We start from the raw sequence: 144,179 nt of genomic DNA on the forward strand, positions 1-144,179 counted from the left end.
TTTTCCCATTTTATTTATTTTTTTAACATCTTTATTGGAGTATAATTGTTTTACAATAGTGTGTTAGTTTCTGCTTTATAACAAAGTGAATCAGTTATACATATACATATGCTCCCATATCTCTTCCGTCTTGCATCTCCCTCCCTCCCACCTTCCCTATCCCACCCTTCTAGGTGGTCACAAAGCACTGAGCTGATCTCCCTGTGCTATGTGGCTGCTTCCCACTAGCTATCTATTTTACGTTTGGTAGTGTACATATGTCCATGCCGCTTTCTCACTTTGTCACAGCTTACCCTACCCCCCCTCCCCATATCCTCAAGTCCATTCTCTAGTAGGTCTGTGTCTTCATTCCCATCTTGCCCCTAGGTTCTTCATGACCAATTTTTTTTTTAACATTCCATATATATGTGTTAGCATATGGTTTGTTTTTCTCTTTCTGACTTACTTCACTCTGTATGACAGACTCTAGGTCCGTCCACCTCACTACAAATAACTCAATTTCGTTTCTTTTTATGGCTGAGTAATATTCAATTGTATACATATGCCACATCTTCTTTATCCATATATCTGTTGATGGACACTTAGGTTGCTTCCATGTCCTGGCTATTGTAAATAGAGCTGCAATGAACATTTTGGTACATGTCTCTTTTTGAATTATGGTTTTCTCAGGGTATATGCCCAGGAGTGGGATTGCTGGGTCATATGGTAGTTATATTTTTAGTTTTTTAAGGAACCTCCATACTGTTCTCCATAGCAGCTGTAACAATTTACATTCCCACCGACAGTGCAACAGGGTTCCCTTTTCTCCACACCCTCTCCAGCATTTATTGTTTGTAGATTTTTTTCATGATGGCCATTCTGACCAGTGTGAGATGATATCTTATTGTAGTTTTGATTTGCATTTCTCTAATGATTAATGATGTTGAGCATTCTTTCATGTATTTGTTGGCAATCTGTATATCTTCTTTGGAGAAATTCTATTTATGTTGTCTGCCCATTTTTGGATTGGGTTGTTTGTTTTTTTGATATTGAGCTGCATGAGCTGCTTGTAAATTTTGGAGATTAATCCTTTGTCAGTTTTTTCATTGGCAAATATTTTCTCCCATTCTGAGGGTTGTCTTTTTGTCTTGTTTATGGTTTCCTTTGCTGTGCAAAAGCTTTTAAGTTTCATTAGGTCCCATTTGTTTATTTGTGTTTTTATTTCCATTTCTCTAGGAGCTGGGTCAAAAATGAGCTTGCTGTGATTTATGTCATAGAGTGTTCTGCCTATGTTTTCCTCTAAGAGTTTGACAGTGTCTGGCCTTACATTTAGGTCTTTAATCCATTTTGAGTTTATTTTTGTGTATGGTGTTAGGGAGTGTTCTAATTTCATACTTTTACATGTACCTGTCTGGTTTTCCCAGCTCTACTTATTGAAGACGCTGTCTTTTCTCCACTGTATATTCTTGCCTCCTTTATCAAAGATAAGGTGACCATATGTGCGTGGGTTTATCTCTGGGCTTTCTATCCTGTTCCATTGATCTATATTTCTGTTTTTGTGCCAGTACCATATTGTCTTGATTACTGTAGCTTTGTAGTATAGTCTGAAGTCAGGGAGCCTGATTCCTCCAGCTCCGTTTTTCTTTCTCAAGATTGCTTTGGCTATTCGGGGTCTTTTGTGTTTCCATACAAATTGTGAAAGTTTTTGTTCTATTTGTGTGAAAAATGCCAGTGGTAGTTTGATAGGGATTGCATTGAATCTGTAGATTGCTTTGGGTAGTATAGTCATTTTCACAATGTTGATTCTTCCAATCCAAGAACATGGTATATCTCTCCATCTATTTGTATCATCTTTAAATTCTTTCATCACTGTTTTATAGTTTTCTGCATACAGGTCTTTTGTCTCCTTAGGTAGGTTTCTTCCTAGGTATTTTATTCCTTTTGTTGCAGTGGTAAATGGGAGTGTTTTCTTAGTTTCACTTTCAGATTTTTCATCATTAGTGTATAGGAATGCAAGAGATTTCTGTGCCCTAATTTTGTATCCTGCTACTTTACCAAATTCATTGATTAGCTCTAGTAGTTTTCTGGTAGCATCTTTAGGATTCTCTATGTATAGTATCATGTCATCTGCAAACAGTGACAGCTTTACTTCTTCTTTTCCGATTTGGATTCCTTTTATTTCTTTTTCTTCTCTGATTGCTGTGGCTAACACTTCCAAAACTATGTTGAATAATAGTGGTGAGAGTGGGCAACCTTGTCTTGTTCCTGATCTTAGTGGAAATGCTTTCAGTTTTTCACCATTGAGGATGATGTTGGCTGTGGTTTTGTCATATATAGCCTTTGTTATGTTGAGGAAAGTTCCCTCTATGCCTACTTTCTGGAGGGTTTTTATCATAAATGGGTGTTGAATTTTGTCAAAAGCTTTCTCTGCATCTATTGAGATGATCATATGGTTTTTCTCCTTCAATTTGTTAATATGGTGTATCATATTAATTGATTTGTATATATTGAAGAATCCTTGCATTCCTGGGATAAACCCCACTTGATCATGGTGTATGATCCTTTTAATGTGCTGTTGGATTCTGTTTGCTAGTATTTTGTTGAGGATGTTTGCATCTATGTTCATCAGTGATATTGGCCTGTAGTTTTCTTTCTTTGTGACATCTTTGTCTGGTTTTGGTATCAGGGTGATGGTGGCCTTGTAGAATGAGATTGAGAGTGTTCCTCCCTGTGCTATATTTTGGAAGAGTTTGAGAAGGATAGGTATTAGCTCTTCTCTAAATGTTTGATAAAATTCGCCTGTGAACCATCTGGTCCTGGGCTTTTGTTAGAAGATTTTTAATCACACTTTCAATTTCAGTGCTTGTAATTGGTATGCTCATATTTTCTATTTCTTCCTGGTTCAGTCTCAGAAGGTTGTGCATTTCTAACAATTTGTCCATTTCTTCCAGGTTGTCCATTTTATTGGCATAGAGTTGCTTGTAGTAATCTCTCATGATCCTTTGTATGTCTGCAGTGTCAGTCGCTACTTCTCCTTTTTCATTTCTAATTGTATTGATTTGAGTCTTCTCCCTTTTTTTCTTGATGAGTCTTCCTAATGGTTCATCAATTTTGTTTATCTTCTCAAAGAACCAGCTTTTAGTTTTATTGATCTTTGCTATCATTTCCTTCATTTCTTTTTCATTTATTTCTGACCTGATCTCTATGATTTCTTTCTTTCTGTTAACTTTGGGGATTTTTTGTTCTTCTTTCTCTAATTGCTTTAGGTGTAAGGTTAGGTTGTTTATTTGAGATGTTTCTTGTTTCTTAAGGTAGGATTGAATTGCTATAAACTTCCCTCTTAGAACTGCTTTTGCTGCATCCCAAAGGTTTTGGGCCATCGTGTTTTCATTGTCATTTGTTTCTAGGTATTTTTTGAACTCCTCTTTGATTTCTTCAGTGATCTCTTGGTTATTAAGTAGTGCATTGTTTAGCTTCCATGTGTTTGTATTTTTTACATATTTTTTCCTGTAATTGATATCTTGTCTCATAACATTGTGGTCAGAAAAGATACTTGATATAATTTCAATTTTCTTAAATTTACCAAGGCTTGATTTGTGACCCAAGATATGATCTATCCTGGAGAATGTTCCATGAGCACTTGAGAAAAATGTGTATTCTGTTGTTTTGGGATGGAATGTCTTGTAAATATCAATTAAGTCCATCTTGTTTAATGTATCATTTAAAGCTTGTGTTTCCTTATTTATTTTCATTTTGGATGATCTGTCCATTCGTGAAAGTGGGGTGTTAAAGTCCCCTACTATGATTGTTTTACTGTTGATTTCCCCTTTTATGGCTGTTAGTATTTGCCTTATGTATTGAGGTGCTCCTATGTTGGGTGCATAAATATTTACAGTTGTTATATCTTCTTGGATCAATCCCTTGATCATTATATTGTGTCCTTCTTTGTCTCTTGTAATAGTCTTTATTTTAAAGTCTATTTTGTCTGATATGAGAATTGCTACTCAAGTTTTCTTTTGATTTCCATTTGCATGGAATATCTTTTTCCATCACCTCACTTTCAGTCTGTATGTGTCCCTAGGTCTGAAGTGGGTCTCTTGTAGACAGCATATATACGGGTCTTGTTTTTGTATCCATTCAGTCAGTCTGTGTCTTTTGGTTGGAGCATTTAATCCATTTACATTTAAGGTAATTATCAATATGTATGTTCCTATTACCATTTTCTTAATTGTTTTGGGTTTGTTATTGTTGGTCTTTTCCTTCTCTTGTGTTTCCTGCCTAGAGAAGTTCCTTTAGCATTTGTTGTAAAGCTGGTTTGGTGGTGCTGAATTCTCTTAGCTTTTGCTTGCCTGTAAAGGTTTTAATTTCCCTATCAAATCTGAATGAGATCCTTGCTGGGTAGAGTAATCTTGGTTGTAGGTTTTTCTCCTTCATCACTTTAAATATGTCCTGCCAATCCCTCCCGGCTTGCAGAGTTTCTGCTGAAAGATCAGCTGTTAATCTTATGGGGATTCCCTTGTGTGTTATATGTTGCTTTTCCCTTGCTGCTTTTAATATTTTTCTTTGTATTTAATTTTTGATAGCTTGATTAATATGTGTCTTGTCCTGTTTCTCCTTGGATTTATACTGTATGGGACTCTCTGTGCTTCCTGGACTTGATTAACTCTTTCCTTTCCCCATATTAGGGAAGTTTTCAAGTGTAATCTCTTCAAATATTTTCTTAGTCCCTTTCTTTTTCTGTTCTTCTTCTGGGACCCCTATAATTCGAATGTTGGTGCATTTAATGTTGTCCCAGAGGTCTCTGAGACTGTCCTCAGTTCTTTCCATTCTTTTTTCTTTATTCTGCTCTGCAGTAGTTATTTCCACTATTTTATCTTCCAGGTCACTTATCCGTTCTTCTGCCTCAGTTGTTCTGTTTTGATCCCCTTCTAGAGAATTTTAAATTTCATTTATTGTGTTGTTCATCACTGTTTGTTTGCTCTTTAGTTCTTCTAGGTCCTTGTTAAACGTTTCTTGTATTTTCTCTATTCCATTTCCAAGATGTTGGATCATCTTACTATCATTATTCTGAATTATTTTTCAGGTAGACTGCCTATTTCCTCTTCATTTGTTAGGTCTGGTGGGTTTTTGCCTTGCTCCTTCATCTGCTGTGTGTTTTTCTGTCTTCTCATTTTGCTTAACTTACTGTGTTTGGGCTCTCCTTTTCGCAGGCTGCAGGTTTTTAGTTCCCGTTATTTTTGGTGTCTGTCCCCAGTGGCTAAGGTTGGTTCAGTGGGTTGTGTAGGCTTCCTGGTGGAGGGGACTAGTGCCTGTGTTCTGGTGGATGAGGCCGGATCTTGTCTTTCTGGTGGGCAGGTCCACGTCTGGTGGTGTGTTTTGGGGTCTCTGTGGCCTTATTATGATCTTAGGCAGCCTCTGTGCTAATGGATGGGGTTGTGATCCTGTCTTGCTAGTTGTTTGGCATAGGGTGTCCAGCACTGTAGGTGGCTGGTCGTTGAGTGAAGCTGCATCTTGGCATTGAGATGGAGATCTCTGGGAGATTTTTGCCATTTGATATTATGTGGAGCTGGGAAGTCTCTTGTGGACCAGTGTCCTGAACTTGGCTCTCCCACCTCAGAGGCACAGCCCTGATGCCTGGCTGGAGCACCAAGAGCTTTTCATCCACACAGCTCTGAATTAAAGGGAGAAAAAAAAAGAAAGAAAGAAGAGACAATAAAATAAAATAAAATGAAGTAAAATAAAATAAAGTTATTAAAATAAAAAATAATTATTAAGAAAAAAATTTTTTAAAGCAATTAAAAAAACAAAAACGGACAGACAGAACCCTAGGACAAATGGTAAAAGCAAAGCTATACAGACAAAATCACACACAGAAGCATACACATACACACTCACAAAAAGAGGAAAAGGGAAAAAATGTATATATCTTTGCTTCCAAAGTCCACCTCCTGAATTTGGGATGATTCGTTGTCTGATCACACGGAGTCTGATGTGTGCCATGCGTTCTCCTGGGGAAGCTGTCCCTGGATCACGGGACCCTGGCAGTGGTGGGCTGCACAGGCTCCCGGGAGGGGAGGTGTGGATAGTGACCTGTGCTTGCACACAGGCTTCTTGGTGGCTGCAGCAGCAGCCTTAGCATCTCATGCCCATCTCTGGGGTCCACGCTGATAGCCGTGGCTCACGCCCATCTCTGGAGCTCTTTTAAGGGTGCTGTTAATCTCCTCTCCTCGCGCACCAGGAAACAAAGAGGCCAGAAAAAATCTCTTGCCTCTTCGGCAGCTCCAGACTTTTTCCCGGACTCCCTCCCAGCTAGCCGTGGCGCACCAGTCCCTTCAGGCTGTGTTTACGCAGCCAACCCCAGTCCTCTCCCTGGGATCCGACCGAAGCCCAAACCTCAGCTCCCAGCCCACACCTGCCCCGTCGGGTGAGCAGACAAGCCTCTCCAGCTGGTGAGTGCTGGTCGGCACTGATCCTCTGTGTGGGAATCTCTCCATTTTGCCCTCTGCACCCCTGTTGCTGTGCTCTCCTCCGTGGCTCCGAAGCTTCTCCCCTCCGCCACCCGCAGTCTCCGCCTGTGAAGGGGATTCCTAGTGTGTGGAGACCTTTCTTTCTTCACAGCTCCCTCCCAGAGGTGCAGGTCCTGTCCCTATTCTTTTGTCTCTGTTTTTTCTTTTTTCTTTTGCCCTACCCAGGTACGTGGGGAGTTTCTTGCCTTTTTGGAGGTCTGAGGTCTCCTGCCAGCGTTCAGTAGGTGTTCTGTAGGGGTTGTTCCAAATGTAGATGTATTTCTGATGTATTTTTGGAGAGGAAGGTGATCTCCGTGTCTTACTCTTCCACCATCTTGACGCTCCTCCCCTCCCATTTTACATCTGAGTAAATTGAGGCTACTCTTATTTCATAAACCAAAGTTGTTAGATGGAGGTTATCATCCTTTTCTTCTAAAGAAGAGAAGCAATAAGGACTACTGAGTGAAATACTTATTAAAACAGTATGACATAATTATAATGCAAGGATGACAGAAATATCCCAGTGCTAATAGGACATTTGCTGTGGATAGTAAGGATTGGTTTCTGTGAACTGTTCTTTCAATCTTTCAACATCCACAATAGGTATAAAGGAGTCATTCATATAAAAGGGGTAAAAAAGTCATTTATGGTGTGAAACTGAGCAAACAGATATTTGCATTTTAATAGTACCTTGATCAAACCCCTTGGTCCTTGCTGAAATCACAGGTTTTCTCTTCTTCAGTAGACTAGGAATTCTTTAACTTCTTGCTTCATGAATGGTCTTCACATAAGCTTGGAAACCATAGATAATTGCCATATGGACATTTAGAGCATAATGTATTGGGTGCATAAGAAATCTACCTTGCCCTGGATGCCACCAATATGGAGAGCACAAGTAAAGATTGTAAGCATTCTGAAAGAAAAGAAGAAACAATGCCAGGTGACATGCCCACATTTTAAGAGCTGCAATTATTTAAACCAGTTTACATTTGGAGAGGGTTCTGGACAGGGGATATACATTTGGTAGTCATCAGCATATAGGTGGTATTTACATACTAAAAAGAAATGAGATCAGCAGGGGAATGTGAATGGACAGAGAAAAAAAGAGGACCAAGAATAGAGGCATGGATTGCTTCAACATTTAGAGGTTGGAGAAAAGAAGAGGAAGCAGCATAGGGGGTTAAGATGGAAGGGGTAAAAGCAAAATCAGGACAGTGTGGTATCCTGGAAACCAAGTGAAGAAAGTGTATCAAAGAGGAGCTGACTTTATATCCAATACCACTGATAGGTCAAGAAAGATGAGGAAGGGAAAAAGAACACTGGATTTAGCAACATGTATAGAGCAATGGTGATCTTTATAGAGGGTGGATGAAAGTCAAAACAGGAATGGGTCCAAGAGAAAATAGGAGGCGAGGCTTTGGAAAGAGTAAGTATTATAGAAATCCTTCCAGGAATTATGCTGTGAAGAGAAGCAGAACAATGGGGAGGTAGCTAGATAGGAAAGTAGGAAAAAGTCGTTTTGTTGTTGTTGTTTTGGTTTATAAGATGGAAAAAATAATGTTATAGATATGATTTGATGGAAAAGATCAAATAGAGAGGGAAGACATTACCTGATGATGTATTAGAGAATGCATAAAATTGCTGGAGTGATGTTCTTGAAAAGGTTCGAAGAGATGACATTCAGTGCACAAGTATAAGAATTGACTAGATGGGAATTTAGAGGGTGCAAAGGAAGGCTTACATTGCCTCACTCTGGAGCCACATGGCAGTGGTCTGAGTTTGCCTGCTGACTCTGCCATGCTTAGTACCGACTCCATTGGGTTTTAGGAGGATTAGATGATTTCACGTGCATAAAGTACACAGAATAGTGCCTGGCACATAGAAAAAGCACAATAATTAGCAGTTGCTATTATTCTTTCATCACTTGATAAAAAGTCACGTTTTCCAAGATAATAATGGGATTTACTATCAGATTTAGTCTATTCTGAGCTAGCAGGATCTACCTCTGCATCCTCTGAACTCTGTCCAGGAGGAGAACAGGGATATTCCTAGTCACTTCCCTGGGAGAAGCCTGATATGGTAAAAGGCCTATGCTTGTAGTCTAATATTTTTATTAGTTCTTTATTAGCCTCATTCTAGAAACATTTATGAAAAATTCAGCATATGTTTAACTGCTTTTTACATATGTTATTTAATTTTCAATAACCCTTTGAGAGAAACAATATTATTTTCCTCCTGTTACAGAACTAAGGCATCTGAAAGAGAGGTTAAGTACCTTCACCAAGGTGACATCGGACCTGGGTGTGAACCGAGGCAGTTTGACTTTCCTGCCTCCTAAATTGGTCGATAGATAAGTACTTAAAATTTGCATTATGCTTTTTTGGTCCAAGGCATTCTTACTTGATTGTTCCTATATATAGGTAAGGATACAGACAGAAATATTAAATTAACCAAGCCATGCCTTCAGTGAAGAAGGGAGCACACTCATTAGTCATTACCAAGTGAAAGAGAAGCTGAACAAGGCTGCTAGGAAGAAAGTAAAATAGAGTGAGTCATAAAACATTTTCAAAAGAATTCTATGCATAAGAGAAGAAATGTACAAGAATTACTAGGCTATAGCTTAGTATGCTGAACTAGGGTCTCTTCCAGAAAGGCCTGAGGATTAATCAGTTAATCATTCTGTGACATTTAATCAAGAGCCAGAAATCTAATCAATGGCCGACCCATTGTAACATTGGGGTACTGGTCTGGCTTCTTGCCTGGACTGTCCAATCTTAATTAGCAATTATCTCAGCTGGGTGACCCTTTGCCCCTGGGGAAGGAAAGCTATTCAACAAGGAATAGCTATTTCTAAGTGGAAATTTCACCTTTTGCCTCCATCACTTGTTATTAGGCAGTGTGTTTATTCAGTTTCCAATGCCTTATTGGGCCCATTTGATGGAAAGATCTGGCATTAGACCAACAATTACTTTAATGAGGAGAAATAATGAAGCTCTGCTAAAGGGAGATAGAAGATCTGAAATTTCCTTCACTTTCATCTCCTTTATAACTTTCTCCCTTTCTGTTATTCTGAAATGTGGCCTTATTTAATTACATTAACTTTAGTTCTTTCTGGACTAAATAGAAAAACAAACCCAACCCACAGTCAAGAAGAATTTTTTTTTCAACTCAAATCTGAGAGTTTTCATTTTATTCATTTTCTGAGGATAAAGATAAACCCTTACTCTGATTCTTTGAATGGTAACTTCTTTTGACTCCTGCTTTGGAAAGTCTTAGATGCAAATTGTTGCTTTGCCCCTGTGCATCCATGGGCAAGTGAATTAATCCTTTTGAGTCTATTTCAGAGGGGATGGTCAGGAAAGGCCTTTCTGTAGAGGCGTCATTGAACTAGGCGGAAAAGGAGCCCACTCCGTGATCATCAAGAGTGAGGACTCTTCTGGAAAAAGAAATAGCAAAGGCAAAACTAGAAGCCACTGTAGCTGGAGTGAATGAGCCACGGGAAGGGTGGCACATGCTAGGTCAGAGAGACAGGCAGAGACAAACCACACAAGGTGTGATCTTGTAGACAGGGCAAGGTTAGGAAGATTTTGCTTTATATGCAAGGGCAATCCATGAGAGGGTTTTAAGCACTGGAGTGACATAATCTAATTTGCCTTACCAAAAAATCTCTTTAGTTTCTATGTAGAAGACTAATTAGGAGTAAATGCAAGTAGAGTGCTTAGTGCAATGTCTGGCTTGTAGTAATTGAGAAGTGTCAGCTATTTCCATCCTTACTATGATTGTTGTCATTCTCAGGGAGGACCATACTCCCTGGGAAAACATGTCAGAATCTTCCATGAGTGGGACCTGGGCCTCAAACCACTAACTCCTTAACCCCCAAAGCTTCGAGTCAAGTTCTATAGGAAGATGTGCTCCTACCATCCCCCGCTCCTAACTGCCCTCTCAGCCTGTGGAGCGTCATCAATGGCCATGGTGTGTGTTGTCCATCTTAGGTATGGTGGGGGTAGAAATAACGTTGAGGACTTCCACATTTATATCTAATCTTCTGCAGAATTATACTGCCATTAGGATCATATCAAATTCAAGCTTGGCATGCAGATCATTAGAGAGCCCATTTCTATACTAAATGGAGAAACATAATATTTGCAGATAAGACACTTTTCAAGGAACTCATTACAACCTCAATTTTGAAAGTTGCACAACTGAAAACAAGTTAAATTTTCTAACTTGTGTACTTGCTGCTGTTAATAATACCAAGACATGGCCTTGGATGACACTGAATGCACGGGGAAGCATCTTGAAAAACTTCATCTCATTCGACCTTCACAACACTGATGACTTAGGTAAAGTTAGATTGATGACTTCTAGTTTGGGGGAAAAAGCAGCAGCATGGGGATTCTGTGACATGTCCAGACCTACAAACAGCGCCTAACTGGGACTCATCATTGCAAATCATAGACTGGAGTTCTTTTTGTCATCCCCAGTGGCTACTGGTACCACTATGTTCACTGCTGTTATGGAGGACAAGAACATTTTAAAGTGCTTACAGAACTGGGATTTCTAAAATGTCATGGTGGAAAAGATACCAGTATTAATTTAATAGTATTCCAAGAGGAGGAAAATTCTGAATGGGTACCATTAACAAACGCAAAATGTATGTCTTAGTAATGTAGGAAAAGCCTAGGTTTTCCTTAGAAACCAAATCCACTTGGAATTGATTATATATCTCTCTGGCACATGAAAAAACCCACTAAGGTTTGGAGGATGAGCTGGCCAGATTTGTTTTGTCTTTTTAATAAAGATCCCCACATAAAAGTAGAGCTGATAGTTTGAGGAAATTCCAGGAATAGACCACATCAGGATTCCCTCTTCTGAAGTGGGTCACAGTTTTCTTGTTTTTTTCTTTATTTTGTGAAGTATTTATTAAATTATACATAGAGGGCCGCTCACACACTTGAAGTCAACCATCTGGATAATTTTTTCCAAGTGAATATACACATCCACTGAGATCAAGGTTAACAATATTGAACATATTTTCTTATGCTTATTAGACATTTGTATACTTTCTTTAATGAAATTTCTACCCTAAACTTTTCTCTATTTAAAATAATTATCTTCTTACTCGGTTGTAGGAATTCTTTATATATTCTGGACAGTAGTCATTTATTAGATATGTAATTGGTAAATAGTCTGTGGTTATTCTTCTACTCTGTAGTTTTTATTTACTTAATGATCTATTTTAAAGAGCCAAAAATCTTAGTTTTAATAAAACTCACCTCTTTTTTTCTTTTATGGCTATACTTTTTGGTGTCATATCTAAGAAATATTTGCCTAATCTAAGGTCACAAAGGGTTTCTCCTTTGCTTTCTTTTAGAAGTTATATATTTGTAGCTCTCACATTTAGGCTTATGATGCATCTTGAGTTAAGATTCGTGTATAGTGTGAATTAAGGGTCTCTGTTCATTGTCTTTGTATGGATAGCCAATTGTCCCAGCACCATTTGTTTAAAAGACTATCCTTTCCACTTTGAATTGCCTTGGCATGACCACAAATATAGGTTTTATTTCTTGATTTGTTTCTGTTCTTTTGATTGGTATGTTTAGCTTTATGTTACTACTGTACCTTTATATGTAAAAGCTAAAAACAAAACCCCCATATACTCTAGGTTCCTGTTTTCCCTTACCCTCATTTCTCTCTTTCCATAGGTACAGGCAAACCCTATGGTTTTTGGCAGCCAATGGAGCTACAAACTCTTGTTATAGGTAGAAAAATATTTTGGTTCTCTAAATTATAAACCAAGCATTGTCATTCACTTAACTTGAGTCCTCTTTGGGAAAATGTACTCTTCTGTAGACTCTGGGCTTCTCTCTAGTGCTGGGGCATGTGGCTTGGACTTGTTAGAGTTGCCTACATTCAGCCCCAGAAAGCTATTTTTAAATATGAAGTACAGACCTAACCTCATAAGTATGTAGAAGAGGAGACTGCCTACATTCTATGGTTTTGAGAGAAATCCAGATTTGGATTCCTTTACTCTCTAGCCTGGAAAACTCACAATGGGACAGTCTTAGGTTTACAGAGTCAAGAGTAATGAAAGCAGAATTAGAGGTCATGAAGGAGCACTCTTTATATACTCCATAATTTGATTTTAGTGAGAGGGTCATAGAGAATTGACCTGCAGTATACATGGATGTCCAGTGTTGCTTCTCTCCAACCTAGCCACATGTAACCACTCTAATGTCATTCCACAATATTATCTTGCAATCAAAGAGAAAAGCATTAATTTCTCAATCATGCTTTCCTTCCTCTCTTCTCATGGCAGTGTATCCCTATTTACAGAACATTGATGATCTAGCTCCAGTGTGAATGCTGTACCCTACTCATGAAGTCTTCTATAATTTTCCCAGTCAGGATTAATATTTATATTTCTGCCCTAATTTTTTACTGAGATAAAATTTACCCCTTTAAAATATACGATTCAGTGTCTTTTATAATAAAGAGTTGTGCATCTAACACCATTATCAACTTCCAGAATGTTTTCATCACCCCAAAAAGAAACTTCATACTCATTAGTAGTCACTCGCCATTCCACCTGCTCCCCAGCTCCTGGAAACCACTAATCTACTTTCTGCCCCTATAGATTTGCTTATTTGGTACATTTATTTAAAATGAAATCATAAAATGAATGGCCTTTTGTATCTGGCTTCATTTACCTAGCATAATGTTTTCAAGATTCATCTATGTTGTAGTATGAATCAAGACTTCATTCTTTTATATGTCTGGATAGTATTCCATTGTATCAATACACCATATTCTGTCATACAGAGTGAAGTAAGTCAGAAAGAGAAAAACAAATACCGTATGCTAACACATATATATGGAATCTTAAAAAAAAAAAAAATATGGTCATGAAGAACCTAGGGGCAAGATGGGAATAAAGACGCAGACCTACTAGAGAATGGACTTGAGGATATGGGGAGGGAGAAGGGTAAGCTGGGACAAAGTGAGAGAGTGTCATGGACATATATACACTACCAAATGTAAAACAGATAGCTAGTGGGAAGCAGCCACATAGCACAGGGAGATCAGCTCGGTGCTTTGTGACCACCTAGAGGGGTGGGATAGGGAGGGTGGGAGGGAGGGAGATGCAAGAGGGAAGAGATATGGGGATATATGTATATGTATAGCTGATTCACTTTGTTATAAAGCAGAAACTAACACACCATTGTAAAGCAATTATACTCCAGTAAAGATGTTTAAAAAAAAATACCATATTCTGTTTACCATTTATATTACCTGATAATAAATCTGAGGTGTGGACATTTGAGTTGTTTCCACTTTTTGACCATTATGAATAATGTTGCTATGAACATACAAGTACTAGATTTTGTATAGACATTTGTTTTCATTTGTCACTGAGGAACTTCCAAAATGTTCTACAAAGTGGGTGCATCATTTACATTCTCACCAGCAATGTATGAGCATTCAATTTCTTCATAATCTTCCAATACTTGTTATTGTCTCTTTTCAAATATTTTATCCATCTTAGTGGTTGTGAAGTTTTATCTCATTGTGCTTTTGATTTGAATTTCCCGGATGACTGACGATTATAGGCATTTTTTTTCATGGCTTATTGGCCATTTATATATCTTCTTTAGAGAAATGTCTTTCTTTTTAATCGTGTCATTTACAGCTATAAATTTCTTGCTAAGCATCACTTTAGTTGCATCTTTAAATTTTGCACGTTGTTAGTTTGTTTACATTCATCTTGAAGTGTTTTTAAATTTCCCTTGTGATTTCTTCCTTGGCTCTTTGTTATTTATGAGGTTGTTTAATTTATACATATTTATGAATATACCAAATTTCCTTCTGTTATTGATTCCTAATTTCATTCCACTGTGCTTGGAAAACATACTTTTTGTGATTTCAGTCACTTAAAATTTACTGAAACTTTTTTTGTGGTCTAACATAGGGGCTATTCTTGAGAATGTTTCAGATGAACACTTAAGAAGAATACTTATTCTAATTGTTGTTGGGTGGAATATTCTATAGGTGTCTTTTATGTTTAGTTGGTTTATACTGTTTTCAAATTTTCTATTTTCTTGTTGATATTCTGTCTAGTTCTATCCGTTACTTAAAGTGGGATATTGAAGTTAGCAACTATTATTGTTGAATTTTCTATTACTCTCTTCAATTCTATATATTGTATTTTACTTCACATATTTTGGGGCCCTGTTTTAGGTGCTTACATTTTCTTGGTAAATTAACTCATCATTATAAAATATTATTCTTTCTCTCTAGTAGCAGTTTTTTTTGCCTTAAAGTTGATTTTGCCTGATATTAGTACGACCCTTCCAGCTCTCTTTTAGTCACTCTTTGTGGGGTGTTTTTCACATCCTTTTACTTTTAACCTATTTGTGTTTTTTAGTCTAAAATATATGACTTATAGACAGCATTTAGCTGGATCATGATTCCTTTTAATCCATTTTGCTAATCTCTGCCTTTCTATTTTTATTTTTTAAAAAAATTATTGAAGTATAGTTGATTTACAATGTTGTGTTAATTTTGGCTGTACAGCAAGGTGACTCAGCTATACATATACATATATATTAATATATTCTTTTTCATATTCTATTCCATTGTGGTTTATCACAGTATATTGAATATAGTTCTCAGTGCTATACAGTAGGAACTTGTTGTTTATCCATCCTATAGATGCTAGTTTTCATCTGCTAATCCCAAACTCTCAATTTTTCCCTCCCCTACCTGCCTCCCCCTTGGCAACCACAAGTCTGTTCTCTATGTCTGTGAGTCTGTTTCTCTTTTGTAGATATGTTTATTTGGGTCATATTTTAGATTCCACATATAAGTGATATCATATGGCATTTGTCTTTCTCTTTCTGACTTACTTCAGTTAGTATGATAATCTCTAGGTCCATCCATGTTGCTGCAAATGGCATCATTTCATTCTTTTTTTTTTTTTATGGCTGGGTAGTATTCCATTGTATATATATAGCACATCTTCTTTATCCAGTCATCTGTCAGTAAATAATCTCTGCCTTCTTAACTTGAGAATTTAATAAATTTAAATTTAATGTGATTACAGATAAGGAAGGATTTACATCTATTATTTTTGTATTATGTCCTATGTCTTTCATGTACCCTAATTGCTCCATTTGGGTTAAAGAGATATTTCTTCTTAACCATTTTATTCCCCTTATTGTTTCTTTTACTATAATATCAAGCTATTTCCTTAGTGATTGTCTGAGGGATTACAATTATTATATTTCAGTAGTATACAAAAATTTTGTTCCTATATAGCTTCACTCCCCTCCTTTGTGCTATTTTCCTACAATTACTTCTTTATACATTGTATGAACATTAATATGGATTAATAATTATTGATTTATGCAGTTTTATTTTGAATAAGATAGAAAAAAAGAGTTAAAAACAAAAATGTATGTAGAGTTGACCCTTGAACAATGTGGGGTTAGGGGTGCTGACCCCTGTGCAGTTGAAAATCATATATATAACTTTACCATCTGTGGTTCAGCATGCACAGGTTCAACCAACTGCACATTGGGTAGTACTGTAGCACGTATTTATAGAAAAAAAATCCATGCAGTGGACCCATGCAGTTCAAACCCATGTTGTTCAAGGGTCAATTGTATACTCTCCTTTATATTTATCTTGTAGTTATCTTTACCAGTGCTCTTTATTTATGTGAATTAGAGTTACTTTCTAGTATATAGCTTTACTTCACCCTGAAGTACTTCTGTAGTATAGAACAGATAAAGATGGTGATATATTCTCTTAGGGTGTGTCCATTTGGGAATGTCTAAATTTCTCCTTATTTTTGGAGAATGGTTTGGCTGGATTATAGAACTCTTGGTTGACAGTCTTTTAGCACTTTGAATATGCCAACCTACTGCTTTCTGATCTCCATGGTTTCCAATGACAAATCAGCTGTAATTCTTATTGAAGATCTTTGTACATCATCGGTTTCTTCTCTTTTTCTGATTTTAAGAATCTCTGACTTTTTATAGTTCAGATACTATGTGTCTGACTTTGTATCTCTTTGAATTTATCCTTTTTGGAGTTCATTAAACTTCTTAGATATATATTTTAGGCATCATTTCTTTAAATATGTCCAATGTCTGTGCTTCCTCAAGGACAGTCTTTGTTCTGTATATGGGCCATAGTTTCTTATAAATATCTCTATATCTCATGCTTTTTTTAAAAAATAAAAACAATGTGACAACTCTGGAAATCAGATTCTCTCCCACACCCAGGGCTTGTTGTTGTTTATTTGTTTACTTTTCTTATTTCAGTAAAGTCTCTGCTCAGTTAGATTAGTTGTCGCCTAATGATTAGATAGAGGTTTCCTTAAATTCTTAGAAACTGTAAGTCTCCCAGTTGTTGTTGAGGAGCTCTGTGTGCACATTAAGACATACTTTTAATATTCTGCCAGGCAGTTAACAACCCCGACTTAGCCTTCTGCTTCTCCTGCTTCTGCATGCAGAAACTCAGAGTTAGCCAGAAGTAAGAGCTTAGGGTCTTCTCAAGTGGATCCTGAGCACTTACATAATCATGAACATGAGCACAGCCTTATGTGCCTGACCTTCTAGATACTGTGGAATATGTCAGCATTTTTCAAAATGCTCTTTAGACATCTCATTCCTTGGATTTCCTTTTATGCTTTTTGGTTAGCCTATTATTTTAGTCCACCTCTTATCTACTGCCTCAGACGTTGAGCTCCATGTTCAGTCAAATAAAGATAGCCTTGCTAGTGGCCTCTTCTAGAAAATCACCAGACAAATTCTCTGATAATGGGGTTTTGAAAGTGCTCCAGTCACATCCTGCTCCCTCGAGTGATTGCCAGGCGTTTGATTTTCAAGGCTACTGTAGTCCTGAGGAGGGCATGCATATAGGACAAGTTAAAATGCCATAATGCTCACTGTTCTTACCTAGATTCAGCTGTTGTTCTTAAATAAACATTCCTAGGATTTCTATAAGCTTTTAATTTGCAGAATTCTGAAAAAGTTGATTCTGAACATTTATACCAGTGTTCTTGTTGCTCTTATGGAAAAGAGGATTTTCAAATATCCTTATTCTGACATTTTTGCTGATGTCTTTAGTCTTTCACTTTTAATGTACCTCTTCTTTGGCACCAGTGAAGTTAGGTGCACACACAATGATAATAAAACACATAACCTTCTTTACTAAGTAAGAGCAGAAATTTTAGATCACTGTGTGCTCAATGGAATGATGAAGTCAGATTGCAAAATAGAATTCAGTGGAGAGATAGGAGATGGTGGTTTCTAAATTAAATGTTTGAAAATGAGATTATGGAGGAGTTGTGGTTATGGCTACTCATAAGATCTAGGAAAAGGGTAGGAGAAAAATACTGAAAAAGGAAAAGTTTGGGAATTAAAAGTCCAGGTAGTTTAAAACTTCCCTATGATGACTTTAAAAAAATATTTTATTTATTTATTTATTTATTTTAACATCTTTATTGGAGTATAATTGCTTTACAATGGTGTGTTAGTTTCTGCTTTATAACAAAGTGAAGCAGCCATACATATATATATATCCCCATATCTCCTCCCTCTTGCATCTCCCTCCCACCCTCCCTATCTCACCCCTCTAGGTGTCACAAAGCACCGAGCTGATCTCCCTGTGTTATGCGGCTGCTTCCCACTAGCTATTTATTTTACATTTGGTAGTATATATAAGTCCACGTCACTCTCTCACTTCGTCCCAACTTACGCTTCCCATGCCCTGTATCTCAAGTCCATTCTCTACATCTGCGTCTTTATTCCTGTCCTGCCCCTAGGTTCTTCATAACCATTTTTTTTTTTTTAGATTCCATACATATGTGTTAGCATACAGTATTTGTTTTTCTCTTTCTGACTTACTTCAATCTGTATGACAGACTCTAGATCCATCCACCTCACTCCAAATAACTCAATTTCGTTTCCTTATATGGCTGAGTAATATTCCATTGTATATATGTGCCATGTCTTCTTTATCCATTCATCTGCCGATGGACACTTAGGTTGCTTCCATGTCCTGGCTATTGTAAATAGAGCTGTAGTGAACATTCTGGTACATGACTCTTTGAACTATGGTTTTCTCAGGGTATATGCCTGGTAGTGGGATTGCTGGGTCATACAGTAGTTCTATTTTTAGTTTTTTAAGTAACCTCCATACTGTTCTCCATAGTGGCTGTATCAATTTACATTCCCACCAAAAGTACAAGAGGGTTCCCTTTTCTCCACACCCTCTCCAGCATGTATTGTTTGTAGATTTTCTGATGATGGCCATTCTGACCAGTATGAGGTGATACCTCCTTGTAGTTTTAATTTGCATTTCTCTAATGATTAGTGATGTTGAGCGTCCTTTCATGTGTTTGTTGTCAATCTGTATATCTTCTTTGGAGAAATGTCTATTTAGGCCTTCTGCCCATTTTTTGATTGGGTTGTTTGTTTTTTTGATATTGAGCTGCATGAACTGCTTGTGAATTTTGGAGATTAATCGTTTGTCAGTTGCTTCGTTTGCAAATATTTTCTCCCATTCTGAGGGTTGTCTTTTCATCTTGTTTGTGGTTTCCTTTGCTGTGCAAAAGGTTTTAAGTTTCATTAGATCCCATTTGTTTATTTTTGTTTTTATTTCCATTTGTCTAGGAGGTGGGTCAAAAAGAATCTTGCTGTGACTTATGTCATAGAGTGTTCTGCCTATGTTTTCCTCTAAGACTTTTATAGTGTCTGGCCTTACTTTAGGTCTTTAATCCATTTTGAGTTTATTTTTGTGTATGGTGTTAGGGAGTGTTCTAATTTCATTCTTTTACATGTAGCTGTACAGTTTTCCCAGCACCAATTATAGAAGACGCTGTCTTTTCTCCATTGTATATTCTTGCCTCCTTTATCAAAAATAAGGTGACCATACGTGCATGGGTTTATCTCTGGGCTTTCTATCCTGTTCCATTGATCTATATTTCTGTTTTTGTGCCAGTACCATATTGTCTTGATTACTGTAGCTTTGTAGTATAGTCTGAAGTCCGGGAGCCTGATTCCTCCAACTCTGTTTTTCTTCCTCAAGATTGCTTTGGCTATTCGGGTCTTTTGTGTTTCCATACAAATTGTGAACTTTTTTGTTCTAGTTCTGTGAAAAATGCCATTGGTAGTTTGATAGAGATTGCATTAAATCTGTAGATTGCTTTGGGTAGTATAGTCATTTTCACAATGTTGATTCTTCTAATCCAAGAACATGGTATATCTCTCCATCTGTTGGTATCATCTTTAATTTCTTTCATCAGTGTCTAAAAGTTTTCTGCATACAGTTCTTTTGTCTCCTTAGGTAGGTTTATTCCTAGGTATTTTATTCTTTTTGTTGCAATGGGAAATGGGAGTGTTCTCTCAATTTCTCTTTCAAATTTTTCATCATTAGTGTATAGGAATGCAAGGGATTTCTGTGCATTAATTTTGTCCCCCGCTACTTTACCAAATTCATTGATTACCTCTAGTAGTTTTCTGGTAGAGTCTTTAGTAGAGTATCATGTCATCTGCAAACAGTGACAGCATTACTTCTTCTTTTCGAATTTGGATCCCTTTTATTTCTTTTTCTTCTCTGATTGTTGTGGCTATAACTTCCAAAACTATGTTGAATAATAGTGGTGAGAGTGGGCAACCTTGTCTTTTTCCTGATCTTAGTGGAAATGGTTTCAGTGTTTCACCACTGAGAATGATGTTAGCTGTGGGTTTGTCATATATGGCCTTTATTATGTTGAGATAGGTTCCCTCTATGCCCATTTTCTGGAGAGTTTTTATCATAAATGGGTGCTGAATTTTGTCAAAAGCTTTTTCTGCATCTATTGAGATGATCATATGGTTTTTCTCCTTCAGTTTGTTAATATGGTGTATCACATTGATTGATTTCCATATATTGAAGAATCCTTGCATTCCTGGAATAAACCCCACTTGATCATGGTGTATGATCCTTTTAATGTGCTGTTGGATTCTGTTTGCTAGTATTTTGTTGAGGATTTTTGCATCTATGTTCATCAGTGATATTGGCCTGTAGTTTTCTTTCTTTGTGACATCTTTGTCTGGTTTTGGTATCAGGGTGATGGTGGCCCTGTAGAATGAGTTTGGGAGTATTCCTCCCTCTGCCATATTTTGGAAGAGTTTGAGAAGGATAGGTGTTAGCTCTTCTCTAAATGTTTGATAGAATTCGCCTGTGAAGACATCTGGTCCTAAACTTTTGTTTATTGGAAGATTTTTAATCACAGTTTCAATTTCATTTCTTGTGACTGGTCAGTTTATATTTTCTATTTATTCCTGGTTCAATCTCGGAATGTTGTGCTTTTCTAAGAATTTGTCCATTTCTTCCAGGTTGTCCATTTTATTGGCATATTGTTGCTTGTAGTAATCTCTCATGATCCTTTGTATTTCTGCAGTGTCAGCTGTTACTTCTCCTTTTTCATTTCTAATTCTATTGATTTGAGTCTTCTCCCTTTTTCTCTTGATGAGTCTGGCTAATGGTTTATCAATTTTGTTTATCTTCTCAAAGAACCAGCTTTTAGTTTTATTGATCTTTGCTACTGTTTCCTTCATTTCTTTTTCATTTATTTCTGATCTGATCTTTATAATTTCTTTCCTTCTGCTAGCTTTGGGGGTTTTTTTGTTCTTGTTTCTCTAATACTTTAGGTGTAAGGTTAGGTTGTTTATTTGAGATGTTTCTTGTTTCTTGAGGTAGGATTTTATTGCTATAAACTTCCCTCTTAGAACCTCTTTTGCTGCATCCCATAGGTTTTGGGTTGTTGTTTTTTCATTGTCATTTGTTTCTAGGTATTTTTTGAATTCCTCAGTGATCTCTTGGTTATTTAGTACTGTATTGTTTAGCCTCCATGCGTTTGTATTTGTTACAGATATTTTCCTATAATTGTTATCTAGCCTCATAGCGTTGTGGTTGGAAAATATACTTGATATGATTTCAATTTTCTTAAATTTACCAAGGCTTGATTTGTGACCCAAGATATGATCTATCCTGGAGAATGTTCCATGAGCACTTGAGGAGAAAGTGTATTTTGTTGTTTTTGGATGGAATGGCCTATAAATATCAATTAAGTCCATCTTGTTTAATGTATCATTTAAAGCTTGTGTTTCCTTATTTATTTTCATTTTGGATGATCTGTCCATTGGTGAAAGTGGGGTGTTAAAGTCCCCTACTATGATTGTGTTACTGTTGATTTCCCCTTTTATGGCTGTTAGCATTTGCCTTATGTATTGAAGTGCTCCTATGTTGGGTGCATATATATTTATAATTGTTATATCTTCTTTTTGGATTGATCCCTTGATCATTATGTAGTGTCCTTCCTTGCCTCTTGTAACATTCTTTATTTAAAGTCTATTTTATCTGATATGAGTATTGCTACTCCAGCTTTCTTTTGATTTCCATTTGCATGGAATATCTTTTTCCATCCCCTCACTTTCAGTCTGTATGTGTCCCTAGGTCTGAAGTGGGTCTCTTGTAGACAGCATATATATGGGTCTTGTTTTTGTATCCATTCAGTGAGCCTGTGTCTTTTGGTTGGAGGCTTTAATCCATTCACATTTAAGGTAATTATTGATATGCATATTCCTATTACCATTTTCTTAATTGTTTTGGGTTTGTTATTGTAGGTCTTTTCCTTCTCTTGTGTTTCCTGCCTAGAGAAGTTCCTTTAGCATTTGTTGTAAAGCTGGTTTGGTGGTGCTGAATTCTCTCAGCTTTCGCTTCTCTGTAAAGGTTTTAATTTCTCCATCACATCTGAATGAGATCCTTGCTGGGTAGAGTAATCTTTGTTGTAGTTTTTTTCTCCTTCATCACTTTAAATATGTCCTGCCACTCCCTTCTGGCTTTCAGAGTTTCTGCTGAAAGATCAGCTGTTAACCTTATTGGGATTGCCTTGTATGTAATTTGTTGCTTTTCCCTTGCTGCTTTTAATATTTTTTCTTTATATTTAATTTTTATAGTTTGATTAATATGTGTCTTGGTGTGTTTCTCCTTGGATTTATCCTGTATGGGATTCTCTGCAATCCTTGCACTTGACTGACTATTTCGTTTCCCATATTAGGGAAATTTTCAACTATAATCTTGTCAAATATTTTCTCAGTCCCATTCTTTTTCTTTTCTTCTTCTGGGACCCCTATAATTCGCATGTTGGGGTGTTTAATTTTGTCCCAGAGGTCTCTGAGACTGTCCTCAATTCTTTTCATTCTTTTTTCTTTATTCTGCTCTGCAGTAGTTTCTGCTCTGCAGTAGTTATTTCCACTATTTTATCTTCCAGGTCACTTATCCGTTCTTCTGCCTCAGTTATTCTGCTATTGATTCCTTCTAGAGAATTTTTGAATTTCATTTATTGTGTTGTTCTTCATTGTTTGTTTTCTCTTTAGTTCTTCTAGATTCTTGTTCAACATTTCTTCTATTCTCTCCATTCTGTTTCCAAGATTTTGGATCGTTTTTACTATCATTACTCTGAATTCTTTTTCAGGTAAACTGCCTATTTCCCCTCATTTGTTTGGTCTGGTGGGTATGCAATGTCAATGGAATAAATACTCCAATCAGAAGACACAGGGTGGCTGAATGGAAAAAAAACAACACCTAACTATATGTTGTCTACAAGAGACTCACTTCACGGTTAAAGACACACAGAGACTGAAGGTGAAGGGAGGTTAAAAAGATATTCCAAGCAAATGGAAACAAGAAGAAACCTGGGGTAGCAATATTCATATCAGACAAAATAGACTTTAAAACAAAGCCTATAACAAAAGACGAAGAAGGGCATTATATAATGATAAAAGAGTCAATCCAAGAAGAGGATATTATTTTTGTGAACAGATATACACCTAATATAGGAACACCTAAATATATAAGCAAGTATTAACTTAAATAAAGGGAGAAATTGACTGTAACACATTAATAGTATGGGACTTTTACATCAATGGATAGAACATCCAGACAGAAAATCAATAAGGAAACAGTAGCCTTCAAAAACATATGAAACCAAATAGACTTAATAGACATCTATACAATACATCCAAAAGCAGCAGAATATACATTCTTTTCAAGTGCACATGGAATTTTCTTCATGATAGAGCACATGCTAGCCAGAAAACAAGTCTCAATAAATTTAAGAAGACTGAAATTATATTAAACATCTTTGTCAACCACAATGGTATGAAAGTAGAAATCAATTACAGGAAGAAAAATGGGGAGAAAATAACTACAAACATGTGGAGACTAAACAACATGCTACCAATAAGTTCAATGAAGAAATCAAAGAAGAAATCAGATACCCTGACAAATGAAAATAGAAACAAAACTTCCCCAAATCTATGGAACTCAGCAAAAGTAGATCTAAGAAGGAAGTTTATAGTGATATAGAGCTACCTCAAGAAACAAGAAAGATCTCAAATAAATAAGCTAACTTTCCATCTAAAGAAATTAGAAAAAGGAGACCAAACAAAGCCAAAAGTCAGCAGAAGGAAGGAAATAATAAAGATCATAGAGGAAATAAATAATATATAACCCCCCCCCCCAAAAACCCAAAACAACAGTAGAAAAGGTCAATGGAGGTAACAGCTGGTCTTTGGAAAAGATTAACAAAATTGACAGACCTTTAGCTAGACTCATTAAGAAAAAAGAGAGAAGGGCACAAATAAACAAAAATAGAAATTATAGAGAAAAGGTTATATCTGATATAACAAAAAAATAAACACTTCAAGAAAATACTATGAGCAGTTACATGCCAACAAGTTGGACAAACTAGAAGAAATGGATAAATTCCTAGAAACATATAATCTTCTAAGGCAGAATCAGAAAGAAATAGAAAAATCTCAACAGACTGATTACTAGTATTGAAATTGAAGGAACTTCTCTAGGCAGGGGAAATGGGAAAAGCAAACTAAAAACTACAATAGATACACCACAAAAAAGAAAAAGCAACCCAAACACAATACTAAAGATGGTCATCAAACCACAAGAGAAGAGAACAAAAGAGGAAGGGAAGAAAAATGACCTACAAAAACAAACCAAAGGGGCTTCCCTGGTGGCGCAGTGGTTGAGAATCTGCCTGCTAATGCAGGGGACATGGGTTCGAGCCCTGGTCTGGAAAGATCCCACATGCTGCGGAGCAACTAGGCCTGTGAGCCACAATTACTGAGCCTGTGCTCTGCAACAAGAGAGGCCACGATAGTGAGAGGCCCGTGCACCGCAATGAAGAGTGGCCCCTGCTTGCCGCAACTAGAGGAAGCCCTCGCACAGAAACGAAGACCCAACACGGCCAAATAAAAAAAACAAAAACAAAAAAAAAAACAAACCAAAAGCAATTAAGAAAATGGAAATAGGAACATACATATTGATAATTACCTTAAACGTAAATGGATTAAATGCTCCAACCAAAAGACACAGGCTCACTGAATGGATACAAAAACAAGACCCATATGTATGCTGCCTACAAGAGACCCACTTGAGAACTAGGGACACATACAGACTGAAAGTGAGGGGATGGAAAAAGCTATTCCATGCAAAAGGAAATCAAAAGAAAGCTGGAGTAGCAATACTCATAACAGACGAAACAGACTTTAAAATAAAGACTGTTACAAGAGACAGGGAAGAAGATTATGGAAACACTCCCATTTACCACTGCAACAAAAAGAATAAAATACCTAGGAATAAACCTACCTAAGGAGACAAAAGACGTTTACTCAACAAACTATAAGACACTGATGAAAGAAATCAAAGATGACCCAAACAGATAGAGAGATATACCATGTTCTTGGATTGGAAGAATCAATATTGTGAAAATGACTATACCACCCAAAACAATTACAGATTCCATGCAATCCCTATCAAATTACCAATGGCATTTTTCACAGAATTAGAACAAAAAATTTTACAATTTGTATGGAAACACAAAAGACCCCGAATAGCCAAAGCAATCCTGAGAAAGAAAAACGGAGTAGGAGGATCTGACTTCAGACTATACTACAAAGTTACAGTAATCAAAAAACATATGGTACTGGCATAAAAACAGAAATATAGATCAATGGAACAGGATAGAAAGCCCAGAGGTAAACCCTCACACCTATGGTCACCTAATCTAGGAGGCAAGAATATACAATGGAGAAAAGACAGTCTCTTCAAGAAGTGATGCTGGGAAAACTGGACAGTTACACGTAAAAGAATGAAATTAGAACACTCCCTAACACCAGACACAAAAATAAACTCAAAATGAATTAAAGACCTAAATGTAAGGCCAGACACTATAAAACTCTTAGAGGAAAACATAGGCAGAACACTCTCTGACATAAATTGCAGCAAGATCTTTTTCAATCCACCTCATAGAGTAATAAAAATAAAAACAAAAATAAACAATTGGGATCTAATGAAACTTAAAAGCTTTTGCACAGCAAAGGAAACCATGAACAAAATGAATAGACAACCTACAGCACGGGAAAAAATATTCACAAATGAAGCACCCAACAAGGGATTAATCCCCAAAGTATAGAAACAGCTCATGAAGCTCAATATCAAAAAAACAAACAACCCAAAACAAACACGCCAATCTAAAAAATGGGCAGAAGATCTAAATAGACATTTCTCCAAAGAAGACATACAGATGGCCAAAAAGCACATGAAAAGATGTTCAACATCACTAATTATTAGAGAAATGCACATCAAACTAAAATGAGGTATTACCTCACACTGGTCAGAATAGCCATCATCAAAAACAATAAATGCTGGAGAGGGTGGAAAAAAGGGAACCCTCCTACACTGTTGGTGGGAATGTAAATTGGTACAACGATTATGGAGAACAGCATGGAAGTTCCTTAAAAAACTAAAAATACAGCTACCATATGATCCAGCAATCCCATTCCTGGAGAAAACCATAATTTGAAAAGATACATGCACCCCAATGTTCATTGCACCTCTATTTACAATAGCCAGGACATGGAAGCAACCTAAATGTCCATCGACAGAGGAATGGATAAAGAAGACATGGTACATATATACAATGGAATATTACTCAGCCTTAAGAAAGAATGAAATAATGCCATTTGCAGCAACATGAATGGGCCTAGAGATTATCATACTGAGTGAAGTAAGTCAGACAGAGAAAGAAAAATATCATATGACATTGCTTATATGTAGAATCAAAAAAAAATGAATTTATCTACAAAACAGAAATAGAGTTACAGATGTAGAAAACAAACTTATGGTTACCAGGGGGTAAGGGGGAGGAAGGATAAATTGGAACATTGGGATTGACATATACACACTACTATGTATAAAATAGATAACTAATAAGGACCTACTGTATAGCACAGGGAAATCTACTCAATACTCTCTAATGACCTATATGGGAAAAAAATCTAAAAAAGAGTGGATATATGTATATATATAACTGATTTACTTTGCTGTACACCTGAAACTAACACAACATTGTAAATCAAATATACTCCAATAAAAATTAAAAAAAAAAAAAAGAAATTGAATCAGTAATCAAAAAACTCACAACAAACAAATGTTCAGGACCAGATGGCTTCACAATGGAATTCTATCAAACATTTAAAGAGTCAATACCTATCCTTCAAAAGCCACTCCAAAAAATTGAAGAGGAGGGAACACTTCCAAACTCATTCTATGAGGCCAGCATCACCTTAATATCAAAACCAGACAAAGGCACTACAAACAAAGAAAATTATAGGCCAATATCCCTGATGAACATAGATGCAAAAATCTTCAGCAAAATATTAGTGAACATAATTCAACAATACATAAACGGGATCCTATATCATGATCAAGTGGGATTTATTCCAGGGCTGCAAGAATGGTTCAACATATGCAAATCAATCAATGTGATACACAACATTAACAAAAGGAAGGATAAAACTACATGATCATCTCAATATATGAAGAAAAAGCATTTGACAAAATTTAACATCAATTGGTGATAAAAACTCTCACCAAAGTGGGTATAGAGGGAACATATCTCAACATAATAAAGGCCATTTATAGCAAACCTGCAGCTAACATCATACTCGATGGTGAAAAGCCTTTCCTCTAAACTCAGCAGCAAGACAAGGATGCCCATTACCACCATTTCTATTTAACATAGTATTGTAAGTCCTATCCACAGCAATTAGGCAAAATAAATAAATAAAAGGCATCCAAATTGGAAGGGAAGAAGTAAAACTGTCACTATTTGCAGATGACAAGATACTATATAGAGAAAACCCTAAATCTCCACCAAAAAAAAATTAGAACTAATAAATAAATTTAGCAAAGCTGCAGGATACAATATAGAGAAATCTGTTGCTTTTCTATACAGTAATAATTAATTATCAGAAAAAAACCAATTCCATCTATAACTAAATCAAAAAGAATAAAATACCTAGGAATACTCTGAAAACTATAAGACACTGATAAAAAAAATTGAAGATGACACAAAGAAATGGAAATATATCCTGTTTTCATGGATTGTAAGAATTAATGTTGTTAAAATATCCTTACTACCTAAAGCAATCTATAGATTTAATGCAACGCCTATCAAAAAACCCATGACATTTTCACAGAACTAGAACAAATACTACTAAAATTTGTATGGAACCATGAAAGACCCCAAATAGTCGAAGCAATCTTGAGAAAAAGAGATCAAAGCAGGAGGGTATACATGCCCAGACTTCAGACTATACTACAAAGCTACAGTAATTAAACCAGTATGGTAGTGGTACAAAAACAAGACACATGGGGCTTCCCTGGTGGCGCAGTGGTTGAGAATCCGCCTGCCAATGCAGGGGACACGGGTTCGAGCCCTGGTCTGGGAAGATCCCACATGCCACGGAGCAACTGGGCCCGTGAGCCACAATTACTGAGCCTGCGCATCTGGAGCCTGTGCTCCACAACAAGAGAGGCCGCAATAGTGAGAGGCCCGTGCACCGCGATGAAGAGTGGCCCCCGCTTGCCGCAACTAGAGAAAGCCCTCGCACAGAAACGAAGACCCAACACAGCCATAAATAAAATAAATAAATAAATTAAAAAAAAAAAAAAAAAAAACGACACATAACTCAATGGAACAGAATAAAGAACCCAGAAAGAATCCCACATTTGATCAATTAATCTACAACAAAGGGAGTGTGAATATATAATAGGCAAAAGACAGTCTCTTCAATAAATGGTGTTGGGAAAACTGGTCAGCTACATGTAAAAGAGTGAAACTAGAACCTTTTCTCATTCCATATACAAAATTAAACTCAAAATGGATTAAAGACCTATATGTAAGACCAGAAATTATAAAACTCCTAGAAGTAAATATATGCAGTACATTCTTTGATATTTGTCTTAACAATATTTTTTTGGATATGTCTCCTCAGGCAAGGAAAACAAAAGTAAATGGGATCTAATCAAACTTAAAAGCTTTTGCACAGCAAGGGAAATCAGCAACAAAACAAAAAGTCAACCACTGAATGTGAGGAGATGTTTGTAAACAATATAACCAATAAGGGGTTAATATCCAAAATATATAAAGAACTCATACAACTCAATATCAATTAAAAACACAATTAAAAATAGAGGACTTGAATAGGTATTTTTCCAAAGGAGATATACATATAGCCAACCAGCACATGAAAAGATGCTCAACATCACTCATCATCAGGGAAATCCAAATCAAAACCACAATGAGATATGACCTCACACCTGTCAGAATGGCTATCGTCAAAAAGTCTACAAATAACAAATGTTGGAAAGGATGTAGAGAAAAGGGAACTCTCATACACTGTTGGTGGGAATGTAAATTGGTGCAGCCACTATGGTAAATAGTATGAAATTTTCTTAAAAATTAAAAATAGAACTCCCATATGATCCAGCAATTCCACTCCTGGGTATATATCCAGCAAAAACTAAAACACTAATTCAAAAAGATACATGCATCCCAATATCCATAGTAGCATTATTTACAATATCCAAGGTATGGAAGCAACCTAAATGTCCATCAACAGATGAATGGATAAAGATGTGATGCATGTGTTATGCGTGTGTATATATGTGCATACATACATGTGTACATACATACACACCCTATGAAATATTAGTCATAAAAAAGAATGAAATTTTGTCATTTGCAACAACTTGAATGGACATGGAGGGTATTTTGCTTAGTGAAATAAGTCAGACAGAGAAAGACAAATACTGTATATTTTCACTTATATGTGGAATCTAAAAAATAAAACAAGTGAATAAATACAACAAAACAAAAACAGACTCACAGGTACTGAAAACAAACTAGGGGTTACCAGAGGAGAGAGGGCTTGGGGAGGGGCAAAATAGATGAAGGTGATTGAGAGGTACAAATTACTAGGCATAAAATATAAGTTACAAGGATGTAATGTTCAGCACAGGCAATATAGTCAATATTTTATAATAATTTTATACGGATTACAATCTATAAGAAATGTCTACTCACTATGCTGTACACTTGAAACTAATATGGTATGTATACTTCAATAACATTATGTATAAATTGAAATTTATGAAAAATTTTTACTATAAACACAAGGCTCTGTATGTTATTTTTTCTTCTGAATTGAATTATAATTATAATTGTCACTATTACATAATTGTTTAAAAGAATATAAATATATTTAATATTTTGATAAAAATTATTAAGCAGAAAAATAAAACAATTGCAAATTCCAAAAACAATATTTTCTTTCTGAAAGGAGAAAAAACTGAGAGGACTGAAAGAAAGAGAGGGACTTTCTCCCTAACACATCCTTAAGTTCCTAATTTAAAAGGCAGCAGGAATACAGGGAAAAAGAGAAAATGGTCCTCTCTTACAGCCCCAGACTGGCCCCAGTTCACATATTTCCTCTCTTGGTTAATATTATTACCCTTTACCCAGACCTTTATGCTAGAATCCTGTAAGTTCAACTCTTTCCTATCTTTCAGCCCACACATTCAGTGAATTACTGGGCCTCAGAGATTTTCACCTCTGAAAATTTCTTCTCTTACCACTCCATTGTTACAAAATCACTTGCCGCCATCATCCTCTCCCATCCATTCAAGTGAAACAAGTTCTAATCATAGTAGTTCAGAGATGAATCATGAATCAGATTATATCATTTGGAGCCTGGCTCCATCACTTATCAGCTGGGTGACCTGACCTTAGGAAAATTGTTTAACATCTCTGAGTCCCAGTTTCCTTAGCTTTAAGTAGAGAAAATAATAGTACCACATGATTGTAGTGAGGAGTAAATGAAATACTGCCAATAAAATCCTTAAAATAGGACCAGGCACATATAGTAAAATTTTTTAAATGTCAGGTACTATTATCACTATTTATAATTACTAGTTTTTTGAATTTGAAAAGCAAATTTTGGGCAATGCCTATAGTATTATCCTGTTTTTATACAATAAACTGTATGTATACATGTGCACATGTTTTTCTATGTTTTGATTGCAGATAAAAGTATAACATGATAAATACCAAACTGTTAACATTGGTTATCTAAGAGGTGCAGCTTGGGGTTAGGGGAGAATAGTGGATATTATACATTTTTCTTAACACATCAATGTCTTGTTTGATTTTTTACAATGAGCATGTATTTTTTGCCAATTAAAGAAAGTCTCCCAAAACAATCTAGCATCCACTTATTTTGTAATTTTTGTGTTTTTATAGTTATCAGATTCTGAGAATTAGAAGTGTTAATTGCCTACTCAAAATCTTTACTTAGAGAATGAAATGCGAATACATTAGTATGTTTATACAAAACCCTTTCTAACCAAGCAACTCAATTCACTCTTCTAATCGCTTCTATTACCACTCACTACTTACTACTTTCAAATCTTCACCCACACAGTTTTCCCCCTCACAATGCAGGACATCTCTCACCTTAAGCATTCCATCATTCTTCATGCCATAGGATATGCCATTTCCTCTGCCATAAATGCCCTTCTCTAATTCTTGGCTGTGTCATTGTGTGATTCCCCCCCATCTTTTTTTTTTTTTTTTTTTTACACTATGAGAAAATGTGATTTTCTGCCAGTAGGTTTCTTCCCGCTGCCTCTATTCCCAGTTACATTACCTCTTCTAAACCACAGCCATAAATGACACTGAGTGGTTTGAGAGCTGCTTTAAAAGTTAGATTCCAAGCCCTTATAAGCCTCTACTACTACTCACTTTGCTTTCCCATTTAGCCTTGTTCCTGTCTGGAGTCCTGCAGATTAAGTCAGGATCCTGCCATCATGTCAGATTAATCACCTGGGTAAGTCTGAGCTAGTCCAGGAAATTCAAGATAGGGAAATTGTAATCCAATTATATTTCTAAATGTGAACATTCTTTTGCTTATAAAATATCACCAAACCACTTATCATCAACGACCAGCATGGTTGTTGTAGAAAGTATTTTTTCTGGGCCATCAATCAGGAAGGAGAGAGGGTACAGGAATATGTATTGGGTGTGTGTGTGTTGTGATAGAAAATACACTATTGCCATCTTATTTTCAATGTCTGTTTTAAAGAGCAATTTTCTTTTTTATAAATAGAAATATAATTTTCAAAAACCTATAGCCAAATATTACTGAATTCCAATTTATTGTTTTTTATTATGATTAGTACTGTTTGGTTCCTGTTTAAGAATTCTTTGCTACCTGCCTACCTCAAGGTCATGAAGATAGTCTCCTATATATTATTTTCTCAAAACTTGGTTGCTTTGTTTTTCATATTTAGGTCTGTGGTCTATCAAAACTTGATTTTTGTTTAGGATTTAAGTCAGGGAAGAAGCTTTATTCTTTTAAGATAATTGTACTGGCACCATTTATTGGCACGACTATCTTTTCCCCACTAGACAGGAGTGGCAACTTTTTCATAAATCCAGTGATTGTATATGTATCTATTTGTTTCAAGATTCTATAGTTTGTTCCACTGGTCTATTCATCTAGCCCATATCAATGTCATTCTGTTTTAATTTCTATTGCTAGATAATTAGTCTTGATATCTGGCAGTGAAGTCTCTCTGACTGTGTTCTTCTTTAGAATCAGATTGCCAATTTCCATCAGAAAAAAATTCCTGCTATAATTTTTATTGGGATTATATTTACAGAGAAATGATATCTATAAAATGTTAAGTTATTTAATTTGTAAACATTACCTTTTCATATTTAGGTATTCTTTCTGTCAGTAATGTTTCATAATTTTCTGTATAGGGGTTTTATGCATCTTTTATTAGATTTATTCCTAGATAACTAATAGTTTTTGGAATTCTAATGTAAATGGTTTCAAAAATTCATTTCATAATTGTTGCTAGTAAATGCAACTGATTTTTACATCCACCAACTTTGTTAGGCTCATTTATTCATTCTGATATCTTATCTGAAGATTTTTAAACTTACTTATCAATTTATATATACATAAAAAGATTCTCATAAATAAATAATCCACATACATAAGCATGCTATCTTAAAATTGTGTCAGTTTTGCTACTTCTTTTCCAATTCTTATACTTGTTAATTCTTTTTCTTAATGACACTGGCTAGAAATTTCAGCACATGCTGCAAAGAAGTCATATTATCAGACATTTTTGTGTAGTTTTCAGACTTGGGGGGGTAGAGAAAGCTTTTCAATATGGGGCCACTACATATAATGTTTGCTGTAGGTTTTTTAAAATTATTATTATTGTGTAGATATTTTAGGCCAGATTAAGGAAGGTCACTGAATTTTAGAATTTGGAAAGAATTTTTATCTGAATGTATGTTAATTTTTTTAAATGATTTTTTTGCATCTGTTAGGATGATTTCATACTTTTTCTCCTTTATCCTGCTAATGTGACAAAATATATTGACTTTGACTTTTAAATGATAACCAAACTTGCATTCTTGGAATAAACTCATTTTGGTTATATTACCTATTTTATTTAACACTGGAATTAATTTTTAAATACTTTGTTTAAGAACATTAGGTCTATGTTCATCAGTAAGATTGGCCTATAATTTTCATTTCTTGCAATACCCTTGTCAAGTTCTAGTATGCAGACTGGATAAAACAACTTGGAAAATTTTTGCTCATTTTATATATTATGGAAGAGTTGATATAAGGTTAGCACTTTTGTTCCTTTCTTTAACTTTCTGGAATATTTTATTATAAAGTGTTAATTTTCAAAATGAAAAAAAATCTATTCATTAAAAGACACAATTAAGAAAATGAAAATGCAAGCCACAGGATGGAAGGAGATAATTATAGCACAAATATCCCCTGAAGGACTTCGATCCAAAATTCCAACAAATGAATCAGAAAAAAAATTAAAAATACAACCTATTTAGAAAGTGGGCAAAATGACTTCAACAGAAAATTCACAAAGGAAAATATTCACAAGTCCAATAGATAGAGGAAAAGATGCTCGACACACTTTGAAAACAAAGAAGTGAAACTGTATTTTTTCAGAGAGGAATATGACCCTAAAATATCTGAAGGAATCTAAAAAAACACTGCTAGAACTAAAAAACTAGTTCAACAAGGTCACAAGATGCAAAATCAATATATAAAAATCAACTATATTTGTATATGCTAATAAAATATGAAAGTAAGAAAACAATTCTATTCACAGTAGAATCCAAGAGAATAAAATACATAGGAATAAATTTAACAACAATAAAAAATTCAGTATACTGAAAACCACAGGGAAAGAGACAAGATGGTGGAGTAGAAGGATGTGTTTCTTCTTACAGAAACACAATCACAACTGATTGCTGTATAACCATTGACAAAAAAATGCTGGAACCTACCAAAAAAGATACCTACATCCAAAGACAAAGAAGAAGCCGCAACGAGACAGTAGGAGTAGCTCAACTGCGATAAAATCAAATCTCATACATGCTGGGTGGGTGACCCATAAACTGGAAAATAATTATACCACAGAAGTTCTCCCAAAGGAGTGAAAGTTTTGAGCCCTACAGCAGGCACCCCAGTCTGGGGGTCTGGCAATGGGAGGAGGAGCCCCCAGAGAATCTGGCTTTGAAGGCCAGCAGAGTTTGATTGCAGGAATTCCACAGGACTGGGGGAAACAGAATCTCCACTCTTGGAGGGTGCATACAGGGCCTTGTGCACACCAGGACCCAGGGGAAAAAGCAGTGACCTCATAAGAGACTGGGCCAGACCTACCTGCTAGTATTTGAGGGTCTCCTGTGGAGGCGGGGAAGGGGACAGCTGTGGCTCAATGCATGGATGAGGACACTGGCAGTGGTAGTTCTGGGGAGTACTCATTGGCGTGAGCCCTCTTGGGGGCTGCCATTTTCTCACCAAGACCTGGCCCCACCCAACAACCTGTAGACTCCAGTGCTGGGATGCCTCAGGCCAGACAACCAACAGGGCAGGAACACAGCCCCATCCATCAACAGACAGGCTGCTTAAAGTCTTCCTGAACACACAGATGCCCAATAAACACACCCCCTGACATGGGCCTGTCCAACAGAGGGAAAAGACCCAGCTCCACTGACCAGTGGGCAGGTACCAGTCCTTCCCACCAGGAAGCCTGCACAAGCCTCTTAGCCTCATTCACCAGGGGGCAGACAGCAGAAGCAAGAAGATCTGAAACCCTGCAGCCTGTGGAACAGAAACCACAATCACAGAAAGTTAGACAGAATGAGACAGCAGAGGAATATGTCCCAGATGAAGGAACAAGCTAAAACCCAGAAGAACAACTAAGTAAAGTGGAGATACACAATCTGCCTCAAAGAGAATTCAACATAATAGTAAAAATGATCCAAGATCTCAGAAAAAGAATGGAGGCACAGATCAAGAAGATACAAGAAAGACAGAGAAGAACTAAAGAACAAACAGAGATAAACAATACAATAACTGAAATGAAAAATACACTAGAAGGAATCAGTAGCAGAATAACTGAGACAGAAGAATGGATAAGTGAGCTGGAAGGCAGAATGGTGGAAATCACTGCCATGGAACAGAATAAAGAAAAATGAATGAAAAGAAATGAGGACAGTCTAAGAGACCTCTGGGACACATTAAATGCACAGACATTTATGTTATATGGGTCCCAGAAGGAGAAGAGAGTGAGAAAGACCTGAGAAAATATTTGAAGAGCTAATAGCTGAAAACTTCCTTACCATGGGAAAGGAAACAGTCACCCAAGTCCAAGAAGTGCAGAGAGTCCCAGGCAGGATAAACCCAAGGAAGAACAAGCCAAGACAAATACTAATCAAATTGACAAAAATTAAAGAGAAATAAAAGATATTAAAAGCAACAAATGAAAAGAAACAAATAACATACAAGGGAATCCCATAAGATGATCAGAAACTCTGCAAGCCCTAAGGGAGTGGCATGATATACTTAAAGTGATGAAAGGGAAGAACCTACAACCAAGAAGAGTCTACCCAGCAAGGCTTTCATTCAGATTTGACAGAGAAATCAAAAGCTTTACAGACAAGCAAAAGCTAACAGAATTCAACACCACAAGATCAGCTTTGCAACAACTGCTAAAGGAACTTCTCTAGGCAGAAAAGAAAAGGCCACAACTAGAAATAAGAAAATTACAAATGGAAAAATCTCACAGGTAAAGGCAAACATACAGTAAAGGTAGGAAATCATCTGCATGCAAATATGATATCAAAACCAGCAATTATGAGAAGAGGAGAGCACAAATGCAGGATATTGAAAATGCACTTGAAATTAAAAGACCAGCAACTTAAAACAAACTTGTTAATATACAGACTGCTATATAAAAACCTCATGGTAACTGCAAACTGAGAATCTACAATAGATACACACACACAAAAAGAAAATAGAATCCAAACACACACTAAAGTTAGTCATCAAACTACAAGAGAAGAGAACAAAAGAGGAAGGAAAGAAAGAACACCTACAAAAACAAATCCAAAACAAGTAACAAAATGGCAATAAGAACATACATATTGATAATTACCTTAAACATAAAAGGACTAAATGTTCCAACCAAAAGACAGACTGGCTGAATGGATACAAAAACAGGACCTATATATATGCTGTCTACAAGAGACCCACCTCAGACCTAGGGATACATACAGACTGAAAGTGAGGGGATGGAAAAATATATTCTATGCAAATGGAAATCAAAAGAAAGCTGGAGTAGCAATCCTCATCTCAGAAAAAATAGACTTTAAAATAAAGAATGTTACAAGAGACAAAGAAGGACACTACATAATGATCAAGGGATCAATCCAAAAAGAAGATATAACAATTATAAATATATATGTACCTAACATAGGAGCACCTCAATACATAAGGCAACTGCTAACAGCTATAAAAGAGGAAATCGACAGTAACACAATAATAGTGGGGGACTTTAACACCTCACTTACATCAATGGACAGATCATCCACACAGAAAATCAATAAGGAAACAGGCCCTGAATGACACATTAGAATAGATGGACTGAATTGATATTTATAGAGCATTCTATCCAAAATTAACAGAATACACATTCTTTTCAAGTGCACATGGAACATTCTCCAGGATTGATCACATGCTGTGCAAGCCACAGTAAATTTAAGAAAATTGAAATCATATCAAGCATCTTTTCCAAACACAACCCTATGAGATTAGAAATCAACTATGAGAAAAAAAAACTGTGAAAAACACAAACACTTGGAGACTAAACAATATGCTACTAAACAACCAATGGATCACTGAAGAAATCAAAGAGGAAATCAAAAAATACCTAGAGAAAAATGACAATGAAAGCATGATGATCCAAAACCTATGGGACATGGAAAAGTAGTTCTAAGAGGGAAGTATATAGCAATACAATGTTATTTCATGGAACAAGAAAAATCTCAAATAAACAACCTAACCTTATACCTAAAGGAACTAGAGAAAGAAGAACAAACAAAACCCAAAGTTAGAGCAGAAATAAATGAAATAGAGACAAAGAAAAAAATAGAAAATATCAATGAAACTAAAAGGTGGTTCTTTGAGAAGATAAACAAAATTGATAAACCTTTTGCCAGACTCATTAAGAGAAACAGAGAGAGGGCTCAAATCAATAAAATTAGAAATGAAAAAGGAGAAGTTACAATGGACACTACAGAAACACAAAGGGTCATAAGAGACTACTACAAGCAACTCTATGCCAATAAAATGGACAACCTAGAAGATATGGACAGATTCTTAGAAAGGTGCACTCTCCCAAGACTGAACCAGGAAATAAAACAAAATATGAAGAGACCAATCACAAGTACTGATTGTGATTAAAAACTCCCAGCCAGATGGCTTCACAGGTGAATTCTATCAGACATTTAGAGAAGAGTTAACACCTATCCTTCTGAAACTATTCCAAAAAATTGCAGAGGAAAGAACACTCCCAAACTCATTCTATGAGGCCACCATCACCCTGATACCAAAACCAAAGATACCACAAAAAAAGAAAATTACAGGCCAATATCACTGATGAACATAGATGCAAAAATCCTCAACAAAATACTAGCAGACTGAATCCAACAATACATTAAAAGGATCATACACCATGATCAAGTGGGCTTTATCCCAGGGATGCAAGGATTTTTCAGTATCTGCAAATCAATCAGTGCGATACACCACATCAACAAGTTGAAGAATAAAAATCATGTGATCACCTCAATGGATGCAGGAAAAGCTTTTGACAAAATTCAAGACCCATATATGCTAAAAACTCTCCAGAAAGTGGGCACAGAGGGAACACACCTCAACATAATAAAGACCATATATGACAAACAAACAGCTAACATCATACTCAATGATGAAAAGCTAAAAGCATTTCCTCTAAGATCAGGAATAAGACAAGGATGCCCACTCTCACCACTATTATTCAATGTAGTTTTGGGAGCCCTAGCCACGGAAATCAGAGAAGAAAAAGAAATAAAAGGAATCCAAATTGGAAAAGAAGAAGTAAAACTGTCACTGTTTGCAGATGACATGATACTATACATAGAAAATTCTAAAAATGCTACCAGAAAACTACTAGAGCTCATCAATGAATTCGGTAAAGGTGCAGGATACAAAATTAATGCACAGAAATCTCTTGCATTCCTATACACTAACAATGAAAGATCGGAAAGAGAAATTAACAATCCCAATTACCATCACATCAAAAAGAAAAAAATACCTAGGAATAAACCTACCTAAGGAGGCAAAAGACCTGTACTCTGAAAACTATAAGATGCTGATGAAAGAAATTGAAGATGACACAAACAGATGGAAAGATATACTGCGTTCTTGGATTAGAAGAATCAATATTGTCAAAATGACTATACTACCCAAGGCAATCTACAGATTCAAAGCAATCCCTATCAAACTACCAATGGCATTTTTCATAGATCTAGAACAAAAAATTTTACAATTTGTATGGAGACACAAAAGACCCTGAATAAGCCAAGCAATCTTTTATTATTATTATTATTAATTTTTTATTGGCGTATAATTGCTTTACAATGTTGTGTTAGTTTCTGCTGTACAATGAAGTGAATCAGCTATAAGTATGCATATATCCCCTCCCTCTTGGACCTCCCTCCCACCCCCACCATCCCACCCATCTAGGTTGTCACAGAGCACCGAGCTGAGAAAAATGGAGCTGGAGGAATCAGACTCCCTGACTTCAGACTATACTACAAAGCTATAGTCATCAATACAGTATAGTACTGGCACAAAAACAGAAATGCAGATCAATGGAACAAGATAGAAGGCCCAGAAATAAACACATGCACCTACGGTCAATTAATCTACAACAAGGGTGGCAAGAATATACAATGGAGAAAAGACAGTCTCTTCAATAAATGGTGCTGGGAAAACTGGACAGCTACATGTAAAAGAATGAAATTAGAACATTCTCTAACACCATACACAAAAATAAACTGAAAATGGATTAGAGACCTAAATGTAAGGCCAGACACTATAAAACTCTTAGAGGAAAACATAGGCAGAACACTCTTTGACATAAATCACAGCAATATCTTTTTGGACCCACCTCCTAGAGTAATGGAGATGAAAACAAAAATAAACAAATGGGACCTAATTAAAATTAAAAGCTTTTGCACAGCAAAGGAAACCATAAACAAAATGAAAAGACAACCCACAAAATGGGAGAAAACATTTGCAAATGAAGTGACTGACAAGGGATAAATCTCCAAAATACAGAAACAGCTCATGAAGCTCAATATCAAAAAAAAAAAAAAAAAAAAATTAAAAAATGGGCAGAAGGTCTAAATAGACATGTCTCCAAAGAAGACATACAGATGGCCAAAAAGCTCAACACAAAAAGATGCTCAGCATCGCTAACTATTAGAGAAATGCAAATCAAAACTACAATGAGATATCACTTCACACTGATCAGAATGGCCATCATCAAAAAATCTACAAATGATAAATGCTGGAGAGGGTGTGGAGAAAAGGGAACGCTCCTACACTGTTGGTTGGAATGTAAATTGGTATAGCCACTTTGGAGAACAGTATGGAGGTTCCTTTAAAAACTAAAAATAGAGCTATCATATGATCCAGCAATCCCAGTCCTGGGCATATATCCAGAGAAAACCATAATTCAAAAAGATACATGCACACAAATGTTCACTGCAGCACTATTTACCATAACCAGGACATGGAAGCAACCTTAAATGTCCATCGATGGAGGAATGGATAAAGAAGATGTGGTACGTATATACAGTGGAATATTACTCAGCCATAAAAAAGAATGAAATCATGCCATCTGCAGCAACATGGATGGACCTAGAGATTGTCATACTGAGTGAAGTAAGTCAGACACAGAAAGACAAATATCATATGATATCGCTTATATGTGAAATCTAAAATAATGGTACAAATGAACCTATTTACAAAACAGAGAGTCACAGATGTAGAATACAAACTATGGTTTACCAAAGGGGAAAGTGGGGGACAAATTGAGAGATTGGGATTGACATATACACACTACTATACATAAAATAGATAACTAATAAGAACCTACTATATAGCGCAGGGAACTCTACTTGGTACTCTGTAATGACCTATATTGGAATAGAATCTAAAAACGAGTGGATATATGCACATGTTTAACTGATTCTCTTTGCTGTACAGCAGAACCTGATGCAACATTTAAAATCAACTATGCTCCAATAAAAATTAATTTTAAAAAATGGTGTAGACCTATATAGACATTTCTCCAAAGAAGGCATACAGATAGCCAAGAGACACATGAAAAAATGCTCAACATTGCTAATTATTAGAGACATGCAAATCAAAACTATAATGAGATATCACCTCACACCAGTCAGAATGGCCATCATCAAAAAGTCTACAAACAATAAATGATGGAGAGGGTGTGGGGGAAAAGGGAACCCTCCTATTCTCTTGCTGGGAATGTAAATTGGTCCAGCCACTATGGAGAACAGTATGGAAAAAAACATGGTTCAAAAGGATACAAGCGCCCCAATGTTCATTGCAGCACTGTTTACAGTAGCCAAGTCATCGAAGCAACCTAAATGTCCACGGACAGAGGAATGGATAGAGAAGATGTGGTAATATATACAATGGAATGTTACTCAGCCATTAAAAAGAATGAAATAAGGGGGCTTCCCTGGTGGCGCAGTGGTTAGGAATCCGCCTGCCAATGCAGGGGACACGGGTTCGTGTCCCGGTCCGGGAAGATCCCACATGCCGCGGAGCAGCTAGGCCCGTGAGCCACAACTACTGAGCCTGCGCGTCTGGAGCCTGTGCTCCGCAACAGGAGAGGCCGCGACAATGAGAGGCCCACGCACCGCGATGAAGAGTGGCCCCCGCTCGCCGCAACTGGAGAAGCCCTTGCACAGAAACGAAGACCCAACACAGACAAAACTAAATAAATAAATTAAAATAAAATAAAAAAAAGAATGAAATAATGCCATCTGCAGCAACATGGATGGACCTAGAGATTATCATACTGAGTGAAGTAAGTCAGATAGAGAAAGACAAATATCATATGATATCTCTTATATGCAAAATCTAAAAAAATGATACAACTGAACTTTTTTACAAAACAGAAACAGACTCACAGACTTAGAGAACAAACTTATGGTTACTGGGGGTGGAGAGTGGGGGGAGGGGTAGATTGGGAGTTTGGGATTGACATGTACACACTGCTATATTCAAAATAGTTGACTAACAAGGACCTACTGTATAGCACAGGGAACTCTGCTCTATGCTCTCTAATAACCTAAATGGGAAAATAATTTGAAAAATAATAGATACATGTATATGTATAATTGAATCACTTTGTTATACTTTGTTAATCAACTGTATTCCAATATAAAATAAAATTTTTTTTAACAAAGAAAAAAACTACAAAAATTTGCCAACCATAGTTACAGAAGATCTCAGTAAATGGAGAAACATACAAAATTCATGTGTTGGAAAACTAAATATTGCCAAGATGGCTAGTCTACCCAAATTGATTTAAAGGCTCACAGCAATTTCTGTTAAAATCCCAAGAGGCTTTTTTTTTTTCTTTTGTATAAATTGACCAGTTGACCCTAATAGGTATACAGAAAGGCAGAGGACCTAGAATAACCAAAACAATTGTGAAAAAGGAGAACAAATTGAAGGGCTAATACTACCTGATTTCATAACTTACTGCAATGGACACTTGAACGTTCAGAAGTTAATCTAAGTATAATTTATAGTCAGCCCTCCATATCCATGGTTCCTCATCCACAGATTCAACCAACCCCTGACCAGGGAGTACTGTGGTATTCACTATAGGAAACTATCCACTTATAAGTTGATTGACACAGTTTGAATCCATGTTGTTCAAGGGTCAACTGTATTTGTTTTTCTGTCTGCAAATGATTATCTCCATTGTGATATACTTTTATGTTCAACTCTCAAGGTAGCAACTATATCTTTAAAATAGCTATTACCCTGAAAGAAAAAAACTGATGTCAATTAGTCCATTCTTCTATTTTAGGCAAATGATACTTGTGTATGCTTTTCTGTCTGAATTTAGCCATCTCTTCTAACCTACTCTGCATATCTCTTCCTACCACCCCACCTTTAGGAAGTATAATAGTTCCACACCCTTTCACCAACTCATTCTGTCTCTTAAGTGGCCTTTGGAAGATCATTTGGATTCATGGTGCTCATCTCTAGAGGAAGTAATATGGGCGCCGTTTCAGTCTCCTTCCTCTCTTACTCCTTTATTGAGAATGAGAAAAGGAGCTAGGGGTCACTCCTTCCTCCATTCCATCCCAACTCCGACTACTTGGGGCTTTCAGAACGGACAATAGAGACAGCGTCTTCTTTTATATATGCTTGGGTTATATGGGAAAACCATATAACCATGTGCCATGTGCCTTGCAACTCACCCACTAAGCTTTTACCCTTATAGTAAGGGTACAACTTTGAAAATTCTATTTTTTACTTTTGAAATTTCATGTTCATCTCTCTTCTAGGATGTCTCACTGTCCAGATTTACTCATTCAACTTTTCCAGCTCCTACCCTCATTCTGTCCCTTTTAAAGTACCATATGGAAAAAAAATAACATATGTCCAATTTACAGAAATAACTCAATAGTCTGAACGCTGTGCCGATGGTCTGTGACAATAACCCTGTACAACTAAAAAGGATGAAACTGTGAGAATAAAACTGTGTGTGGTGGTGACACTTTCCCAGCTTCTGCATCTGCTTTGGCTTCATCGATTAAGGTTCTAATGAGCCTTTTCTCATATCTATCATCTGTGCTTCTCTCCTCAGCTGCCATCCTGGGAGAGGGAGTAAGAAAACATGATTGACTCATATAGCAATTCATATTATATTGGCTCATTTATAAGTTTTCCAATAATAATTGTGAATACCTTAGCCTTATGACAAATGCAACTTTCTCCCGGAAGTCATCCCTGATATTGCCACTTGGAATTATGTTTTTTATTTTCTCCTCTGAGTGCTAATGGCACATCATCTGAACTTCTCTTACAAGTATTTATAACTACAATAGAAAGCAGAATGTAATTTGTGGGTATCTATTATGTCTATAAGTTCCTTGAAGACAAGATTAATGTCTAAATGAGAGCTATATCCACATGTTGGTTTGTATGGCACTTTGTACATTATAGTTAATAAGGAAATTTGTTGATGGATGCATGTACAAGTGAAAGGAGAGGAAGAAAGAGCACAAATCGGTTCACAACAAAAGATTCTACAGTAAAGGAATAAGGGATGTAGGTAATGAGGATAGAGAGTCTGGGAAAAGAAAGCTCTTTAGTACTAAAGCCAAATGGTAGGGCCAGATTTGGGTAGAGGCCGTGATGCTGATGAATTTACTGAAAACAGGATGAAGATAATAACTTGAACCAGAGAAGCCAGGCACTTGGCTGGCCAGCCTTAGTTCTGACTCTGCATGTTACACAGCTAATAAGGCACAGACAAAAAGAAGAAATACTTATCAACTATTTGCCAGATACCAGATACTATGATTAATGCTTGACCTTTCTCTCCCTCTCCCCCCGACCCCATTTTCTCACTCTCACCCTTATTCTCTCATTTGTTTCTGATAGAAAGGGAGTCTTGTTTCTATTCTAATAAATCAATATAGGCTATTCTTTCAGAATAGTTTTGCTCATCACCTGAATGCTTTGTAAATATGATGTAAAGAGTTAGTAATGCAAGAGGTTTACTGAGGTAGTGGGATTACTACCTGTAAAGATAAAAGGAAGAAGACATAGGATTAGACAGATCTGACAAATCTTGACCAGCCCAATGGGGAAATGTAGAACAAAGGGGTGACCCACATTGAGCAGACATAGACAGACCCTAGTAGCCTCATCATATTCAGCCATTGGCTGGGGTTGCCAGTGAGGCACGTGGCCTCAGCTGGAAAAATTAGGCAGGTCCTGAAGGAACTGATGACTGGAGGTCATCAGCTATCTGCATTTTTTGTAGCTGAACATCAAGTTCTTTCTTTTAGACTGATCCAAGTGACATACCTCCATGGTGTCATACCTCCATAGTGTCATACCTTCCACGAGATCTTAATTAGTCTAGATATGCTTATGGCATTGTGCTTGGCTGATCCTAGTGTACTGCCTCATAGATTCATAACTAGAAGTGACCCTGGAAACCACCCATGAGTCATTTCTAAAACATCTTTCTGGTTGCCCTGGGTTCTTCTTAAGGGTGCCTTGTGAATCTGTGGAAATCAGAAGGGAAGAAGGAGTAGCTTTGGATCTTCTCGACCTCCTTCCAAACACAGTAGCTTCACATTCTTGTGCAAGAGATAAAGGCTTTCATGTAATACTCCATTAAAAATAGCCTCTGCTATTAAGGAATTTTAAAAGTTTAAAGTCCATTGATATTTTCCAACAGCTCATATCTTGAGTGGTGAGGGAATATCAGGGATTTATAACTTTTCAGATATGAATAGTTTTACAGAACACACTAGGAATTACACATCAACTAAAGACATTGTTATCTATGCCATAGCCCTACACCTGAGAATAGCCCCAGAAGAGTGACACCTAGAGACCACTGGGTTAGAGGCAGATGCAGAAAGGGGAAGGGACTTCTTCAAGGTCACATGATAACCAGGGGCAGGAATAGGATCAGTGCCTGGTCTTCTGACTCCTTAGGCTGTGTTCTTTTCACTCTGCCATGATGCTGTTATGATTGAGCTAGACCAGACAAAACACAGAAAGCACTAGTAGTTGCTACTGAGAAAGAAGAAATATCAAAGGTCATTGTTAGCATCAATATCAAAAAATTTTCCTTTCTTTTACAGAAAACCTTGTTCAGAGCCCCAATAAAGTGAACAAGTAAAAGTTGAGCTACGGTGACTACCACGGGGGCTGGGGGCTAGCTGGAGTCAGAGGCTTCCCACACTATTTGACCTTTCTCTTTCTTCTCTGACCAATGTACAGTGGTCCCTGACTACCTCAGTAGAACTCTTGACCTCTAAGTGACATGATTTAAAAAGAGGGAGGGACACATATACACTATTGATGCTATGTATAAAATAGATGACTAATGAGAACCTACTGTATAGCACAGGGAACTCTACTCAATGCACTGTGGTGACCTAAATGGGAAGGAAATCCAAAAAAAGAGGGGATATATGTATAGGTATGGCTGAATCATTTTGCCATACAGTAGAAACTAACACAACAGTGTAAAGCAACTATGCTCCAATAAAAATTAATTAAAAAAAAATAAAAAGAGGGATGTACCAAAACTCAGAATGGCACAGCCACTTTCAGTGTTATAAGTGGGTTCACTGTAAAATGAGTGGTCTCATCATTCCAGCCCAGGCTACAACACTGCCTCCGAAGGAAACTTTTATTCTTAAAGACCACAAAGTGTAGAAACAGAAAACTTTAGTCTTAGAAGGTAGTCTCTCTTGTGCTATAAATCTGAGTCTGACAGCAGCTACTGACTTGAAAATATCCAGGGAGTTCAGGCCAAGCTTAGGAAATTTACTTTGACACTTAAACTAATATGGAGGGAAACCTGCTATCACTCTGGAGGAGTTGATCCTGCAAATCGGTCAGCTGACAAAGCAATTTACATATGTCGACCCCCTTCCTTCTTCTCGGAGAAAATAATGGGCTCTCCACTCACTAAGGCAAGAAGCACCAGGGTTTGGAGTGAATTAGATTACCTGCTGAAATGTATATTACATTTTGAATACCCTTACTGTGTACAGAGGATTTAAATTCCACTCTCTCTATCTTACTAATTGGGTGGGTGGCTGACCATTCCCCCAAAATGAGTCCCTCTTCAGAGATTAGTGTCACAGAGCCCAGGAAACTGTAAAAGCAGTCAGCAGGCTGCCAAGAGGCCTTTGCTCCCTGAGTTCTTCATTGATTGCTCTCTCCTCTACCCCACCTGACCACCCCCACCTGCTCCTGACATCAGGCTGACACCATCTCACCACTGGCCCATCAACTGCTCCAGAGAGATGCTCCGAAAAATTGTATTTGGAGCTGCTCAGTCTCACGAGTCAGAAAATCTGATTCCATTTCCATGCCTTCCAAATACAATCCTGCATGCAGTCGGCCAAGCAAATCACTGGGCACCTTTAATCAGTCATTTCACGGAGAAGTTCCTGGGGCCCTGGGGAGTGGCAACCTTCCAGAAAGGAGCCATAGGAAATGCTCACGAGAAGCAGCCAAGGCTGCGTGGGCCCAAGCTTAGATGTGTGGCTGAGAGCAAAGCAAGCACAATTTTAGAGTACTTCACAGTTTACAAGGCACATTCATGTGCATGATTTCATTTGAGGTTCTAAACAAATCAATGAGGTAAGACTAAAAGGAAATATTCTTCTAATACCCATTTTTTAGTTTTTCAAAATTGTGTTCACGTAGATAGTCACTCACCTGACTCCATGCAGTAATTGACAAGGCTGAGACTCAAAGCAGGGATTTTGTGACTCCAAACCCTGTGTTGTTTGCATCTCCCTGCATGATGCTAACACCCACCACTGTCACTGAAGGCAGCAGCTAACACTTAGTAAAGTACTATCTGCCAGGTGCTCTGCACAGTGCCGTTCCTGCATTATCATTACAGACACTCTGTGAGATGGGTACCGACTTGTCCCGTTTAGCACAGTGCAGCTCAGAGAGATTGTAACCTATTCCCTGTCTTCAGGTTACTGTAATTTTAAAACATGATGCTAACCTGTCCCTACCTATTCGGCTAAAACTGCCTTACCCTCAGGAAAATTAGCTTGATTCACACATGTGGTTTTTCGTTTCCATCCCTAAATGTTCCATAACTGTGAGAGGGTCTCACGTACCACAGTCTCAGCAGCCCCTAAAAGGATAGCTCTTTAAGAGGCTGGAGAGATGGTAAGGGGTAACCATGGAAATATGGTTATAATTCCACTTCAGTTAACCATAAATAAATGTTAGTAAGAATACAGGATTCTTTCTACATTAAAGAAGAATGCTATTCTTATTATCTTATCCCTTCCTCCACACCGCCCCCTGCCCCAGTCCCCACTTAGGTGACAATGCCACCAACTTTGAAAGGCAGTTATAATCTTAGGAGGAACGAGCACAAGGATTATTGTATTCATGTGTCCCTTTGATTTGGGTGACGCACAGTGGAATCCTATTGTGTCTACTGCTTGAGAAGTCCTTTTGTTCTAACATGCTGGAGTGTAAAGTGGGAGAAGCCAAAGTAGGAAGAGAAAGAGAAGCAATTTGTGAAGATAAAGGGACAAATAAATGTTCAGGGCTCCTGGAGCTGTCTCGGTTGGTATTTTGTGGGGGAACGGAGTGGGAGGAAGGAACATCTTACAATTGTGCTAGCGAACTGAGTAGGCCATGCAAACTGGCACCATCGGTCCAATTATGTTTCTTTTCATTCTGGAAATTAAAGCAAGAAGGAAATTGAGGAAATGACTGTCATTATTTATAACTTTTTTTTGTAATGAGACATTTCTTTAAAGTATACATCTGTGGATGAGGCTTCCCTGCCTTTGGATGCCCTTCCTTTCCCTTCCTCATCACCATTCCAAGTGTCCTGCCTCCTTCAAGGTCCCCTAATGTCAAGGAAGCCTCCCCTAATTCTTCTATCTGTTCAGAAAACATCAATAGCATTTAGCGTCAGAACTCAACAAACAAATATTGGTTACACACGCTTCCATTATTCTCTATTTATTTAGTCTTATAATCTTACATAAACCTTATAATCCTTGAAGGCAATGATCACATTGTCATTCTCTTCCTGTTGTATCTAATGCCATCTGTAGCTTAATGGGGCCTGGACACATAGTAAGTGATAAATGAACCTTAATAAATGCCTGTTAGCTCTAATGTACGTGTAAAACTTCATCCCATAATGACACATCTCTCATATACCCAAGCACTCCGCCTCTGCACATAAGTTCAAATTTGGACTAATAACAACTGTTGATGAGGGAAGAGAATTTGCAAATTGACTGTTAATATAATGTTTAAACTTCAATTCCTAAAGCTAATGTTTTCAGAAATAATTTCTTTCTAAACTGAAGACTTCTGAATTCATATAACTTTCAGTGATATTAGTGGATCACATTTTGTTTTCTATGCTTATCAGGGAGCCTGCCAGAGCAAATATTCTATCCTAGTCCAAATAGCTCCAATTAAAGCAGAAACCCTTAGTTAAACAAAGTGGAAAACAAGCTCAAAGTACGTATCCTTGGGTGTCAAATCAACCAAAAACGATATATTGTGGGTTAATTTGCATCTACTGCTGGAGAAGGGTTATTGCTAGTTTTAACCAATATTTTAAATTTCTCAAATTCAGGGACCATTTAGGGAAATAGGATAAAACATAAAATATTGTGGCTTTTTTTTTATATAGCACAAGAGAGAACATACCAAAACTAAATCTTAATGTGTTACTGTTACTTTGGAATAAAGTCTTGGTGCCATAGGCATGGATTTTCTGGAAGAAAGAGCTTGGAGGTAAGCTAGTCCAATCTCCCTGTGTCACAGGTGAGAAGACTGAAGCTTGAAAGTGTTAAATGACCCAAGCAGAGTCACAAAATGCCATGGGCAGGAGGCTTGGTTCCAGCCTCAATTTAACCTCCAATGAGATATAAGCACTTTAGGAACATGAAGATGATAGAAATTAATATAAGGTGGAATAGTCTAGGAACATTTACATAATTATTTACTTGTATTCATTTACTGTGTTTCTTCAAGATAGGTGAAAGGACTGGTTTTTTTAATTTTAGAAATTCTACTGCCTAGAATATTAAAACCCTATAGTAAATGGTCTGAGTGCTGAAAAGCCATAAAAGGCCTCATCCCTATTCATCAGACGTAAATGTAATGATTTGACTATAGTTATCATTAACTGGCTAATAACTATTTATGACCTCAGAATGCAGCTTCTACCCAGTTAATGGGCTACGTAGTAAAGCTATGATTTTATCTCCATTGTTCTGGCTCTTGGTCTCAGTTGCTTGCGTTAAGGGATGAACAGGTTCTGCTGATTATCTGCATAATAAGAGATCATATTCTAAGGGCCTTCAGAAAAACTCTCATCAAACAAAATTGGAGTTGTGTCGGAGAAGGAAGTCTTGCAGAATAATATGTTGATTGCCCCAAATAACCCTCACGAATCACACTTACAGGAAATTGACCATAGGTTTTCTCAGCTGCATTTTCAAGCAATTGTGAATCCCTAAGTACTGGGATATTGTGTCTGCTGACACTTCTCAAACAACATTTTCCGGAGCTGCTTCCACTTAGCCTTAGAGATGGCACCCATCTCTTGCAGGAACAGATTTATGGAACATGCCGAGAGTCAGCTGTGTCTGAGCTGGGCTCAGAGTGCAGGGGCTACTTCTCAGTGGCTGGTTAGAAGGGCTCAAAGGAAGAAAAGGCTTGGCAGTGCCTACATCTGGTATCCTGACCATCCTTCAAGCCGACCTCCTCTTCCTCCTCCTTCCGTATTTTTACCCTTCAAGAAACTGTGTTCTTTTGAAGTGTATTTCTTTATTCAGCCTCTATTGAATGACCATACCCAATGTGTCAGGACTAGAGAAGATGAGAAAGAAGTTTAAAATATGTTCCCTTGCAATTATTTTTGCAAACCTTTTGCAAACCAAAAGGTTTGGTTTGCAAACCTTATTTTGCAAACCAAATTGCAACCTTGCAATTTATTTTACAAGAGGAAATACACACAGAAGCAATTCTTCGAGACTCTGACTGCTCATTACCTGCACCTTATCACTCGTGCTAAAATGACCGTTACCTTTGGCCTGGATTAGTGCAATATCAGTAGTCCTAACCAATGTCCCTTTGTCTCTTTTTGTTAAAACCTCATTTATATCCCATCAATTCTTTCCTAAAAATTCCCCAGTGGCTTCATCCTCACCTCACAAAAAGCCGAAGTCCACGGTGGCCCGTAAGGCCAGCTATGACCTGGCCCCATTCTTTGTCTGCCATTATATCCTGCCTCCTGTCCTCTCCCTTCATTCTGACCTGACTCCACTGTCCCTTTGCTGCTCTTCAAGCACTTGAAGACTTTTGCACTTGCCATTTCCTGTGTCTGAACTGTTTTTTCCCTAGGCACGCACATGGTGTTCTCCTTCATTTCATTTAGGTTTCTTGTTGAATGTGAACTTATCAGTGAGGACATCCCTGACCGACCTACACACCCATCTGTCTCCCCAAACTACATTAGCTTGATGAGAATAGGAAATTTGCTTAGTTCCCTAATATGTACATAAAACCTAGAACTGTGCCTGACGCACAATAGATGTTAATACATTGGCTGAACTGGAAAACCTAAATGCCTTAATGATTACAGAAGACAAATGCATGAATGAATGCATGCATGCATGAATGAATGACTAGAATGCTAAGATGAGTGCGCCACTGTCTAGTAAATGAAATCCTGTCTCTTTATTTTGGCCTCCAAAGTCATTCTACTAGGGATACTTTCAGATTCAACTAACAACATACATAATCAGCAGTCGTTTAAGTAATAAAGACACTCAATTAAGTTTTACAACAAGAAGCCTGGAGGTAAGCAGTCTTGACCCAATAGGTGCTAAAAGATGTATCACAGATACAATCTCTTTCTATCTTTATCCTCACTCCTCTTACCATGATGGTTTAGAGCTGCATGCATGTATTAATATATATTCAAGGCAGGGAAGGTGGAAGTGGTGGTAGTAGTAACATCTACCCTGTTTTTCAGGAAAATAAGAGCTTTCCCAGGTATCTTTTCCTATGAGACTTTTTATTATAAATGTGCCATTTATTCATTTGTTAATGCAGGAAAGTTTTGTGTTTTTTTTTTTTTTCTTCTTCCCCAGCCTTTAAGGTGAAAGTGGGCAACGAAGAAGTGGGTTGTGAATGGGTTTTGATACAGTCAACCTCTACTGTCTGTCACCTAATGTCTTCCATGATATGACCCCTGCCGGATTTCCCACTGCTGTACTGTACAGTCCCTGTTCCGGCCCAACTCAACTGTTTACTGGTCCCCTGACAATTCTGCCCCCTACCTTTTAAAAAAATATAGACTTATTTTTTAGAACAGTTTCAGATTTACAGAAAAAATGAGAAGATAGTACTGGGAGTTCTTATATATCCCATACACAATCTCCCTATTATTAACATCTTACTTTAGTTGGTACATTTGTTATAACTAATAAACCAGTATTGATACGTTATTATCAGTTAAAGTCCATACGTTATTCAGATTTCTGAATAAAGTTTTTACGTAATGTCCCTTTTCTTTCGGGGAACTCATCCAGGAAACACATTTAGGTGTCATGTTTCCTTAGGCTCCTCTTGGCTGTGACAGTTTCTCAGACTTTCCTTGCTTGTGATGTCCTTGACAGTTTTGAGGAGTATTGGTCAGGCTTTGTAGAATGTCCCCCTATTGTAATTCGACTGGTATTTTTTTCTCATAGTTAGATTGGAGTTACGAGGTTTTTGTGAAGAAGATCAGGGGTCAAGTGCCACTTGCATCAAATCATATCAAAAATGTACTATCAACATGACGTGTATGTCAGGTTTCTCTGTTGTAAAATTACACATTTTCACCCTTTACATACTGTGTTCTTTAGAAGGAAGTCATTATGCACAGCTGACATTTGAGTGAGGAGTTATGCTTCCCCTCCTTGAAGGTGGAGTATCTACATAAATTATTTGGAATTCTTGTGCACGGGGGATTTGTCTCTTCTCCCTGGCTTATTCATTCATTTATGTGTATCAGCATAGATACATTGATATTTACTTTACACTGTGGGTTAAAATCTAATACCTTATTTTTTTGGTCAAATTAATTCTGCTTTGTCCATTGGAGACTCTTTTAGTTGGCTTCTGTGTCCCTTTGACATACCCACATCAATATAGTTTTGTAGTCTTTGAGCATTTTCTTTTTGGCACTGCAAAGTGCTCCAGGCTCATCTTGCATACTTCCTGCCCTGGTCCATCTTATTGGAGAATGGTATTTGAAACCAAGATCTGGGTGGTAGCTGTGCTCACTGTTACTGGGATGTCATTGCTTCCAGATCTTCTCAGGTGACAGAGCAAGGAACTACATGTTTGTTTACTAACCTGTGAATATACATAGATCTAAAACTATTTCTATATGAAACCATATGTGTCTTTATGAAGTTAATTATTAGTTCAGATTGATGTCTCCAACTCTAGTCCATCACCAGATGGATCATTCTAGCTTTCTCCCCTTGCTTATCTATAAACTCCTACTCCTATAGTGAGAGACCTGGCTCCCACCATTTGCCATCTACTTAATCATTTGGTTCCAGTTTACATGTATAATGATATCATAATTCTTAACCTCTATCCCTATGAGATACAACTTTATCAGCTAGAGTATAGTCATCGTTTGTAGTTCCTTTTGTCTTTAGACTTACAGACTAATTTCCTAGGTTACTTAGGTCAGCACCTTTTTGCACCACCCTCTTCAGTAAGGTTGTTTCGTATATCCATCATACAGTCAGATTTCTTGTCAAAGTCTACAACCTTCTGGGATCACTCCGCCTCCTAGATGATTTATTTTAATTTACCTACATTACACTTCATAAACTTTTATGCTATAAAGTTTTATGGCTTTGACAAATTCATTATGCCATGTATCTACAATTATGGTATCATACAGAATATTTTCACTACCCTAAAAGAAAACCCTGTGTTTCATCTATTCAACTCTGTCCCATCCAGCTGACATCCTGGCAACCACTGATTTTTCATTATCTCTATAGTTTTACCTTTTCCAGAATGTCATATAATTTGAAACATGTAGTATGTAGCCTTTTCGTATGGTTTCTTTACTTAGCAATATGTATTTAAGGTTCTTCCTTGTCTTTTTGTGGCTTAATAGCTCATCTCTTTTTTATCACTAAATAATATTCCATTTTATGAATGTATCATGGTTTATCTATTCACTTACTGAAGGACATCTTGGTTGCTTCCATTTATTGCTAATTATTAACAAAGCTGCTTTAAACATCTAAAACCTAGGATTTTGACTATATTCAGCTTTGGGAGAAACTGACAAACTGTCTTTCCAAGTAGCTGTACCATTTTGTATTCATGCCATCAATAAATGAGAGTTCCTATGGTTCCACATCCTTGTCAGCATTTGCTATGGCCATTTCCTAAGCCATTTTAATAGACGTGTTAGTGGTATTTCATTGTTGATTTAATCTATGCACATGTTTATAACCTTCCTTATGATAGGAAAACTCTTTCCACTCAAAGCCAATTTCAATGTCACTTACTTCTTAAAGAACCTCTCAAAACATCCATCTTCTCTACCAAATGAACTTCTTCCTTTCTTAAATTTATAACATCCTTTCTCACTGAAATAAATCTTTAGTATTTGAAAGAGACCATAATGTCTTCAAGAATACCACCATATCACTGTCCATATAAAAGTCAGACATTTGGAACTAAGATATTTTCAACACTTTGGATGCTTAATAATAGTTGCTGTGTAGATGCCAGTGAAGAGAAAGCAACAAAGCCACACTGAGGTAGAGGTATTGGGAAAGCAGCTTAGTTCATTTACCAGTGATGTGGTTTATTTCCAAATACCAGTCTTACCCCACAAGGAATTCAGTCATCTCAAATTCTATCACGCCATGGGCAATTGCAATGACTTTTAAATTGTCAAAATCATGAATATTAAATCTGTGAATGCAAAGCATCTACAGAACCTCTTCCAGGGCATACTCTTTTTCCAAATCACAGTAATTTTTGCTGTCTTATTTTCGTTCTAGAATACATGGACTTGAGGATAGAATATATCTCTAATTTTATATTCAGTAAATAGTTATCAAATAAACAAATACAAACAGTGCTGTACAGTTTAAAAGGAAAAGATTATTCTTTCTTACAAAAGCATTATCTGCAGTTTAATTGCTTCCTTGAGATTTCAAAGAAGCCTGAAAGCCTGAACAAAACTCTAAAATAGACCAGAAATGTAGGCATCTTGTAGAGAAGGCAGCCCCTGCATTAATATCAAAGCCCTCAGAAGGGACATGTGCTCCCTTTGTCCATGAAAGGCTGTGGCTATGGAGTGGGTGACAGTGCCTAAGTGATCAGCTTGCTTGTTGCCATGGCGATTTAGCCACCCTTGCTGCAGTTGGCAGGCCTCCCAGAACTGCCCCTGCAGACTGGAACCGCCCACCTGTTCTTTCCCTGTGTTTTCTACCTAGCATACTGCCTTTTATTGAACACAAGGGGGACTGGGAAATTCTGTCTATGCTCTGGATTAATAGACATGCCAGAATACAGGTACGCATAAAAGGATGGTGTGGGGAGAAAGGAGATTGATAATCTCAGAGGATTTGGGGAGGTTATCTCTGCCACATAGCTAGGAATCCCATCACCCCTTTCTTTGAAGGAGCAAGGCATTTGCAAGGAGGTGCTTTCCAAGAAAATTCTCCTCTGTCCCCAAAATGTGGTTCTCTCTTGTGATACCTATCCAGAAGACAAATCCAGAACACAAGTGATACCGCAGGCCTAAGACAGTGCTAAGCAGGAGCTTGGTGCTCAGGAAGGAGGGGTCTTGAGTCAATAAAGTCAGTGTTCCTGGGGGTCCCTGATGCTTTGCACATCCCGGGCTGGTCCTGGTGAAGGAAGCCAAAGTGAGCAAACCTCAGGAGGTAGTTGGGGGGTTAGTAAGTCATATACTAGCTATAAAAGTGCCAGCACTTCCTTTACTTATTTCAACAGTTCCTTTTGAGCATTTATTCCATGTCAGGCTCTGGCGACAGAACATAAATCAAGACAGATATGTCCTGTCTGTCATTAATTCAGTAAATCTTTAAATTCCAATTGCTAGGTATCCCTTTGGGTTACATAATTATACTTAGAAAGCATCTATTATAACTCACATATTTCCTAGAAATAATTAATAACACTGTCATCAACAAATCTAGTAACAAAATGTCTATATGTTTATATATGTTTATAGCACTTTATAGCTTACACAAAATTCACAATCCCCTAAAAGAACCCTGTGAAGTAGGTCAGGCTGGGGTTTTCAGCTCCATTTTGCAGTCAAGGAAACTGAAGCTCAGAAAGAATACCTAACTCATCTAAGTCAAAACATCAGTTTTCAAGGTGTGGTCTGAGGACCACTTGCATTAGAATTATTAGGAGAGGTGCTTTTGTAAATGGAATTGGGAGGGCCAACCCAAGATTTCCTGGATCACAATCTGTAGGGGTGGGTCCCAGAACTTTCATTTTTTGATAGTCCTAACTCTCCGTTAACTAACCACTGTCATATACCTTGGTTCATTCAGGATTTAAACTCAGGTATTTTGAGCCTTTTACACCTTCTACCACATCATGGTGGCAGCATGATCTGGGAACATTGCTGCCTCTTAGTAACCTGAGGCAGGTTTGAGATTTTATGCATCGGTCAGTCCTTTCCTAGCTAAATGCTTCTGCAGAAACAGAAAGGAGGCCTTGGGAATGAAGATTCAGTTTCCTCATCAACTACCCTTTGCCCCCAAAAACTGACCCCTTAGAGCATAGAGCTCCAGTGAAGCATTTGGATCACCAGGAGGCTTTTTGCTGGTGGCAGCATTTTGTCCCTGGTGTTTTCTATTTTGACATCAGCAGAGTCACTGGAAGGCGGCAGGAACCTCACTATTCAATTAAGGCTTAAGTGTCACCAGAGCATGTGGAGGAAGAAGGAAGAGACCTGAGTGGAGACAGCTGAAATCAGTGAGCTTTAACAAGCAGATTAGCCACCTTCAGAAGTCAGGGCCCTCCCAAGATGTCAAGCGTGGTGCCTTGTGCAGTGGGATACACTGTCTAATTCTCAAAGCCTGTTTCCTGGTTTACCTGTATTGTTCTTCATAAATTACTGTGTTCTACAAAAGTAAGGAATTATCATCAATTTAACAAACATTTATCAAGCATCCACTCTGCTGTGGATTATGGCTGAACAACCCAGATGAGGTCCCTGCCCTGGCAGTATAGCATGCACATTAGCAGGGACTACAGACCTAAAATAAGTAAAGTGGGAATTTCATGGAGCAGGCAACAAAGGTATTCTGACATCATTTAGTAAGAGAAGTTAACGTCACTCAGGGCTTCTCTAAGTGTGGTCTGAGAGCCGCCTGGTCAGAAACTGCTGGGGCTATTTGTTAGTAAAAATGCAAAATGCCTGGATCAACCCCCAGATACTCTGGACATGGGCCTAGGGAAGCTACATTTTTTTTTTAAAAAAAAAACGTATTTACTTATTTATTTATTTATGGCTGGGTTGGGTCTTCATTGCTGTGCACGGGCTTTCTCTAGTTGTGGCGAGCAGGGGCTACTCTTCATTGTGGTGCACAGGCTTCTCATTGCAGTGGCTTCTCTTGTTGCAGAGCATGGGTTCTAGGCGCACGGGCTTCAGCAGTTGTGGCACCAGGCTCAGTAGTTGTGGCTCACAGGCTCTCGAGTGCAAGCTCAGTAGTTGTGGTGCACGGACTGAGTTGCTCCATGGCATGTGGGATCTTCCCGGACCAGGGCTTGAACCCATGTCCCCTGCATTGGCAGGCGGATTCTTAACCACTGCGCCACCAGGGAAGTCCCGAAGCTACATTTTTAACAAACTCCTTAGGTCATTCTTTTGCACACTGAAGTTGAGAATCACTGGTGTGTGTGAGTGTGTGGTGATAGTGGGCAGAGAATTCAAAGAAGGCCTTTGTGAAGAAATGCTGTGTGGGCAAGATGAAGCTTAAAGTAAGGGGGCTTGGGCAAGAGCTTCCCAGGTAGAAGTAAGGGCATACAGAGGTCCCAAGTGAGTGGAAGAAGGCAAACAATCCTCTGTGGCTGGAGCATAAGGAGAGCGATGGAGAAAGGCAGGACTTCAGAGGCAGGGGCATGTCAGCATTGTTAAGGATTTTAGACGTGATCTTAAGCCACTGAAGAACTCTAGCCTAAGGAGAAGCATAGTTAAATATTTATGTAAAATATTTAAAACAGAATGAAGGGATTGGGGTCTCTAGAGAGGATGTTGGGCAATGAGGAGGTGACTGGCAATAATTTGGTAAGAAGTAATGCCACCTTGGGTTAGATCAGTGGCAATGAGAATGGAGAGAAATTGATGGATTCCAGAGATATTGAGGAGGTCAAATCGACAGGACTTAGTGACCCTGCAGACACTAAATGCCACCATGACCCTGATTAACTCCTGCTCCAGTTTTGAGGATATGAACTGAGTTGAGGTGTTGCTGCCTTGTTGAGAACATGTTCTTTGAGGAGACCTCCTGCCACAGGTTCCTCTGTGGACAAGGACATGCTTTTGTTTGGACAAGACCAGGTGACTGGTGTAAAAGTCTCCAATTCAAGGGGTCAGAAGACATTCGGTTGGTTCCAGACTCTGCCAGTAAATCCCTTGGGCCTAGTCAGGGCCTCAGGTTTCCCACATTTAAGTCATGCCCTCTTGATATACTCGCATTGCATTCCGTACTTTTTCTCCATAGCACTTATAATGACTTAAAATTAAGTGAGGAATACCTCCAATTATTTATGAAATACCTGTCTCATCCATTAAACTGTAAGTTCTGCTGGCTGGCTCATTATTATCTCCAGCTCTAAGAGAAACAGTTGCCGAGTATACATGAAACAACTGTAATTCCTGTACTCATAGGACTCACTCCTTTGAATATGGACAGATGAATGTGATACTAAAGAGGTGAAAAGTGGCAGAATCCAGTGGCTGTTCAGATGAGGAGAGTGAGGATGAGAAGGAAGGAAACGTCTAGGAGGGTCCCCATGTTTCTAGCTTGGGCACGTGGGTGGATGGGGTTACCACTGACTGAGGCAGAGAAAGCTATAGGAGAATCACAGGGCTTAAATTTAAGACGAGATCAATTTGGGGCATCTAAACTATAATGCAAGACATGCAAATGGAAATGTCTGGTGGGCAGTAGGCCATAGAATTTTGAGGCTTTGATAAAAGGTCCAAGTCCAAAGTTTTGCATGTACTTTGGAAAAGTAGTGTAAGCTTTTTTCTTTTTTTTTTAATAAATAAAATGGCATAGGATTTAACAAAACCCAATTAATAACGGCTGCTATTTATAGCTAAGTGGCAGCCTCAGTTTTTTGTGCTTTGACTTGTTTAATCCTCACATCAATTCTATGTGGTAGATATCCTTCTAATTCCCATTTCAAAGATGAGGAGACAGAGATAGAAAGCTTGAGCACCTTGCCCAAGGTTACACAGGCAGTAAGGAGTGAAGTCAGCCTTGCAACCACAACAGTCAGAAGCTACTGCCTTTGCTCTCAGAATAATGTTCTTCCACCTGTCACACACTTGATCGCATTGCAGCCAGGCCATCCTCCATCAGATCTCGCATCCAAATAACTGTTAACTGTCTGCCTCACTTCAGAGCTTGTGAATATCTTGGCTAGAGATCTCTCTTTATCAGTCTTCATTATTTTACAGATGAAGAAACTGAAGCATAGAGTGATAACATAACTTCCATATGGTCACATAGTTAGGGCACTGGGTGGGGTATTTGAACTTAGCTTTATCTATTTCCAGGACTAATAAATTTTACTGCTACATAACCATAAAAATACATATTTTTGGTTACAAACTTTTCCATTACTAGAAGGTGAAAAAGGAAGGGTGAGCATTGATCTAGGAAGAGGTAAAGTAAAATCTAATCTAGGGATTGCCATTAAATTTGTGATGTCAAAGACATGTCACCTGTCCCTTTTAATCTTGGATTGGAAGCATTTAAATTAGTTAGCCCCTCCAGCTCTAGACATAATTTTTAAATTATTGTAGAAGGAGGAAAAGAAAAGGTTGAATGTCTTTAGAAAGTACCAAAAACAACTTTAAAATACCAAATAATTATTGTTGTTCAACAGAGAATGCTTTAAATGCAATATCCTACTTGACCCTCACAGTCTATGAAGTGGCATTGTCATTTATTATCTGTTGGTAGGAACAAGGCAACAGGCCCAAAATGGAGTCATTTATGCTAAACCCCACATCACCAAACTGAGATTTAATTTAATTACAGTTTCCACTCCTTCAGAAATGCAGTCTTAAACCAGTCAATCAGGAATCACCCACTCAGCATTAGTTAGATAATCTGCCTGATAGACCCCTGCAAACACCAAAAGGAGAGTAAGCTTGGAACAACCAATCTGCTTTTTTTGCTTAGTATAACTTCCTTGCTTCTGCTCCCTTCTGCCTATAAGAGTCTTCCATTCTGTACTGCTCCTCAGAGCTCCTTTCTATTATCTGCTAGATCAGATGCTGCCCAATTCATGAATTGTTGAATAGAGCCAATAACATCTTTAACATTTATTCAGTTGAATTTTTTTTTAACACCATCCTTCTTCCATTATTTTACAGAGGAGGGAATTGAACTTTAAGTAAATTAAATAAACATCTCGAGGACACACAACTAGTTAAGGATAGTGCAATTTCAAATCCAGCTATGTCTCATGCTCAAGCTGAAGAGCTTAAAACTCTGTATTATTTCCCTTTGACTTATTGTAGAAATGATTCTGCTAAAACTGAGGTTTAGTCAAGAGACAACTGGAGCAGGTTAATTTACCCTAGAAAACTGTTTGTGAAAGATCAATAACTCAGGTATGCACCGCGATGACAGCACCTTTTTTCTTTGTCTAAGAGAGAACAGAGGTATTCACAACTCTTCAACTGCCCCGTCCAAGTTTTTCAGTCTGCTTGTAAGGTTGCTGAAAAATACTAAATAAGTTCTACTATACTGACTGTGTCCTATGGAGAAATACAAAATTGACCATTTCTAGTGTCATTTGGACACTGGGATGAAAACAGGTGCTAGGAAATGGGTAACCCTGACTGATTGGGATAAATAAGTTTACTCAAATACATCTCCTAATATGGACTCACAGTAAGGTCTTTTCCCCTACTCCTTCACTAGGTTTGTTTTCAACTTTGGCGTTTTGGATTCTTACATTTTAAAATGATCTCACATCTCTCCTGGATTTTAGCACATGGCTTGTAGAAGCTTTAGTTGAACAATAAACAAAATGAACAAATGAAAAAGAAAGGCTGACAAAGATTACGAAAGACAGGACAGGCACTACAGGTGAAATAAGGGATGGCAAAGTCTTTTATTTCCTCTTTGAAAATGCAAATGCCCCTGAAGAGTCAAGAGATGGTCATCCATAGCTTAGTATGACTTAGTTTATGCAGTTTGTTCCCTATGTTCTGGGCAAGTTCCTGAATTAGAAGAGTCTGAAAGATCACCTAATCCAATCTCTTACAACAGGACTAAGTCATTGAGGCTAGGAGACGGGAATGATTTGATCAGGAAGCCACAGCTAGTTTTATAATCAGGTTTGGAACTCAAGTAGGAGGAATCTCAGTACAGTTCTCTTCCTTTCAATACCATGCTGCTCCAGATATTAAAATGCTGAAATGCTGCTATAGTCACAGCATAATGTATAGTTGAGTGGCATGTGGAGACAAACAGACTTGGCTCCTCCTCCACTCACTAGCTCTGGGAACCTAGGAATGTTTCTTATCTTCTCAAAGCCTCAATTTGTTCATCTGTAAAATGGAGATAAATATTATCTATCTCATTATGATGTTATGAAAATTAAATGGAAACATGCATTTGATGTTCTTAGCAGAGTGTCTGGTGCCAGTAGCTAATTAATACATGTTAATTCTTGAAAATGTACTTGTTTAGACTTATTCAAATGGAAATAGTTTAGTACAATACAGGTGGCTTAAGATCTTGGATAAAGATTTTGGTCAAAATGACTTTTTTTTTCTGAGTCTAAATCAATTTTATTTTAGGTGTAGTTGGCAAATGCTACTATAAAATGCCAAGGATGTTTACAGTAAACAATACACATCTTTAGAAATTTCCCTTCCCAATATCTTCCTAAGCATGCCAGGCAGAACACATCTTTTACAACTGGTATTTCTTGAGATAGATGTTTGAGTTTATTATGGAAGGGCTGATCAATTTAATTAATCCCTATGAATTTCTAGTTTACATGAAGCAGCTTTGGTTCCACTAATTAAATCTCAAAATTCTCAGGTTTTTAAGGTCTTGAAGAAACTAGAGATCAGTGAGAATTTTTGAGATGGGAATTAATCTAGAATATCTTAAAATGTTGGAGGAACATTATGATCAGAGGAAAGGAGAACAGCAGCTGAAGAGACAATTTCTCCAGGAGATTTAGAACTCTGTTATTTGTCAAAATGCTGAACATGTGATAAGCAACAGATACAATTTTAGCAAGTTTTTTTAATACAACATTCAGTGAAGATTAAAATGAGATCAGTTGCTTTTAGAGGCCTCCAAATCAGACACATGTAAAATAAGAAAAGCTTCTAGTAGTTTCATCTGTGAAAACAGGACCCAATTGCTACAGAGAAACTTTAATCAGATATTATTAATTGTAATTAACAGATTGATGATGTTTCACATTAAGATTACGTTACTGAGGAAAAACCCTAAACATATGCTTAAGAAGTTAAAGTGAATTTCTGGCTTCCACTCAAGATGTCAAAAGCTAGAAAGTGTTGCTTTCACTTGAACATTAAGAAAAAGTGACATAATTTCTGAAAGCATAAATTTTCCTGAGACCTTCAGAGAACTGAGGTCACAGGGCAACAAGCTAGTCTGAAATATAGGGAAAAACAGGCACCTGCAAGGAGCTGTAGGCACTGGCTTTCCTGCGGAAGAGCGTAGGAAGAAGACAGAGCCACCATTCAAGTGGGTGAGAATATCTTAGCCAAAATTTCTAGCTAATTGCTAAGGCTAGGTGGACTATCATTAGAATTAGAAGCCCCTAGAATGCAGACACAAAGGGAATTTGCAGACACTCACATATTGTTCTTTATGGACTTTCACAGGGTACTTAGAGCAAGATTAGAGTCTGGGGAAGAGATTGAAGAAAGCCTCCCACAGGCTGCATGCTTCAAGGAGGGGAGTGGCCATCTCCTCTCTGATAAAACCCTGGCTGGACTCTTCTGTCCTATGGGGGAAAAAGTCTTAAACCACTGGGAGAAGGATGGCAAAATACCAAAAGACCCATTGTGGCTGAAGCAAGAGAATAAAAATAATTCTCTACCTGAGGCAGGGCAGAAAAGTTATCCAGGGCCCAAGCTCCTGCAGGGATAGGGGCAAGTTCACAGACATAGGCACTCCCTCAACACCCAGGGACTTAGTGTATGGCTAAGGACAATAGAACCCCACCTCTCAATTCTGCCACCAGACCATAAAAAAGTCAGCTAACAAGTTGTTGTAACAGTATAATTCTGGGAGAGGGGCAAAAAACCTAGAAAGAGAGATTCTCTCTGAGGTATAAATTCACTGAGAAAACCTAAAATCGAGGTAAAGCAAGAATACTTAGAAAAATCTTATGACAACCCAACCACCACCTGAAATACAAGACAAAGCTAGAGGAATATGAAATAGATATATTTGGGAGTAACCACAGCAACAACAAAACCCAAACCCAGTTCAACTCTTAACAAGAGTGATTGAACATTAAAAGTCCAGCAGAAAAAGAAGCATATGTGTTTGGGGCCTAAATACTAGTTGCCTCAGTTTATTTGGTTCTACAGATGATGTCCAAGACACAAGAAAAAGAAAGAAAAAAGCCCACTGTCAAGAGACAAAACACACAATAAAACCAGGTTTAAACAAGAACCAAATGTTGGAACTATCAGGAAATATAACTATGATTAATAGGTTAAAGGCTGTAGTGGAAAAGTTGAACAACAAATATGAACACATTAAGAATTTCAGCAGAGATGGAAACCGTAAGAAAAAAAAAATGGGGGTTCTGGCACAAGATGACAATGTAGAAAGATCCTGAACTCACTTCCTCCTACAGATATACCAAATCTACATGTGGAAAAATTTCCTTTGAGGAAAAAACCTAAAAACTAGCTGGTGACTCCTACATGTTGGATATACAAGAAAAAAACCAGAGAGGGAGAGGGTGAGACAAAATCTTGCCATAAATACTACCCCCAGTGATGCAAACCACAATCGGGAAGGAACTCAAAACCCAGTTTTTGCTCCTCTCCCTGAGGAACAAATATTTTGAACCCTATATTTGGCTCCCCTACTTTAAAGACCTTTACCTAAGAGTCAAGGTAAGAGACAAGGTTGCCCCCACCCCCCACAAACACCTGGTTTTGAAAACCAATGAGGCTTGCATCTACAAGACCTAAAGGGCTGTAGTAAACTGAGAAATGCCTCTTAAAGGGCCTGTATGCAGACTCACTTGCCTCAGGGGCCAGAAAAGAGGCAGCCAATTGAGAGGTGCCCAGACTTCATGCAAAAGAGGCTTATTTGCTTATCTTAAAGTGCTGGCCTGAGAGGCAGACATCTAATTTAACACACATCTGGGTACTGGCTGGGGTACTCTCTGGGGATGAAGGCTGGTGGGTGCCATCTTTGTTCTCTCCCTCTACTTCACTCCAGCTCCCCAGTATCTCCTAGAAAGGAGCTTGTATCCTCTTCTATCACCCTGATTTTTGTGTCTGCCTGCCACCAAGAGGACACCTCTACATTGCCTGGCTCTGGTGGCCAGTGGGGCTTATGCTTATGAATCCCACAGGACGGTAACCAACGGAGAAAGAGTTCTTAAACAGCCACTACCCCAAGGGAAAAGCAAGAGGCAATAGTCCCAGTAGTACAGTCTTTCTGTGAAAGAGACCTATTAACTTATCTTCATAGCTGATGCCTGAGGGGCAGGCTTCTAATTAAACACACATCTAAGGACTCACTATAATCTTTTCCAGAGTGTGGATGTTCTTTGCACTCTCCCTCTGCTGTACTCCAGAGAGCCAGTATCTTCTGGAGGGGAGCTTTTACACATGTTTGGTGCCCCAATTTTTATATCTAGTGCCCCGGTTTTTGTGGTTGCCACCTAGGGGACACCTCAAAATTTACTGGCTCTGGTGGCCAATGGGCTTTCCTTACTGGGTCCCAAGGGATGGTAACAATAGGAGAGACAATTCTTCACCAGTTATCATCCCCAGGACACTGCACAGAGAACAGACTGAAACACATCCCCAGTCTTTTTGTGAAAGACACCTATTTGCCTGCCCTGGAGCTTTAGCCTGAGGGTCAGGCTTCTGGTTTGTCACACATTTAGGGGCCTACTGAGATACACTCCAGGGATAGAGGATGGTTGTTTCCATATTTTCACTCTCCCTCTGCCTCACTCCAGTTACTGGTATTTCCTGGAAAGGAGCTTGTACACTCATCTGGCCCCCTTAGTTTTGCAACTGATGCCTAAATTGCCTGGCCCTGATGGCCAGCAGGATTTACACTTATGGTCACACAGGACTGTTTATATTTGCATATTTAAAGGCCATCACCTGAGGGTATGACTTCCTAAACAAGAAGGATCTCAGATAACCAACCTAACTTTACACCTCAAATAACTAGAAAAACAAGAACAAATGAAGCCGAAAGTTAGTAGACGAAAGGGAATAACATAAAACTGAGTGCAAATAAGTGAAATAGAGACTAAAAGACAATTGAAAAGATCCATGAAACTAAGAGCCGGATCTTTAAAGAGATAAACAAAATTGGCAAACCTTGAGCTAGTGTCACCACAGGGGGGAAAAAAAGAGAGAACTCACATAAAATCAGAAACGAAAGAGGAGACATTACAACTAATACCACAGAAATACAAAGGATAATAAGAGACTACTATGAACAATTAGATGCCAACAAACTGGACAATCTAGCAGAAATGGATAGATTCCTAGAAACATAAAGCCTACCAAGACTGAGTCATGAAGAAACAGAAAATCTGAACAGACTGATTACTAGTAAGGATATTGAATCAGCAATCAAAAACCTCCCAACAAACAAAAGTCCAGGACAAAACAGCTTCACTGATGAATTATATCAAACATTCAAAGAAGAATTAATACCAGTCCTTTTTAAACTCCTCCAAAAAATAGAAGAGGAGGGAACACTTTCAAACTCATTTTATGAGGCCAGCATTACCCTGATCACAAAACCAGACAAGGATTCCACAAGGGAAGAAAATTACAGGCCAGTATCCTTGATGAACATAGACACAAAAATCATCTACAAAATGTTAGCAAACTGAATTAAATAATACATTAAAATGATCATATACCATGATCAAGTAGGATTTATTCCAGGGATGTAAAGACAGTTTAACATCTCCAAATCAATGTGCTAATTCACCTTGATAAAAATATTATCATCTCAATAAATATAGAAAAATCATTTGATCAAATTCAACATTCATTTATGATAAAAAACTCTCAAAAAAGTAGGTATAGAGGGAATGCACCTCAACATAATAAAGGTCATATATGACAAGCCCAGAGCTAACATCATTCTCAATGGTGGAAATCTGAAAACTTTTCTTCTAAGATCAGGAAGAAGACAAGGATGCTCACTCTTGCCACTTTTATTCAACACAGTATTAGAAGTCCTAGCCACAACTGTTAAGCAAGAAAAAGAAACAAAAAACATATAAATTGGAAAGGAAGAGGTAAAACTATCACTATCTGTGGATGACATGATTTTTATGTATAGAAAACCTCAAAGACTACATCAAAAAGCATGTTAGAACTAATAAATGAATTCAGTAAATTTGCAAGGTACAAAAATCAATATACAAAAATCTGTTGCATTTTTATTCAGAAACAACAAAATATCAGAAAGAGAAATTAAAAAAACAATCCCACTTACAACTGCATCCAAAAGAATAAAATACCTAGAAATAAATTTAATCAAGGAGGTGAAAGAACTGTACACTAAAAATCATAAGATATTGATGAAAAAATTGAAAAAGACAAAAGTAAATACAAAGATATCCCATGCTCATGGATTGGAAGAATTAATGCTGTTAAAATGTTCATTATATCAAAAGCAATCTACAGAATCAATGCAATCCCTACCAAACTTCCAATGGCATTTTTCACAGAACTAGAACAATCCTAAAATTTGCATGCAACAACAAAAAATTCTGAATAGTAGAAGCAGTCTCGAAAACGAAGAGGTAAAACTATAAAAAGTAAAAATAAGAACAAAGCTGAAGGCATCATGCACCCTGATTCCCAACTACTACAAAGCTATAGTAATTAAAGCAGCATAGTATTGGCATAAAAACAGACACATAGATTAATGGAACTGAACCAAGAGCCCAGAAACAAACCCATGCATAGATGGCCAATTAATCTACAACAAAGGCGGCAAGAATATACAATGGTAAATAACAGTCTCTTCAATAAATGGTGTTGAAAAAACTTGACAGCCATATGCAGAAAAATGAAACTGGATTAAAAACTTGAATGTAAGACAGCAACTATAAAACTCTTATGCAAAATCATAGGTGAAAACCTCCTTGATATTGGTCTTAGAGAGATTATTTTTTTGGATCTGACTCCAAAGGCAATGGCAACAAAAGCAAAAATAAACAAATGGGATTATACCAAACTAAAAAGCTTCTGTACAGGAAGGAAACCATCAACAAAATAAAAAGGTAGCCTACTGAATGGGAGAAGATATTTGCAAATCATATATCAGATAAGAGGATAATATCCAAAATAGATAAAGAACTCATACAACTCAATAAAAACTCAAACAATCCAATTGAAAAATGGGAAGAGGATCTAAATCTTCATGTTTCCAAAGAAGACATACAGGTGGCCAAAAGAAACTTGAATAGATGCTCAACATCACTAATCATCAGGTAAATGTAAATCAAAACCACAATAAGATGTCACCTCACACCTGTTAGAATGGCTATTATCAAAAAGACAGGTGATAACAAGTGTTGGTGACACTGTAGATAAAAGAGAAACCTTGTGCACTTTTGGTAGGAATATAAATTCATGCAGCCACCATGGAAAACAGTATGGAGGATCATAATAATTTAAATAAGAACTAACATATGATCTAGCAATTCCACTTCTGGGTATTTATCTGAAGAAAACAAAAACACTACCTCAAAATTATATATGCACCCCTTTGTTTCCTGCAGCCTTATTTACAATGGACAAAATATGGAAAGAATCTAAGTGTCCATTGATGGATAAGTGGATTAGGAAAACGTGGTCTTGGGACGTCCCTGGTGGTCCAGTGTCTAAGACTCCATGCTTCCAATGCAGGGGGCCCGGGTTCAATCCCTGGTCAGGGAACTAGATCCCAAATGCCACAACTAAGAGTTCACATACCATGACTAAAAATCCCACATGCCCCAACTAAAGATCCTGCATGCCTCAATGAAGATCCCGCATGCCGCAATGAAGATCCTGCATGCCTCAACTAAGATCCAGCACAGCCAAATAAATAAATAAATATTTTAAAAAATGTGGTCTATATATAAAATGGAATATTATTCAGCCATAAAAAGAAAGAAAATGTGCAACAATATGGATGGATCTTGAGGGCATCGTGCTAAGTGAAGTAAATCAGACAAAGAAAGACATATTCTGTATGATCTCATATGTGAAATCTTAGGGAGAGAGAGAAACCTCATATACAGAGAACAGATTGGTGGTTGCCAGAGGGGTTATGCAAAATGGCTGAAGGTGGTCAAAGGGTACAAAGCTCCAGATATAAAATAACTAAATAATGGGAATGTAATGTACAGCATGGTGACTATAGTTAAAAATACTGTATTGCATGTATGAAAGTTGCTAAGAGAGTAGATCTTATAAGTTGCCATCATGTGCACACACAAAAAACATCAGCTGTGATGGATTTGTAATGATGATGGATGATAACTACATATATTTTGGTGATCATTTCACAGTATATACAAATATAGAATCTTTATGTTGTATACCTGGTACTAATATAATGCTATATGTCAATTATACTTCAGTAAAAGAAAAAAGAATAACTGGAAATCCTAGGAATAATTAACATGGTAACAGAGATAAAGAATGCCTCCATGCTCATCAGTTGACTCAACTTGGTTAAGAAAAGAATCAGTGACCTTCACGATAAATCAATAGATATTACTCAGACTAAAACACAATAAGAAATAAGAGTGGGGGGTAATACAGAACATTCAATACCAGTAAAAAATATGAAATTGTCTAACTTATATGTAATTGGAATCCTAGAAGAAGAGAGAATGCGGTAGAACAAATGTGTATAAATATAATGCTCAAGAATTTTCAAAAACAATGAAAGACATCAAACCACAGATTTAAGGGTTCAGAGAACCCTAAACAGAATAAATACTGAAACAACAGCAACAACAAAAAGCACAAACATAAACCCAGACATCATATTCAAGTTGCTCTAAACCACATATAAAGAGAAAATCTTAAAGGCAGGCAGAATAAAAAAAAAGACATTCCATACAAAGAAACAAAAAATCAGAACATACTCCTCATGAGAAGCTACGTAAGCCAGAAGACAAGGGAGTGCTGATATAAGGTAAAGTGAAATGGAGCACCATTTAGATAACCAATCTTCACTCATTAATGAATAGTAGACTGATATTTCTTAGTTCTAGCATTATTCCCTAGTTTTCAGTGTTTTTAGGGAGACACTGTTAATATCTAGGAAGTGAAATTGCAATGAAAAGTATTAATGATAATAGCCAACATTTTCTGAGCACCTATTATGCACTAGGCACTGGGATAATGTTTATACATGTATTATCTCATATGATTAAATGCTGATAACCATATGATTGTTAGAATTTAGAGGAGTAGTTCTTCACTGCTGAAGAGAGAATTTAATAAAGTTCCCTGGAGATCATGAGCATAGAATCTGGCTTTAGTTTGGGGCTCTTCACCAGAAAGTAGAGAGCAGGTATAGAACCAAGGCAAAAATAACCTGCCTCACTCCCAGCAATGCTAAATTTTTAGTAATATGTACCATGTATAGGCCCAGTAATTTGTATGGCTTCTCTCATTTCTTGTAGCCTCTGCTATTTCTTTTTTTTTTTTTTTTTTAGTTGTTTTGTTTGTTTGTTTATACTGCAGGTTCTTATTAGTCATCAATTTTATACACATCAGTGTATACATGTCAATCCCAATCGCCCAATTCAGCACACCACTATCCCCACCCCACCGCAGTTTTCCCCCCTTCGTGTCCATATGTCTGTTCTCTACATCTGTGTCTCAACTTCTGCCCTGCAAACCGGCTCATCTGTACCATTTTTCTAGGTTCCACATACGTGCGTTAATATACAATATTTGTTTTTCTCTTTCTGACTTACTTCACTCTGTATGACAGTCTCTAGATCCATCCACGTCTCAACAAATGACTCAATTTCGTTCCTTTTTATGGCGGAGTAATATTCCATTGTATATATGTACCACAACTTCTTTATCCATTCGTCTGTTGATGGGCATTTAGGTTGCTTCCATGACCTGGCTATTGTAAATAGTGCTGCAATGAACATTCGGGTGCATGTGTCTTTTTGAATTACGGTTTTCTCTGGGTATATGCCCAGTAGTGGGATTGCTGGGTCATATGGTAATTCTATTTTTAGTTTTTTAAGGAACCTCCATATTGTTCTCCATAGTGGCTGTATCAATTTACATTCCCACCAACAGTGCAAGAGGGTTCCCTTTTCTCCACACCCTCTCCAGCATTTGTTGTTTGTAGATTTTCTGATGATGCCCATTCTAACTGGTGTGAGGTGATACCTCATTGTAGTTTTGATTTGCATTTCTCTAATAATTAGTGATGTTGAGCATCTTTTCATGTGCTTCGTGGCCGTCTGTATGTCTTCTTTGGAGAAATGTCTATTTAGGTCTTCTGCCCATTTTTGGATTGGGTTGTTTGTTTCTTTAATATTGAGCTGCATGAGCTGTTTATATATTTTGGAGATTAATCCTTTGTCCGTTGATTCGTTTGCAAATATTTTCTCCCATTCTGAGGGTTGTCTTTTCGTCTTGTTTATGGTTTCCTTTGCTGTGCAAAAGCTTTGAAGTTTCATTAGGTCCCATTTGTTTATTTTTGTTTTTATTTCCATTACTCTAGGAGGTGGATTAAAAAAGATCTTGCTGTGATTTATGTCAAAGAGTGTTCTTCCTATGTTTTCCTCTAAGAGTTTTATAGTGTCTGGTCTTACATTTCGGTCTTGAATCCATTTTGAGTTTATTTTTGTGTATGGTGTTAGGGAGTATTCTAATTTCATTCTTTTACATGTAGCTGTCCAGTTTTCCCAGCACCACTTATTGAAGAGACTGTCTTTTCTCCATCGTATATCTTTGCCTCCTTTGTCATAGATTAGTTGACCATAGGTGCATGGGTTTATCTCTGGGCTTTCTATCTTGTTCCATTGATCTATGTTTCTGTTTTTGTGCCAGTACCATATTGTCTTGATTACTGTAGCTTTGTAGTATAGTCTGAAGTCAGGGAGTCTGATTCCTCCAGCTCCGTTTTTTTCCCTCAAGACTGCTTTGGCTATTCGGGGTCTTTTGTGTCTCCATACAAATTTTAAGATGATTTTTCCTAGCTCCGTAAAAAATGCCATTGGTAATTTGATAGGGATTGCATTGAATCTGTAGATCGCTTTGGGTAGTATAGTCATTTTCACAATGTTGATTCTTCCAATCCAAGAACATGGTATATCTCTCCATCTGTTGGTATCATCTTTAATTTCTTTCATCAGTGTCTTATAGTTTTCTGCATACAGGTCTTTTGTCTCCCTAGGTAGGTTTATTCCTAGGTATTTTATTCTTTTTGTTGCAATGGTAAATGGGAGTGTTTCCATAATTTCTCTTTCAGATTTTTCATCATTAGTGTATAGGAATGCAAGAGATTTCTGTGCATTAATTTTGTATCCTGCAACTTTACCATATTCATTAATTAGCTCTAGCAGTTTTCTGGTGGCACTTTTAGGATTCTCTATGTATAGTATCATGTCATCTGCAAACAGTGACAGTTTTACTTCTTCTTTTCCAATTTGTATTCCTTTTATTTCTTTTTCTTCTCTGATTGCCGTGGCTAGGACTTCCAGAACTATGTTGAATAATAGTGGTGAGAGTGGACATCCTTGTCTCGTTCCTGATCTTAGAGGAAATGCTTTCAGTTTTTCACCATTGAGAATGATGTTTGCTGTGGGTTTGTCATATATGGCCTTTATTATGTTGAGATAGGTTCCCTCTATGCCCACTTTCTGGAGAGTTTTTATCATAAATGGGTGTTGAATTTTGTCAAAAGCTTTTTCTGCATCTATTGAGATGATCATATGGTTTTTATTCTTCAATTTGTTAATATGGTGTATCACATTGATTGATTTGCGTATATTGAAGAATCCTTGCATCCCTGGGATAAATCCCACTTGATCGTGGTGTATGATCCTTTTAATGTGTTGTTGGATTCTGTTTGCTAGTATTTTGTTGAGGATTTTTGCATCTATATTCATCAGTGATATTGGTCTGTAATTTTCTTTTTTTGTAGTGTCTTTGTCTGGTTTTGGTATCAGGGTGATGGTGGCCTCATAGAATGAGTTTGGGAGTGTTCCTTCCTCTGCAATTTTTTGGAAGAGTTTGAGAAGGATAGGTGTTAGCTCTTCTCTAAATGTTTGATAGAATTCACCTGTGAAGCCATCTGGTCCTGGACTTTTGTTTGTTGGAATATTTTTAATCACAGTTTCAATTTCATTACTTGTGATTGGTCTGTTCATATTTTCTGCTTCTTCCTGGTTCAGTCTTGGAAGGTTATACCTTTCTAAGAATTTGTCCATTTCTTCCAGGTTGTCCATTTTATTGGCATAAAGTTGGTTGTAGTAGTCTCTTAGGATGCTTTGTATTTCTGCGGTGTCTGTTGTAACTTCTCCTTTTTCATTTCTGATTTTATTGATTTGAGTCCTCTCCCTCTTTTTCTTGATGAGTCTGGCTAATGGCTTATCAATTTTGTTTATCTTCTCAAAGAACCAGCTTTTAGTTTTATTGATCTTTGCTATTGTTTTCTTTGTTTCTATTTCATTTATTTCCGCTCTGATCTTTATGATTTCTTTCCTTCTGCTAACTTTGGGTTTTGTTTGTTCTTCTTTCTCTAGTTTCTTTAGGTGTAAGGTTAGATTGTTTACTTGAGATTTTTCTTGTTTCTTTAGGTAGGCTTGTATAGCTATAAACTTCCCTCTTAGACATGCTTTTGAAGCATCCCATAGGTTTTGGGTTGTCGTGTTTTCATTGTCATTTGTCTCTAGGTATTTTTTGATTTCCTCTTTGATTTCTTCAGTAATCTCTTGGTTATTTAGTAACGTATTGTTTAGCCTCCATGTGTTTGTGTTTTTTACGCTTTTTCCCCTGTAATTCATTTCTAATCTCATAGCGTTGTGGTCAGAAAAGATGCTTGATATGATTTCAATTTTCTTAAATTTACTGAGGCTTGATTTGTGACACAAGATGTGATCTATCCTGGAGAATGTTCCGTGCGCACTTGAGAAGAACGTGTAATCTGCTGTTTTTGGATGGAATGTCCTATAAATATCAATTAAATCTATCTGGTCTATTGTGTCATTTAAAGCTTCTGTTTCCTTATTTATTTTCATTTTGGATGATCTGTCCATTGGTGTAAGTGAGGTGTTAAAGTCCCCCACTATTATTGTGTTACTATCAATTTCCTCTTTTATAGCTGTTAGCAATTGCCTTATGTAATGAGGTGCTCCTATGTTGGGTGCATATATATTTATAATTGTTATATCTTCTTCTTGGATTGATCCCTTGATCATTATGTAGTGTCCTTCCTTGTCTCTTGTAACATTCTTTATTTTAAAGTCTATTTTATCTGATATGAGTATAGCTACTCCAGCTTTCTTTTGATTTCCATTTGCATGGAATATCTTTTTCCATCCCCTCACTTTCAGTCTGTATGTGTCCCTAGGTCTAAAGTGGGTCTCTTGTAGACAGCATATATATGGGTCTTGTTTTTGTATCCATTCAGCAAGCCTGTGTCTTTTGGCTGGAGCATTTAATCCATTCACGTTTAAGGTAATTATCGATATGTATGTTCCTATGACCATTTTCTTAATTGTTTTGGGTTTGTTTTTGTAGGTCCTTTTCTTCTCTTGTGTTTCCCACTTAGAGAAGTTCCTTTAACATTTGTTGTAGAGCTGGTTTGGTGGTGCTGAATTCTCTTAGCTTTTGCTTGTCTGTAAAGCTTTTGATTTCTCCATCAAATCTAAATGAGATCCTTGCCGGGTAGAGTCATCTTGGTTGTAGGTTCTTCCCTTTCATCACTTTAAGTATATCATGCCACTCCCTTCTGGCTTGTAGAGTTTCTGCTGAGAAATCAGCTGTTAACCTTATGGGAGTTCCCTTGTAAGTTATTTGTCGTTTTTCCCTTGCTGCTTTCAATAATTTTTCTTTGTCTTTAATTTTTGCCACTTTGATTACTATGTGTCTCGGCGTGCTTCTCCTTGGGTTTATCCTGTATGGGACTCTCTGCGCTTCCTGGACTTGGGTGGCTATATCCTTTCCCATGTTAGGGAAGTTTTCGACTATAATCTCTTCAAATATTTTCTCTGGTCCTTTCTCTCTCTCTTCTCCTTCTGGGACCCCTATAATGCGAATGTTGTTGCGTTTAATGTTGTCCCAGAGGTCTCTTAGGCTGTCTTCATTTCTTTTCATTCTTTTTTCTTTAGTCTGTTCCGCAGCAGTGAATTCCACCATTCTGTCTTCCAGGTCACTTATCCGTTCTTCTGCCTCAGTTATTCTACTATTGATTCCTTCTAGTGTAGTTTTCATTTCAGTTATTGTATTGGTCATCTCTGTTTGTTTGTTCTTTAATTCTTCTAGGTCTTTGTTAATCATTTCTTGCATCTTCTCAATCTTTGCCTCCATTCTTATTCCAAGGTCCTGGATCATCTTCACTATCATTATTCTGAATTCTTTTTCTGGAAGGTTGCCTATCTCCACTTCATTTAGTTGTTTTTCTGGGGTTTTTTTCTTGTTCCTTCATCTGGTATATAGCCCTCTGCCTTTTCATCTTGTCTATCTTTCTTTAGATGTGGTTTCTGTTCCACAGGCTGCAGGACTGTAGTTTTTCTTGCTTCTGCTGTCTGCCCTCTGGTGGTTGAGGCTATCTAAGAGGCTTGATGGGAGGCTCTGGAGGTGGGTAGAGCTGACTGTTGCTGTGGCGGTCAGAGCTCCGTAAAACTTTAATCCACTTGACTGTTGCTGGGTGGGGCTGGGTTCCCTCCCTGTTGGTTGTTTTGCCTGAGGCAACCCAACACTGGAGCCTACCCGGGCTCTTTGGTGGGGCTAATGGCAGACTCTGAGAGGGCTCACGCCAAGGAGTACTTCCCAGAACCTCCGCTGTCAGTGTCCTTGTCCCCACGGTGAAACAGAGCCAGCCCCCGCCTCTGCAGGAGACCCCCCCCAACACCAGCAGTTATGTCTGGTTCAGTCTCCCCCAGGGTCACTGCTCCTTCCCCTGGGTCCCGATGCACACACTATTTTGTGTACGCCCTCCAAGAGTGGGTTCTCTGTTTCCCCCAGTCCTGTCGAAGTCCTGCAATCAATTCCCACTAGGCTTCAAAGTCTGATTATCTATGAATTCCTCCTCCCGTTGCCGGACCCCCAGGTTGGGAAGCCTGACGTGGGGCTCAGAACTTTCACTCCAGTGGGTGGACTTCTGTGGTATAAGAGTTCGCCAGTCTGTGAGTCACCTACCCAGCAGTTATGGGATTTGATTTTACTCTGATTGCGCCCCTCCTACCGTCTCACTGTGGCTTTTCCTCTGTCTTTGGACGTGGGGTATCCTCCTTGGTGAAGTCCAGTGTCTTCCTGTCGATGATTGTCCAGCAGCCAGTTGTGATTCTGGTGCTCTCGCAAGAGGGAGTGAGAGCACGTCCTTCTACTCCGCCATCTTGGTTAATCCTCTCAAGCCCTATCGCCTCTGCTATTTCTTAACCCTGTCCAAATTGTTAAAAATTATGTTTCAAATCTCTTTATTTATGGGTTTTTAACCAAAGCCATGTGGTGAGACAATCACTATTTCTCATAATATTCGAGGCAATATGCCTCAGTGCACTTGAAACCTTCAACTTTCAGCTTCTAGGCTTATAGAAGAACCCTATTCCCCAGGGTGTCACTGCTTTCCTCTTGACAATAAAATCGCATTGTTATATGGATAAAAAAATTATTCTTTCATTCTTCATTTAAACACTTACAAATATTCCAGGAACTACACTAACAACTTTATATTTTCTCATCTAAATATCACATAATCCTAGAAAGTAGGTATTGACATTATCATTCTTATTTCAAGAATGAGCAAACTAAGCCTAAGAAGTTAAATGAATTTCTCAAAGGTATACAGAGAGTCCCTAGGATAGGGACTGTGAAAACCTGTGTCTGAAGCCCCTGCTCTTCTGTGCAACATTATATTGTCCTATCCTACACCCAATATTGAACCCTAGGCTCAATGTTGAACCCTACAGCAGTGTGTAGGACAGCAGTACTAACCCTGTTTTCTTGAAATAGGGGGCTAAAACCAGAGTCTGATGGTGCTCATAGGACTGTAATCTGATTAAAATAACAATTTTATACTTGCATTAAAACTCATATTAAGAGGTATTAACCAAGTATATATTGATTATCAACTCTGTGCTTGACATTATCTAGTTTTATTGTCATAGTAATTATAAACACAACTCAAGAGTTTCTAGTGATATACGCTGGCAGGTTTTATTTCATCAGTGTTTTCAAATTGTGGCCCATGGAAGATGTGTGTCATAACTACCTGAGTGCTTAGTTAAAACTATGGATTCTGCAACCCAATCCAGACTTCCTGTATCAGACAGATTCACTAGCAAAGAGGTCCAGCAACCTACAAGAAGTTCCCTGGGGTAAACTTTGCTTGCACTAAAGCTACAGAACCACTGTAATAAACTATACTCCTAAGATGATAAGCCATTTGGGGAAATTTTTGAGCTGTTTATTAAAAAAAAAAAAAAAGGTGGGCAGAGAAATGGTCTAGAAGACTTGCATAAAATCCCAGTTTTTTTTACCCATCAAATGCTTCTCAGGACATCTTCTAAACTACTAAGGTTTTCATCCACATTATTATTAGGTAACTTTTTTCTATTGAACACCATAAATTCCACATCTTGCCTCTGGTAGAACTCCTCTGTGAGTGACCTATCTTAGAAAGAAATTAGAAATATTTATATGTTTCTTTAAGAATTTCCAAGTTTCTACAGCTTGCTCCACAAGCCGATTCCACAGTGAAGTTGATCTTTCAGGTCCACGTGGCTCCACTTAAAGCAAAAGAATAAAAATGATCCCCTCCCCCAAATCAAATACGTCTACCTTAATCTTTATGGCATGCTTCCTTTCCAAGTATTAACCCAGGAAGATTTACTGATCCCAACTAGCTGTAGCTGACAATTTGGTTTCCTCTGTGAATGAGGAATTGCATCTTGGCAGGCAACTGTCTTGTGTTTTGCAAAAGAAGAAAACATAAAATAATTAAGGAGATAGAAAACCGCATGTGTTCATTATTTCTGTAATTAGCAACGTTCTGTGCTCTGAATTATGAATTTTTTTTTTTTTAAGGAATGGGTTGGGTTTTAGGCTGATGCTTTTTTTTTTAAATTTATTTATTTTATTATTTTTTTATTTTTGGCTGTGTTGGGTCTTTGTTTCTGTGCGAGGGCTTTCTCTAGTTGTGGCAAGCGGGGGCCACTCTTCATCGTGGTGCGCGGGCCTCTCACTATCGTGGCCTCTCTTGTTGCGGAGCATAGGCTCCAGACGCACAGGCTCAGCAGTTGTGGCTCACGGGCCTAGCTGCTCCGTGGCATGTGGGATCTTCCCAAACCAGGGCTCGAACCCGTGTCCCCTGCATTAGCAGGCAGATTCTCAACCACTGCACCACCAGGGAAGCCCAAGAATTATGAATTTTTGAGAAGGCCACATTCCTATGCTCCAGTTAATACAGGCACACTGCAGAGCCTTCCAGAAAGAGACAAAAATAACCACTGAGGTAAATGGTTCAGAGCTTGTTGACCACGCCTATCAGTTTCTTTTACCTGTCAGAATCATAAAGCACCTTGGAATCCACCCAGTGCTTTCTATTTAGAGGTGGTCACTTCACCCTATAGCAAATTATAGCCATATGTGGATTCAGTTATTGATAACTTTGTAGAAGTTCATAGTAGTATTACAATAAAAATGTTCTCTTAGTTTTAAAGACTAAAGCAGAGATGGACACAAAGAACTATATATCTCACTTTATCTTCTCTACTTAGAATCATGTCTATCCTTAGGACTGGAAATGGACAAATCTCATAACACTAGGAAGTGTTTATTAATTATTTTTATATCAATGGATAAAATCAGAAAACCCTGCTCCAGCTTTTGCCACCTAGAGTAAGCACTTTTTCTCTTTCACACTTACTGAAACGAGCTCTTTTTATCCCCAGTGTGAACAACTCTGGCTTCTTATTTCCTGTACACTTTTTTCTCACCTATATGGTAAAACATTCAGCAAATATTTATAGAGTGACAAAGGCCCTCTCATTGACCAAAGTCCAGGCAAGCTCCTCTGGGCCCTCTTCTCAACTAGGCTTCAGCCTACATCTATAAGAACTGCAACCCTCAGCACAAATGATTTCACACACCCCCACGCTAAGAGTCAACAAACACGACCATCATTTCTATCAGCTCAAGGCCATGTTCCTAGGATGATTACCTCAGTGTCCTTCGATGCCTGCCTGAGAAAGCTCAAAAACAATTTGCTGTTTGTTCCAGCCAAAACCCTGACTACAGACTCCTTTTATTAGAGCATTTACTTTAGAAATTGTAAATCCTAAGTTCTTTTCTCTGTCTTTGAGATGTGTCACATCTTCTTTAACCCAGGAATGTCTTTCTCAAGAACCTGAGAGCCATCCCCTTGAAATGTTATCATCAGTACAGGTAGGAATCCTGTCTCCCAGTCTCTGTAGGAGAGTAGGAGCCTAACTTCAATAAGCACTGGTTAGCAGACTTTAGAGTCTTTTCAAATTGAACAGTCCTACATCTGCGTTTTGCAATTTTCTAATTTCCTTTCTCTGCTAAAGCCTTGTTCATTCTCCTTCCATGTGACTTCACTTGTTCCTTTAAAATGCTGAGCCACCTCTACAAAGATTGGAGTTGAGCTCAGTTCACCTGAAGACACTGTCTCCTACTGCAGTAGTACTGAATAAAATCTGTCTTGACATTTTCAAAAAGTGTCCCATGCAAATTTTTTCTTTAACAAGAGTACTGTAAACTGAGACAGGTACTTGTGTACTGTGTTAAATAAAATGGGTGTGGATTCTATCTTTAGGGGACTGTACTGTAAGTGAGTGTAAAATTATAAGTGTGATGATTGCTAGAAAGGAGAGGTAGCTGGTACCACAACAGCATACATCATGGAGATCTGACCAAATCAGAGAAGTCACAGGTATCCTTGAGGAAGTGAAAAACTGTGCCAAAGTCTTAAGGATGGAGTAGGAGTTAGGAAGGCACAAAGGGGTAAGGAAGAGTGCTGCACACACAGGAAACAGCACAGACAAGTCTTGGGCAGGAGAGGTGCTGAGAAAGGATGTAGAAGATAAACATGGATAGGGTGGCTCAAGCATGAGTACAAGGACCCAAGGAGAAGTGGGATACACTATTGTAAGGCCAATCCACTCAAGGCTTCCTTTTCTATCTTTTTAATTCTTATGGGAGATTAAGACATATAAAAAAGTAGAGAAAATACTATGGTGAACTTCCATGTATCTATCACCTAGCTTCAACAATTATCAGCTTGAGTCCAATCTTGTTTTATCCAGTCCTCACCTACACCTGCTCCCTATCCACCTTATTTTGAAGCAAATCTAAGATATCATATTCTTTCCTCTAACTATTTCAGTTTTTATTTCTCAAATAATGACTCCTTTAGCATACTTAACAACAAAAAAATTTTCATACTTAAAAAATAAGCAGCATCGGGCTTCCCTGGTGGTGCAGTGGTTGAGAATCTGCCTGCTAATGCAGGGGACACAGGTTCGAGCCCTGGTCTGGGAAGATCCCACGTGCCGCGGAGCAACTAGGCCCGTGAGCCACAACTACTGAGCCTGCGCGTCTGGAGCCTGTGCTCTGCAACAAGAGAGGCCACGATAGTGAGAGGCTCGCACACCGCGATGAAGAGTGGCCCTCACTTGCCGCAACTAGAGAAAGCCCTCGCACAGAAATGAAGACCCAACACAGCCAAAAATAAATAAATAAATAAATAAATAAGCAGCAACTTTCTTAAAAAAAGAAAAAAAAATAAACAGCATCTTAATATCATCAAATCTGGTCAGTTTTTAAATTTCTCCAAAATATATAAATATACATAAAAAATATATATGTATAAGTATATACATTAAATATATATATTATATGTATATGCATGTGTGTGGATAAAATTTGTACTAGAATCTAAATAAGGTCCATGCATTATAATAGGTTAATAGGTCTCTTAAGTCTTCTTATCTCTGTGGTTTCCACTTATATCCTTTTTACATTCCTTAAACTTGATTTGTTGGTGAAGAGCTATATATTTTTTCCTGAGAACTTCTTGTGACCTGAACTTCGCTGATTGAAAATCCATGGTGTTATTTAATATGTTCCTCTGTCTCCTGTATTATCTGTAAATCAGTAGTTAGATTATTAGTTAGATTATGGATTGATCTTTGTCAAGATCAATCCATAATCTTTGTCAAGATGTCCTCATTAGTGACATCATGTACTTCAGGAGATTGTCTCTATCTTTGTGGTGTTAGCAGCCATTGATGATCATGGTCTAGATCCACTAGTTCATCAGGAGTTACAAAATAATCGCCAAATTCAATCATTCTATACTCACTTATTAGCTAAAATATTTCTATTAAAAAATATTCTGCCATTAACTATTTTGTCCCTGAGGTACAGCTTATGAAAGGAGAGAGGATACATGACTGATATTTCCCTTTAATTTATAAATAATGATACTGTCAAAATAATGATAAATTAGTGCTTTTAAAATATCATTAAAAACTCAGATATAAACATATTTGTATTTCAACCTATTGAAGTTATCAACTGATTAATACTCAAATTTTTCCATTTTTGACCAGGGAGAGGGTCTCCAAGTAGTAATCTGTGGTAACTTCCTTTCTTTCAGGTATGAGAAGGTACTCCAGGTTCAGTATGTACATTTACTGCACTAGACTTGGAATTGAACTTTTCACCAAGAAATCCCAGCTCCTCTACAGGAAGTAATGTTTGGAGACCACAGTACAAGTAATAATGGTACTCACTGCCCCAGGGTTTGTCACTGTTTTTAGGACTTTTCAAAGACAGAGCTTTGTTTTAAAGATGTAATATATCTTGAGCTCATGCTTTAAATTCAAATTTAAGATCTCAGGATTTTTACTTAAACAATCTTTCATCTGTATCTCCTTTCTCTCATGACAATCCTGGTTTCCATGGCACTAACACACTCTGTTCTATTAGACAACACACACCTAAGTTTCTGAATAAAAATACCAACATGACAACCAAAAAGATAATTGCTTAAAACTGTTTAAGTCCCTTTACAGCCCATTTTGCCCATAGGGTATATCTCACTGGAAATATGTGGTCAAATCACTTTGTTTTTAATGTAATTTGGAATAGTTCCCCTCCACTATTAATGCATCCACTGTGATACACAGGTTCACTTGTTTCATCTTGCTTTAGATTTTCCATATTGCTTTTTACTTACTTTTATTTTTATGTAATTATATGTATACAAAGTCAAATCTACAAACAACTTCCTCCACTGGATTCCCTCTCTTCCCCTATAGTTAATGATTTCTGTTTATATATTTTTTTAAATGGAAAATTATCAGCAAATATGCAGTTATATTTGTGTCTCCCTCTTCCCTTGGATAAGTGGTGAAGATCATGCTATGGTAGTATACACAGACATGTCTTATCCTTCTTACAGTATTCCAAAAGACAAATGCATCACTGTTTATTCAACCAGTCCCCTACTGGTTTCCAGTCTTGCAATTGCAAAGTACTACAATTCATAGGCTGATGCATATATCTTTTCATATTCTTGACTTGAATAACTTGAAGACAGAATGCTAGAGGTGCATTGCTGGGTAAAAATGTACATGTATAAGAAATGTTCCTATTGCCAATAAGCTCTCCATAGGGATTGTAGCAGTTTACATTACCACTAACAGTATATAAGAGTAACTTTCCTTTTTTCTTTTTCTGAAGAGAATGTTGTCAGACTTGTTGGATCTTTGCCAATCTGAAAGGTAAGTAATGCTATCTTGACAGATGGGAGAGAGGTAAGAGGGCAAACTTTGGGCCAATAGAAAGATATAGGTAGGAGTAGGGGCAAGATGGCGGAAGAGTAAGACGCGGAGATCACCTTCCTTCCCACAGATACAGTAGAAATACATCTACACGTGGAACTGCTCCTACAGAACACCCACTGAACGCTGGCAGAAGACGTCAGACCTCCCAAAAGGCAAGAAACTCCCCACGTACCTGGGTAGGGCAAAAGAAAAAAGAAATAACAGAGACAAAAGAATAGGGACGTGACCTGCACCAGTGGGACGGAGCTGTGAAGGAGGAAAGGTTTCCACACACTAGGAAGCCCCTTTGCGGGCAGAGACTGCGGGTGGCAGACGGGGGAAGCTTCAGAGCCACGGAGGAGAGCGCAGCCACAGGGGTGTGGAGGGCAAAGCGGAGAGATTCCCGCACAGAGGATCGGCGCCGAGCAGCACTCACCAGCCCGAGAGGCTTGTCTGCTCAGCCGCCGGGGCGGGCGGGGGCTGGGAGCTGAGGCTCGGGCTTCGGTCGGATCGCAGGGAGAGGACTGGGGTTGGCAGCATGAACACAGCCTGAAGGGGTTAGCACACCACAGCTAGCCGGGAGGGAGTCCGGGAAAAGGTCTGCAGCTGCCGAAGAGGCAAGAGACTTTTTCTTCCCTCTTTGTTTCCCGGTGCGTGAGGAGAGGGGATTCAGAACGCCGCCTAAACGAACTCCAGAGACGGGCGCGAGCCGCGGCTATCAGCGCGGACCCCAGAGACGGGCATGAGATGCTAAGGCTGCTGCTGCCATCACCAAAAAACCTGTGTGCGAGCACAGGTCACTCTCCACACTGCCCCTCCTGGGAGCCGGTGCAGCCTGCCACGGCCAGGCTCCCGTGATCTGGGGACAATTTCCCCCGGAGAACGCATGGCACGCCTCAGGCTGCTGCAAAGTCACGCTGGCCTCTGCCGCCACAGACTCGCCCCGCATCCGTATCCCTCCCTCCACCCGGCCTGAGTGAGCCAGAGCCCCCGAATCAGCTGCTCCTTTAACCCCGTTCTGTCTGGGCGGGGAACAGATGCCCCCAGGTGACCTACATGCAGAGGCGGGTCCAAATCCAAAGCTGAGCCCCGGGAGCTGTACGAACAAAGAAGAGAAAGGGAAATCTCTCCCAGCAGCCTCAGAAGCAGCGGATTAAAGCTCCACAAACAACTTGATGTGCCTGCATCTGTTGAAAACCTGAATAGACAACGAATCATCCCAAATTTACGAGGTGGACTTTGGGAGCAGGATATATTAATTTTTCCCCTTTTCCTTTTTTTGTGAGTGTATATGTGTATGCTTCTGGGTGAGATTTTGTCTGTATAGCTTTGGTCTCACCGTTAGTCCTAGGGTTAGGTCTGTCCGTTTTTTTTTTTTTTTTTTTTAACTTAAAAATTTTTTTTTCCCTAATAAATGTTTTCTTAATAATTTTTTCCTTATTTTCTATTTTTAAAAAATTTTAAAAAAATTTTTAATAAGTTTTTTCATATTTTTTATTTTAAAAAATTAAAAATTTTTTTTCCTAATAAATTTTTTTCTTAATAATTTTTTCTTATTTTTATTTTAAAAAATTAATAAATCTATTTTTTAAAAATTAAAAATTTTTTTTCCTAATAAATTTTTTTCTTAATAATTTTTTCTTATTTTTATTTTAAAAAGTTAATAAATCTATTTTTAAAAATTAAAAAATTTTTTTTCTTAATAAATTTATTCTTAATAATTTTTTTTCTTATTTTTTATTATAATAGCTTTATTTTATTTTATTTTATCCTCTTTCTTTCTTTCTTTCTATTTTTTCTCCCTTTTATTCTGAGCCGTGTGGATGAAAGGCTCTTGGTGCTCCAGCCAGGCATCAGGGCTGTGCCTCTGAGGTGGGAGAGCCAACTTCAGGACACTGGTCCACAAGAGACCTCCCAGCTCCACGTAATACCAAACGGCAAAAATCTCTCAGAGATCTCCATCTCAACATCAAGACCCAGCTTCGCTCAACGACCAGCAAGCTACAGTGCTGGACACCCTATGCCAAACAACTAGCAAGACAGGAACACAGCCCCATCCATTAACAGAGAGGCTGCCTAAAATCATAAGGCCACAGACACCTCAAAACACACCACCAGACGTGGACATGCCCACCAGAGAGACAAGATCCAACCTCATCCACCAGAACACAGGCACTAGTCCCCTCCACCAGGAAGCCTACACAACGCACGGAACCAACCTTAGCCACTGGGGACAGATACCAAAAACAACAGGAACTACGAACCTGCAGCCTGTGGAAAGGAGACCCCAAACACAGTAAGATAAGCAAAATGAGAAGACAAAAAAACACACAGCAGGTGAAGGAGCAGGGTCAAAACACACCAGACCTAAAAAATGAAGATGAAATAGGCAGTCTACCTGAAAAAGAATTCAGAATAATGATAGTAAAGATGATCCAAAATCTTGGAAATAGAATAGACAAAATGCAAGAAACATTTAACAAGGATGTAGAAGAACTAAAGAGGAACCAAGCAATGATGAAAAACACAATAAATGAAATTAAAAATACTCTAGACGGGATCAATAGCAGAATAACTGAGGCAGAAAAACGGATAAGTGACCTGGAAGATAAAATAGTGGAAATAACTACTGCAGACCAGAATAAAGAAAAAAAGAATGAAAAGAACTGAGGACAGTCTCAGAGACCTCTGGGACAACATTAAACGCACCAACATTCGGATCATAGGGGTCCCAGAAGAAGAAGAGAAAAAGAAAGGGACTGAGAAAATATTTGAAGAGATTATAGTTGAAAACTTCCCTAGTATGGGAAAGGAAATAGTTAATCAAGTCCTGGAAGCACAGAGAGTCCCATACAGGATAAATCCAAGGAGAAACACACCAAGACACATATTAATCAAACTATCAAAAATTAAATATAAAGAAAACATATTAAAAGCAGCAAGGGAAAAACAACAAATAACACACAAGGGAATCCCCATAAGGTTAACAGCTGATCTTTCAGCAGAAACTCTGCAAGCCAGAAGGGAGTGGCAGGATATACTTAAAGTGATGAAGGAGAAAAACCTACAACCAAGGTTACTCTACCCAGCAAGGATCTCATTCAGATTTGATGGAGAAATTAAAACCTTTACAGACAAGCAAAAGCTGAGAGAGTTCAGCACCATCAAACCAGCTTTACAACAAATGCTAAAGGAACTTCTCTAGGCAAGAAACACAAGAGAAGGAAAACACCTACAATAACAAACCCAAAACATTCAAGAAAATGGGAATACGAACATACATATCGATAATTACCTTAAATGTAAATGGATTAAATGCTCCCACCAAAAGACACAGACTGGCTGAATGGATACAAAAACAAGACCCATATATATGCTGTCTACAAGAGACCCACTTCAGACCTAGAGACACATACAGACTGAAAGTGAGGGGATGGAAAAAGATATTCCATGCAAATGGAAATCAAAAGAAAGCTGGAGTAGCAATTCTCATATCAGACAAAATAGACTTTAAAATAAAGACTATTACAAGAGACAAAGAAGGACACTATATAATGATCAAGGGATCGATCCAAGAGGAAGATATAACAATTGTAAATATTTATGCACCCAACATAGGAGCACCTCAATACATAAGGCAAATACTAACAGCCATAAAAGGTGAAATCGACAGTAACACAATCATAGTAGGGGACTTTAACACCCCACTTTCACCAATGGACAGATCATCCAAAATGAAAATAAATAAGGAAACACAAGCTTTAAATGATACATTAAACAAGATGGACTTAATTGATATTTATAGGACATTCCACCCAAAAACAACAGAATACACATTTTTCTCAAGTGCTCATGGAACATTCTCCAGCATAGATCATATCTTGGGTCACAAATCAAGCCTTGGTAAATTTAAAAAAATTGAAATCGTATCAAGTATCTTTTCCGACCACAACGCTATGAGACTAGATATCAATTACAGGAAAAGATCTGTAAAAAATACAAACACATGGAGGCTACACAATACACTACTTAATAACGAAGTGATCACTGAAGAAATCAAAGGGGAAATCAAAAAATACCTAGAAACAAATGACAATCAGACACAACGACCCAAAACCTATGGGATGCAGCAAAAGCAGTTCTAAGAGGGAAGGTTATAGCAATACAAGCCTACATCAAGAAACAGGAAACATCTCGAATAAACAACCTAACCTTGCACCTAAAGCAATTAGAGAAAGAAGAACAAAAAAACCCCAAAGCTAGCAGAAGGAAAGAAATCATAAAGATCAGATCAGAAATAAATGAAAAAGAAATGAAGGAAACAATAGCAAAAATCAATGAAACTAAAAGCTGGTTCTTTGAGAAGATAAACAAAATTGATAAACCATTAGCCAGACTCATCAAGAGAAAAAGGGAGAAGACTCAAATCAATAGAATTAGAAATGAAAAAGGAGAAGTAACCACTGACACTGCAGAAATACAAACGATCATGAGAGATTACTACAAGCAACTCTATGCCAATAAAATGGACAACCTGGAAGAAATGGACAGATTCTTAGAAATGCACAACCTGCCGAGACTGAACCAGGAAGAAATAGAAAATATGAACAGACCAATCACAAGCACTGAAATTGAAACTGTGATTAAAAATCTTCCAACACACAAAAGCCCAGGACCAGATGGCTTCACAGGTGAATTCTATCAAACATTTAGAGAAGAGCTAACACCTATCCTTCTCAAATTCTTCCAAAATATTGCAGAGGGAGGAACACTCCCCAACTCATTCTACGAGGCCACCATCACCCTGATACCAAAACCAGACAAAGATGTCACAAAGAAAGAAAACTACAGGCCAATATCACTGATGAACACAGATGCAAAAATCCTCAACAAAATACTAGCAAACAGAATCCAACAGCACATTAAAAGGATTATACACCATGATTAAGTGGGGTTTATTCCAGGAATGCAAGGATTCTTCAATATACGCAAATCAATCAACGTGATACATCATATTAACAAACTGAAGGAGAAAAACCATATGATCATCTCAATAGATGCAGAGAAAGCTTTTGACAAAATTCAACACCCATTTATGATAAAAGCCCTGCAGAATGTAGGCATAGAGGGAACTTTCCTCAACATAATAAAGGCCATATATGACAAACCCACAGCCAACATTGTCCTCAATGGTGAAAAACTGAAAGCATTTCCACTAAGATCAGGAACAAGACAAGGTTGCCCACTCTCACCACTATTATTCAACATAGTTTTGGAAGTGTTAGCCACAGCAATCAGAGAAGAAAAAGAAATAAAAGGAATCCAAATCGGAAAAGAAGAAGTAAAGCTGTCACTGTTTGCAGATGACATGATACTATACATACAGAATCCTAAAGATGCTACCAGAAAACTACTAGAGCTAATCAATGAATTTGGTAAAGTAGCAGGATACAAAATTTATGCACAAAAATCTCTTGCATTCCTATATACTAATGATGAAAAATCTGAAAGTGAAATTAAGAAAACACTCCCGTTTACCATTGCAACAAAAAGAATAAAATATCTAGGAATAAACCTACCTAAGGAGACAAAAGACCTGTATGCAGAAAATTATAGGACACTGATGAAAGAAATTAAAGATGATACAAATAGATGGAGAGAAATACCATGTTCTTGGATTGGAAGAATCAACATTGTGAAAATGACTCTGCTACCCAAAGCAATCTACAGATTCAATGCAATCCCTATCAAACTACCACTGGCATTTTTCACAGAACTAGAACAAAAAATTTCACAATTCGTATGGAAACACAAAAGACCCCGAATAGCCAAAACAATCTTGAGAACGAAAAATGGAGCTGGAGGAATCAGGCTCCCTGACTTCAGACTATATTACAAAGCTACAGTAACCAAGACAGTTTGGTACTGGCACAAAAACAGAAAGATAGATCAATTGAACAGGATAGAAGGCCCAGAGATAAGCCCACGCACATATGGTCACCTTATCTTTGATAAAGAAGGCAAGCATTACAGTGGAGAAAAGACAGCCTCTTCAATAAGTGGTGCTGGGAAAATTGGACACGTACATGTAAAAGTATGAAATTAGAACACTCCCTGACACCATACACAAAAATAAACTCAAAATGGATTAAAGACCTAAGTGTAAGGCCAGACACTATCAAACTCTTAGAGGAAAACATAGGCAGAACACTCTATGACATAAATCACAGCAAGATCCTTTTTGACCCAGCTCCTAGAGAAATGGAAATAAAAACACAAATAAACAAATGGGACCTAATGAAACTTAACAGCTTTTGCACAGCAAAGGAAACCATAAACAAGACCAAAAGACAACCCTCAGAATGGGAGAAAATATGTGCAAATGAAGCAACTGACAAAGGATTAATCTCCAAGATTTACAAGCAGCTCATGCAGCTCAATAACAAAAAAACAAACAACCCAATCCAAAAATGGGCAGAAGACCTAAATAGACATTTCTCCAAAGAAGATATACAGAGTGCCAACAGACACATGAAAGAATGCTCAACATCATTAATCATTAGAGAAATGCAAATCAAAAGTACAATGAGGTATCATCTCACACCGGTCAGAATGGCCATCATCAAAAAATCTAGAAACAATAAATGCTGGAGAGGGTGTGGAGAAAAGGGAACACTCTTGCACTGTTGGTGGGAATGTAAATTGATACAGCCACTATGGAGAACAGTATGGAGGTTCCTTAAAAAACTAAAAATAGAACTACCATACGACCCAGCAATCCCACTACTGGGCATATACCCTGAGAAAACCATAATTCAGAAGGAGTCATGTACCAAAATATTCATTGCAGCTCTGTTTACAATAGCCAGGATATGGAAGCAACCTAGGTGTCCATCATCGGATAAAGAAGATGTGGCACATATATACAATTGAATATTACTCAGCCATAAAAAGAAATGAAATGGAGGTATTTGTAATGAGGTGGATGGAGTTAGAGTCTGTCATACAGAGTGAAGTAAGTCAGAAAGAGAAAAAGAAATACAGTATGCTAACACATATATATGGAATCTAAGGAAGAAAAAAAAAAAAAGGTCATGAAGAACCTAGTGGCAAGACGGGAATAAAGACACAGACCTACTAGAGAATGGACTTGAGGATATGGGGAGGGGGAGGGGTGAGATGTGACAGTGTGAGTGTCATGGAGATATATACACTACCAAATGTAAAATAGATAGCTAGTGGGAAGCAGCCGCATAGCACAGGGAGATCAGCTCGGTGCTTTGTGACCACCTAGAGGGGTGGGATAGGGAGGGTGAGAGGGAGGGAGATGCAAGAGGGAAGAGATATGGGAACATATGTATATGTATAACTGATTCACTTTGTTATAAAGCAGAAACTAACACACCATTGTAAAGCAATTATACTTCAATAAAGATGTTTAAAAAAAAAACTATGATGGAAAAGAATATATATATATTCTTTATATATATATTCTTTATATTCTTTATATGTATATATTCTTTTCCATTATAGTATATATATAAACTAAAAAAAAAAGTAAAAAAAAGAAAGATATAGGTAAAGTCCAGGTGATAACTGGAACAAAACAAGTCACAATATTTTCAGGATGGAAAATGACAGGACTGGGTATAGGATCAAATTCAGAGACAGAAGGAAGGGAACACCAGAATGACTTAAAAGAACTATAACAAAATAAGAGTTCTTTTTCGTATAGTTTTCCTCCCCCATTCCTGCCCAATAAAGAACATTTTTTTGTATGTTTCCCTCTCTCTACATGGAGCACTTTTAAAATTGTGAAACTCTTTTGAATGAAATTTTTAAAAAATATATTTACTAAGGCAAATTGCACTAAAGAGATTTAAATGGGTCAAGATGAACGTCTGTCATTTGAAATGTGCTTAAGGTTTTGCTACATGAGGGAAATTCCCATCTAGGAAGTCTTACCTTCTCTATTCCTAACTGAGCTAAACAGGAAACAAAAACATGCCCTTAAAGTCCAATAGACTGCTGGAGAGTTTCATTAACTAATACTGATTCTTTGAGTTGAATTATTTGTAATCGTTTCTAACCTCATCGCTCCCCATCTTAACACTGGCAGTCCATTCTCAGTAGTTCAGTTTGCTCATCACCAGCTCCATATGCCCTGTTTGGTGGTACCTTCCCCCATTAATATAGCACTTCTCTCTACTCAACACTAATCCAAACCCTAACTGTACTTCAAAGATCATATTCTTAAGATTCACCTATATTCTTAGCAACTTCTCTATATAGTCTTAGCACCCACATGGGCCTTCCTTATTCTCAGTACAAGGCATGCACAAAGCAGTAGAGAGGAGCTGGTTGAGTGGGGGAGGGAGACTGGAGTCCAGGGGACAAAAAAAAAGGGTTTAATTAGAAAAAGAAGACCTGGGCATTTGGGGTTTTGTTTTTTCCCTTGAATCTGAAGCTTATTTAACTTTGTGAACCTGAGACAATCATGTAACTTTTCTGAGCTTCACTTTCCTCAGGTATAAAATATAAAAAATAATTCCTGCCCTGGTTCTTCATGGAGTAATTTTTAAAGAAAAACATATGGATAAATAGTAAAATAGTACAAGTAGCAAATAATTGAGAAGAATTTTTAAACCACATTTTTACTTGCCTATCTTAAACTTGGTTTTGTTTTTGGATATACAGTTACATTCATACATTCATGAAGCTCATTTTTTATAGTCTATACTTTAAATCATAGAATGTGTTTTCCAATGAATACTATTTTAGAAGGTACATTCTGATAAAAACCTGTTTAATCTGAACTGTATTAGAAATACCATATATATATATATATATATATATATACACACACACATAGTATATATGCATACATATAAGTATAAATGTATATGTGCACGTGTATATATGTATAGTACAATATATTATCTATATGGCAAAACTGTAGAAAACATTATTATACCAGTATGTACTAGAAATGAAAGTTAATAAAAATGAAATTTAATCAGAATAATTTTTTGAAAAATACTGATTACTAGTACTTGAAGAAAAGTGAATTTAATTAGAGGAAGTGCAGGAAGTAGATACTTTTTGCAGAGATTCTGAAGGAGATTTCTGAACACTTAAATGCATTTTAGAACTTTACAGCACACAGTCATAATTATGCATTATTTGATTTCAGAACTTTCTTGCTAATAATCAAGAAATAATCATCAACACTAGTCTTTTTCACGTTGTCTGGATGAAAGGTGGAGTAACAAAATGAGAAAGGGAGGTTGTTTCCTAACATATTAGCAAAAAGGAGAAAAAAAAGGTTTAAAAGAATAACTAAATAGCTACCAGTTATTAAGAGATTAATAAGAGCCAGGTAAGTTTTTTTTTTTTTTTTTTTTAATACTAGATACTTGTATTTGTTTGTTTGCTTTTGTTTATGCTCAACCTATCAAAGGATAGTAAACATATTTTTGTAAATGCATGAATCGTGAGTGTTCATCTTGATACATTTTCATAATTTGAACACACCTAGTGTGTAACTAGCACCCAGATCAAAAAACAGAAAATTACTCAGAGAAGCCTCCCTTGTTTGCCCGTGCCATGGGTAAGTACTGTCCTGACTTCTAAAATCATAGGGTAATTAGACTTGCTTTTGAATATTATATAAATGCACGCACACAGTATGTACTCTTTTGTGTCTGGCTTCTCTTCCACTTTGTGTGTGACAGTCATCCATGATTTTGTATGTAGCTGCCATATGTTCATTCTATTGCTGGACAATGGCAGCCTCTTTGATGAAGTGTCTGCTCAAGTCTCTTTGATTATTTTTTTTAATTGGTATGTCTGTCTTTTACTTGTTGATTTATAGCATTTTTTTTGTATAATCTGGGTATGAGTCCAGGCGATTATTTTTTTCTACTGCATGGCTTACGTTTCATTTTGCTCCTGGTATATATTATTAAGAAAGTAGAACGCCTATTACATTTTTATTTTATGTAATACTTTATTACATTAAAAAGTAGAACCATTTACTTTTATTATGTTATTATCTATGCCTTGTGTAGTTTTTTCCCGTTTAAGAAATTTTGTCTATACCAAGGTCATAAAGATGTTTTGCTATATTTCCTTTAAAGCTTTCTTACTTCCTTCTATATTTCTTTATTTCTTCATTTATCTACCTTTTCTCATTTAGGTAGACAAATATCTGGAATTGATTTTTGTGTATGGTGTCATGTCAGGGGCTAGGGTTCATACTTCCCCGTACTGGAACTTGTGTTACTTTTATATCGCTGCTTTAATACATTACCACAAACTTGATGGCTTAGAGCAACACAAATTTATTATCTTATAATTATCTAGATCAGAAGTCTGACATGAGTCTCACTCAGCTAAAATCAAGTTGTTGCAGGGCTGTATTTCCTTCTGGACACTCTAGGGAAAAATCCATTTCCTTGCCTTTTTTATCTTTAGAGGTCATTTACATTCCTTGGCTCATACCCCCGCTTCCTCCATCTTCAAAGCCAGCAATAATAGATCAAATTCTTCTATAGTTGCATCTTGCTCTGACTCTGACCTCCTCTTCCTCCTTCTTCTACTTTTAAGAACTGTTCCAATTACTTTGGGCCCATCCACAAAATTCAGGATAATCTCCCTATTTTAAGATCAGCTGATTAGTAAATTGATTTCATCTGCAACTTTAATTCCTCTTTGCCATGTAACATAACATATTCACAAATTCTGGAGATTAGGACATGAACATATTTGGGGAGGCATTATCCTGTCTATTACAGTATCCAATTTACAGTCTTTTTGTCACTGCAGTGAACTGCTCTCTTTGTTATAAGTTCACCACTTTTTACTATTCTTCTGTTCTGATAGTGTCTTTGTACATTTTTGTTAATACATTGGGTCAATTACTGTGCTTTATAATAAGTTTATTTAGTGGTTAGGTCCTCCAACTTCATTTTCCTTAAAGATTTTCTCAGCTCTTTGACTTTTCATATAAATTTTCAAATCAGTTTACTGATTTTGACAAATTGATACTGTTTCAGATTGCAGTGAAATGATAAATTCATTAAGGGAAAACTGACATTTTTGTTACCTCAATTTTTCCATTGCATGTGCATGATATGGCCCAAATTTGGGAAGGAAGGTGTTTTCTTTAATTTCCCTAAGTACTGTTTTGTATTCTCTGTGTAAAGACCATTAACAACTTTTGTTAAATTTATTCCTAGGTATTTGATTTTTTTCAAGCAATTGCAAATTGTATCCTTTTAAAAAAAATGAAATTTTTATTTACCTTGTATATTGAAATGTTGCTATATTGTTATTAGTTCTTATATTTTATCTATAGATTCATTTGGGTTTTGTATGTACACTATATTATGTTGTCTGAATAAATAGTTTTATTTCTTCCAGTTTGATACTTCTACTTTTTAATTTTTTATGTGCTGATTGGCCATTTTATGTATCTTTTCTAGAGAAGTGGCTTTTCAAATCCTTTGACCATTTTTTAACAAGGCTAGTTGTCTTTTTATTATTGACTTGCAAGAGTTCTTTATATATTTTAAATAAAAGTCTCAGATTCATGATTTCCAAGTATTTTCTCCCATTCTGTGGGTTGTACTTTTGCTTTCTTGGTAGTATCCTTTGATGCTCAAAATTTTTAATTTTGATGAAATTCCACATATCTATTTTATCTTTTATTGCTTGTGCTTTTTGCTACTATAACTAAGAAACTGTTGCCTAGTCTGCAGTAACATAGATTTATATCTATATTTATTTCTAAGGAGTTTTTAGTTCTAGATCTTAGATTTTTGATCCACTTTGATCTAATTTTTGTAATGGTGTGAAATAGGGGCCCAAATTCATTTTTCTTGCATTCTTTTGCAGTTGTCCCAGCACCATTTGTTGAAAAAACTATTCTTTCCCCATTGAATTGTCTGAGCACCCTTGTCAAAAGTCAGTTGACCATGGATGTATGGGGTTATTTCTGGATTCTCAATTCTAATGCATTGGTCTATATGTCTGTCCTTATGCTAGTACCATACTGTCTGTCTTGATTACTGTAACTTTATTGTAAGTTTTGAAATAAGAAAGTGTAAATCCTCCAACTTTGTTCTTCTTTCTCAATATTATTTTGGCTATTCAGGGCCCCTTGTATTTTCTTATGAGTTTTATGATGAGCTTATTTATTTCTCTAAAAAAGGCAGTTGGGAATGTGACTGGGATCACATTGAATCTGAAGATCAATTTGGGGAAAATTGCTATCTAAATAATGTCAAGTCTTCCAATCCATGATCATGAAGCAATTTTCATTTATTAGATCTGCCTCAATTTTTTTCAACAATGTATTATGGGCTTTAGTGTACGAGTATTGCACTTATTTTAAAAAGATATTTTCACGCATTTTATTCTAAATAGAATTGTTTCCTCAATTTCCTTTTCAGATTGTTCATTGTTAGTTCTTAAAAATATAACTAATTTTTGTCTATTGATCTGTATCTGCATCTTTTGAGTCATTTATTAGCACTAATAGGTTTTTTTTTGTTGTGTCTTTTTGGTTCTCTCTATATAAAATCATGTTATTTGCAAATAGAGATTTTTACTACTTTTCCAATCTGAATCACTTTTTTTTCTTGCTAAACGACCTGGTTAGAACCTCCAGTACAATGTTAAATAGAAGCAATGAGAATAAATATTTGTGTCCTGTTCCTGATTTTAGAAGGAAACGTTTCAGACATTCACACTTAAGTCTGATGATAGCCATAGTTTTTCATAGATGTCCATCATCAAGTTGAGGAAATTCCATTTTATTCCTAAATTGTTGAGTGTTTTTATCATGAAAGGGTGTTGACTTTTGTTAAATGTTTTTCTGCATCTATTGAGATGATCATTTGAAATTATTTTTTTCCTTTATTAATGTGGTATATTACATTGATTGATTTTCATATGTTGAACCAATCTTACTTTCTAGGTATAAATCCCATTGGATAATTGTGGATGATCTTTTTTATATGTTGATCTGTCCTTTTCTAATTTATGGATTTAAGACTATAATTTTCCTCTTAAGAACTCTTTCAACTGCTTCCCACAAGATTTGACAAGTACTATCTTCTTGGAAGTTTCAGTTATTCAGATGTTCTGATTAATTTCTAAACATTTAAGGATTTTAAAGTTAACTTAGTTAACTTAATATTAGTTATTTTTTACTAATTTTTGTTTAATTCTGCCTAGTTAAAAAAACCTACTATGTGTGATTTAAAACTTGAAATTTGTTCACAATTGATTAAGTGGCTTAGCAATTGGTCAATATTGATAAATTTTCCATGTAGACTTACACATTTTGAAGTTGTTGTTTACATATATATGTCTGTGTGTGATCCATTTCGTTAGTTGTGTTTTAAAAATCTTTGCATCATTATTGCCCTTTCTGTTCTATCAGTTACTGAGAGATACTGAAAATCTCTTGTAATGATTATTGATTTGACTACTTCTTTTCCTTATGCCAGGTTCTTTTTTTTTTTTATCTTTTCATTTTATATTGGAGTATAGTTGATTAACAATGTTGTGTTAGTTTCAGGTGTACAACAAAGTGATTCAGTTATACATATAAATGTATCTATTCTTTTTCAAATTCTTTTCCCAATTAGGTTGGTACAGAATATTGAGCAGAGTTCCCTGTGCTATATACAGTAAGTCCTTGTTGGTTATCCATTTTAAACATATGCCAGGTTCTTTCACTTGTTTTATAGTTTGGAGTTATGTTTATTTTGTGAGTGTATGTGTGTGGATTAAGTATTTTATCATAATGATATGTTTCACTTAATCTCTAGTAATTCTTTTAAATTTTACACTTTTTGATATTAGTATAATCATACTAGTTCTCATCATTTAGGGTTTACATAGTACACTTTCTTATGTACCTTTAATTTCAATTTTTTTGGTGTTCCTATTATTTAAATTGTGTCTCTTGTAAGCAATATAACATAATTTAAGTCCAGTCTGACAAACGTAATCTTTTAAGTGGAATATGTAGTCCATTAAGATTCAGTATGAACACTTAAATAGTGAGTAGAATGATATATTTAAGTCCAAATATTTAAGTCAGCTATCTCCAGTTACTTTCCTCATGTTACTTTGTCTTTTCTTGCTATTCAAAAATTAATCTATTATTGCTTTACTCACTGATTTTTCCATTTTTCCTTTTCATTTTGTCACTTGTTACACATTTAAAATTATTTTAATCACTCGAGATATGCTACTATGCATTATTAACTTATTAGCATTTATCATAAATTCAGGCTTTTTTCCAATTTCCAAAGTACCTTAAAACATTTAGGTATCATTTAACCCCTTCATACCTTTAGCCCCTTCATACCTTTTGTGCTGTTGCTATCATATATTTAAATTAAATTTTACATATTTAAAACTCCAGAATACATTATCATTGTTGTTTTAACTTATCAGTTTTCATATAGTTTTGTTTATATATTTACACTTTCTTGTGTTCTTCATCTCTTCCTGTACTTCTGAGTTTATTTTTGTTTCACCTGAAGATATCCCTTTGTCTCGTTGTGAACCTAGTAACTTTTTATTGAATGCCAGACATTTCATATTGAAAATTTCAGAGATTCAGGATGGCGATGTCTTTTTCCAGACATGAATTAGTTCTCTTATTGGCAGGAAGTTAGACTAGAGGCACAAGCACCTGAATCCAACCAGGAATGGCAATTTTTCATGGCTGAGCTTTAGTCTTGTAAGCCCTGCTCTATTTTGGTTTGCTCACTCCTATGGCTTAGTTCTTCAGGGTCTTCAACTGAAAGCGAGAATATCTACACAGCCCCTCTTTTTGGGAGGCCTGAACACATGCACCTATGGTCAATTAATCTACAACAAAGGAGGCAAGAAGATACAATGGAGAAAAGACAGATAAACAGTGCTGGGAAAACTGAACAGCTACATGTAAAAGAATGAAATTAGAACACTTCTTAACTCAAAATGGATTAAAGACCTAAATGTAAGGCCACACACTATAAAACTCTTAGAGAAAAACATAGGCAGAAGACTCTCTGACATAAATTGCAGCAATGTCTTTTTGATCCACCTCCTAGAGTAATGAAAATAAAAACAAAAATAAACAAATGGGACCTAATTAAACTTATAAGCTTCTGCACAGCAAAGGAAACCATAAACAAAATGAAAAGACAATCCACAGAATGGGAGAAAATATTTGCAAATAAAGTGACCGACAAGGGATTAATCTCCAAAATATACAAATAGCTCATGCAGCTCAGTATTAAAAAAAAACAAACAACCCAATCAAAAAATTGGCAGAAGATCTAAATAGATATTTCTCCAAAGAAGACATACAGATTGCCAAAAAGCACATGAAAAGATGCTTAACATCACTAATAATTAGAGAAATGCAAATCAAAACTACAACAAGGTATCACCTCACACCAGTCAGAAAGGCCATCATCAAAAAATCTACAAACAATAAATGTTGGAGAAGGTATGGAGAAAACGGAACCCTCCTATGCTGTTGGTGGGAATGTAAATTGGTACAGCCGCTATGGAGAACAGTATGGAAGTTCCTTATAAAACTAAATATAGAATGACCATATGATCCAGCAATCCCACTCCTGGGCATATAATTTGAAATGATACACATACCCCAATGTTCATTGCAACACTGTTTATGATAGCCACAACATGGAAGCAACCTAAATGTCCATTGACAGACGAATGGATAAAGAAGATGTGGTACATATATACAATGGAATATTACTCAGCTGTAAAAAGAATGAAATAATGCCATTTGTAGCAACATGAATGGACCTAGAAATTATCATACCAAGTGAAGTAAGTCAGATAAAGAAAGACAAATATCATATGATATCACTTATATGCAGAATTTAATAAAAAATGATACAAATGAACTTATTTACAAAACAGAAACAGACTCACAGATCTGTTGAAATCAAACTTATGATTACCAAAGGGGAAATGTGAGGGGAAGTGATAAATTAGGAGATGGGGATTAACATACCCACACTACTAAATATAAAATAGATAACTAATAAGGTCCTACTCTATAGTACAGGGAACTCTACACAATATTCTGTAATAACCTACATGAGAAAAAGAATCTGAAAAAAATGGATATACGTTTATATTTATAACTGAGTCACTTTGCTGTATACCTGAAACTAACACAACATTAAAAATCAACTGTACTTCAAAAAAAAAAAACTTTTAAAAAAGACACATTTCAAAGGAGAGCAACCAGTTGGGAGAATACATTTGCAATTTATCTAACAAACTAAGAACTTATGTTTAGAATACATCAGTAAGATCTGCAAATCAATAAAAATGGGCAAATGACCCATTAAAAAAAATAGACAAAGGCTATGAATAACCAAATCACTAAAGACCAATGCAAATGTACACACTAAATAATTCTCAGCATGGACTTCCCAGGTGGTGTAGTGGTTAAGAATCTGCCTGTCAATGCAGGGAACACAGGTTTGAGCCCTGGTCTAGGAAGATCCCACATGCCGTGGAACAACCAAGCCCATGTGCCACAACTACTGAGCCTGCGCTCTAGATCCCGCAAGCCACAACTACTGAGCCCACATGCCACAACTACTGAAGCCCACACGCCTGCAATAAGACAAGCCACCACAATGAGAAGCCTGTGCACTGCAATGAAGACCCAACACAACCAAAAATAAATAAATGTGATAGAAAATAAAATAAATAAATAATTCTCAGCATCATTGGGAATTAAAGGCATACAGTTGCAGAACATTCCCCCCCCCCCCAGTAAACTGACAATATGAAATACCTTGATAATATCAGTTAATTGTAATGGCCTGGAAAATGACTATTTATGTAGGGCTCATGATGGTATAAACTGTCCCTCTAGAGAAAAACTGACACATACAATTGTGTATCTTAAAACAACTGTTTAGTATACATTTTATTATGCAAAGCAACTCAGGAATGTATAACTGGCAGAGGACCTTCAAGATGGTGGAGAAGTAAGACGTGGATATCACCTTCCTCCCCACAAGTACATCAAAAATACATCTACATGTGGAACAACTCCTACAGAACACCTACTGAACACTGGCAGAAGACCTCAGACTTCCCAAAAGGCAAGAAACTCTCCACGTACCAGGGTAGGGCAAAAGAAAAAAGAAAAAACAGAGACAAAAGAATAGGGATGGGACCTGCACCTCTGGGAGGGAGCTGTGAAGGAGGAAAAGTTTTCACACACTAGGAAGCCCCTTCACTGGCAGAGACAGGAGGGTGGGCTGGGGGGACACTTCAGAGCCATGGAGGAGAGCACAGAAACAGGGGTGCAGAGGGAAAACCGGAGAGATTCCCACACAGAGGATCGAGGCTAACCAGCACTCACCAGCCTGAGAGGCTTGTCTGCTTGCCCGCCAGGGCGGGTTGGGGCTGGGAGCTGAGGCTCTGGCATCGGAGGTCAGATCCCAGGGAGAGGACTGGGGTTGGCTGTGTGAAAACAGCCTGAAGGGGGCTAGTGGGCTACAGCTAACCGGGAGGGAATCCGTGAAAAAGTCTGGAACTGCCTAAGAGTCAAGAGACCATTGTTTCAGGGAGCACGAGGAGAGGGGATTCAGAGCACCCCCTAAATGAGCTTCAGAGACGGGCATGAGCTGCAACTGTCAGCACAGACAGCAGAGATGGGCATGAAACTCTAATGTTGCTGCTGCAGCCACCAAGAATCCTGTGTGCAAGCACAGGTAACTATCCACACCTCCCCTCCCAGGAGCCTGTGCAGCCCGCCACTGCCAGGGTCCTGTGATCCAGGGACAACTTCCCCGGGAGAACACAAGGTACGCCTCAGGCTGTTGCAACATCATGGCAGTCTCTGCTGCCGCAGGCTCACCCTACATTCTGTACTCCTCCTTCCCCCTGGCTTGAGTGAGCCAGAGCCCCCTAAACAGCTGTTGCTTTAACTCTGTCATGTCTGGGTGAAGAACAGATGCCAGAAGGCGACCTAAGGGTAGAGGCAGAGCCAAATACAAAGCTGAACCCCAGGAGCTGTGTGAAAAAAAAGAAGAGAAAGGGAAACTTCTCCATGCAGCCTCAGAAGCAGTGGATTAAATGTCCACAATCAAATTGATGTATCCTGCATCTGTGGAATACCTGAATAGACAATAAAGCATCTGAAAATTGACTTTAGGAGCAACTGTAGACTTGGGGTTTGCTGTATGCAACTGACTAGTTTCTGATTTATATGTTTATCTTAGATTAGATTTTAGCACTTGTTATCATTAGTGGATTTTTTATTGGTTTCATTGCTCTCCTTTATTTTTAATAATTTTTAAAAATATTTTATGTTAATAACTTTATTTTATTTTTCTCTTTTTTTTTTTCTCACTTTTCTGCTGAGCTGTGTGGCTGACAGGGTCTTGGTGCTCCGGCAGGGTGTCAGGCTTGAGCTGCTGAAGTTGGAGAGCTGAGATCAGGATATTGGACCAGCAGAGACCTCCTGGCCCAACGTAATATCAATTGGCGAGAGCTCTCCCAGAGATGTCTGTCTCAATACTAACACCCAGCTCCACTCAATGACCAGCAAGTTCCAGTGCTGGACATCCCATGCAAAACAACTAGCAAGACAGGAACACAACCCCACCCATTGGCAAAGAGGCTGCCTAAAATCATACTAAGTTCACAGACACCCCAAAACACACCACTGGACATGGTCCTGCCCACCAGAAAGACAAGAGCTAGCCTCATCCACCAGAACACGGGCACCAGTCCCCTCCACCAGGAAGCCTACACAAGCCACTGGACCAACCTTACCCACTGGGGGCAGAATAAAAACAATGGGAACTACGAACCTGCAGCCTGCAAAAAGGAAACCCCAAACACAGTAAGTTAAGCAAAATGAGAAGACAGAAAAACACACAGCAGATGAAGGAGCAAAGAAATAACCCACCAGACCAAACAAATGAAGAGGAAGTAGGCAGGCTACCTGAAAAAGAATTCAGAGTAATGATAGTAAAGATGATCCAAAATCTTGGAAATAGAATGGAGAAAATACAAAAAAAACTTTTAACAAGGACCTAGAAGAACTAAAGAGCAAACAAACAATGATGAACAACACCGTAAATGAAATTAAAAATTCTCTAGAAGGAATCAATAGCAGAATAACTGAGGCAGAAGGCTGGATAAGTGACCTGAAAGATTAAAAAAATGGAAATAACTACCACAGAGCAGAGTAAAGAAAAAAGAATGAAAAGAATTGAGGAAAGTCTCAGAGACCTCTGGGACAATATTAAACGCACCAACATTTGAGTTATAAGGGTCCCAGAAGAAGAAGAGAAAAAGAAAGGGACTGAGAAAATATTTGAAGAGATTATAGTTGAAAACTTCCCTAATATGGGAAAGGAAATAGTCAATCAAGTCCAGGAAGCACAGAGGGTCCCAAACAGGATAAATCCAAGGAGAAACACACCAAGACACATATCAATCAAACTATCAAAAATTAAAAAGAAAGAAAAAAATATTAAAAGCACAAGGGAAAAGCAAGAAATAACATACAAGGGAATCCCCATGAGGTTACCAGCTGATATTTCAGCAGAAACTCTGCAAGCCAGAAGGGAGTGGCAGGACATATTTAAAGTGATGAAAGGGAAAAACCTACAACCAAGATTACTCTACCCAGCATGGATCTCATTCAGATTCAATGGAGACATTAAAACCTTTGCAGACAAGCAAAAGGTAAGAAAATTCAGCACCACCAAACCAGCTTTACAACAAATGGTAAAGGAACTTCTCTAGGCAGGAGACACAAGAGAAGAAAAAGACCTACGATAACAAACCCAAAATGATTAAGAAAATGGTAATATGAACAAACATATTGATAATTACCTTAAATGTAAATGGATTAAATGTTCCAACCAAAAGACATAGACTGGCTGAATGGATACAAAAATAAGACCCATATATATGCTGTCTACAGGAGACCCACTTTAGACCTAGGGACACATACAGACTGAAAGTGAGGGGATGGAAAAGGATATTTCATGCAAATGGAAATCAAAAGAAAACTTGAGTAGCAATTCTCATATCAGACAAAATAGACTTTAAAATAAAGACTATTACAAGAGACAAAAAGGACACTACATAATGATCAAGGGATCAATCCAAGAAGATATAACAACTGTAAATATTTATGCACCCAATATCGGAGCACCTGAATACATAAGGCAAATGCTAACAACCATAAAAGGGGAAATCGACAGTAACACAATCATAGTAAAGAACTGTAACACCCCACTTTCACGAATGAACAGATCATCCAAACAGAAAATAAATAAGGAAGCACAAGCTTTAAATGACACATTAGAAAAGATGGACTTAATTGGTATTTATAGGACATTCCATCCAAAACAACAGAATACACTTTCTTCTCAAGTGCTCATGGAACATTCTCCAGGATAGATCATATCTTGGGTCACAAATCAAGCACTGGTAAATTTAAGAAAATTGAAATTGTATCAAGTATGTTTTCTGACCACAATGCTATGAGACTAGATATGAATTATAGGAAAAAAACTGTAAACAATACAAACACATGGAGACTAAACAATACAGTACTAAATAATCAAGAGATCACTGAAGAAATCAAAGAGGAAATCAAAAGATACCTAGAAACAAATGACAATGAAAACACGATGACTCAAAGCCTACTGGATGCAGCAAAAGCAGTTCTAAGAGGGAAGTTTATAGCAATACAATCCTACCTCAAGAAACAAGAAATATCTCAAAAAAACAACCAAACCTTACACCTAAAGCAATTAGAGAAAGAACAAAAAACTCCAAAGTTAGCAAAAGGTAGGAAATCATAAAGATCAGATCAGAAATAAATGAAAAAGAAATGAAGGAAACAACAGCAAAGGTCAATAAAACTGAAAGCTGGTTCCTCGATAAGATAAACAAAATTGATAAAGAATAGCAAGACTCATCAAGAAAAAAAGGGAGAAACTCAAATCAATAGAATTAGAAATGAAAGAGGAGAAGTAACAACTGACACTGCAGAAATACAAGGATCATGAGAGATTACCACAAGCAACTATATGCCAATAAAATGGACAACCTGGAAGAAATGGACAAATTCTTAGAAAAGCACAACCTTACAAGATTGAACCAGGATGAAATAGAAAATATAAGCAGACCAATCACAAGCACTGAAATTGAGACTCTGACTAAAAATCTTCCAACAAACAAAAGCCCAGGACCAGATGGCTTCACAGGGGAATTCTATCAAACATTTAGAGAAGAGCTAACACGTATCCTTCTCAAACTCTTCCAAAATATAGCAGAGGGAGGAACACTCCCAAACTCATTCTACGAGGTCACCATCACCCTGATACCAAAACCATACAAAGATGTCACACAAAAGAAAACAACAGGCCAATATCACTGATGAACATAGATGCAAAATTCCTCAACAAAATACTAGCAAACAGAATTCAGCAGGACATTAAAAGGATTATACACCATGACCAAGTGGGGTTTATCCCAGGAATGCAAGGATTCTTCAAAATATGCAAATCAATCAATGTGATACACCATATTAAACTGAAGGATAAAAACCATATGATAATCTCAATAGATGCAGAAAAATTCTGCATCTATTGAGATGCAGACAAAATTCAACACCCATTTATAATAAAAACTGTCCATAAGTAGGCTTACAGCGAAATTACCTCAACATAATACGGGCCATATATGACAAACTCACAGCCAATATCACTCTCAATGGTGAAAAACTGAAACAATTTCCATGAAGGTCAGGAACAAGACAAGGTTGCCCACTCTCACAACTATTTTTCAACATAGTTTTGGAAGTTTTAGCCAGAGCAATCAGAGAAGAAAAAGAAATAAAAGAATCCAAATTGGAAAAGAAGAAGTAAAATTGTCACTGTTTGCAGATGATATGATACTATACACAAAGAATCCTGAAGATGCAACCAGAAAACTACTGGAGCTATTCAATGAATTTGGTAAAGTAGAAGGATACAAAATTAATGCACAGAAATCTCTTGTATTCCTATACACTAATAATGAAAAATCTGAAAGAGAAATTAAGGAAACACTCCCATTTACCATTGCAACAAAAGGAATAAAATACCTAGGAACAAACCTACCTAGGGAGACAAAAGACCTGTATGCAGAAAACTATAAGACACTGATGAAAGAAATTAAAGACGATACACACAGATGGAGAGGTATACCATGTTCTTGGATTGGAAGAATCAACATTGTGAAAATGACTATACTACCCAAAGCAATCTACAGATTCAGTGCAACTCCTATCAAACTACCAATGGCATTTTTCACAGAACTAGAACAAAAAATTCCACAATTTGTATGGAAACACAAAATTCCCCGAATAGCCAAAGCAATCTTGAGAAAGAAGATCGGAGCTGGAGGAATCAGGCTCCTGGATTTCAGACTATACTAGAAAGCTACAGTAATCAAGACAGTATGGTACTGGCACAAAAACAGAAATATAGATCAATGGAACAGGATAGAAAGCCCACAGATAAACCCACACACATACGGTCACCTTTTCTTTGATAAAGGAGGCAAGGATATACAGTGGAGAAAAGACAGCCTCTTCAATAAGTGGTGCTGGGAAAACTGGATAGCTACATGTAAAAGAATGAAATTAGAACACTCTCTAACACCATACACAAAAATAAATTCAAAATGGATTAAAGACCTAAAAGTAAGGCCAGACATTATAAATCTCTTAGAGGAAAACGTAGGCAGAACACTCTATGACATAAATCACAGCAAGATCCTTTTTTGACCCACCTTCTAAAGAAATGGAAATAAAAAGATAAATAAATAAATGGGACCTAATGAAACTTAAAATCTTTTGCACAGCAAAGGAAACCATAAACAAGACCAAAAGACAACCCTCAGAATGGGAGAAAATATTTGCAAATGAAGCAACTGACAAAGGATTAATCTCCAAAATTTATAAGCAGCTCATGCAGCTCAATATCAAAAAACAAACAACCCAATCCAAAAATGGGCCGAAGACCTAAATAGACATTTCTCCAAAGAAGATATATAGATTGCCAACAAACACATGAAAGGATGCTCAACATCACTAGTCATTAGAGAAATGCAAATTAAAATGACAATGAGGTACAACCTCACACCAGTCAGAATGGCCATCTTCAAAAAATCTACAAACAATAAATGCTGGAGAGGGTGTGGAGAAAAGGGAACCCACTTGCACTGTTGGTGGGATTGTAAATTGATACAGTCACTATGGAGAACAGTATGGAGGTTCCTTAGAAAACTAAAAATAGAACTACCCTACGGCCAAGCAATCCCACTACTGGGCATATACCCTGAGAAAACCATAATTCAAACAGAGTCATGTACCACAATGTTCATTGCAGCTCTGTTTACAATAGCCTGGACATGGAAGCAACCTAAGTGTCCACTGACAAATGAATCTATAAAGAAGATATGGCACATATACACAATGGAATATTTCTCAGCCATAAAAAGAAACAAAATTGAGTTATTTGTAGTGAGGTGGATGGACCTAGAGTCTATCGTACAGAGTGTAGTAAGTCAGAAAGAGAAAAACAAATACAGTATGCTAACACATATATATGGAATCTTAAAAAAAAAATGGTTCTGAAGAACCTAGGGGCAGGACAGGAATAAAGACGCAGACGTAGAGAATGGACTTGAGGACACGGGGAGGGGGAAGGGTAAGCTGGGACGAAGTGAGAGAGTGGCATGGTTTTATATGTACTACCAAATGTAAAATAGATAGCTAGTGGGAAGCAGCCGCATAGCACAGGGAGATCAGCTCTGTGCTTTTTGAGCACCTGGAGGGGTGGGATAGGTGGTTGATGGAAAAGGGAGGGGATATGGGGATATATGTATATGTATAGCTGATGTACTTTGTTATACAGCAGAAACTAACATAACCATGTAAAGCAATTTTATTCCAATTAAGATGGTAAAAAATAAAAGAAATCCTCTTGCAAGTGAAAAATAAAAAAGAATGTATAAGTATCTATTATCAAGTGAAAAGGAGCCTTACCTAAATATGAAAAAAAACCACATTATTTAAACTTCTAATATTAAGTTAGGTAAACAGAATTATTTCATTTTACTTAGCTATCTTTACCCTAAAAGAATCAAAATTTGCAGTGCATACTAATTCCGTTAACCTAGCCAGGCAGCAAATAACAGTAGGTAATACATTAAGAAATAACTGCAATGTTGAACTGGAGACAGGGAATTTGCTATAACATTTTCCAGACCTAAATGGAAGAATGGAGGGGAGCAGCAGTGTTTTGTTTTGTTTTGTTTTAATGAAATTTCAATGATTTTCTTGTCGATCTAGGTGTAACTTTATTTTTCAAATTTCTTTCAGCCTATGCTTTTTGGGTATTTCTTGCTGACTGGTAAATTAACTTTGTTCTAAGAATTCTGTGAGGAATTTTTTTACAACATGAAATAGACTCGGACAGTTGTTTTCAATCTGCCCATTATGCAATGGTTCACCCTATATTTGTCATTTAATGACTGACTCTCTTAATAACACTGCCCAATGATTTGCAAAGTAATGAATTGTTCTTTTGTTATTATAATTTTTAAAAAATATTTAAAACATTTACTGTGGAAAGATCAAATGTTTACCAGAGTAGGGAGAGTAGTATAATGAGTTTCCATGCATCCATCACCCAACTTCAGTAACTCATACTTAACTCTGTTTAATCTACCCCACACTTGCCACCTTGGCAAAGCTAAAGAAGTTTTCAGACAGTATATAATTTCATATGTAAATATTTTTAATATATCTAGAAAAGATGGGACCTGTTATCTTTAAGATCATAATGAATCTGTGGCATGCCTAAAAAATAACAGCTCTTTCTTAATAGCATCACACAAAGCCAGTGTTCAAATTCCCTCACTTGTATTATCACTTTTCCTTATCATTTGTTTCCGCATTAGGGTCTAAATAGGTCCAGATATTGTAATAGGTTGATATGAATTTTTACTCTCTTTTAAACTATGTTTTTTTCTCTTCATCTCTTTTATTTCCTTGAAATTTTTTGTGAAAGTAACTAGGTCCCTGGTCCTGTAGAGTTTCCCATAGTCTGGACTTGGCTGAAATTATTTCCATGGCACTGTTTAATAGGTTTCTATAGCTCTTATATTTTCAACATAATGGAAATAAGATATAGAGACTTATTTTGATTCTAGCTGCATTTGCTTTTGCACAACAATTCCACAGGTGGCATAGTGCATTTCAGTTAGGAGGTCCATATTTGATTGTCTTTCCTTTTCTGATGTTAACAGCCATGGCCTATATCAGTGCCACTTAATGTGTATTCTGTAGACCAGTGACATCAGTACCACCTGAGAGCTCATTAGAAATGCAGGCTAATAGGTTCTCCTGCAGACACATAAATCAGGGTCTCTGGAGGTGTGGCCAAGAAGTTTTTGTTTTAACAGATTTCCCACATGATTATTAGGTACACTACATTTTGAGAATGGTTAACTTAGGTCAATTAATTTATTATAGGTTGTAAGATTGTGATGATATAACTATCATTTCTCTTAAAATTCATAGCTATAATTCTACGTTAACCCTTATGTTCTCACTTCTCTAGTTATTTTAGATGTCTGAGCCTGTTCTCCAATAGACTCTCATAAAGTGCTTACAGGAAAAATATTCCGCATATTCTGGCATATTCGTGATTTCTCTTGGTCTTTATACTGAAGCTCAGACTGGTTGAAAAGAAAACCTGAGGGTCATGTTTTCTGTTCTTGAATATTTTATATACGTTACTCCATTAATTTTTTCCTCAACATGCTATCAAGTAAAGGTTCAGATAAACAGAAAAGTTGAATTTTATAATGAACCTCAGTATAACTGCCACCTAGATTCTACTATTAACATTTTCTACACTTCTTTTTACCACATTTACCCTTATCCTCCTCTATCAAAGCAACATATTTTTGATGCATTTCAAGTTATATTGAAGATATAGACACCTGTCTCAATACTTAAGCATGCATTTCATTAATGTTCATTTTTTTGTTTACATAAATTAACATACAACTAAATGAACACATTTTAAGTGTATGTTTATTGAATTTCTACAAATGCATATATGTGTGTAACCCAAACAACTGTTAAGATGTAGAATATTATTATCACCCAGAATTTTTCCTTATATCTATTTTTAGTAAATCTTCACCAATCCTCCCTAGTGTTCACTATTCTGGAATATCATTTATATAGAATTAAACTGTCTATATTTTATATAATATTCACTCATGTTGTTTCATGTAGTTGTATTGTGCTCTTTTTCATTGCTGAATGGTATTACATTACATGAATATATCACAGTTTGTTTATCCATTCTTCTATTGATGGGCACCTGGGTTGTTTGCCCTTTTTGGTTATTATGAATGAAGGTACTACGAAAATTTATACATAAATCTTTTTGTTGACATTAGTTTTCTTTTTTTTTAATGGGTAAATATCTGGGAGTGGAATTGTGGGGTCTTAGTCTAAGTAAATCATTAGTTGTATAGGAAAGAACCAGACATTTCTCAAAGTGGTTTTACTATTTTATACTCCCACTTGCTATATCTCCTTCTTCATATTTTTTGCCCTTTTTAAAAATTAGATTGTCTTATTAATTCGTAGGAGTTATTTATGTGTCCTGGATACTAGTCTTTTGTTAGATATATGTTTTGTGAATATTTTCTCAGAACCTGTATTGTACCTACTCATTTTTTAATAACATCTTTTGATGAAAAATATTTTAAAGATGTCCATTGTATCAATTTTTACTTTTATGATATTTTCCTCTATGTTCCATCCAAGAAACTTTAGTATTTTTAAGTAAGAAAATATGTTCCTGTTTGAAAATATTTTTCTTTTTTTCCCCTAAAAACAACATGCTATTTGACTCTTACATTTAGGTGATTTTGTGTTTGTTTGGTGTAAGATAGGGTCAAGGTTCATCCTGTTCATCTTTTTGCTTTATGGATATCTAGTTGTATCAGGAAAGTTTGTTGAAAAGACACTTCTTTCCTCACTGGAATTCTTTGGCATCTTTGTCAAAACTCAAATGGCCATATAAGACTGAGTTGATTTGATCTTGTTCTACTAATCCATTTGTCAATACTTATTCCACTACCACATCATCTTGATTACTATAGTTTTATAGAAAGCTTTGTAGTAAGGTAGTCCTTCTTTTTCAAGAGAGCTTTGGATTACAATTAAATAGCAAAAAAATGGGCAGAGGATGTGAATAGATATTTCTAAAGACACAGAGGTGGTCAACAGGTACATGAAAAGGTGCTCAGTATCACTAATCATCAGGGAAATACAAGTCATAACCACTGCAAGATATTACCCCACACCTATTAGAATGACTATTATCAAAAAAACAAGAAATGACAAACGTCAGATAGGATGTAGAGAAAAGGGAACCCTTGTGCACTGTTGGTGGGAATGTAAGTTGGTGCCGCCACTAGGGAAAACAGTATGGAGATGCCTAAAAAAATTAAAAATAATCAAGATCCCAGAAATAAACTTACACATATACAGTCAACTAATATTTGAAAGTGGAGCCAAGAATATTCAATGGGGAAAGCATAGTCTCTTTAATAAATGGTGTTGGGAAAACTGGATAACCTCAAGCAGAAAAATAAAATTGGATCCCTATCTTACACCACTCACATAAATTAACTTAAAATAAATGAAAGACATATACATAAGACTTGAAACTGTAAAGCTCTTAGAAGAAAACATAGGGGAAAAGCTTTTTGACATGGGTGTTGGCAACAATTTTTTGGATATGACACCAAAAGCATTAGCAATAAAAGCAAAAATAAATAAGTGGAATTACCTCAAACTAAAAATCTTCTGCACAGCAAAAGAAATAATCAATGCAGAATGGGAGAAAATATTTGCATATCATATATCTGATAAGGGATCAATATCCAAAATATATAAGGAACTCATACAACTCAAAAGCATTAAAAAAGAAAAAAAGATGTGATTAAAAAATGGGCAAAGGACTTGAAAAGACATTTTTCCAAAGTCAACATACAAATGTACTAACAAGTACATTAAAAGGTGTTCAACATCGCTAATCATCAGGGAAATGCAAATCAAAACCACAGTGAGATACCACCACATACCTGTTAGAATATGGTTATTATCAAAAAGACAAGAGATACCAAGTGTTTGTGAGGATATGGAGAAAAGGGAACACTGGTGCACTGTTAGTGGGAATGTCAATTGGTATGGCCACTAAAGAAAACAGTATGGAGTTTCCTCAAAAAGTTAAAAATAGAACTCCCATATTATCCTGCAATCCTACTTCCAAGTGCTGTCTGATCCCTTCTCTGAGTACTCTCATCCCTGCTTAGCTGCTTCAGTCACCCCTAATTCAATGCTGTTGCTCACATGGTCCATGTGACTTGCTCACACACCATTTTTATGTTTTGTAGAGGCATCACCTTCTCAGTTACCACTCTGTTTAAGACGGCAATTTTAAACATGCCTTCCCTGCTTTGTTTTATAATATAATCTTTATCATCTGTCCAACATATTACATATATTACTTATTTGTTTCTATATCTATACAGGCAGGCATTTTAAAATTGTGTTTTGTGTACTTCTATACTTCCAGTACCTAGAACAGAGTGGTGACTCAACAAATGTTTGGTGACAAAATGATTGATAGACAACTTAAGCCTTTGTGGTTTTTAGTGATGTTTCCTGTGTTGCTTAGTTCACATGAAGCAAAAATGAATCATTTCAACATTAAATTTCTGGTGAGCAGCATATAGACCATTTTTACCTCATCTGCAGTGATAGGGGAGGAACCAAATATATCTGAGAGTGAGGCACACAACTACCATCCATGTAAGGCTCTTCGAGTAATGGGAACAGTCTTTAAGAGCCCTCAATCTGAGGTTTTCTCTATTCTCCACTGAAGCCAAAGGGTTTCGTTAACAGTCCTCCCACTTGAACTGAAGCAGACCGCGTTAGTACGTGTTGCACACTGTAGTGTGCATTTATGGATCCGTGACAACAGTTTATTTTAATCCATTTGCTTAGAATAATAGAAATATATTAGACTGATACTTCTGATCTAGGTAATACAGTAATTTCATGCTTTGATTTGCTCACTCCACTCCAGATACATGGCAATGATATGTGAAATATAAATGAACAAATATATAACAAGAGAAGAATCAAAGCCACGAGCTGCTCTGGGCCCATCACAGACAGTGACTGTAGTTCAGCTCTTGAGTGAAAGTTAACAGGGGTTAAAATGTCTCTTTGCAAGAAGGAACACAGAAAATTAATCTTATGGGATGATCTGTAATAGACGTTAAAGTGTATACTGGTGTATATTTATGATATTCAAAATGTATATAGGTCACCTTTACTTATATATTAAAATGAATCACAAACCATAGAATGGAAGAAATCAAACAAGAAAAGGTAGGTATAAAAGAGAAGCAAGTGGAAATCTATGCGATGGTGAGTTGCTGATTACAATACTCCTTTGGCTCTGTGGACCAGATTCGGAATACACAAGACCAAGGCTGACGGCAAAGGTTCTCTGGGGTAGGCAGTGAAGCAGGCAGTGGGAACAGGGAGCTCACCTCCTTAATGTTAGTGGTCTAGAGAAAAACTCATGGCTTCTAGCCAGAGACTGAGATAAATCACCTCTAATCCTGGAGGGTAATCCCCCACCAATATTTCAATAAAGGCTGTCAGTTTTTAACTGGGAAAGCTATGGGCCCAGGGAAGCAGGGAATAAAGATGTAGACTCACTTCCAGGAGCTGGGACAAGCTGTGCACTAGCTTTGCTTGGATCTGACATAGCCCTGACATCATGGAACAGGCAATAATTCTGAACTACACTGGTGATCTCTTGCAAGATGGAAGCTAAGAGGGTCTCCAAGTCACTGCTTGGAAGGGAGATGCCTGACATGATTTTGCATGAAAAGAAATTTTAAAAAAATGTTTGTTTTGTTATGCCCCTGAAATTTTAGGATTTATTTTCTTTTTTGTCAAGTTGTATTAATAATCTAGTTAATATGATAACTATTTTTATTTGTTTAGTAAAATAAAAATAACAAGGTGAAAGGGCTAGTTAAAATATGCCAAAGGTCCTTTCTTGGTTTGGAAAAAGATAGAAATCTTGAATAGCTATAGAATTTTTATATAATTAACTATTAACTTTTCTGTCAATGCAACAAAAGTCAGAGGAGAGAACAAGAGAGAAACACAGAAAAAAAAATGGTAACCATATGATAGAAATAAGTCCAAACACATCAATGATTATAATGAATATAATGAAATTGAACTCACTGTCTAAAAGACAAATATTATTATGTTACATAAAAATAGCAATATGTAGCTATGACCTATATAGAAGAAACACATCTAAAACACTCCTGAAATGAAGTTGAAATAAAAATGAGCTAGATAGCAACATTAAAAATAGAAATAACATATTACAAGGCAAATCTCATTAACAGGAATAAAGAGGAACACTACATAATAATAAAAAGGATAATTCACTGAGAAGATATAAAACCTGTTAACTTTGGATGTTCACATGATCCTGGCATTAAAGTATGTGAAGTAAAAACTGACAGCATAAAAAGGAATTGACAAATCCACAATCATATTGGGATATTTTAAAACACCTCTATGAGAAAGTGATAGATGAAGTAGACAAGAAAAAATTAGCAAGACTGTAAGAATCTTAAACCAGTAAAAATAGGCACATATGTCCGTGAATCTACACATTTATCTCTATATCTGATAAAGTAATACTCTAAATTATTCTCTTAAGATTAGAAGAATTCAACTTTTAAAAGGAATTCATTGTAATACCCTATTCCTACTGAGATGAATTTAAATTTTGAGTATCTTCTGAGCAGCAAAAAATGGGAGCTACCAATTATATTTGCATTTGCATTCCTGGTTTTTTAGTTAGTGGCAGTGATAATATAATGCATCATTTACATTGCTTTCATTGTCTTTAGTAGATTTTATCAGTTTAAACTTTTTTGGATTAAAGTTCAATGACATAAACCATGAGTAGCATATGTATGCTTGGCTAGCAAAGTTCTAAGTGAGCAGTATTTAAAAGTTAAAAGAATGCTAAATGGAGTACTATGGAAGATAGACATTATGGAGTAATTTATTTGAAGACACTGTTCTACAGCTTTTTGATAATTACATTTAACTCTTTAAGGATTGTGTTTGTTGAGATAGTATTAATGGTGGTTGTTTTGGGGAGGAGTGCCTCAGGGATGCTTTAAATTTCTTTTCATCAAAATAAATAGTAAATACATATCTGTATTACAAAGACTGGAATTAAATATTTTATAAGGTAAGAAATGACTTTAAAGACTATACACTCATTCAGGCATGCATAAACTGTGGGGCAAAGACACAAAGTTGGTTTCAGATTTCAAAGAAGTGCTATCATGTAATCTTCTTTTACCTTCATGCATTAGTTAGGAATCATTCATGAAAAGGAAGCCCTCTGTCTCAAAAAGCATAGGAATACATTTTAGACACCTGAAGTAAAACACTGTATACATTACTAAATCTGCAGGATTGAGATAATGAGAATACCAAATGAAAATTTGTGTCATGCAGCTAAAAAGTACTTACAAATCTATACCTTTAAATTTGTTACTAAACAAATGGAAAATAAATGCCTTTGAATCTCTAGAAGTTTTTTTTTTTTTTAAAGTAAAAACAACCCAAAGAACATAGAATAAAGATTACAATAAAGACAGTTGAAATTTATAGGAGAGAAAAACAAAAGAGGGAATTGACAAAACTGGAAATCCATTCTTTTAAGATAGTCTGATAGAATATAAAAACCTCTAAAATGACCGATTTACAAATTGGTGGGGAGGGGACAGAGAAAAGGCACAAATAAATAAAATCAGAAAGGAAAAAAGGAAAAGTATAACTCACTGGTATGCAGTAGCTAGAAGATACTAGAGAGCTGATTATGGGTCAATTCCATGTTCACTGATGCCATGTTGATAGCTTGAAATCTACCATGCCTAAGTATTTATACCATGGAAATTGACAAATACTACAAATCAATGTTATTTTGGGGGATGCAATTTACCAGCATACTATTCCCTAGCTATAGGAGAATCTTTAAACATTATTAATGAATAACTTTATGTCAATAATTTTGAAAACAAAACAGGATTATTTTCTAGAAAACTATAAATGACCAAAACCAATATGAACCAATAAGCATTGAAAAACTGAATACATGTAAAAGTGTCCCTTCACAGGAGATTCAAAATCCATACAGTTATTCTGTCAAATTTTAAAAACATTTCAGAAAGTAGAAAAAGTAGGTAAGCTACTCAACTCATTGTATGAGGCACATATAATCTTAATTCCAAACAAGAAAAGGACAGTATAGAAAAGAATCACAAATCAATATCTTCTAGGAACACAGATCAAAAAGACTAAAGAAAATAAATGAAGACAATTTATCAGCATATTAAAATAAATAAATACACAAATATATAGATAGAGGTATATAGAATAAGTAGGGTTTCTCATGATTGTAAGATTATTTAAAATGAGGAAGTCTATAAAAATATACCACTTTAACAGATATAGAGAGCAAAATGTGATCATTTCAATAGAGGCAGAATAAGCATTCAATAGAGTCCAACATTTTTTGTGAAGAAAATTATTATCATTTAAAAATAAAAGGTGATTTTCTTAACCTGACAAAGGATATCAATGAGAAGACTAGAGTAAATATATATAGTGACTACATTTTAGAAGCAATCTGGAAAATTAATAAAAAGATAAGGGTAGTCTCTATCTCTACTTCTTAACATGTACCAGAGGATTCAGCCACATGAAAAAAACAAACAAACAAAAAAACAGAAGTGATACAGGCATTGCATAGGAAGAGATCTTTGAACTTCAATTAATAAATAAACTTCATACAGTAGTCTACAAGGCACTATGTGACCTGACCTATGTACCTCTTCAAGTTCCTTTCATTACACTCTCCCCTCCTGCTTTGTCCTCTGGCTACATTTGCCTATTGTTAGATTTTTATTTAGGGTCTTTATCTGTTTTCCCCCTTTTTCTAGAATGTTTTTTCCCAGGCTCTATTCATGACAGGCTCCCTGGAATTTAGTCCCAGCATTGATGTACTTAGTATATGCCCGTTTATTTCCTTCTTTGCACTTGTCACAGTCTGTAATCTATGACGTAGTTGTACATTCATTATTGATTACCTTCCCTTTTGTCTGCTTGGTAAAGGTATAAAAATGTCTTTTTTGTTTATTGTCATGTCTTGAGAGCTCAGCACAGTGCATGGCACAATATATACTGCTCTGTCAGTATTTGCCAAAGGACTGATGAGTAAATCAATAAATATCTTAGCACACATACTAGAAACTCCTCATGGGATACAGCATCTTCTTTCCTGCATATTTTTGAGAGATGTTATCAAACTTTACTTCTCTGCTCTCCACTTTTACAGAAATACGGATTAATCTTGCTTGGGAGAGCTCATTTATTTTTCAGACAGTATGGTGTCCTTATTTGGACATAATTTCTCTTCATTAAAATCATAAATACCATTATATCTCATTGAAAGTCTAAAGTTAAACCTAGGCCACCAGGGCTGGATCTGGGCTACTCAGAGAATTCAGAAGTATCTTTAGTGGGTGGCTTTCTGCTAGCTCCATGTACTTACAACATCTTAGTCAGAAGAGTAGAAAGGAAACATAAGTACTATTATCTATGGATATGTATGTACACACACACATAAAATGATCTAAACCTACTTCCTGTATATTATTTTATTTAAACTAGGATAACATCTTTCCACTTATCTACTACGTACATAATATGTAGTATAGTATCTAGAAAAATAATATATAATATATAATATGTAATATAATTAATAAATAGGTATATTACCTACATTACCTATATATTGAATGTATCAACCTCATTTCAAGCAAAAGAGTTTTCCTTGAAAACCTATTATTAAAATGATGGTACCCTAGAATCAAGAAAATAAGGTAACCAAGCTGGAGTTAAATGCTCACTAAATAAACTGGCCACTGGGATCTGGAGAACTTAGATATCCCCCATGCGATGCCCCTCTCCAGTGACCCTGTGATAAAAGTGTCAAATCATGAATACTTATAAATCAATCGTGCCACTTAGCACTAATGAATTAAGAACCACTTCGTAAAGACTGTCCAATTCCTGACTAATGAAGTGACAGCTGACTTGACCAGGCCTGCTGAGCAGGATGGCCTCTTCAAACAGAAACTGACTTCAGATTTTTCTCCTGTCATCTTTAATAAGACCCACCATCAATGAATTTGGGGCACACATAAGGGGAATCTACATGACGACGTGCTTTGTTCCATTTTGTTTATTTTGTCTACCACTTTCTGTGGAATTATAATTAGAAAAAGGTCAAGGGCTTCCTTCTGTGTTCTCTGCTTTGAAGAAGCACAGCTATCGGGGGGCCACAGGGAATAAGCCGACTGGAAAGCTAAAAGATCAGATGCAACACGTTTGACATATCCAGACATGCACAGAGGCTGCTTGGCTACACATTTGGCTACTGAGGCCATAAGAAAAAGTGGTTATCAGTGGACTTTCCCTTCATCTTTCACACACTTAGGAGTGGATGTGGAAAATGTTGGGTCACTACTATATGTTTGAGAAATCTGGTCAGAGAGACAAATATGAGGAGAATAGGGAACAGAGGTGAGCTCTGATCTCAAGTTAGACCCTAATTATGCATGCCATATTCCATTAATTTTGCTGTTATCACAGAAAAACCTACAGATTTGCCTCTTTAAGAAAGCCATAGTAAGACTGAAGAAATCATTTTAAATTATCGGCTATGGTCAGTTCATGGCTTAGCAAAATTACACTGAATATCTGAAAATATACTGAATATCTGGTCGTGAGTGTATGTTCCTTTATTCCTACATGCAATCTGAGTTTTCCCCATGCTTTGGCTATTGTGGCCTGATTGATAGTCTTACTTCATTGTACATCTCACACACATGCATGTACCTAGTCCCTTGTTTGGTTTAACAGTAATCATTGGGATAGTCTGAGCAAAGAGATAGCTGGTAGCAGGTACTAGAATAGGGCCATACCTTGGTCCTCTACTCCGTGAAAGAGGCCCTGTAAAACCAGATACCCCGGATTTCCAAACTGGATTTTATTCGCTCAGCAGCACAGAGATCCGACAGTAACATACCCTGTTCCCTCTGGGCAGACAGTCCCCTTGCCTATGGGATGTCTGGGTCAAGTTGTGCCATGTACTACTTTTAACTTCCATAACTATGTGTTCTAAATCAGAGCAAAGCATCAGATTGAGATGGAGGTTTGTACTAAATAAGTGATAACATTTCTTGCAACCATGTGATTCTAGGATTCTATAAAATCTCCCAGAGCTTGTCATGTGGAGACAAGCTCCCTGGCCAGTGTGGTTATTTATGGACCCCTCAACAAGTCACATGAATGATCAGGATCAATCTGCGCCTTAATCTCTAAAAAATACTTAAGTGGAAAGAGGTTATCTTTTTCTGAACTCAGCAAAAAGGGGGGGGGGAACCTTAAGTTTGAGAATCTGTAGGAAGAAATAAAACACACTGATGCAGAATGACCCTGAACACAATAGAATATGGTGATTTGAATGTTTGGGTTCTGGATTCAGAACAGAACCACTTGGGATTAAGATCTCTGCTGCTGAGTCAGCTCTTGCAAGCCACTTTAATAAGTCTTAATTCTTGTTTTCCCTTTTGTAAATGGGGATAACAGACCTAGTTCATAGGATCATTGTAAAATTATGTGAGATAAAACATATAATCAGTATAGTGCCTCACATTTAGCAAGGACTCACTCAAGGTTACATTTATTATCATATAATCTATTCACTTCCAATTATTTACCTCTCCCATCTTTATTTTTACTCAGGTTCTCTGGGTTTAGTAACCCAATATTGTTCAGGCTCTTCATCTCACATGAGCTAACAAAACAAGCTCTGATTCACTTCCCTTCCATGGAACACTGAGCCTTCACATCTTCCTACATTAAAGTAGCAAACGGGAAAACAATTCCTAATTCTATGCATTGCATGTGTAGAAAACCAGAGTGAGGGAAAATACTCTATCAGATAATCTTTATATTGAACATTCTGGGTTCCTGGATTTGGGTGTTTAATTCAGTTGGCAACTGACATTCCTGAAGCATATCCAAACAAATCCAAGGTATGACAGTATTTGCGTTTCCCCCGTGTTATATTCATTCACTCAACAACTATTTGGTTATATAGTAGACTCAGAGAATTTTGACACTAGAAAGGAGCTTAGAAATGATCTATTATAATACCTCTTTTTCAAGAAATAGGTCCAAGGAGGTTAAGTGCCCTGTTTGTAATTCCAGAGTGAGTAGAAAATAAACAAAGCAGAACAAAGCATCCTGCAAGGCAGTGTGGGAAAGAAAATGACGATTAGGAGCTTCCATTTAGTCTCCAGGATCTTAAAGGCTAATGAGGAAATGAGACAGGTACATAGATAACTGTAATGCAAGATAGAAAGCTACCAACTGCTATGGGGATTTTAATAGGATAAGATGTTACTTCCAGCTAGAAGAAATGGTTGAAGTAGAATCTCATGTCTGTGCCATCTCAGCATCCATTCCCCTTTCTTCTGTTAGTAGAATTAATATTTTCCTTTCAGAACTCATCCTCCATCACTCTCCATTTCTATAGTATAGGTGGAACTAATCTCACCCCCAAGACCAGGGTCAGCATATGACCTTGTCAATAAGAGTACCACATTCCCCAGCCATGGCAGTTACCTTAGAGATGGGCACATGATCCAATGGCAGCCATGAGAAGCCTACCCAGAACTTTTGTTGAACATAGTAACAAATAGATTTTCTCACTTTTGTAGGGTTGGTATGGTAGTAGAACATATTCTTGAAGCTATTGGAAGCCATTTTTGCACCTCAAAAGGAGATCTTGATGAAAAATCTATTCAATACAAAAGAAATCAGAGCCAAGAGATAGAAACATACAGATTTCCTGATGATATCATTTTATCAGCTAGATCCAGGTATACCTTAAGGGAATGCAATGTCTGGTCTTTTCAATTTTATAGTGATATAAGTTAACCCGGTTTAATGTGGGATTTTAATTTACAAATGAGAGCAGTAATATATTAACTTCGCCTTGATGGATTGGAAAATATTAGATATGTGTGCACGAAAAAGAGAATGTGAAGCTGTAAATAGAAGGTAGAGATATGAAAAATATAGATTAATCTGGGAAATACAGATTGGTTGAAACTATAATGAGTGAAGAGACACAATGAGAGAATGAGTTTGGAAATGTGGGATAGGATTAGATTTTGGAAAGTCTTCAATCCTACACCAAAGGGTTGAGCTTGGAGAGGAAATAGGAGACACCAAAGACTGTAAAGAAGTTTTTGGCATAAGCAGAGCTGTGCTTTAGAAACAGTAAGCAGGACATTGTATCTAAGGTAGATTTATAGGGAAAGGATTTTCTCTCTTGTGTAGAGAAGGCTGTGTGATAGACATGTTATTAATGTTCTTATAAAGTCTCTCTTCTTTTTCAGAAGCAACACTATACTTCTATTTTCTTTTGACATAAATTCACGTTCTGTGAGTCAATTCGTTCCGCTGATATTTTCAATTGCTTAAATGTCACTCTTGGTTCCTGGGAAATTCTGGGGGTGCCATTTCACATTCAGACACCTACATTCACTTCCAGTGATTATTTATAACATTTAGTCTCTCCTTCTTGAAACTGTCTTCAACTCAACATTCCTCAATCCCATCACCATTAACTTAGCATAATATGAGAAAAAATAATTATACCCATCACAAGCATGGCAACACTTGGGAATAAGTTTTCAATATAATACCTTACATTCTTATGAATTCTTTTAAATTTTTTCATGCTGCCTTAACAACTATTTCCTCCTTAAGTAATCCAAATAACTTGTTAAATAACCAGGAAATTTTTGAGCCTGTTTTAACCAATCAGATGACTACAGCCCAAAGATGCTAAGCTAGTTACTTACAAAGAAAAGATAATTAGGGGGCCAGGCTTTTAACGCCAAATTTCAGACCCTGACCCAGAAGTCTTTCCATGACTCCAACGTAATATTTCTAAGGCATTATGGAGTTGAAAGAGGATTGCTCCATCTAGGTGAAGAATAAATTCACTTAGGGACATTTATATGCTTTGGGATGAAATGTGATGATAAATTTTGTGACAGTAAACCTTTTGTTCTATAATTTCACCAGTGTTGCTTGAGGGTTAAGATTGACATAACCAAGAGTTTATATTAAATATAGAAAGTCAGCTCGTACTAGAGTCACTAGTTTGACAATGTCCTAGGAAAGAAGGTCTGATAACCCTTCCTGCAACAGGAAAATCTTGCCTCAGAGTACCAAAAACAGTTTTGCTCACGCTTCAGCAGATGTTGGAATTATACAGAGTGCTTATTAAAAATGCAGATTCCGTGGGGAGACCTTCAAGATGGCAGAAGAGTAAGACATGGAGATCACCTTCCTCCCCGCAAATACATCAGAAATACAACTACATGTGGAACAACTCCTACAGAACACCTACTGAACGCTGGCAGAAGACCTCAGACTTCCCACAAGGCAAGAAACTCCCCACGTACCTGGGTAGGGAAAAAGAAAAAAGAAAAAACAGAGACCAAAGAATAGGGACGGGACCTGCACCTTTGGGAGGGAGCTGTGAAGGAGGAAAAGTTTCCAAACACTAGGAAGCCCCTTCACTGGCGGAGACAGGGGTGGTGGCGGGGAAGCTTCAGAGCCATGGAGGAGAGCACAGCAATAGGGGTGCGGAGGGCAAAGCGGAGAGATTCCCGCACAGAGGATCGGTGCTGACCAGCACTCACCAGCCCGAGAGGCTTGTCTGCTCACCCGCCGGGGCGGGTGGGGGCTGGGAGCTGAGGCTCGGGCTTCAGTCGGATCGCAGGGAGAGGACTGGGGTTGGCGATGTGAACACAGCCTGAAGGGGTTAGCGCACCACAGCTAGCCGGGAGGGAGTCCGGGAAAAGGTCTGGAACTGCCTAAGAGTCAAGAGACCATTGTTTCAGGGTGGACGAGGAGAGGGGATTCAGAGCACCACCTAAACGAGCTTCAGAGAGTGGCATGAGCCGCGGCTATCAGCGCACAACACAGAGACAGGCAAGAAATGCTAAGCCTGCCGCTGCAGCCACCAAGAGTCCTGTGTGCAAGCACAGGTAACTATCCACACCTCCCCTCCCGGGAGCCTGTGCAGCCCGCCACTGCCAGGGTCCCGTGATCCAGGGACAACCTCCCCGGGAGAACACACGGCGCGCCTCAGGCTGTTGCAACGTCACGCCGGCCTCTGCCACGGCAGGCTCGCCCCGCATTCCGTACCCCTCCCTCCCCCCGCCCCCAGCCTGACTGAGCCAGAGCCCCCGAATCAGCTGCTCCTTTAACCCAGTCCTGTCTGGGCGGGGAACACACGCCCTCAGGCGACCTATACGCAGAGGCCAAATCCGAAGCTGAACACCAGGAGCTGTGGGAAAAAAGAAGAGAAAGGGAAATCTCTCCCAGCAGCCTCAGGAGCAGCAGATTAAATCTCCACAAACAACCTGATGTACCCTGCATCTGTGGAATACCTGAATAGACAACGAATCAACCCAAAATTCAGGTGGTGGACTTTGGGAGCAACAGTATATATATTTTTTTCCTTTTTTGCTTTTTGTGAGTGTGTATCTGTATGATTCTTTCTGTGATGTTGCCTGTATAGCTTTGCTTTTACCATTAGTCCTAGGGTTCTGTCTGTCCCTTTTGATTTTTGTTTTTTCTATAGTTTTTAGCACTTGTTATCATTAATGGGTTTGGTTTCTTTGTTTGGTCGCTCTCTTCTTTCCTTCTTTTTTCTTCTTTCTTTCTTTATTACTTTTTGATTTTCTTTATTTTTAATAATTATTTTTTATTTTTTATTTAATAGCTTTATTTTATTTTAATTTTATTCATTCATTCTTTCCTTTTCTTCTGAGCCGTGTGGCTGACAGGGTCTTGGAGCTCCGGCCGGGTGACAGGCCTGTGCCTCTGAGGTGGGAAAGCCAAGTCCAGGACACAGGTCCACCAGAGACCTCCCGGGTCCATGTAATTTAAAATGGCAAAAGCTCTCCCAGAGATCTCCATCTCAACACTAAAACCCAGCTCCACTCAACGACCAGCAAGGTACAGTGCTAGACACCCTATGCCAAACAACTAGCAAGACAGGAACACAACTCCACCCAACAGCAGAGAGGCTGGCTAAAATCATAAAAAGGTCACAGACACCTGAAAACATGCCACTGGATACAGTACTGCCCACCAGAAAGACAAGATCCAGCCTCATCCACCAGAACACAGACACTAGTCCCCTCCATCAGGAAGCCTACACAACCCACTGAACCTTAGCCACTGGGGGCAGACACCAAAAACAAAAGGAACTACGAACCTGCAGCCTGCTTAAACAAGGCCCCCAAAACAGTAAGTTAAGCCAAATGAGAAGACAGAGAAACACACAGCAGATGAAGGAGCAAGGTAAAAACACACTAGCCCAAACAAACGAAGAGGAAATAAGAAATCTACCTGAAAAAGAATTAAGAGTAATGATAGTAAAGATGATACAAAATCTTGGAAATAGAATGGAGAAAATACAAGAAACGTTTAACAAGGACCTAGAAGAACTAAAGAGCAAACAAACAATGATGAACAATACAATAAATGAAATTAAAAATTCTCTAGAAGGAATCAATACAGAATAACTAAGGCAGAAGAATGGATAAGTGACCTGGAAGATAAAATAGTAGAAATAACTACTGCAGAGCAGAATAAAGAAAAAAGAATGAAAAGAATTGAGGACAGTCTCAGAGACCTCTGGAACAACATTAAATGCACCAACATTCGAATTATAGGTGTCTCAGAAGAAAAAGAGAAAACGAAAGGGACTCAGAAAATATTTGAGGAGATTAGAGTTGAAAACTTCCCTAATATGGGAAAGGAAATAGTCAATCAAGTCCAGGAAGTACAGAGAGTCCCATACAGGATAAATCCAAGGAGAAACACGCCAAGAAACACACATATTAATGTGTGTCCAAGAAACACACATATTAACCAAACTATCAAAAAAGAAATACAAAGAAAAAATATTAAAAGCAGCAAGGAAAAAAACAACAAATAACATACAAGGGAGTTCCCCATAAGGTTAAGAGCTGATCTTTCAGCAGAAGCTCTGCAAGCCAGAATGGAATGGCAGGACAAATTAAAGTGATGAAAGGGAAAAACGTACAACCAAGATTACTCTACCCAGCAAGGATCTCATTCAGATTCAATGGAGATATTAAAACCTTTACAGACAAGCAAAAGCTAAGAGAATTCAGCACCACCAAACCAGGTTTACAACAAATGCTAAAGGAACTTCTCTAGGCAGGAAACACAAGAGAAGGAAAAGACCTACAATAACAAACACAAAACAATTAAGAAAAGGGTAATAGGAACATACATATCGATAATTACCTTAAATGTAAATGGATTAAATGCTCCAACCAAGAGACACACACTGGCTTAACAGATACAAAAACAAGACCTGTATACATGTGTCTACAAGAGACCCATTTCAGACCTAGGGACACATACAGACTGAAAATGAGGAGATGGAAAAAGGCATTCCATGCAAATGGAAAACAAAAGAAAGCTGGAGTAACAATTCTCATATCAGTCAAAATAGACTTTAAAATAAAGACGATTACAAGAGACAAAGAAGGACACTACATAATGATCAAGGGATCAACCCAAGAAGAAGATATGACAATTGTAAGTATTTATGCACCCAACATACGAGCAGCTGAATACATAAGGCAAATGCTAACAGCCATAAAAGGGAAAATTGACAGTAGTACCATCATACTAGGGGACTTTAACACCTGACTTTCAACAATGGACAGATCATCCAAAATGAAAATAAATAAGGAAACAAAAGCTTTAAATGATACATTAAACAAAATGGACTTAATTTATATTTATAGGACATTCCATCCAAAAACAACAGAATACACTTTCTTCTCAAGCGCTCATGGAACATTCTCCAGGATAGATCATATCTAGGGTCACAAATCAAGCTTTGGTAAATTTAAGAAAACTGAAATTGTATCAAGTATCTTTTCTGACCACAGCACTATGAGACTATGAGAAATGAAAAAGGAGAAGTAACAACTGACACTGCAAAAATGCAAAGGATCATGAGAGATTACTACAAGCAACTATATGCCAATAAAATAGACAACCTGGAAGAAATGGACAAATTCTTAGAAATGCACAACCTTCTGAGACTGAACCAGGAATACAAAATATAAACAGAAAAATCACAAGCACTGAAACTGAGACTGTGACTAAAAGTTTTCCAACAAACAAAAGCCCAGGACCAGATGGCTTCACAGGCGAATTCTATCAAACATTTAGAGAAGAGCTAACACCTATCCTTCTCAAATTCTTCCAAAATATACCAGAGGGAGGAACACTCCAAAACTCATTCTAGGAGGCCACCATCACCCTGATACCAAAACCAGACAAAGATGTCACACACACACAAAAAAAACGACAGGCCAATATCACTGATGAACATAGATGCAAAATTCCTCAACAAAATACTAGCAAACAGAATCCAGGAGCACATTAAAAGGATCATACACCATGATCAAGTGGGGTTTATCCCAGGAATGCAAGGATCTTCAAAATATGCAAATCATTCAATGTGATACACCATATTAACAAATTGAAGGATAAAAACAATATGATCATCTCAATAGATGCAGAAAAAGCTTTTGACAAAATTCAACACCAATTTATGATAAAAACTCTCCAGAAAGTGGGCATAGAGGAAACCTACCTCAACCTAATAAAGGCCATATATGACAAACCCACAGCAAACATCATTCTCAATGGTGGAAAACTGAAAGTATTTCCTCTAAGATCAGGAACAAGACAATGTTGTCCACTCTCGCCACTATCATTCAAGATAGTTTTGGAAGTCCTAGCCACGGCAATCAGAAGGAAAAGAAATAAAAGGAATACAAATTGGAAAAGAAGAAGTAAAGCTTTCACTGTTTGCAGATGACATGATTCTATACATAGAGAAACCTAAAGATGCTACCAGAAAACTACTAGAGCTAATCAATGAATCTGGTAAAGTAGCAGGGGACAAAATTACTGCACATAAATCCCTTGCATTCCTATACACTAATGATGATAAATCTGAAAGAGAAATTAAGGAAACACTCCCATTTACCATTGCAACAAAAAGAATGAAATACCTAGGAATAAACCTACCTAGGGAGACAAAAGACATGTATGCAGAAAACTATAGGACACTGATGAAAGAAATTAAAGATGATACAAACAGATGGAGAGATATACCATGTTCTTGGATTGGAAGAATCAACATTGTGAAAATGACTATACTACCCAAAGCAATCTGCAGATTCAATGCAATCCCTATCAAACTACCACTGGCATTTTTCACAGAACTAGAACAAAAAATTTCACAATTTGTATGGAAACACAAAAGACCCCGAATACCCAAAGCAATCTTGAGAATGAAAAATGGAGCTGGAGGAATCAGGCTCCCTGACTTCAGACTATATTACAAAGCTACAGTAACCAAGACAGTTTGGTACTGGCACAAAAACAGAAAGATAGATCAATGGAACAGGACAGAAAGCCCAGAGATAAGCCCACGCACATATGGTCACCTTATCTTTGATAAAGGAGGCAAGCATATACAGTGGAGAAAAGACAGCCTCTTCAATAAGTGGTGCTGGGAAAATTGGACAGGTACATGTAAAAGTATGAAATTAGAACACTCCCTGACACCATACACAAAAATAAACTCAATATGGATTAAAGACCTAAGTGTAAGGCCAGACACTATCAAACTCTTAGAGGAAAACATAGGCAGAACACTCTATGACATAAATCACAGCAAGATCCTTTTTGACCCAGCTCCTAGAGAAATGGAAATAAAAACACAAATAAACAAATGGGACCTAATGAAACTTAACAGCTTTTGCACAGCAAAGGAAACCATAAACAAGACCAAAAGACAACCCTCAGAATGGGAGAAAATATGTGCAAATGAAGCAACTGACAAAGGATTAATCTCCAAGATTTACAAGCAGCTCATGCAGCTCAATAACAAAAAAACGAACAACCCAATCCAAAAATGGGCAGAAGACCTAAATAGACATTTCTCCAAAGAAGATATACAGATTGCCAACAGACACATGAAAGAATGCTCAACATCATTAATCATTAGAGAAATGCAAATCAAAAGTACAATGAGGTATCATCTCACACCGGTCAGAATGGCCATCATCAAAAAATCTAGAAACAATAAATGCTGGAGAGGGTGTGGAGAAAAGGGAACACTCTTGCACTGTTGGTGGGAATGTAAATTGATACAGCCACGATGGAGAACAGTATGGAGGTTCCTTAAAATACTAAAAATAGAACTACCATACGACCCAGCAATCCCACTACTGGGCATATACCCTGAGAAAACCATAATTCAGAAGGAGTCATGTACCAAAATATTCATTGCAGCTCTGTTTAGAATAGCCAGGACATGGAAGCAACCTAGGTGTCCATCATCGGATGAATGGATAAAGAAGATGTGGCACATATATACAATGGAATATTACTCAGCCATAAAAAGAAATGAAATGGAGGTATTTGTAATGAGGTGGATGGAGTTAGAGTCTGTCATACAGAGTGAAGTAAGTCAGAAAGAGAAAAAGAAATACAGTATGCTAACACATATATATGGAATCTAAGGGAAAAAAAAAAAAAAAAGGTCATGAAGAACCTAGTGGCAAGACGGGAATAAAGACACAGACCTACTAGAGAATGGACTTGAGGATATGGGGAGGGGGAGGGGTGAGATGTGACAGGGTGAGAGAGTGTCATGGACATATATACACTACCAAATGTAAAATAGATAGCTAGTGGGAAGCAGCCGCATAGCACAGGGAGATCAGCTCGGTGCTTTGTGACCACCTAGAGGGGTGGGATAGGGAGGGTGGGAGGGAGGGAGATGCAAGAGGGAAGAGATATGGGAACATATGTATATGTATAACTGATTCACTTTGTTATAAAGCAGAAACTAACACACCATTGTAAAGCAATTATACTTCAATAAAGATGTTTAAAAAAAAAAAAAAAAAAAAGAGAACACTCCCATTTACCACTGCAACAAAAGGAAGAAAACACCTAGGAAGAAACTTACCTAAGGAGACAAAAGACCTGTATGCAGAAAACTATAAAACACTGATGAAAGAAATTAAATATGATACAAATAGATGGAGAGATATACCATGTTCTTGGATTGGAAGAATCAACATTGTGAAAATGACTATACTACCCAAAGCAATCTGCAGATTCAATGCAATCCCTATCAAACAACCAATGGCATTTTCCACAGAAGTAGAACAAAAATTTTCACAATTTGTATGGAAACACAAAGGACCCCAAATAGCCGAAGCAATCTTGAAAAAGAAAAACGAAGCTAGAGGAATTAGGCTCCCTGACTTCAGACTATACTACAAAGTTACAATAATCAAGACAGTATGGTACTGGCACAAAAACAGAAACATAGATCAATGGAACAGGATAGAAAGCCCAGAGATAAACCCACGCACCTATGGTAAACTAAACTATGACAAAGGAGGCAATGATACACAATGGAGAAAAGACAGCCTCTTCTACAATTGGTGCTGGGAAAACTCAACAGCTACATGTAAAAGAATGAAATTAGAACACTCCCTAACACCATACACAAAAATAAACTCAATATGGATTAAAGACCTAAATGTAAGGCCAGACACCATCAAACTCTTAGAGGGAAACGTAGGCAGAACACTCTATGACACAAATCACAGCAAGATCCTTTTTGACCCACCTCCTAGAGAAATGGAAATAAAAACAAAAATGAACAAATGGGACCTAATGAAACTTAAAAGCTTTTGCACAGCAAAGGAAACCATAAAGAAGACGAAAAGACAACCCTCAGAGTGGGAGAAAATATTTGCAAATGAAACAACTGACAAAGGATTAATCTCCAAAATTTACAAGCAGCTCATGCAGCTCAATATCAAAAAAACAAACCACCCAATCCAAAAATGGGCAGAAGATCTAGATAAACATTTCTCCAAAGAAGATCTACAGATTGCCAACAAACACATGAAAGAATGCTCAACATCATTAATCATTAGAGAAATGCACATCAAAACTATACAATGAGATATTGTCTCATACCAGTCAGAATGGCCATCATCAAAAAATCTACAAACAATAAATGCTGGAGAGGGTGTGGAGAGAAGGGAACCCTCTTGCACTGTTGGTGGGAATGTAAATTGATACAGCCACTATGGAGAACAGTATGGAGGTTCCTTAAAAAACTAAAAATAGAACTACCATATGACCCAGCAATCCCACTACTGGGCATATACCCTGAGAAAACCATAATTCAAAAAGAGTCATGTACCACAATGTTCATTGCAGACCTATTTACAATAGCCAGGATATGGAAGCAACCTAAGTGTCCATTGACAGATGAATGGATAAAGAAGATGTGGCACATATATACTATGGAATATTACTCAGCCGTAAAAAGAAACGAAATTGAGTTATTTGTAGTGAGGCGGATGGACCTAGAGTCTGTCATACAGAGTGAAGTAAGTCAGAAAGAGAAAAACAAATACAGTATGCTAACACATATATAAGGAATCTTAAAAAAAAGAAAGGTTCTGAAGAGCCTAGGGGTAGGACAGGAATAATGACACAGACATAAAGAATGGACTTGAGGACAAGGGGTGGAGGGACAGGTAAGCTGGGACGAAGTGAGAGAGTGGCATGGACATATATCCACTACCAAATGTAAAATAGATAACTAGTGGGAAGCAGCCGCATAACACAGGGAGATCAGCTCAGTGCTTTGTGACCACCTAGAGGAGTGTGATAGTGAGGGTGGGAGGGAGACCAAAGAGTGACGAGATATGGGGATATATGTATATGTATAGCTGATTCACTTTATTATAAAGCAGAAACTAACACACCATTGTAAAGCAATTATACTCCAATAAAGATGTTAAAAAATAAATACAGATTCCTCAGGCCTACCTTCAGAAATACTGACTCGGTGGGTGTGGGTGGAGCCCTGTAATCTGTCTATAATGCCTAAGTCACACCTTGAGAACACAAAGGACCCCTGACCATATTCTTCAGGCAATTCTGAAGTGATGTCACCACAGCGAGATTTGTATAGGAACAGTGTGAGTAACTGTTCCAACCAAGATATAAATATCAATACTAATGCCTGCTCCGAGTTCAACAATGAAAACTGATTAGATTAGAGATATGGAAAGTCACCTTAAAGAGTCCTTACTGGTAACCAGATGTGATACAATAGCCAATCAATTTATTCATTTATTTATTTTGAATTTTATTTTTAATACAGCAGGTTCTTATTAGTTATCTATTCTGTACATATTAGTGTATATATGTCAATCCCAATCTCCCAATTCATCACACCCCCCCACCCCACCCCGCTTTCCCCCTTTTGGTGTCCATACATTTGTTCTCTACATCTGTGTCTCTATTTCTACCCTGCAAACTGGTTCATCTGTACCATTTTTCTAGATTCCACATATATGCATTAATATACGATATTTGTTTTTCTCTTTCTGACTTACTTCACTCTGTATGACAGTCTCTAGGTCCATCCGCGTCTCTACAAATGACCCAATTTCATTCCTTTTTATCAGCCAATCAATTTAAAGAAGTAATGTGTTAACCAGAAGAGGTCAGCTACAAAAACATAAGAAAATGGTGCCCCAGTAGCAAAGAGTAGCAGCAACCATCCAGGGAAATTAGGTCTGACTCACTCTTGGGAGCTCCCAGTTCCCAGGGCAGGTTTATTCCTAATGAGGGAATTAGCTGTGAAAGCGTCTGCTAAACTATGCCATCATGCACTTGAAATCAAATAAGTAAATTCCTTTTTCTGTTTCCTGCTATCCAAGAGAAATTTTGATTGTTTTTGGTTTCTCATGTAGCTTTCTGTATAGAAAGGTGGTGATGCTACACAAGTTCTACATAGATATCCTAGCTTATGTAACACTTTATCCATTTACAATGAGAAACCCTGTAGGCATTCCGGAGTCTTTACGAGTTTCTATGATCTTGATTAATGATGATAATACTCCTGAAAGCTGGGTCTACACTCTGTTATTAACAAAAATAAGGTTTCTAAACTTGCAATCCTGGACCTTCTTCTGATTGACCGACCAACCTTCCATTAGAGAATTATTTGTCACCCTTTTCTTCATCATTACTCCTTTAAGGAGTCTTTTAAACTAATTTTGGAGGTGTTTAAAATTTTTTTAAACTAATTGCTGCCCCACGAAATTTTAATGTCACAGATACATGGTATATGTATTTATATACTATATATCTGCAATTTATGCATAAGGAGTAAAATCTTTTGCTCCTCCTTCCAAGGATCAACTTTTGCCCCCTTGGAGTCAATGATGCCCCAAATGAGAATACATGGTCTTGGGATACTCTAAACTTGCTCTCTGTCTTGCAATGAAACCTCAGTGTTATACAGCAGACTTTTCGAAAATTCCCATACGCTTTCATTTATCTGCACAATTATTTTGAGGGGTACTCTTAGATTACTGTGAGAACAATTATGAAATTATATTCATTTCCTTTGTGCAGAATAAACTATTTTCTATACTTACAAATGTGAACTTGAACTTGAATATACTGGCTTATTGTTTAGACAAATAATCTGATCTAAGCTTGTCTCTCTTGCTGAAAGTCATTGCCAAAATGAGAAGCACCTGTTATGTCCTGTTGCTAGTTCTCACAGTTACTGGAACTACACAGAAGTCTTTCTGGACTTTCTGACTTTACTTTGGCATCACTTATATTTATTAAACCTCTCCTTGTTCATTTTTCTGGGACAAGTGTCTATTGATTTCTTCTGTGTCCCCAGATACAATATGGCTAGTCCATTCTCTCTATTTTTACATCTGCTCCTCTTCTTGCCTGGAATGTTATCCTCCTTTCTATCCATCCAAATTCAAGGCACATTTCTTTCAGTAAGTGTTTCCATCCCACAATGACGTCTTTCTTCTCTCTTCCAGCAGCATTTCCTATCTCTAGTACTCATTTGGTATGTATTTATCCACTCCTGATAGGCCTGGATTAGGACCCACAAACACATTGCACCAAACTGAGGATGGAGGCCCTCTCCACTACTTTACCCATGACAGACATCAATAGTCAGTCACCTCAATCCTACTGAACAATGAAGAAGCTCGAGAGACAGACTGTGCTCAGGAATAACTACTTCTTTGGTAAACGAATAGATGAATGCATCTATCTAATGTGGATGCCTCCATGAATGCCACAGCCCACATCCCAGAGCCCAGTGGAAACTTAAATTGAAAAGTCAGAAAAAAATGTAGACCTAGGTGGGAGAGAAGTCTTAGTCACGCCTGGCTCACATCTGAGTTCTGAACATCTGTGGATTTCAATTTTTTCTTTTTTGTTGTTAATGTTGAGTAATTTATTCTAGGACTAAAGCCTCAAGTTTTCCTATATCTGAGTTCTTAGAATAATTGTTTCTTATAGGTCCCTTGGACATGGAAACATTTGCCAAGAGAACAGAAGACTCAGGTAGACCCCAGTTGCTGCTTTCGTATATGTGAAAAGATGATGGGCTTTCAGCTCCATGTAAAGTAAAGAAGACATTTCTTACAGTAAGTGCTTATCAAGGTCAGAGCACACTTCCTTTGGAGATGTGTCCCATGTCACTAAAGGTGTTGAAGAATTCACTTGAAAGCTTGGAAAGGAATCATTAGAAAGTATTCAAACTTCAAAAGGCGGCGGTGGGGAGACCAGATCGCCATTAAGTTCTTCTCCGGTCCCATGAAACCATAATTCAGATGGTTCATCCCAGGGCTGCCTGGATAACTCACTGAAGAGTATCTTACTCAAAAGTATAGGCTATTCTCTGAAGTGCCTGATTTCTTTACCTTGATGAGGACACAAGCTATACTCTCAAACCTTGCCACTTCCTGTGCTCAGTGACAATCAAACAAAGGAGTCATCACATGGGAGAAAAATACAAAAACAAAACAAAAAGTGTTTTAACATTACTATTATTACTGCTGCTGCAAAGAAAAGCATTTGATTTCTCCCCTTGTCTTACTCCAAAAAATTATTACGATGCTCTTCCCAGGTGTGGGGTAGCTGTTTTGATTACAAGCTGTTTGAATATTACATTTCTTCCCAGACAGCTACTTTCTGCTGTAGGCAAATTGAGCTGTTTTCATATAAATACAGCCAATGCTTCGACAATGTTTTAATTACCAACTCTAATGGGTACTTGACTGGGTTTGTTTTTTTTTTCCCCCACATCAAAATCCTCTGAATGACCTCCCTAATTCAGATAGATCCAGAGGAAGATCAAAAGTTGAAAACCCAAAGTTGAAATGTTTCCTAAAATCTCCCTATTACAATACTTATCATCATATACATTTCACATTAACATCTTCTGCAAGTAACCTCATGTCTTTTCTTAGTGGAGAAAGTTTCATAAAAATAACTAATATCTGCTGAGCATGTACTGTGTGCTAGTTACATAGTGCTTTCTATTCATTATTTACTTTTATCCTCACAACTGGTGAAATGGGGATTATTATTTCCATAATCTCATTAAATGAGAAGAGATCGAGGCTCTGAAAGATCAGATGATGGCCCAAGAAGGTATAGTTTATAGGCTGTGTAGCTAGGGTTCAAACCTATGCTCATCTGGTTCTGAAGCCTGAACTCTTCACAACAATATTATGCTTTAAGCCAATGATCCTCCACACTAAGAAAAATTGTCCTTTCCCCCTGAAACTCTTGAATATCCTGACAGATTCTTAGGAAGTAAAAAACCAGTTTCTAATTCACTTGAGCCTAGAACCTAACTCCATTTTACCTATGAAAAAAAATCGTATTTTTAGCATGGTTTTTAGAAATGAATTTTCTAGGAATGTAACTATAAAGTCAGTCAAGTCAAGGGAAGACTATATTTTATTTTGTTCAGAACTTTACCAGGAATAGTTCATCACTTTGGTAAACCAGGCAATCAACAGCATTGCTCTTCCTAGTATTTGGGTTGCTGCTACGACACACTTGGATCAGTTTGCATTTGTAGCTGTGACAGTCATTATGATTCTAAATGTGTGTGTCTGTGTGTGTGTAAGTCCCAATTTCAAAACAGTAGCTGTAAGAAAAGTGTTGATTATACTCATTTAGATATTGTCTTGCTTCCCTCAAATCCAAACACATTCATTACAAGTAGATATGTGTTCTAGTATAATTGTATCCAGGCACTGAATAATATTGATTTATTATAAACTGGTTTTCTCTCATTTCCCTTTCATATTTTATTTAGAGCATTACTTTGATTTTATAAAAGTATCCATCAAAGTTGGTTATATTATCTATAAACTTCATATGGGGATATGAAAGGAGAACATTACAAATTTTTTTTAAAAAGGGGGCTCTAGGTCTAGTAAGGTTGAAATATGGATCAACAAAAGGTAATGTTTTAATGTTCGTGTACTTTTTTCTCTGTCAGTCTTCATTTGATTATCAACAGGCCAGTGATCTGTTATATTCACCTTTGCAGCCCTGATGCCTAGGACAGAACATCTCAGCTCTAGTGGACCATCCACTCCCTCCACAAACATGTTCTAAGGGCTGCTCTGGGTCAGACACAACTGGGACTATGACCATGGACAAGACAAGCAACAAACAAGCAACCAACAGAATAAGATACACACAGATGACAGTGAAGCACCAAGAGGAAAATGCAGGTGTCAGAAGATGAACCATAGTAGGGGTAATTTAGATAGCTCGCTAAAGGGAGACTTCTCTGAGAAGTTAACTTTTTATTCTAAGGCTGAAATATGAGAAGGAGCCAGCCATGTAAGAGCCAGCAAGAGCATTCTAGGCAGAGGAAACTGCAAATACAAAGACCTGAGGCTTGGTAGGGCTTAGTGCTACCTCAGGACAGAACACCTGACATGTGGCTGGATGTTGGTGAAAGGAAGCAGAATTTGTCACCCCAAAATATATCTTTTTGGCATAAGAGGATTTTAGGCTGATTATTTTTAACAAACAGCAGACATAGGAGAAGCTCTGACAATCAAGCAGAAGTTACCCTTTTGTAAGAGAAATTTATATTTATAAGGAAAATCTCCATTTGTAAGGATGTCTCCCTCTATGTACCAGGAAGAAGGAAAAGACTAAACTCTAGAAACTCTTATCTCTTATCAACAGAGAAGACAGAGATTTAAATCTGCATCGCACCACACCCTTGTTCACTGTGCTTTGCCTGAAAGCCTCCCACAACTGCCTCCCCTTCCCCCAACATCTATTGTCTTTAGCTGGAGATGGTATTTAAGGTGATGGCTTGGGCCACTTCAGTTTTTCTAGGTATCTCCCATGTATACAGGAGGTATACAGGTTATAAAACTTGTTTTTCTCTTGTTAATGTCCTTTATAACAAGTGGGGTCTCAGCCAAGAACCTAAAATGTGAGAGGGGGAATTATTTTTCCTCCCCTACAGTGGTGATGGAGATGATGGGGGATGAGAATAGTACAAGACGAGTTGACAGAGGCAAGCAAGGACCAAATCCTACTTGGCCTCATAGGTCTTGGTAAAGCATTGGGATTTTATTCTAAGAGCAACGTGAGGCTACTGGAGTGCCTTTGGGAGAAGAGAGATGAGAATTTTAAAAGGTGATTCTGGCTGCAATAAGGAGAATGGACTAGTGGCATTCAATAGATACTTGTTTAATAAGTAAGTGCCCAAATACATAGATCCATGCATGAATGAATGAATTGATGTATGAATTCAATGATGCAAAAAAAGCCAAGGGCTGCACGCATGTGCTGGGCTCACACCTCACCTCCTCCCTCTTCTCTTTTGCTGTGTGACCTCCCATTAGTCCCTTCCTGAGCCTCAAGATCCTCACAGGAGAACACTATGCCTTGAAGATCCCCTCCATTTCTGAAATAATTCAGTAACTTCTGCCTGCCCCGCCCTACTGCCAAGGCTTTCATGCTTCAAGCAGCTGAAAAGAAAAGCTGCTGAATCCCTCTGCTCTGTTTATCATCCTCGGTTTGGCATTTTGTCTGCAGCTGGGGCTCTCTTTATAAGACCACTCAGCATCTATAAGCTGACTAATTTCCATGTTGATTGCAAAGCTGGAAATGTATACACTTGTCATTCTTATTCTTGGACCAGATGCTTTGTGCCAACAGTAGCTCTGACGATGGGGCGCTGACACCACTTGCTAGTTATTGTCTGATGTGCAATTGACACGAGTGGGTTTAGAAGGAGGCACAATTTGATAATCTGACTCCATCTGCAAAGCAATCACGAGTCACATTATGAAGAAAATGCCAGTAAAACTGGGGATGTAACTGTCTTATTTTTGACTTCCCTTACCCTAGCAAAGACTGTGTAAAGAGATATTGATGTGTGAACCAACTTTTTATTTTTTTAATGTAATGAGCATCTCTTAGAGCTTTGAATTTATATAAGTACAGCAAGTGACAGGCTATAAAACAAAATGCTTTCACATATATGATCTCATTTTGCAAATGCATTGTATTAGCATTATTAAGTAATATGTGTTTGATGACAATATTCAAACCACACAGAAGCATATAATATTGAAAGAAAATATTTCTGAAGTACAGGCCCAGCTCACACCATATGATGTAGTGGCTGAGGTGAGACTCTATAAATTCAGACTACATGAATTCAGATCCTGTTTCCACCTCTTAGATAATTTTCTGTTCTAACTCCAGACATGTTATTTCAATTCTCTGTACCTCAGTTTTCTCATCTGTATAATGGAAATAATAGTAGTATCTTTGTAACAGAAGTGTGATAGAGATTGCCTTATGAATGTACAATTTAGAATAGTGCCTGGTACGTATAAGAGCTCCATCAATATCATCTATTCTTTTTATCCATTTCATTACTCCTCCACTCCAAAGCCAACCACACCTGGTGTGTGTCCTACAGTTCTCAATCTAAACAGTTATCTACTCATGAACATTTTATCTCCATTTTCTTTTATTAAAATAAGACTATAAGCTACAACAGATTTTTAAATTTTTTTTTAAATTAAAAAATGCATCATGGAGATTCTTATCAATATATCTGCATCATTAATAATTGCACAGTCTTTAACATGGATGGGCTAGCACATATTTAGTGATTCTTCAACTGATGGGCATTTGAGCTGCTTCTGACTTTTTCCCATTACTAATGGTGTTGCAGTAAATTTCCTCGTCATTTTATCTTTGCACATTCCTAAGAGTTTCTCTACAGGACAGATTCTGAGAAGTACAAGATCCTCTCGGTTGTAGCTTTGCAAAAACTCTAAGGGGAAACAGGGTAAGTGAGGGCCATTATCTACAAAAGAGGTAAATTCCAGAAGTTTAGGAATTTCCCTAACTTTTCACAGATAGTACTTATAGCACATAGTGGAGATGAAGCAAATACTCAGGTCTTCTGATTCCAAACACAGCACTCTGTCTTTTGGATGACATATAGTTGGGTAAAGATTGGGATGGTGTGTATGATAATCTCTGTAGCCTGCAGAGATTTTCATATTAAAAACCTTAATAGATTTATTAACCCCAGCTATAGATGGGCCTGATAGGCCTGACTATAAACTGACCACGCAAAGCCAGCCAACTCTGCTTTTTATCCATGCCCATAGAAAGATCCCCAATCCTTAAACATGGATTAAGGATAATATTTACTGAGAAGTTAATGTAGTAAAAGCATTGCACTGAGGATTAAAAGGAAACAAAGTTGAATCAGATACTGTGGAGAGATATTGCCCTGATTCAGCTCACAGTCTAGTGGGTAAAAGCGATGTGCCTAAGTAATTAAAATACAGGATAGATTAATTACTTGGAGAAATTGACAGATAACAGCCTTTGAGGGCTTAGTAAAGGAAAGATTAGCTATCATAAAGCACAGCCTACCTACTTTTACCTTCACTCCCTTAAGATCCCTGATACCGTGTCACTAAAGTAAATTAGGTATGGCATTAATCCTATAGCCTCAGTCATCCTTTGAGACCCTAAATCCAACCACAGAATAATCATTTACTCATGAATGGACAGCAACCTTGAACTCAGCCGCAAAGTCCTAGCCTCTGTCAGCCATTTGTGAATGTAGGTTATAAGGTATAAAAACTGTTGAGATTAAGTGGGTAAATGAGATGGTCTATCTTTAAGGTTGGATTTTTTGGTCAACTTTATATCATATTCTGGGACTATTCATCCATGTGAATTGCATGAAATTTTTCTATTCAGTCATTGTTGTTTTGATATTTTCGAAAAAACAAAAGTAATTCTGGTACCTGTCTCGCAGGGCACTGTCAAGCAGTAACAAAATCTTTTCACAGAATTTACTAGTCATTATTCTGGGGCTTTTATAACCTTGGTTTGAATCTACCACATGAAATGAAATTCATTTTCTTTTTTGGTGTTCGTGGTCATTTAAAATCAACAAATGGACAGATGGAGTGCTCCTTACCACACTTACACCTCAGATGAACTGAATCTCTGTTTTTTCTATTGGCACAAAACTAAACAGTAAAAGCTTCAGCTATCTTTGCTATAAATCAGTGTTAGTTATTAGGGAGCTGAATGTGCTGGATATCTTACTCCTAGCAGTTTCAGATACGAACTTGATTGTTAGTGTTCTTTGAAATTCTTCTTTTCCAAAAGACTGATGTTGTTAACATTTATTCAATTTTCCAGATGCAGACAATCCAGCACAGAGGGCTGCTGCTTTATAATTCCACCTTCTGCTTGATCAGTAATTAAACTATAGAAAAGAAGGAGGTGGAGGAATCATCACCAGTATCTCAGTTAATAACAGCTAACTCTAGAACAACAAAATAAAATGTTTACTGAAAACCTTGTAAGCATCTATGAGTTGGGAAAGAAAAAAAGATTAATTTGATTGGTTCAATGTAAATGAATCAGAAACATATGTCTTGGCTTTCTCAACATGGCTGGCAAAATTCATGTAAGCTGTACAGAACCTATAGCACTTGAAAAGGGATTTGACAGACTGAAAATATATCTGTGCTGTCCTATAAGCAATGCAAATAACTCTTAAATTAAACACAGATTTTTTCCCCCCCAGTGGGCCAGGAAGCCTAAGTGCATAATAATAGCTTGCATTTCCATAACTCTGTTCTTCCCCCCGCCCTGTCAACAATCCTGAAATGCTATGAGCAGTGTATCCATTTTTCCCCTCAGTACTTATAGCAGGATGGTTCTGTGGGACAGAACACACACACACACACACACACACACACACACACACACACACACACACACACACACACGATATATCCAGACACACAGGCACATATATATATGGAGAGAGAGAAAATACATACATAGTATTCAGTTAAGTCTAAATTTCAGATTAACAACAAACAACATTTTAGTATAACCCATGCAATATTGGGGATCACATTTAGAGTAAAATAGTATTAAAAAAAATTTTTTTTAGTATAAGCATGTGCCATGCAATATTTGGCATATGCATACATTAAAAAGTATTTGTTGTTTATCTGTAATTCAAATTTAAAGTTTAACCAGTCATAAAATACATAAGTCATGGGGATGTAATGTAAAGCATGGTGACTAATAATACTGTATTGCACAACTGAAAGCTGCTAAGAGAGTAGATCTTACAGATTCTCACCATGAGAAAAAACATTTATAATTATGTACGGTGACAAATATTAACTAGAATTATTGTGGTGATCATTTTGCAATGTATACAAATACTGAATCATTATGTTGTCCACCTAAAACTAATATAATGTTATATGTCAATTTTATGTCAATTTAAAAAAAAAATTTAACTGGATATTCTATATTTTTCGCTAAATCTGGCAAGCCTAGTTTTATTGCCTCCCCAAACTAGATAAATGAGACAAGAACTATAGTTTGTGGGTTAGAGAATTTTGCCTTTCTTCAAAGGAAGAAAACATCTAGAATAAGAACCGTCTAGAGGTAGCAGAAACTTCATCAACATTGGTCTCAGAAAGGAAAGGCATACCACTACGATTATATAAGGAACACCATCGTGGCTTTTATAAACATGACTCTACTTGTGCTCTGCTAGAAGCCCCTTCCTGTTTTCAGTACTATTATGGGACAATTAAGTATACTTAGGAGTGTGAAGCATATATTTTATTTGGGGGACTTAATAGGAAGGCAGAGAACATGAGGTTACTGCCCACCTGAATGCAAGAAGAAAAGGGCAGCCTGATACGTGTATGGGTACTAAAGGGAGCATAGCGTCCTAGAGAGGGTTGCAGACTAAGGATCAATAGTCTTTGTGAGCCTCATTCTATATTTTGTTTACTATTATATTCTCAATTCTAAGCATTGTGCTTGATGCTGTGTGTACTCAGTAAATATTTGTGGAAAAAATGAATGAATGGACTTTCCCATTGCTAAAATCAAAGAATGAAACCAAGTCACATAAAACTCTAATGTTTCAAACCATGCCTAAATTTCTCAAGACATATCTCTGGGGTTATCTTAATAGAAGAAGAAGGTGTCAGAGGCAGGCACACCTCTCCTCCTTCAGCCAGAGCACTTCCTTACCTACTTCTTTCCTGCACTGAGGTTCAAATGAGATTTCATTTAAAAATGATTCACTGGAAAAAATTAAATAGTTATAAAAATGCATTTAAGATTTAGAAGACATACCTCAGTCCGAAGTTCTTTGACTCCACCCACAGCCTTTCTCCAAAACAAAATGTCCACACATTTGCTCCAAGCCAGCAGGAGGTAACTGAGAACACACAGTCCTAAAGGACAGGAGAGTAAAAGCAAACTTGAAAAAAAAGTTTCTTACTCTCAGTAACAGTAAGTCTTGCCTGGAGTGATAATTATTGTTGAATTACAATACAAAAATGAGGAAGAAAAAAAATCACGTGCAATCTCTCCAGCAGTTTGTCATATTGAAAATACGGCATAATTGATTCAACAAAGGCACCAAGGGAATACAAAACCGTAATCAGTTTTTCTGTACTGTTTATATCTATCCTGACAGAAGCCTAATTGCATAATTTATCATTATGAAATAAACTGTAGAGATTACAGGTATATGTGGTAATCAGCAGGATGGTGTTACTAGCTTTTGTGTAAATCACAGTTGGCATTTTGTGTTCAATACACAAACCAGTCTCCTTTTTGACCATGTACAACTATATTCCAATTGCCATGCTAAGTGTTTCAATGACCTATGTAATCCATTAAGTGTGATATTTCTGTCCCCACCTCCACCTCCAGGAAATCTCTACCTGTCTCTAGTTCATGAGCTCAAATGAGGATGTTACTGGCAGGGAGGGGGTGGGGCGTTACTTTGAAAGTGACCTTGAGCTTTGCTCTGCTCTGAGAAATAGGCTTCCATGACTTCCCATGGAAAAGAAATCCAAATTCTTCAAGGTCCTTGTCTCCAGCCACTCTCCTTTGGTCTTACCATGCACCCATTACATCACAGCTACATTTGATTACTTGCCAGTCACTGAAAACTTGATCACCTTTTTCTTCTCTGATCCTTTATTTCTCTGAATCCTCCTGTTTTACATACATATTAAAATGTCTATATTTGTAAACCATTTCACATTAGGCATGCTTCTAAGAACATACCTGTCATTAAAAGGACAGCAGACTTCTGATGGTGGGAGGACAGAATAGATACACTTTCCCCTATTTCTCCTGCTAACTACAAAGGAAACTTCTTATATTGTTTATAAAACAAACATAAGAAACTCGGAAAGGTTAAGAGGAGGTGGCAGCCTAGATAGGGAACTGTGCCCTGAACAATGAGTTACCTTGGTTTTCTTTTTGCCTCATATATCCCAGACTGGGTGCTGTAGAAGCTAGTAACTGGGAAGTGCTGATGGGCACAAAAACAACAACAAAAAACACAACAAAGCCTACCAAAGGAAAACAAAAGGGGAGCACCTCTCCTTCCCTCTGGGGGGTATAACAGGAGGCCTAATGCAGAATCAGGTGTTCACACACCACTACTCCACCTTAGTGATGGTGGGGGCCACAGAGGAGAAGTAAGGAAGGATCTTACTGATACTTCCAGGGAGATCTCAGTGTAAGCCTAATGGCAAACAGTAAGTCCCAACAATGCCCTGTAATGAGGAACTCCTCACCCTAAAGTGTAAATGGAGGCCAAGGGGAAAACGTAATGAGGTAGAACCCTCCCACACTTCCACTGCCAGATGATGTCCGAAAATGCCAGTTAAAACATAAGACATAAATAAGATCCACAATGACACAACACAATATCCCAAATGTCTAGGTTTCAATGAAAAATCACTCAATATATGAAGAACCAGGAAGACCTCAAACTGAAAGTAACCGTTAATAGATGCCAACATTGAGATGAAAGAGAGGCTAGGCTTTTCTGACAAAGGTTTTATAGCAACCATCATAAAAATGCATCACCAAGTAATTAAGACTTTGTTTGAAACAAATAAAAAATAAAGTCTCAACAAAGAAATAGGTGTAAAGAAGAACCAAACAGGAAGTGTACAACTTCAAATATAGTGACCAAAAGAAAAAAGTCAATGAAGAGGCTCAAAAGAAAATGTAGGGGAAAGTAGGAAGAACCAGTGAGTTGGAAAAAAAAATAGAAATTACCCAATATGAACAGAGAACAATGTGAACAGAGAGAAAATAGACAAAAAATAAAAAGAGCCTTAGGGACTTGTACGTCTATTAAAAAAAAGATTTAATATTCTTGTCATCCGAGTCTCAGGAAGAATTGAAATTACAGTGTTTTCTCTGATTACGATGGAATCAAACCATAAATCAATAACAAAAAGATAACAGAGGCATCTCCAAACGTGGAAACTAAACAACATAATTCCAAATAATCCACAGGTCAAAGGGGAAGTCTCAAAAGAAATTAAAAATATATTGAAATGAGTGAAAATAAAAATATGACATATCAAAGAAGATACACAGATGACAAATAAGTATATGAAGAGATACTCCACACCATATGTATGTCATCAGGAAAATGCAAATTACAACAATTATTAGAATGGTCAAAATCCAAAACACTGAATACGTCACATGCTGGTGAGGATGTGGAACAATAGGAACTCTCATTCATTGATGGAAGGAATGCAAAATGGTACAGCCACTTTGGAAGACAGTTTTGTGGTTTCTTACACTACTAAACATACTCTTACCTTACAATCCAGTAATCACACTCCTTGGTGTTTACCCAAAGGTGTTGAAAACTTGTGTCCACACAAAAACCTATACACATATGTTTACAGCAGCTTTATAGTCATAACTGCCAGAACTTGAAAGCAGCCAAGATACCCTTCAGTACGTGAATAAATAAACTGTAGTACATGCAGACAATGGCATACTATTTAGCACCAAAAGGAAATAAATTATTACAACTTGAAAAGACATGGAAGAATCTTAAATGCATATTACTGAGTGAAGGAAACCAATCTGAAAAGGCTACATACTATAAAATAATTTCAACTATATGACATACTGGAAAAAGGCAAGCCATGGCGACAATAAAAGGATCAGTGACTGCCAGGGGTTAAGGGGGAGGGAAGGATGAATAGGTAAAGCACAGAGGATTTTTAGGGCAGCAAAAATGTTATATATGATACTATAATGGTGGATATATGTCATTATACATTTGTCAAAACCCATAGAATGTGCAACACCTAGAGTGAACTGTAATACAAACCATGGATTTTGGGTGATTATGGTATGTCAATGAAGGTTCATCAATTTGAATAAATTTACTACTCTGGTGGGGATGTTGATAATGACAAAGGCTATGCCTTTATGGCGGCAGGGTGTATGTGGGAAATCTCTACCTTCTCCTTAACTTTGCTGTGAATCTTAAACTACTTAAAAATAGTCATAAATAAATAAACAAACAAACATACAACATATCAAAATTCATGTGGCACAGCTAACACATTGTTGTGAGGAAAACTTACAGCACTAAACACATACATTAGAAAAGAATAAAACTCTCACATCAATAAATGTAAGGACAGAAATAGATAAAAATGGAAACAAAAATAGAGAAAACTCAATGAGATGAACAGGTGGCTCTTTGAAAAGATCAATAAAATTGACAAGCCTCTAGCAGGATTGACAAGCACAAAAAGGGAGAAGACATAAATTATTATTATCAGTAATGACATGCACTATTATTACAAACCCTGCAGACATAAAAGAGATAATAAAGGAATACTATGAAAATTTCTACACACATAAATTTGAAAACAGATGAAATGGACCAATTCCTGGAAGCTACCATAATATACTTAATATGAAATATTATGAATAGCCTTATAACTATTAAGGAAATGAGATTTATAATTTTAAAACTCCCAATAAAGTGATCTCCAAGCCCAGATGGTTTCACTGAAAAATTCTATCAAATTATTAAAATGAAGTAACACCAATTCTATAAAATCTCTTCTAGAACACAGAAGAGGAGGAAACAGTTTTGATTTCCTTTATGAAGAAGTAACACCAATTCTACACAATCTCTTCTAGAATACAGAAGAGGAGGAAACAGTTTCTATTCCTTTATGAAGCTAGTATCACCCTGTCACACAAAGATAGTACAAAGACAGAAAACTATAGACCACTATCTTTTATGAATATGATCACAAAAATCCTTAACAAAATATTAGCAAAATAATTCAACAATACATAATAAAAATATATATACCATGACCAAGTAGAGTTTGTTCCAGAGATGCAAGGCTGGTTCAATCTCTTGGTGGTGGTGTAGGAAGATCCCGAACTCACTTCTTCTCATAAACATAACAAATCTACAACTAAATATGGAATAATTCCCTCAGAAAGGGACCCCAAAACTGGATGAACAGAGCCTCCACAAAAACAGGTAAAAGGACAGCATCAGCACAGGTAGAAGAGAAAGAGATATAGGCTGGCCTAGGAAAAATCCACACCATAGCTGCAGCAATC

Source organism: Eubalaena glacialis, chromosome 4 (assembly GCF_028564815.1).
Source record: "Eubalaena glacialis isolate mEubGla1 chromosome 4, mEubGla1.1.hap2.+ XY, whole genome shotgun sequence".
Lineage (NCBI taxonomy): Eukaryota > Metazoa > Chordata > Mammalia > Artiodactyla > Balaenidae > Eubalaena > Eubalaena glacialis.